At 37.6% G+C, this 144,179-nt stretch overlaps 2 protein-coding genes across 4 annotated transcripts in view; one reads left to right on the top strand and one right to left on the bottom strand.

The window, feature by feature from the left end:
- Positions 1 to 67,923: 67,923 nt before the first annotated feature.
- On the top strand, positions 67,924 to 130,812 carry NEIL3 (nei like DNA glycosylase 3). Of its 3 annotated transcripts, none has more exons than XM_062213373.1 (10): positions 67,925 to 68,205; positions 86,768 to 86,895; positions 96,028 to 96,162; positions 96,483 to 96,696; positions 108,557 to 108,601; positions 110,199 to 110,365; positions 120,093 to 120,262; positions 121,617 to 122,037; positions 127,956 to 128,130; positions 130,399 to 130,812. In XM_062213373.1, exons 1-10 carry the CDS (start codon positions 68,050 to 68,052, stop codon positions 130,579 to 130,581), a joined length of 1,794 nt encoding a protein of 597 aa, XP_062069357.1. In that variant the 5' UTR covers positions 67,925 to 68,049; the 3' UTR covers positions 130,582 to 130,812. The 3 variants fall into 3 exon arrangements, with proteins under 3 accessions (XP_062069358.1, XP_062069357.1, XP_062069356.1); XM_062213372.1 differs by having other exon boundaries at positions 108,557 to 108,631; positions 130,399 to 130,811; XM_062213374.1 differs by lacking the exons at positions 127,956 to 128,130; positions 130,399 to 130,812 and adding an exon at positions 124,018 to 127,949 and having other exon boundaries at positions 67,924 to 68,205; positions 108,557 to 108,631.
- A 12,229-nt stretch (positions 130,813 to 143,041) lies between these two features.
- LOC133774893 (casein kinase I-like) overlaps positions 143,042 to 144,179 on the bottom strand; it is a 2,861-nt gene continuing 1,723 nt past the window's right edge. The window contains exon 2 of the mRNA XM_062212866.1: positions 143,042 to 143,119. Within this exon, the coding sequence (XP_062068850.1) occupies positions 143,091 to 143,119 (29 nt within the window). The 3' untranslated portion in view covers positions 143,042 to 143,090. The remainder of the gene's footprint in view (positions 143,120 to 144,179) is intronic.

Genomic DNA, 144,179 nt, shown 5'->3' with positions numbered 1-144,179 from the left:
AAAATAAAAAGAGTAAAGGCATTGAAAAAAGGGGAGATTGATGAACAGCCTAATAGGTTTCTTGTTGGTAACAGCTTCATTTTCTTTTCCTCCCATTTTTCAGGGTTGGGGCTTGAACCAGGATTATAGTTATCTGGTAATTGTCATTTCCAGTGTATTTTAGAGTAGGTTTGCATTTCCCAATCTGATCTGGCATGCCTATGACCTGACCCATATGTCAGGATTTTCCTTTGCCAGGAGCAAAGTTTGCAGTCAGCTTCTCAGCCACGGTCCCACAGAAGACAACTAAGGCTTAGGAAACACTTGTCATGTTTTCTCACGTGAAATATTTTAGAACTTCTTGATATTATTTAATATACATATATATTTAGCAGGGGACAGAACTTCAGTTACTCATAATTCTTTCACTTTTAATCAGGAGTCTAGGGCTAATTCTACCATATGTGAACATTGATATAGATACTTCCAGATGACATCAAAGTTTGCTATAGTTATTTTTTATTCTAAAAATTCTGTCCTTATAATGACTATTCCTACTTAGATACCTAAATTCACTCTCAAATTCAATTTATATCAAACTAAATTTATGCTTTTCTCTACAGAAATCACTCATGTATTTTGACTTCCCCCATAACACTGATTCTGTGTGGAGGCCTCTTTTTTTTTTTTTTAATTATTATTTAACAGGCAGAGTGAACAGTGAGAGAGAGAGACAGAGAGAAAGGTCTTCCTTTTTGCTGTTGGTTCACCCCCCAAATGGCTGCTACGGCACGCGCACTGCGCCAATCCGAAGCCAGGAGCCGGGTGCTTCCTCCTGGTCTCCCATGAGGGTGCAGGGCCCAAGCACTTGGGCCATCCTGTGTGGAGACATCTTTAACATCTGCCTTCCCTTAACAGCTCAGCCACTGTTCATCAAGTCCTGTAGTTTTCACTATGATGCCTTCATTTTTTTTTTCTGTATTTCTTTTCCAGTCACCATGTAAATTCAAAACCAATGTATTTACTCATTGATCAAATATTGCTAGTAAATTGTAATAACCAGAGCTAACCAAGGAAAAAATAAGGTTATCTTCAAAAATATAAAGTGAGGTAGGAGAAAAGATAGAGATAGAAAAAAATGGCGACAGAGACAAAAAAAAAAGAGAGAAACATAGATTAGGGACAGATTCCGGTGCAGGGTTTCGTACAACTTGGAAGGATTATACCTGATAGAAGAGAACTTTGTTTTTTCAAAAAGTACATTAATAATTAAAGCTTGAAATTTTGGGGGGAAGGGATATTCAGTTTTGAATATGATTCCCCAAATCCTTCTGGAGGGGCAGAAATCAAAAACTCAGCATCTCCCGAAGAGATTTATGCAACTTGGGATGGACAGAGGAGGCCTGACTCAACATATAGTAGTAAAGTAGCAAGAAGGGGCCGGTGCCTTGGCTCAATAGGCTAATCCTCTGCCTGCGGCGCCGGCACACCAGGTTCTAGTCCCGGTCAGGGTGCCAGATTCTGTCCCGGTTGCCCCTCTTCCAGGCCAGCTCTCTGCTATGGCCCAGGAGTGCAGTGGAGGATGACCCAAGTCCTTGGACCCTGCACCCGCATGGGAGACCAGGAGAAGCACCTGGCTCCTGGCTTCGGATCAACGCAATGCACCGGCCGCAGCGCGCTGGCCACGGCGGCCATTGGATGGTGAAGCAACAGCAAAAAGGAAGACCTTTCTCTCTGTCTCTCTCTCTCACTATCTACTCTGCCTGTCAAAAAAAAAAAAAGGAGCAAGAAGGAAAATGAGGGGTAACAGACTCACAGATAAAATCTCTGTGAGAAGCAAATGAGTCTGCAAGACAGGTACCTACATAGGATGTTTCCCAGGGGGCAATTATCCTGGGTCTACAGTGCATCTACTCTGACCCCCAACTCACAGAAACATACTGTAAATTTTACACAGTTACTGTGCTTGTGAGAAAAGTGAATGTTGGAAACCCCAGGCTTTCTGACCCAGATCGATGATACTTGAAATTAACATAGATATTCTTCTTTCTCTCTGCATACCCACAACTAAGACTTCAGTAGAAGGATATTCCACCAGACTGATAGGGCATTCATCTCCGTCATTGTGGAAGCCTCATTTATGCAGGCTCCTGTGGGTCTTCCCAAGAGTAACAGGAGAAGCTGCTTTGAGAGTGAGCTCTCCTGTTCTCTCCTTTCATATCTTTTCTTACCTGTTCTTTTCTTTTCTTTTGAATTTCATAAACAATAGTAAGGAGGACTGCTCGCAGGCATAGTAAACCTTGGGGTAGGAAGCTGATAGATCTGTTAATGAGGAGTGGGAGAGTCTTAACTTTGTATTTTAGGAGCCTAACTTTCACACCTAAACATTAAAATGGGATAGTATATTTAAAACGAAAGTGTTAAAACTCTCCTGAGAAAACTTTCTCCTGAAATGATTGGCCCATGGCAAATATCCTAACATTTTAAAGCTGTAAGATAGAAAGTGTGCTACTGAATCTGAAAACTTGATTCTATTCTTACTTATGACAAACTCTAACAAAGAATGGTCTGAAAGCTTTTACATCTGAAAGAAATCTATGATTCTCATTAAAAGTAACAAAAATAATCATTACTGGTTAATAAGACAGACTTTACTTTTTCACATCTGCTTTGATCAAGAAGAGCTAGATATCTTCATTATCTTTGAAAGTTTGGCTAGGAAGCAAAATATCCCAAGCAGTTTACTAGAGCAAATGGCCTCTGCTTAGCATAATGATTTTTAAATCACTTTAAATCCTGTGTTAAAGTTAGCAAGTCAGTGTCATTCAAACTTTTCTCAAGCTGAAGGGAACTCTACCGCTGTTGTTTAACCAAATGCAGAAGCTACTATAAATAGAATGCAGGGATTGTAGGTCAAGCACAGCAACCTGCCTTGTAAAGTTGACAAATTGAAAAATGATTTGTTTTCGTATTTTATGAAAAGTGTAAAAAATGTTTTGTTCAAATTAACTTCTCCATTTTATATAACCATTTATAAATTTTAAATCTCAAGTCTTTTCAAAATTCTAAATAATCTATTGCATAAATTAACAATAAATGGAATCAAAGCCAACAAACTATATGACAGAAACATGAGTGAAGTTTTGCACACATTATAGCATGACTGAATAGAGCTAAAATATGATATTTGGAGGGAATGTAGTGGGAAAAAATATAAGCCACCTCTCTGAAGGGTATTTCTATTTCTATTTCTTTTTCATTAGTAAACCTTCTGTTTACAACACTTTCTTCATGTGAATACTGATACTATCTATTACATTATGGTGGAATTAAACTCATCTCTTTTCAAATACAAAGTAAAAAATTGTGACTTTGAAGTTTGCTGTGTCATAAGATGCAAGACAAAATGCATTCAGCAAGGAGCCGCAAGATGCTGGAAACCCAAAGGGCATGAATTGTATTTCATGGCACTGAGTCAGGGACTTGGAATTTATTTTGTAATTATTTGTTGTTGGTCTCAGGGGTGTATGTTTCATGTGTTTCTTCCTTTTTACCCAGAATGTAATTTTGCTTGGGTGGTGACCATTGAGAATAATGGCACTGTGGGAAGAGTTCTTGTTCAGTTTTCATTGTAATTTGATCAATATCAATACATAGTTTGTCTGAAGCTATCCACACAAAAATAAACAACTATTTAGTAGCTGTTTTTCCAATGCTCAGAGAAGTGAACAATTTACACAAGGGAGAAAGTGTATTGACTATAAAAATCCATAAATGAATAACAAATTTTCCCTCAAGAAATGGTCTTTTTGGCAACCTCCCAATAATGTAAAGCATCAGAAAAAAAACTGACAGTGAATCAATTATCATGAATGATTTCAATAAATATAAAAACTTGGGTTGATCAAGTGGGAAAAAAATCAGGTAAAAATTAACAGGGAATTACGTTTGAATTTTAATTGGCAAGCTAGTCCACGTTGTAATCGTGTGTTAACATCAGTAAGTAGCTATGGAATGTTCATCTTATGCCTGCCCCCTGAATCTCTGTTCCTGGATTCACACTTACCACTTTCAGTGCTTGTTATTAGAAACTGAGGAGTTGTATTTGACTTTGTTTTTTCTCTCTCTACCTCATTGAAGCATCACTTCTAATTTTGCCTTCCAACTATTTCTCCCATGTTCCTTCCTTTCTATTTTCCCTACTATTATATCAGTTCACAGCCCATCATCTTTCATTTGAACTGCTTCAACAGCCTCCCTAATTCTATTCCTATTTAGACTCTTTGCTGCCTCTAATTCATCTTTCAAACAAATAGGATAGAAATCTGACAATGTCAGGGCTTGGCGCTGTAGCTTAGTAGACTGGGCCTCTGCTTTCAAGTACTAGCATCCCATATGGGCACCAGCTCCTCATCTGATCCAGCTCTATGCCATGTCCTGGGATGGCAATAGAAGTGCTTGAGACCCTGCACCTGTATGGGAGACCTGGAGGAAGCTCCTGGCTCCCAGCTGTGGATCACCCAGCTCTGGCTGTTGCAGCCATTTGGTGAGTGAATCAATGGATGGAAGACCTTTCTCTCTGTCTCTCCCTCTCTCTGTCTGTAACTCTACCTCTTAAACAAATAAATGAAATTTTTTAAAAAAATTAAAACAGATAACTAACAATGTCCGAGTACCTTTGTTTAAGACACTGAAATGGCATATCTGTGAAACGTCCATGCCCATATCTTTGCCTCTTGCCACTTAGTGTCTCCAACATTAACAAATCAATTTAGAAGAAGGTGAGCACCTATGCTCCAAGCATTGTATCACAAATTATAGGATCTCCAGAATTTAGTGTGTTGTCTTCAACATATGAAGAACTTAAAACATTTCACCATGTAAATTTTATTGAATGGACTGTTTGTATTCCAAACATACTGATACCATCCAGCCCAAGTTCATATCTTTTTTAAAAAAAAAAAAAAAAGCTTTATTTTATTTGTTTGAGAGGTAGAGTTACAGAGAGAGGGAGAGACAAAGAGAAAGACCTATCTGCTTGTTCACTCCCCAAAAGGTTAAACGTCCAGAGCTGGACCGATCTGAAGCCAGAAGCCAGGAGCTCCCTCCTTGTCTCCCATGTGGGTGCAGAGGCCCAAGCACTTGGCCATCTTCCATTGCTTTCCCAGGTGCATTAGCAGGGAGTTTGATTGGAAGTAGAGCAACCAGAACTCATATCAGCACCCATTACAGTAAAAAGGCTTAATAGTTAATCAAATAAAGAGGTTAACAAATAAAAAGCAAAAAGACCTAGGTTTAATGGGAATATAGACAATGGCTATTAGAGTAATTGAATGGAAAAATGACTATTTCAGCCATATACAATAGATTTTAAAGTAATCACAAATCATTAAAATTATAGTAATATTACATTTTTAACCATTAGTTTGACAAAGATATGAAACAAAGTTTTACAAAACTGTTTTGCAGCAATACTGATATACACAAACATTTCTTTCTCTTTTCTCTCTGTTTTGATTATTTTTTAAATTTTAGCTCCCATATATAAGGCAGAACCCATGGTATTTGTTTTTCTGGGTCCGGCTTAGATCTCAATTTCAACATCAATTTCTTAGCATGGCAGTCCCTGACCTTCTTGACTAACTTAAATTATTTTTCCCTGCATTAACAGAGCATCACTCCATTGCACTCATCACACTTGTAATTACTTGTTTAATGCCTGTAACTCCCTTAGAGAAGCATTCCCTAATCCCCTTGACAAGGGAAAGGCGAGGTATTAAACATCCTCGTAGGTCACTGGACTTCTCTTTAACAAGACACCACAGTTCAATAATCATTTTGTTAAGTTGACCTGAAGATACATCTCTAGTCCTTAAAGAACGTTAAGGTTTGTCTCTAGAAGTACCCATATACTCCTAGCTATCTTTCTTGCTATTTGTTTGAATCCTACTACCAGCAACTCTAGGAGTTTTGCTCATCAAACTTTGTACCACTCCCAAGCTGAATTAGACCCTTCTCCTCAGCATTTACCTAATACTTCATGTACATTTCATCATTGTACTTGCTAGAAAAATTACAGTTATCTATAAGTATATCTTATTGGATAGTGGTTTCCTTATAGTAAGAGATGTGCTTTATTTTGCATTCCATATATATTAAATAAATATTTATTTAATGGATACATGAATAAATACATGTAAAATAGGAATTAAATGGCCTTTTGCTGCTAAGTAATACTACTGTCTCATAGAACCGAAGGACTTCTCAGTGGTAAAGTGTGCTGATAGGCTGAGCCTTTGTGGATTCTCTTCTCACACTAATACCCTAGGCCTTCACACTTAATAGACACAACCCTGACATGACTGGAATTGTTTGTGAGACTTTATAAAATGAATAATCAAAAATCAATTAAACTGAATTATAAAACATTAGTAAAATTATGTTTATTTTAATCCTAAATTTTTACACTGAGAATTATATTCTCTGATATATAAATAAGTGTATAGAGACAGTGAATAATAGTCCCCCAAAGATGTCCACATTCTAATCTCCTGTGAATACATTACCATGTATGGCAAAATGGACTTTCACATGTGGTTATAGTGAGGTTTATGAGACAGGAAGGTTATCCTGGATTATCACATTATCAGGACAAATGTAATGACAAAGGTCCTATGTCAAGAGGTAAGACTGTCAGAGTCAAAGAGAAATTTGAAGGTGCTTTGCTGCCAGCATTGAAGATTGAGGAAGGGGCCAGGAGCCAGGGAAGGAGAGTGGTTCCATAAGGTTGAAAAGACAGGAAATAAATTCTCCCTAAGAGCCTCCATAAAGGACAAGGCTTTGCTAACATCTTGATTTTAGCCCAGTGAGAAGTCTAAACTATAGATCTTTAAGATGATAAATTGCCATTTTTTCTAAGCTTGCAAATGTGTGGTAATGACTTGCAGCAGCAATAGAAATTATATATATATATACATATATATATATATTTGTGTGTGAATGTAAAAGTTATGTGCATGTATAAGGTATGTATATGTAGATTACATGTATATGGATAAATATAGGTATTTGCAAGTACTCCAATACTATTGCTGGTACATTGCTTATGAGTCTGGAAGAAGAAACAAACAGCCACAAACAGCATACAAACCATTACATATATACAACCGTGCAGAGTACTAAGGACAATAACAGTGATATCTAAGAATATGTAACACTCACACTTCCTTGTCAAGAGGAAAAAGGACTATATTCTCACACACATACACACACTTTTCCTAATAGTACAAAGTAATGGATACAGATGGGCCATCTATTGATATGTCAAAGGGTTTGATTTTTACATTTCTAAAAATTCAAAAAATAGCCATCCAGAAGAGAACTAAGAGCACAAGTATTTTAAAATACATACACTGCATGGGTCCCCATGTAGTGACACAGTGGGCTACACTGCTGCCTGCAGTGCTGGCATCCCATGTGGTCACCTATTTGTGTCCCAGCTGCTCCACTTCCCATGCAGCTTCCTGATGATGTACCTGGGAAAGCAGTGAAACATGGCCCAAGAACTTGGGCCCCTAAACTCAAATGGGAGACCAGGATGAAACTCCTGGCTCCTGGTTTCAGCCTGGCCCAGCCCAGGCTGTTGTGGCCATTGTGGCCATTTGGAGAGTGACCCAGCAGATGGAAGATCGCTCTCTATCTCTCCCTCTCTCACTGCAATTCTGACTTAAAAAAGTATACTACTTTATTTGTAACTATACCTTACTTATGCCTATATTATCATAATATATCTGGAAAGGTTTCAAAGATGTTTGACAAAAACATTTAATTACTGATTTAATTAATAGAGATTTTGAATTTAAAATTTTTGGACCTAATAGAGCCTTGTCAGGTTTTAGTGATTTAAAATACTTAAATTTATGATTTGAAATAGCCCCCAAGTCCCCATATATTTCTCTTTTTATGTCAGAATATTATACTACGGGCCAATGCTGTGGGTTAAGCTGCTGCCTGCAGTGCCAGCATCCCATGTGGGCACCAGTTCAAGTCCCAGGTGCTCCACTTCCAATCCAGCTCCCTAATAATGCACCTAGAAAAGCAGCAGAGGATGGCCCAAATCCTTGGGCCTCTGCACCCAGTTGGGAGACCTGAATGATGCTCCTGGCTCCTGGCCCAGCTGTGGCCATTGCGGCCATTTGGGGAGTGAATCAGCAGATGGAAGATCTCTCTGCCTCTGCCTCTCTAGAACCCTGACTTTCAAATAAAATAAATAAATCTTTATTTTTAAAAATTCACTCATATGAAAAATATGAAGACCACAGAAGACAACTTTTAGAGTCAGGTTTTTTCATAGTTCACTCAAAAAAGAAACTATGTGTTTTTGAAATATTACTCTACTAAAATATGTTGATATTTCAGGTTAGCATGTCTAAGGCTATTCTTTTCTGCCCAAGGGTTTTATGATTAAAAAGAGAGATAACCACTTGATAATTTTTCTTATGTTATAAGAAATGAATTCACAAACTCAAATAATATTAAGAAGTAAACCATCTTTAAACTATTTAATCTAGAGAAATGAATCAAAGAACTGAAATTCAACTTAAATAATTGATATAATTTGAAGTATATGTCTTATCTTTGTTCTAATCTTTGTCCTTAAAGATAAGACCACCTAAGTAATGCTTAAATTTTACATAATCTCCATTTTAATGACTATATTAGTGTAAGTATTAAGATTTGTTATGCACTTATGGTGTCTTAAACAAATTATAAAAAATATAGCATTCTGTAATCATTACTGTCATTACCCAAAGGTGATATGTGCTATTAAATAGCTTATTCAAATATTATTAGATGCCATGTAAAATGTGTTCTGTGTCAGATGTGCCTGGGAAAATCTTGATATAAGATATTGAATAGATCAGGATCTATCAGAGGTGTGGAATGTCAATGAATATTGTGAATTTCTAGGAAAAAAGAAGATACAACATGCAGTGCTTCATTAGCTAGGATAATCAGTCCTAGTTCTCTTCACTCTATAATCCTGACATTCTACATCAGGTCAGGAGTTCTAAAGTGTAGTGATGTTTCTCCCAAATACACCTAAAAGATATGAGTTTTGTTCTGTCTTCTCTACCATGAGGTCCAGACAGAGAGAATACTTGGAATTGAATTGTGAATCTAAACTAAAATTAACCTCTGTGATGTATTATCCTACTCAGCATTCATTCATTCTTGTGTGGAAGTGACTCCTAATTTTTAGAGGAGTTCCTCTGTTTTAATTGCCTCCTATGCACCCCAATAGTGAAGGAAGGTTATACATCCCATAGTTATGGGGGTGGTCAAACACATGTCATCCAAGTTTAATTGGACAAACTTAACTACAGGTTATTAGTTACATATACTCATAGCACATGCAAAAGAATACTGCACACCATATAGGGCCACCCATGGTTTGCACTTAAGAACAGAGTAAAGAACAAGGAACTGTGCAAAGCATGTCAGGTCGTCACAAGAGGGTGAGGTGGCCCCTGGTTCTCACAGGAGTATATGATTGGTTCGTTTGAATAATTTTGTAGACTGCTAAGGAACTGAAACCCACTACTCAAATATAAGCAAGAATTGTGGCTGGCCCCCTGATAAGAAGAGTTGTTTGAATAAGATACCTAATTTGTAGAGCATACTAAGGAAGGGAATTTGCTATTGAACTATTCAAGTCCCACCTGGTTTTGAATGTCAAGGCAACACATAATGCTGAGTCTTAATTTAAGCCCTAATTGAGGCCTCATACCGCACTGCCTTTATACTACCACTCCCATCAACATTCAGTCCATGTGGTTAGGTTAAAGCTAACTCAGGGGCAGGTGCTATGGCATAGAGGGTAAAGCTGCTGCCTGCAGTGCCTGCATCCCACATGGGCACTGGCCCTTGCAACCGCATGGGAACCGTGCAACCTGGAGGAAGCTCCTGGCTCCTGGCTTCAGATCAACGCAGCTCCAGCCACTGCGGCCAATTGGGGAGTGAACCAGCAGATAGAAGAATCTCTCTCTCTTGCTCTCACTCTCTTTCTCTCTACCTCTCTGTAACTCTCCCCATTCAAATAAATAAATCTTTAAAAATAAAATAAAATAAAGCTAACCCAATTCCTAGCCCCACCCACAGAGTTTAATTCAGGCATGAGTTTGTCACCTAAATCTGGTCAGAAGGTTTTTAAATGGCACTTTGGGGAAAGAGATATGCTGTTTTTAATGCAACTTCTGGCAGTAAGAGTGATGTGAGCCTGGTGCTCTCAATGAACATCATGCAGAGATGGAGGATGAAGCCAAAAGAGGAAAAGCAGGCTTAGAAGCAGAAATACAGGGGTGAGCATTGTGGCACAGTGGGTTAAGCTGTCACTTGGGATTCCTGCATCACATATCAGAGTGCAGATTTGAGTGCCACTTCCTCTGCTTCCAACCCAGCTGCCTATTAATGTACCTGGAAAGGCAGCAGATGATGCCTCAGGTATTTGGATTCCTGACACCCTTGTGGGACACTCAAATGGGGTTTCTAGTTCCTCACTTTGGTCTGGTCCAAAGTGTTCTTACAGGTGGAAGATTGAGCTCACTCAATCACCTGCTCACTCTCTCCCTCTCATTCTGCCTTCCACATAAATGAATAAATCTTTTTTAAAAATAGAAATGAAAACGTAACAGCATCTGCTGACCTTGTTTAATCTCATTCCAATAATACCTGAAACATCTTTATATCTGGATTTTCTAGGCATGTAAAACATTCTCTTTTCACTTTTGATTAAGCTGATTTGAGCTGAACTTTGTCACTTATCATTTTATTAGTTCAGATTGACATGTGAAACAAAATTGAGTTAATTCCTATACAGCTATACTGAATGGTTTTGATAAGGACTACTTCACTAAGTTACCACTGCAACTTGCTTCTTCATAATCTAAATTAATTTATGGCTCTTTTCAAAGTCATGTTATTGGATAGCCCTTCACAAAATGTTATTATCATTCAAGATGGAGTAACATTTCCACCACTATATAATAAATGATGATGGTCATGTGAGAAAAATTAAGAACACAATGAAACAGAAATTAAGGATAATGATTATAATGGTATGGGTCTATTTTACAATAGTGATTCATACCATAGCAGTTGGTATTCATATTTAATATATTTGAGTAAATATTACAAATCTTTTAATACATCCTCATCTCCATAATAAAAAGTGAGAAATGATTTTTATTTGAAAGGCAGAGTGACAGAGAAAGGGGGAGAGAGAGAGACAGAAAGAGAGATATCTTCCCTCCATTGGTTCACTCCCCAGATGGCCACAACAGCCAAGGCTGGGCCATGCTAAATCCAGGAGACAAGAACTCCAACTGGGGCCCAAGTACTTGGGTTATTATTATCTGCTTTCCCAGGTGCATTGCCAGGGAGCTAGATTGGAAGCAACCAGGACTCAAACCGGCATTCTGATATGGGATGCCATCTCTACCTGTGGCAATTTAACACATGCTGTTCCACAATGCAGACTCCAGAGAAATGACTTTTTAAACGCTGATCCAGCAATTCCCATTTCTTGTCAATAAAGAACACGCTTTCAAAATGAAAAAAAATAAAAAAATTTTAAAAGTTAAAAGCAAATAAATATAACTATTGCTTCACAAATAATTTTGAAACACAAGAAAATCACATGTTAGAACTTGAACCTCTAACTTTTTAATATTTTCTTAAACATTATTGGAGCTACCAAATACATCTATACACTCTTCTTCAATTTTCAACCAGAAAAATCCTGCAATTCACAGACACTCAGCAGTGATTTGAAGTACTCGAGATGCTTTTAACATTTACACTTGCTTGATGAGAAGATGTTGAAACACTCACAAGTACACTTATTAACTAAAAGAAATGACAGTGCACACTGACTTTCTCCAAATGTTGGCAAGGGTCACAGAGGTAAAAGAGGCAAATACTTTCAAAATGCTAAGCTGTGCTTGAAAGGAAAATGAAACTGCATTTCTAGTGTCTTTATATATCATGATCTATCTTTGTTTACCTATCAAAATGTAGTTTACAAATATCAGAGGAAAAAGTATGCTATCAGAAAGCAATTGAGATTAATTTGAATTTAAACAGTCACAGGGCATGAATTAGTCATTCATTAAAAACTGGCTCTGTTGACTATAGGCATAGAGTCACTAACTTATGTAGAGTATTTTATCTGCTAATTTAGTCATTTATATGATAAATGTTAGAGAAATTCAAAAGAAGATTGTAAAGGAACTTACATATACTTTTCCAATTAACCAGATTTTCAATAAATATAGCATATAAAACTTTTAAAATACATTTGAAATATTAAAGACTAATTAATTGTACCATAAAAATGTATCAAGCAAGAGAGAGAAGAGTGTAATTTCCTAAAGTTCTATGATATGTGCAAGCAATATACTTAGTGTTATCTAAAGAGCTGTAGTAAATGGGAGATGAATGGAGATACTTAAAATGTGCTTCTGTTTGGCCTATTCCTTCATTTCTTTCATGTCATGCACTTGAACCCACAGAAAGAAGAGGTTAACAGGCTGAGGATGAGGAGGACTAAAGATTTAGAAGTCCATACTGATTTCATTTGAAGTTCATTTACAACCAACCAATCAGTCTCTGAACTGTTTTTTTTTTTTTTGCTTTGTTTCTAAGAAAATGTATCTCTGATTTCATGAACTATTGAAATAATATTACATCTTTAAATGATATTACATATTTATATTATATTTATATAATATGTACTATTTAGTAAGTATATCTAAAAAGGTATGTCTCTGATTCATGAACTATTGGTGCCAATATTTATATAAAATGGAAAGTGAAAATGGTCCTATTGTGTGAATGCTAACTGAATTACTTCAAATATAGTGCTCATTGAGAGATACTGCTGATGGGTTGAATTGCCATATTTTATTAAAACATATACTCCAAAAGGAGTGATTATTTTAATAGTCATGCTTCATTCTTTTAATAGTTCTAAAAACAAATTTTATATTTTTGTTGTAAATTAAGAGTTACACATACTTTTTTCAAGTAAGCTTGTTGTAAAACTGGGATCAGATCCAGCAGTATTTTCTATATTTAAATTGAGAACAGTATTATTGTGTTTCAAGTGAATGACTTCCAACCTGGTTAATTGTGTTCAAGTTGCAAATAAACGCATATCCTGTATCCATGGATTTGTAAATACGAATCAGGGGCTCCCTATGCATAACCATCTGTGCATTGCTTTTGTCTTTTAGGTTTTGTAACACAGATAATAAAGTCAAATTCTCTTTTCAAAATCAAAAATAGATCATTGGAACATGAAGCTATCTACCTGTAACACGACATTATTTCCTCATAACCAAAATAATTTGGAATAGTGGTGATAGCAATAATTACTGGCTTTCTAGGAAAATAATCCAAGGCTAGGCCTCCATGAAAATGCTATATTAAAACATTAAATATTAAAATTGCAAGTGAAAATTTATAGCAAGTTTACTAAACTGAAGACAGATTGAAAATATCAGCATTTTGGCAATTTTCATGTTACTTTTGGACCATCGAAGAGAGAAAATGCAAAAGGATTCTGAATGTATCCTGGGAGTAAGAAAGGTACATTAGTTACATTGTATAACTAATGTCACCACCAAGTGAAGGACATCTGTGAATGAATTAAACAATAGTTAAGCTCTGCATGGGCTCACCCGTAACTACAAGGCAGGTGTTTTGTCTTCACTGCTACAGCCCATGCAAGATTTTGCCTTGACACTGTAGCAGAAAATTCTAAGTGAGTTTCTAGCATACTTCTATGCCTTCTATATTTCATTCAAGATTGGAATCTCAGGAGATGAGCATTTTCTCTGGCAATTATGATACCCATTTCCCACATTAGATTATCTGGGTTTGGTACCTACCTCTGACTCTTTTTTTTTTTTTTTTGACAGGCAGAGTGGACAGCAAGAGAGAGAGACAGAGAGAAAGGTCTTCCTTTGCCGTTGGTTCACCCTCCAATGGCCGCCGCGGCTGATCCGATGGCAGGAGCCGAGTGCTTCCTCCTGGTCTCCCATGGGGTGCAGGGCCCAAGCACTTGGGCCATCCTCCACTGCACTCCCTGGCCACAGCAGAGAGCTGGACTGGAAGAGGAGCAACCGGAACAGAATCCGGAGCCCCGACCGGGACTAGAACCTGGTGTGTCGGTGCCGCAAGGCGGAGGATTAGCCTATTGAGCCGCGGCGCTGGCCCCTCTGACTTGATTCCAGCTTCCTACACATAGCAGCTGTGATGGCTCAAATAACTGGGTTCATGCCACCCACATGGGAGGACTGAGTTGCAGGCTCATGGCTTCAGCCTGACTTGATCTTTGCCTTTGTGGACACTTGAAGAATGAACAGTTGTTAGAAGCTCTCTGTCTCTTTCTACTTCTTTATGTCTGCCATCTTCTCAAATAAATATTTTTTCAAAAAATTGTATTAACTCTTACCTTGGTTTCTATCCTGCAAGATTCCTTTACAGATTTCAGACTTGAAAGTCCCCATAACTCATAAGCCAATTCCTTAAACTGAATCCTACAGCCATGGTGTGTGTGTGTCTATCTGTGTATGTGTGTGTGTGTGTGTGTGTCTTTCATCAGACTGCCATCAAATATATCATAAACTAGATAGGTTAAATAACAGAACTTTATTTCTCAGTAGTTCTGGAGGCTGGAAAATCTGAGATCAAAGTTCTAACAGAGTTCAGTTCTTGGTGCGGGCTCTCTTTCTGGCTTGCAAATGACATCTGCCTACTGTGACTTCCAATAAAGGAAAAAAGAGACAACTCTGTAGTCTATCTACTCATAAGGGCACCACTCCCATCACAAGGGCCCCATCCTCAGAATTTCACATAAATCTATTTACTTCCCAAAGGCCTCATCTACAAATACCATCAAATTGTGAATTAGGAATTCAATATATGAATTTAAGGAGAGAGGATTTGCAATTCAGTCCAGAGCCCACATTCATTTTCTCCCAAACCCCTGCCACAATATATGTAGATGGATACAATATCTCTGTTTCTGCTTTTCTGGAGAACCGTGACCCACACATCTCTTGTACTTTATCATCTCTGAAATCTAAACTCCAAAATAGTACTAAGTACTTCTAGATCACTCACTCCCTTACTAGACTTTCATATTCTTTTCATCAGTGAGACTTCCAGTCTCTAGGCCACTTGATTTCTAGCAAACTTGTCAATGACATTCCAGCACTGTGTCCATCCCAGGCTGCCACTGTAATTCCTTCAGAAGGTATTTCATATGTTCACCCCATTTTTCAAATCACCAAAATCATCACTGGCTTTCATTTTGCCCAACAAATTAAGACTTTTCTGTTCTTGCTTCACTTAAGAGATCCATATTTTTTACACCACTGATGGTGGGTATATTTATTATGTATATATTATGCATATATTGCAATATATATGCATAATATGCAAAGAGTATATTTGCAGCAAATGCATTTTAAAGAATATGTAAAGTTCACTTTTACTACAATAAGCATGCTACAAGAATGCCATGACTCTCTCCATATTATTTTACTCAGCATTCCAGTGCCTATCACAATTTCTAGTCAGTAGTAGATAATTAATAACATTTTACTGAATGAATAAACCCTTTCAAGAAAACAAATTCTTTGTATGTGGATGATGGCAGTCTAGTGGCAATGAGACAAAGGGATTATTATCACTGAAGTAAAAAGTGCTGAGACCAAGGTATTTAGTTAATAATTCTCCCCCACTTTTATCTTCAACAAATAGCAGCGAAGAGTTAATTCGGCCCATAGGAATGATGAAGTAAAGATGCCATATACTCCATTCATCTGACAAATTAAGCAAAGGATCCATAAACTTTTTTGCAACATGACTGTTAGTAAAAGTAACACTCATATTCTGTAAAACACATTCTCAGCAAATACGTCTGGAGACACAGCCTGGTTTAATGGAAAGTATCCTTGATAGAGAACTGTAGAACTCAGTTACATTCTGTTTCTGGATAATTTGTTCTGCTTTCCATGAGAAGCTAGTTAACTTCCTTAGAATTCATTTTCATTACTTGTGAAAAGATTGGATTCTATTATTTTTATGGTCTCTTTGAGTTCTAAATTTGTATTCTAGTGAAATGAGATTTAAGTTTTTTAAATCCTTACTTTTTACTTATTCTTTAAAAGTGTAAAAATCACCATGTAGCACTTTTTCTTGCTAAAAAAAATTCTTTGGCAGCATTTCAGGATGAGTAGACATAAAACTTTATATGTCATAATGCAAAAAATGCGAATTTTCATTCTCTTAGTCTTCATAAAGCCTATACCATATTATTCATTATTTAGTGGCACTAGTAATGAATAATGTAAACCACATCTTTAGAATTGGAAACCAATTATCCCATTTACTTTTATCTTAAATTGGATGCTACAGTACTTTATGCCAGATTTTTATATCAAATTAAAACAATCAAGCATATTTCATTTAACACCTTGTATAATACTTTATATATATATTTTGAAAATGATGATTATTCACTCCATCTCAGGATTAACATTATTCAACGTTAATATGTGGTACATTTCAGTGCTTTCTTTTAGAGTTATAGAGTAGCATACTAAAAAATTCTTATCACAAGAAAACTAATCCTCAATCAACAGTTATTATAAGAAATATTTAATTCAGTATTATTATACAAGTATATTGAGATTAAATTTGTAAAAATCAGTAACCAGAACAAAATATTAAATGTCACATAAAACTAATTAAATTTAGTAATCTTGATGTAACTCTTTTAGTATCTTTTCCCCATCTGTCAAATAAAGGGCTTAGATTACATGGTTCCAAAGAAAATATTTTGTGACTCCATGAGGAGGATAATTAATGAATGACAGGGGATTGGAGCTAAACCCAGAAACATGTAGGATTATCAGAGGAGAAGAGAGACTCAGGACTGCCAGACAGGAAGTAGAGCTTAGATATGTGCTACTCCCCTCTTGCCTACTCACTCCAAAGAGCATTTGCCAGACCTCATGCAAGATGGTTTAACCAGTTCTGTGTTCGGTTTTCTATGACAAGCTAGTTACCTTCCTTAGAATTCATTTTCATTTGTGCATGGAGAGTGCAGCTAAAAAGTGTTGTGGATTCAATAGAGGCATCTCAATAAATCCAATCCACAGGGATATTCCAGGGATAAATTTAGGAAAATAAATGTGACTGTTTCATTTTCCTCCCAGCTTCTGTTTCTTTGGCTGAACACAAAAGAAGCAGATGACAAGAAAGCTGGTCAGTCAGCTGGCTTGAGGCCCAGAGTAAGACTAGAGTAAAGAAGGGACATAGAATTCACCAGAGCAGCTGACAGAACTTTACACTAGGCTTAGGGGAGAGGCTCAGACATATAAACAAAGGTATTATTTATTTTAATGCTTATTTATTTTCATCTAAAGAGAAAGACATTCTAAGAGAGAAAGACAGAGAGAGATCTTCCATATGCTGGTTCACTTCCAAATTTCTACATAGGCGGGGCTGGTCCCGACTGCAGATAGGAGCCAGGAACTCCATCAGAGTCTCCCACTGGAGTGACAGGAACCCAATCACTTGAGCTGTCAGCTGCTACCTTCCAGGCACATTAGCAGGGAACTGGATCAGAAACAGAGTAGCCCAGACCCAAACTAGCACTCCAGTAAGGAATGTGAACATCCCAGGTGGTAACTTAACCACAATGCCCATCCCTAACAAAGTCATTATTCTAAAAAATAAAAACAATGTTATTAATTAAAAACCGGCAGAACCAAATAAAAGGAATAGATGGAAATGAAATAATCAACATTGAGAATAACTGAAACAAGAATAAGCAAAAATCCTGAAAATAGAGTATAATCAATGAAATATTTAAATCTAAATGTGCTAGATTGTTAGATATTTACATGAACTGAAAAGAGTAATAAAAGATTTGCACATATTTGAGAATACAGAAAAAACAATTACAAGAAAGAATGAGAACAGTGTTAAAAGGCATCAAAAACTATGAAAAATTATAATTAAAAGGATTATAAAGAAATGGTAATGTATCTAATTAGATTTTCTGAATAGGAAATTAAGCAATTAAGAACTATTTTTTTGAAAAGTAATAATTCCCTGTCCCAGACCTAGACTCAGTCACTTCTTCAAGAACCCCTAAGAGTGGTATTTAAAAACTCTTTAAGTTCACATCTCATGTTTATCATACTTTTAATAATTAAGCATACATGTAATATTTGATGTCATAACGTCATGAAAAAGGTCTCAACAAATTTCAAAGAATGAAAGTCAAAGAAAACATATCAAGATTTTTGAAAGCAATATCAAGTAAAATAAATCATTTTCCAGGAATAATTACTAAATAAGGAAAGATAGTCAGAAATTAAAGGGCATGTAACTATAGATATAGTAGGATTTTTTTAAGTTTTAAATAAATTCTGAAAGGATTTCATGGCAATATATTTGAAAACTTACATAAAAGTGTGATGTTAACATTTGACAGGCATTATTAATTATTGCATTATTTTCTTTAAATAATAAAAAAATTGACGAGGGAGGCAACATTGTGGCAAGGCAGATTAAGCTGTCAATCAGGACACCCACATCCCATATTGGAAGGCTAGTTCGAGTCCCAGTTCTTCCACTTCTGATCCAACTTCCCGTTACCCAGAAGGTAACAGTTGATGGCTCAAGATGTCTGGGTCCCTGCCAACCAAGGGGGAGACCAGGATGAAAGTCTATCTTTCTTGCTTTGGCCTGGCCCAGCTCCAGCTATTATGGGCATTTGGGGGACAAGACAGTGAATAAAAGATATCTCTGTCTCTATCTATTTCTCTCTCTGTGTGTGTTTGTCTTTCAAGTAGATGAGAATAAGTAAACATCTTTTTAAAAATTTTCTTTCAAAATAACAGAATTTTACCAGAAAAAAGGAACAGAAGGAATTTTTCTATTGAGTAACATCTAAAATGTTTACATATAATTGAAAATGAATATTCAGATATTCATAATAAATCCAAATAACTTGTCTTATTTGGATTACTGATGTTGTAATTCTGTTTATGTATGAAAGAAACCTTTGAGATCACAGAATTATCTATTATATTCAAGTTCAAGGATGTCAGAAATTACATTGAACTTGGCTTTAAGCTTTTTAGTCTTCTTAATGCCAAAGTTGAAGTCACACTGACTACTTCATTTGGCCAAATTATCAAAGCCAAAGAAAATCTCCATACAGCCCTAATAGAAAAGAATAAATCTAACAAAAACTACCATAACATGTTGAATATTATAAATAAGGACATGAATAGATGGAAGTATATTATATGTATTAATGAGAAGTTACAATATTATAAAACATTATTATTTCTAAATTAATTTAAAATTTTCACTCAATTCCAAGGAAAATTCCAGAAAATTCTTTCATAGAACTTGACAATTTCATCCTGAAATTCACAGGAAAGAGTAAGGAGGCAAAGTATGTTTTTTGTTTTTTCCCTCTTCCTTCCTGAGTTCCTCTTTAGGATTTATTTATTTATTTATGTATTTATTTATGTAGTTATTCACTTACTTATTTACTGGAAAGACAGAGTGACAGAGAGAGAGGGAGAAGAAGAGAAATTTCCCACAACCAGGTTCACTCCACAAATGGCCACAATGGCCAGGGCTCATCCAGGCCAAAGCCATGAGCCCAGAATTCCAACTGGTCTCCTACATGAGTGGCAGGAGCCCAAGTAATTGGGCCATCACCCTCTGCTTTCTCTGGCATATTAGCAGGAAGCTGGATAGGAAGTGGAGTAGTTAGGGAGCAAACCTTTGCTCTTATATGGGATGCCGATGTCATAGGCAGTGGCTTAATCCAATGCAACAGACACTGGCAATAAAGATACGTTTTTTAAAAAATAAAATAAAATAAGAAACAACATGGTAGGAAGCTATATTGAGGAAAGAAAATTTTCTACTTTGAACGATAGTATTGCACGAGCTTGCCATGGTTCTGTGGGTTTTGTCCTAATGGAAATCGACCTTTAGTGTACAGGTATGAATTAGATCACAGCAATAGAATTGAGAGAACAAAACAAACACATGAGTGCTTAGAAACTAAATACATGGCAGAGGGGACATAAAAATAATTTAAGAATGTGTTTTCCAATTAATGTTACTTTTAGGGAATATACATATTCCCTATATGTATATGTAATAAAAATAAAATTAGAAACCTAATCATCCACTCAAGTAGGTTAAAGATCTAATATGCAAACTTTTCAAAGAAAGGACACAGGAATAACTTCTCTTTAAAAAGAATAGCTAGATTATGGTATACCCCATCAATAAGACAATCCACAGTACTTACAAAGAAGGAATCAGAGATATATATATTAACATATGAAAACTCAAAAACAGAATATTGAGGAAATAAATGCAAGTTAGAAAAACTATGCATATTCTCATGTTATTTTGGTCAAAAATAAAAATATACAAAGCATTACAACATATTCATGGTAAAGTTATATGGAAATTATATATATATATGAATTAATAAGTATTCTAATGAATAAGAGTTCATGGAGAGAAAGGTAACCAAAGTACTTCAGTCCTTCCTTTGTATTTTATTTCCTTATAATATTTAAATATATTTATTATTAAAGATTTAATAAAGCAATGTGGTATTTTTCTTTGTGATAACTATATCATATCTATACTTTTCTATCTGTCTTAAAAATTTACTGATGAAAATAGAGGTCTTATTGTGCTCAATGAATAAAGAATGATAACTGATCGAGAACTAGTATGACTAGTGTAGAAATAAGAGATACAAAACAAATAACTAAAACAAGGTTATAGTAAGCACTGCTTGTTTTTTCTCCTAAATATCTTTAAAACACCACATTTGGGCCGGCGCCATGGCTCACTAGGCTAATCCTCCACTTGTGGCGCCAGCACCCTGGGTTCTAGTCCCGGTTGGGGTGCTGGATTCTGTCCTGTTGCTCCTCTTCCAGTCCAGCTCTCTGCTGTATCCCGGGAAGGCAGTGGAGGATGGCCCAAGTGCTTGGGCCCTGCACCCCATGGGAGACCAGGAGAAGCACCTGGCTCTTGGCTTCGGATTGGCACGGTGCGCCGGCCGTGGCAGCCATTAGGGGAGTGAACCAATGGAAGGAAGACCTTTCTCTCTGTCTCTCTCTGTCTAACTCTGCCTGTCAAAAAATAAAAATAAAATAAAAAAAATATAAAACACCACATTTGTTGAATAAGGCAAGATACAGAAGAGTGACACATAGGTGCCTTATATACTAACCAGCTGAAGAGGTAAGGTCTTATCCATATGTGTTCAAGAAATAAATTTCCTATCAAAAATAAAATTCTCATCCAAAACTTCGAAAGCTTAAGCAGATATGGTTGATGAATTAATGAATCTAACAACAAAGATTAGAGATTCCGTTGAAATTTATACATTATCAAACTTATATTTGGTGGTGTAAAGTCATGGTTAGCTGGAAAATATAGACTAGATTGAGTGAAAATTGACAGTTAAGATTGAGTTATTCTACAAATATATGTTACTTTGCAAAAATAATTTTAATCAGTTAAATCAAGTATTTCAATTTACAAAGATTATTTTACCGGTAATAAGTAATCTTCTCTTAGACTTACAATTAATTATTCTTTGAAATATAAGTTTCAATATTAGCTGGTGCCAACATTGCATATGTATAAAATCTCATGCACCTTGTTGCCATTTAGCAGAGAAAATATCCATTTGTAAACACAATGGTGATACATTATGATAGCCAAAGGGCAAAGCTTTACCTGGACAGAGATTCATCATTTTTTAATGCAGCACAGCTTGATGCTTACAATATCATCAAGCAATTTGAAAGGTTCTTGCTAGAGATTGATGGCCTAAACAATTACTGAAACTTAATAATAGCATCAACAACTGCAGAATGACATTGCACACAACAGATATATTGCTTTCATTCTTGTCTGTGCTTATTACTGTCCAAGTTACATCATAATTTTGCTAGAGAAAATAATGTTAAGAGAGCCACAATTTTTTACTATTCCATATTAGCAAGCATATTGGGCATGCAGACTGCTATATTAGCAAGTGCCATGTCAAAAGAAATTTATTTGCAAAGCAACTGTAAAATACTATGCAACAATATATTAATGGGTCCATTAAGATAGCATTTTATTGTCTATAGAACATGTGAAAAGTACCAAATTAATATCCAGGAAGAAAATTACATAAAGCTGGCCAATTTCTTTTCATATCTATATATTCCAAGAAGTTCATGATATACTTAATTTATGTAATCTGTGGCATATACCTTTGAGATAATTGTACCAAAAATTATTTTTCTGATTTTCTTTTTTCTTCCAGAAAATGCTTTGCTTCCTATTGCAACTTGATGGAAGTAGAAAAAGTACTTCCAAAAATTCTTGGAGTAGGAAATTATGAAGTAAGTTTACTGGGGCTGGTGTTGCAGGGTAGTAGGTATAGCTGTTGCCTGCAATGCTGGCATCCCATACGGGCGCCAGTTCAAGTCCCAGATGCTCCACTTCTGATCCAGTTCCCTCCTAATGCGTCTGGGAAACCAATAGAAGATGGCCCAGCCCTGGCCATTGTGGCCATTTGGGGAGTGAACCAGAGGACAGAAGATCTCTCTCTCTTTCTCCCCCACCTCTCCTTTTCTTTCAGTTTTTTTCTCTCTCTGTAACTCTAATAAATGAATAAACCTTTTCTTTAAAAAAGTAAGTTTAATTTGGTGGAAAAAAATTTATGTACACTTTTTTGTAACCTACATTTTGCATGAACCTTTTGAAATACCTTTGCTTAAAGGTGCTTCTATTTGTAATAAAAAAAAAATCTATGTATATAATTTGGTTAATTTCAGTAATTTAACTGAAAATTATTAGAAATGAAGGCATGACCACTATGAACATGGCATTATGAGACAAAGACACAGGCTCTGTAATATTCTGGAAGTAGCTGAACTATAAATGTAAACACCATGGTTGATTCACATACATTTCATAACTATATTTTTATCCTTTTCAGAGCTTTTTAAATACACACAAAACTCAAGAATACAATTGAATAAAATGAAAATCTGTAAATGACTTTATAATTTAAATTTCGCTGTATTATCAACAAAGGCAAGCATTAAAAAGGTTATTTCTTTACTAGTGAATAAATGATAGAAGGACAACCGGTGTAAACTACTCTGCAGACAGGCCAATAATGAAAACTAGCTAAAGCAGTAAAGCTTGCCAACTACTGATGAGGCTCAGGAGAAATTCCTTAACAGATGTTTCCCTGAGCAAATATATACTTTGCCTACTTTGATTATGATGGCCTTGAGAATTCGTGATTTGATTCAACACTCAGCTACTCTTCGATAGTCTCTTAAAAATATGATTCGTACAAAGAGTGTATTCTGTATTTTTCCTTTTCTAAAAACCAATATCTAACATATTTATAGTTCTCAGTCCCATATGGTGAAGCAGTGGTCCAACAGCATTGTTTATAACACTATAATTAAGGTTGTGGCAGCATTTTATTATGAACGAAAGGAGGCAAAGTCTTTTGATTTTTTTTTCACTTTATAAGATTGCTTCAGCTGAGTGCCCACTGACTGCAATAATCTGCCTGACCTCCCATTTGCCTCCTGCTAAGAGTTTCAGTTATCTTGCTCTTGGCTGAATGATTTGTGTACAAACAGTTTTAAAGAGCCTTTCGGAAAAAAAAAGAAAGAAAGAAAAAAACACAGAAGATTCTTGTTCCTGACAGACTGTTTAACCTTTCAGGTTCATGCCTAGTCTTTATAATATTCTGAAGACTTCTTTCTCAAAGGTGCATTAGCAGGAAAAAGTTGTCCATTTGTAACAGCAACAAAATAAACTATGCAGAGAATAGTGAGGTTTGCAGTTGCTGGGTCCCCTTGTGATGGGTATTGCCAGCATTGCTGCAGTTTCACTCATGTCTATGTGTGTGTATTCAAGCCTTAACAGTTTAAACTATTTATTGCTTAAAAATCTGCCATTTCTTATTTTTTATTGGGCGCATCAAAATGAGGATTTACTAGTTGGGTGGCTTAGGACAATTTAAAAATTGCACCCAACCTCAAATCCTCTGAGTATAGATGGTGAGGATTACACTGCATAATCCATGTGTTGTTTATACTCAGTGCCTGGCACATAATAATGACTCACCCTTTACTTGCTATGACTCCATTTCAGGTACTAGCATATCTCCCCTCATTCTTCAGATGCCTGACTTCAGTGCAACATCTGTCTACCCAAACCAACCCCTTTTAAATATCCTAAATCATTTTTACTTTTTATTCTAATGCAAGCTACAAATTAACAAAATCAATGGCTGCCAGGAGTTCAATAAATTATCCTCTAGGTTCTGTGAAGGGGAAAGGCTATCTATTTTACCAATACATATCTGGCACAGAGGTATGCACCTCATAAAATACTAGTCTTGAGAGGTATTAAATATGATATTATGTGCATTTATACAACCACTTAAGAAAATAATAGTTGGAGTTTTGAATTCAATTTCTTATATGGCTTTTAAATGAAAAAGACAAACTTGTTCTGATACTATTCTATTTTACGTCTTTATTAGAATCATATTAGAACTCAAATATTAACTCCAATTTGACAAGAGGGCTTTGATCTAAAACTAGAAGACATGCTCTGTTACCATCAAGATGCCTGAACACAGTGAATGGCAGGAAACAAAACCCCACAGTAATCCTGAGCCCAAAACAGTTGAGCACAACTGTTCCTACCTTTTTTCCATGGCTTAAAAATATGAGTACCCAATACTTCTCATTGCTAACTCAGACTTGCCCCCACCCCTTCCTCACACTGCAGAATTTTCAATTCTTCAGTGACTTCCCTTATTCAGCTCCATTTAAAATAATAATTGCATGTGCATATTTAAGAAGAGACATCTGAGAGTATATCTTATATTTTGATTAGTATGCATTGTTAGGTCGAAATTTAGTGTCAACCCAGTGATAATATGGTTGCATCCAAAACTTATCAATGGCTAGTTAATCAACAGGAAAGTCTTTTACCATAATAGTAGAAACACTAGCATGCCCCTGATACATATCTATGTATTAATACATGACATTTCTTAATATCATCATTGTTGGACAATAAATAATGAGTGTGCTTTTAGAAGTGTGCTTTTCCTTAGGTCTAGATGGAGTGTTTTCTTATGCATTTCCAATGTTTCTAATCATTAAAGCCTCAATCTATTCCTTTCTTCTAAAAAAAAAAAAAAAAAAAACTAGCATGCATTTCTAGGCTGTCTTCATTGGTTGCTTTTCATTTGTATTCTCAAATTTGAAAGGTGGCAGATTCAATAATATAGCTTTTAAAATTGGCATTAATGCATTATTATCACAGAATCTAAATATTTCAGTTTGTCTAGATAGGCAAGAACATTCATATCTTTGAAAGATTTCCTTGGCTGTCATCAAGAGAGAATTCACACGTGCCACCTCCTCGTACCGATCGCAACATTCTCCGTGGCTAGAAAACTGCTAGAATCATTAACAGGCTCTGCACTGTGCCATTTCTCTTTCTGTCTAACCTGTCACCAGCTTGCTTTCTGCAGTCTTTCCTTGCCTTAGACTTTCTCTCAGAAACGGGATCAGGATAACTGGTTTCTTTTCTTCCTTCCACAGCCTGACAGGCTGCTATTTTGCCATCGCCCTCCTGGGAGCGCTGCTGGACCGTGAGCCCGCTTTGGATAGTTAGAGCTGAGTTCCTGCCAAAGTCCAACCAGCCCAGGAAGAGAAATAATCTTTGTTAGAGCAACAGTGCCTGATTTAACCAGTGCTATAGGCCATGCATTTTGCTTCTGATTTCAAAAAACAACCTGTGTATGGCAATGAGATACAAACATTGAGCACCCTAATTGTAGTTAAGTTCTCTTTCTAAGTGGTAGTTTTGCAAAAAACCTGCATTTACATTGTGAATCTGATTGTCTTAGCTCTTCATTATACAAAACAAAATATGCATTATTTTTACTGAATTTCACTAAAATGCCACATTACTTTTGCCTTCTAAATCACAAAGCTTAGAATATGGATGAAATAGTAAAACTGCATCAGTTCAGTTAATCCTTGTGTATTCATAATAATAGTTTATATTTTACATTTTGCTGCATCAGTATTTCTTATAGCAAATATTGTCTGTATATATTAATGTTTTTAAACATTTACATAGCCTATGATGAGCATTGTATAGCTATGGAAAAGTTAACTCTTATTAACAATCACTTAATAGTAATCACATGTTTTTCCTTTATTTCATAGAAACATAAAGATTTTCTAAATTTGCTTTTTATATCAATCATATTTATTTGTAGTAAGGTATGTTTTACATCATTTCTGTATTCAAAACTATTTTCCACATGGTATCTGTGCTACAAATGAACTAGCTGAAGTAATGAAGAAAACATCTGTTAAAAGAAATACATTCTGGCTGGCGCCGTGGCTTAACAGGCTAATCCTCCGCCTTGCGGCGCCGGCACACCAGGTTCTAGTCCCGGTTGGGGTGCCGGATTCTATCCCGGTTGCCCCTCTTCCAGGCCAGCTCTCTGCTATGGCCTGGGAAGGCAGTGGAGGATGGCCCAAGTCCTTGGGCCCTGCACCCGCATGGGAGACCAGGAGAAGCACCTGGCTCCTGGCTTCAGATCAGCGCGATGCGCTGGCCGCAGCAGCCATTGGAGGGTGAACCAACGGCAAAAAGGAAGACCTTTCTCTCTGTCTCTCTCTCTCACTGTTCACTCTGCCTCTCAAAAAAAAAAAAGGAATACATTCTTTCAGAAATGTACTGTTTATCAACATGATTGTTTATTGCTCTGAAAAGTACAAATAGCAGACTCAATAATATTCATAAAGCACAAACAGGATCATGTCATATTCCTGCTAATATCTTACAATGATTTCCCATTGAAATAAAAACGGCATGCACAGTGCACAGTCAATAGGATCTGGCCTCTGTCTTCTCCAGCCTTTTCTTCGTGTGCTCTAATGCTAAACTAACAGTATGATACATCTCTTTCAGTTCCTAAATAGTACTTCAAGAAGTTCATGGAAATTGAATTAAGATAAGTTAATTGTGGTACAAATAATTTCTAAATTCTACTCAATCTGCTTTTCATAATACTCATTTTCCATGATCAGTTTAAAGATCCCTCATATAAAGATGTGCTTGCCCTACCTTTGTCTTTGGCCACAGTTTCTCATCCCTTTACTGTCTTTCCCACTCTCAGCAGGCTAACCACTATTTGACTTTAGGGTATCAGCTTAAACCTTACTGTCTCAAACAGTTCTATCTTGACTTTCCTTCCATTACATTCTCTCATAATATCTCCACTGTTTGTTCATAGCACTTGTAACATTTGCACTTTTTTGGTAGGCATTTGTGTGATTAGGTGTCTTTAATTTCTACTAACAGAAACTTTGTTTACTGGTTAAAACTTAGCTTCTAAAAAATAAGAAATTAGGTTATAATTACTTAGTTTGGCCAACTGCAGTGTTTTGATCTTAGTCTTTTTATCTGTAAAATGTGAAGATTCAATGAGTGTATATATATACATATATGTGTATATATATACATACATAGATACATAGATGATGATGATGATGATGGACAGATGAATAGATATCACTTATAAAAGGCCCATAGTACATAAGTGCTATATGATACTACATAAGTGCTTATATGATATTTTTCATTACAACATACCCAATGGCTACTACATAATGACCCTCAAAAAGTATTATTTATCTGAATACATGAAAGCATTTCTTTTCTTGTCCTCATAGAGAACAGGATACCAAATAAAGGAGCATTTCCAGTCTACTGGGTCATGGATCTTAATTTTCTTGAAAGCAGAGGAATAAGAACAAGAAGAGCAATGCGGAGAGAAGCAGGGCACACACAGGACAGACATTTGGAATCCCTCTGCATGCCCCTTGTCTTTCTCTTCTATATGTCAGTATTTAGAACAAGTCTGGCACACAGGCTGCAATTCAGGATAACTACTTAACTTACTTATTAATGAAATATTTTTTGGGCACCCATTATGTTCTTACCATTATTCCAACTGCCAGGGATATAGAAGGGAATGAAACCAACAAAAATTCCTTCCTCTGAGGACCATGCCTTCAAAAATGGGAGAGAATTCAGTGAGAACCCTTTGCCTTGTTCCCAACTCTGTGTGGGTTTCTAAGGTAAATGTGGAATGTCTGGAAACCCCTCTTTGGAAAATTTCAGAACTATTGACTAATGGGGCCTAAGAGACTCCAGAGCTTCAGAGCTGACCTGGGACCTGGAAGTACAGGCAAGAATCTAACTAGATTAATGAGGCATTTCCCAAAGTGTACACAGTTGTAAAAGATGTTACTCAAATGTATATTCTATGGACAAAGGTGTATGAAGAACAATGGTTGGAAAAAGCTTTTCTGGTAATCACTATTGTGGCCTTTGTTCTATTTTACCTTAATTTGGGGAACTTCTCACTAAAATATCTGTTTAAACATGTGCTGAGCCTTTCTTTTCTGTGTGGAGTTGGGCAATCTACTAAACCTTTCTCTATTTTCATCTTGAACTCTGTAAAATGGGGGTAATAACAGTTTTTGTCACACAAAATCACTGAGAACTAAATGACTCAATCCATGTAAATCGTTTAGTATAGAACATGGAATATGATGAGTACTTAATACATTTTCTGTTATTTTTTTGGTTATACTCACATGTGTCCTGATTAAACAAAAAGACACATTTATTCCAGAAATTGGTTTTTGAACTTCATCAGAACATTAAACATGCTGAAAAAAAGCCAATGAATCTCATTCAGGGAAGTCCAAAAATGAATTCCTGGGTCAAGAGACTAAGTCAAATTGGCCTTTGTGAGAAAAGCAATTAGAGAGAATCAGCCATGCATGCCACAGAGGAGTGCTGAGGGCGACTCCAGTGACAGGAAAATTCAGTCCTAATCCAGATAATCTTGATGGCATTATAATAAAGTGCATCTGGATATGTCATGAGGCAAATGGTGACACAGTTAGCCTTTTTAAGAGCTGTAATGTTACAAGTAAGATCCCTTAATTTTTATCTCAAGATTGTGGCTATAAAATGTAAGCTGTTAGGGGTGGGAGTTGTGGCACAGGGAGTTGACATTGACATTGGAGATGCTTCCATCCCATATCGAAGTACTCGTTCAAGTCCCAGCTACTCTGGGATTCCAATTCAGATTCCTGCTAATGGGCCTGGGAGGCAGTAGATAATAGTCCAAGTACTCGGATTTCTGAAACCCAAATCAGAGATCTGTGTGGAATTGCTGGCTTGACTGTTGCGGGCATTTGTGGGGGTGGGGGAAAAGAGTAAATGATGGAAAATCTTTCTCTCTCTCTCTCTGTTGCTCCATCTTTCTCTGTCACCCTGCCTTTCAAATAAAATAAATAAATCATTTTTATAAAAATAAAAAACCACAAATAATCTTCACAGTGAGGACCGTCAGTGTAAAACCTGGTTTCCATACATAGCTGATGAACTTACAAAGAATACTGCACATTCAGATATCATTTAGAGTGGTTATTCTCTAACTACCTTCCCAAATTATTCATTTAAAATTCCTTATTCAAAAATTCCCAATCCTATGAACATAAACTTCCAAATGAGCCACCAGATAGAATATAAAAGAAAGTCTTGTTGGCTACTATTGTTTGAACATTTGTCCCTTCCAAAACTCATGGTGAAATTTACTTGCCATCATAACAATATTAAGAAGTGGGACCTTTAAGTAGAGATTAGGGTTCTGCCCTCATGGGTGAAACTGAAGCCATTATAAAAGGTCAAGTTCAGCCCCCTTTTGCTCTCTCACTCTGTCTTGCCCTTCTGCCTCTCAGCATGGGATGACATAGCAAGAATTCTGCTTGGATACCACATTGACCCTGGATTTCTCAGTACCAAAATCACGAGGCAATACATTTCTGTTCATTATAAATTACCTAGTCTCAGATATTTTGTTATAGTAGCACAAACAGACTAAAACTGAGACAGAAAAGATGGAAAGTTTTATGTCTCTCACTTTCTGACATTGCCAATGTCAATGGAAAAACAAACACAGGGAAGTAAATGAATTTGAGGATAGAAGTCAGTTGAGGAACCAGAGAAATACATATATATATATATATATATATATATATATATATCAGGAATTAAGTCAAGAAAAGTGAGAATTCAAAAATCACAGAGGCGGAGTCTTGGTTATGTGTTTTTATGATTGGTAAGGAAGGCACGGACAAATGTTTCACACATGACTTACCTTGTCGTGCAGCCTGGCTTCACATCTATATTTTGGGGTTAGGTGAGTACCCAAGCTTGTTCTTGGGCTCCCCTGACACCAAGATACCTCACACAGATCTCTGTGGTTCATATACAAAGATGAAGCTCATCCTATTTTAAGATTTGTTTATTTATTTTGAAAGTCAGAGATATGGGGTAGGGGGAGAATCTTCCATCCACTGATTCACTCCCCAGATGGCTGCAATGGCCAGGGCTGGGCCAGGTCGAAGCCAGGAGTTAGGAGCTTCATCTGGTTCTCCCACATGGGTGTTTGGGCCATCTTCTACTACTTTTCTGAGCTCATTAGCAGGGAGCTGGGTCAGAAGTAGAGAAGCTGGGACACGAACCGGGGCCCATATGGAATGCCTATGTGGCAGGCTTTACCTGCTATTCCACAACACTGGCCCCAAAGCACACCTTATATTAAAAATTTTATTTTTATGTTTGATTGACATGTAATAATGGTACATATTCATGGGGTACAATGTAATGTTTTAATCTGTGTATACACTGAGCAATGATCAGTGAATGTAACTAGCATATTAACCATCTTAAACTTGTGTAATTTCTCTATGGTGAGTACAATCAAAATTCAAAATGAGGGGCTGGCACTGTGGTGTAGCAGGTAAAGCCTTCGACTGCAGTGCTGGCTTTACATATGGGCACCAGTTTGAGTCCCAGCTGCACTACTTCCAATCCAGCTCTCTGCTATGGCCTGGGAAAGCAGTAGAAGATGGCCCAAGTCCTTGGGCCCCTGCACCTATGTGGGAGACCCAGAAGAAGCTCCTGAATCTTGGCTTCAGAATGGCACAGCTCCAGCTGTTGTGGCCATTTGGGGAGTGAACCAGCGGATGGAAGATCTCTCTCTTTCTCTCTCTCTCTCTCACTCTCTATTTCTCTCTCTGCCTCTGCCTCTCTGTAACTCTGCCTTTCAAAATGAGTAAATAAATCTTTTTAAAAATGTAAAAAAAAATCAAAATGAATCTTTTTTATGTATTTTGGTTCAGCCAATGCTGTCTTAGTAATTAATTATATGCACACTACTTGCCACAGAACACCAGAGCTAAGTCCTCCTATCTAACTGTATCAAGATTTAAATAAATGCATTTTATTTAAAAAATACATATAGCACCTTAAAAGGTGCTATAGGCCGGCGCCACGGCTCAGTAGGCTAATCCTCTGCCTGCGGCACCGGCACACCGGGTTCTAGTCCCGGTCGGGGCGCCCGATTCTGTCCCAGTTGCTCCTCTTCTAGTCCAGAGCTATGTTATGGTCCGGGAGTGCAGTGGAGGGTGGCCCAAGTCCTTGGGCCCTGCACCCCATGGGAGACCAGGAGAAGCACCTGGATCCTGGCTTCGGATCAGCTCGGTGCGCCGGCCGCAGCACTCCGGCCACAGTGCGCTGGCCTCAGCAGCCATTTGGGGGTGAACCAACAGAAAAGGAAGACCTTTCTCTCTGTCTGTCTCTCTCAATGTCCACTCTGCCTGTTAAAAAAAAAAAAAAAAAAAAAAAAGATGCTATAATGACTTTCCTAGTAGGCTGGAAGAAGTGTAGAAAATGCTACTCTTGAAAACAGGCTTGCTGATTTCAGTGAGGATGACTGGATCTCAGAAAGGAAAAGGTTACATAGCAGAATTAACTGCTAGAAACAGGGTACTCATGATTACAAAAATTGGCAGCAAGAACAGAAAGAAAATCAGAATAATTTGCCCCATGAGGATCTTTGGTAATTGCTAATTACCCATGGTATCTCTTGAACTAAAATAGCTAGGCTGACTACTAGAGTCTGACTTGAGCTGAATAAACAAATATATACTGTTACAAACAGCAGCCTGGTTCTGGCATCACAAGGAGAAGACTCCTCTCATTCAATTATTAGACATAAACTTTTTCTTAAGACTAAGAGTCTCTCCAAAAAGACAGTAAAACAGATTTCCCTAAAAAAATACCTTATGATATTGCCAAATCTTTTTAGTCTTTTCCAAAAGGAGAGTAGGACTGGAAAAAACATTCCCAGACCTTACAGGAAATACTGCGCCTGACCTAATACATGGGATTTTAAGGACCCTAATATATTGCACTTTGTATTCTGAATCATTTGAGATTTAGATAAAGAAGATTAAAACATGTTTAATACTAATAAATATATTTGGAGCATATTTCATCAGATTTGGTCAAGTATGTTGAGTAACACATTACCCCAGGTCACTAATCACAGAAATACTTTGAGCATAGCATAAATTCCACTCTAACACATACGTTATTAGAGTGACCTAATTAACAGGCTATTATATCAGATCTCAAAGAGTTTACTAGTGAATTAAATGGAGTTTTAAGTCCTGTTTGGCCACTTGATCCTTTATCTATGAGTCACTGAGTAGATATGTTGTCAAGATGTCGCACTTCAGCCATTTGAATGGTTCAGTGAATTAAAAAATTAGCTGAACACTGATATTAAAGGCTCAAATAACCACTATTTACCTGTGGTATTTTTCAAACTCCATTTCATTTTCAGAGCACAAGGAGCTATGAATCATGTCAAAGATATAAAAGGATTACTGATAATGCAAAATTTTTTCAACCTAACAGCTGTGCAGGAAAATTTTCATAATAATCTTTGCATTTAATTACATAAAAAGCAGTAAAGTCTCTTTTATTTTGTCTCAATAATGAAGCCTTGATTCTAAATGTAATCCCGGTCCTTTTTCTGTCAAGGCCAGCATGTGGGTAACAGTAAATTCAACTGCCAGTCTTAGCTATCCTTACAGGATAAAACATATATTATAAAGGCTAAAAATATTTCCTAATAGTATATTTTCTTAATATCCTCTTAAAAGTAAATAGATAGTGATAGATATAGAAAATAAAGGTAGGTAGGTAGATAGGTAGACAGACAGACAGACAGACAAAAAACATAACCAGCCTTTGGGTCATTTTTAGAGTTAACTGTAACAGCACTCAATAAAAATTAAGAATATGAAAGAGTTCTTTTTTTAAAAAAAAATAGTGGTTTGTTAAATTTTGTAGTACCTAAGCTTATTTGTGTGAGATTTAACCGTGACCTTTGATGGCTTACAAGATCACTAGAGCTTAGCTCTGCCTTATAAACCGGAGTCCTGAGGTTAATTAAACTGGAGTGAATGCTGCACATATGTGGGCCACCAATAAAACCTGACAGGTACACAGAATTCTGTCATCTACTGAGAATATAGACAGCAAAAGAAACCATTATAAATTAACCAAAGAACTTCATATGTTTATATTTTTATAATTTTCAGTTAACATTGACATCTGACATCTATCAATAGACTGTGTAGTTGTATAGTACATTGATTTTATTCACAGTATTCAGACATTTCCAAAATATGTTAGGATTCCTAATAGGTGGTGAATATTTTTCTAAACCTTTTAAAAAGAGAAAATTGTGCAAACAATTAAACAAGCTCACTTATTTTGGTGCAGATATTGGATGTCAGCTCAAACAACTGGAAGTATTTGATAAAAATTCTATTCGAAAATGGTTTATTTCCAAAAGTGACCCAAAAAGATCATGGAAATTCAATAATAAATGAATACATAAATAAATAAATAGTTCGAATGACTTACTTCTAGAAAGGAATTAGAATCAAGAGAACTGTGATAGAGCCAGAATTAGACTCTATCAAAAGAAAATGACCTAATCAAAATATTTATTATTATCTCAATAGATACAGAGAAAGTATTTGACAAAATACAACATCTTTTCATAATAAATACATTGAGTAAATTAGATATAGAAGGAACATTCCTCAACACAATCAAGGCAATATATGACAAACCCACAGCCAAGATCATATTGAATAGGGAAAAGTTGGAAATTTCCACTGAGATCCAGAACAAGACAAGGATGCACCCTCTCACCATTACTATTCAATATAGTTCTAGAAGTTTTAGCCAGAACCATTAGGCAAGAAAAAGAAATCAAAGGGATACAAATTGAAAAAGAGGAAGTCAAATTACCTCTGTATGCAGATGACATGATCCTATACATAGGAAAAACAAAAGATTCCATTAAGAGACTATTGAAACTCATAAGAGAGTTTGGCAAAGTTGAAAGATGTAAAATTAACACAGAAAAATCAGTAGCCTTTGTATATACAGACAATGTCATGGCTGAAAAAGAACTAAGATTAGTCCAATTCATAATAGCTACAAAAAAATTTAAATACCTTGGAATAAATTTAACCAAGGAAGTGCACTTGCTCCTCATGTGGGATCTCTGTCCTTAATGTGCTGTACATTGTGATTTAATGCTATAACTAGTACTCAAACAGTATGTTTCACTTTGTGTTTCTATGTGGGTGCAAACTGTTGAAATCTTTATACTAAATTGATCTTCTGTATATAAAGAGAATTGAAAATGAATCTTGATGCAAATGGAAGGGGAGAGGGAGCGGGAGAGGGGAGGGTTGCAGGTGGGAGGGAAGTTATGGGAGGGGGAAGCCATTGTAATCCATAAGCTGTACACTGGAAATTTATATTCATTAAATAAAAGTTAAAAAGAAAAAGAATTTCAGTATAGAAAATATATCCCTTTTTTCCTTAAAAAAAGAAACTTTCTATTAATTATTTGTTTGAAAGTAGGTGTGGGGGAAGGTTTGAGAAGCAGATAGCTCTTTATAAATGTAGGAAGTTGTAGATTGCTGCCAGGTAGCTAAAAGTTTGCAAACATGGACAGAGATAGAATAATGCATGGAATTTCAGAAATAAGTTAACAAATAATAGAATGTAATCCAAATCAAGGAAGGATGAGTATATGGCTGTCTATCAAAGGGTTATTGTTGCCATACATGGATAGGTAAGACATGTGCACAAATGATCAAACTATAATATTATAATCATAAAGCTACTTGAAAAATTTCAGAAAGTATTCAATCAAAATAAATATTTGTTTTCAGCAGAGTACCAATTCTTAAATTAACATAGCTCACCTAAAGTCAGTAGAAGTCTGAAAAGGGTTATCTGCACTTGTGAGCCCTGGAAAGTTTCCTATATAGAAGTAAATTGCAATTTACTAAGCTAATATGTCAAAAAAAAAGAAGTGGACTAAAGTAACCTCACAATATCATTGCATTTCTAACCATTCTGAAACAAATATTGAAGAAGGAAGTGTGTGGGGGTTTGTAATGAAATTCAAGAATTTGCACTTCAGGGCTGGCTGCCCAGCTCACTTGGCTAATCCTCCACCTCCAGCGCCAGCACCCCGGGGCACCGGATTCTGTCCTGATTGCTTCTCTTCCAGTCCAGCTCTCTGCTGTGGCCTGGGAAGGCAGTGGAGGATGGCCCAAGTCCTTGGGCCTTGCACCTGCATGGGATACCAGGAGGAAACACCTGGCTCCTGGCTTCGGAACGGCACAGCGCGCCGGCCATCACGGCCATTTGTGGGGTGAACCAACGGAAGGAAGACCTTTCTCTCTGTCTCTCTCTCTCACTGTCTAAATCTTCCTGTCAAAAAAAAAAAAAAAAGAATTTGCACTTCAGAACCTGCATTTATAGTATCATTATTGACAGTTTAAAGACATTATTTCTCATTAGTCATAGACTAATATATTCTAAACAATACCTGCTTAAGTGAATGAGGTACATTTATTCCATGCTCATACAAAACGTACACATGAAAACATAAGCATGCACATACGTCCTTCTTAATAAGATAGGATTTTTTATGGTTGAATCTGTCCCCCAAGTGGTTAATTTTCTTTTATAAATTTAAACCCAAATGACTATTTCCAGGTTACATTACAGTACCAGGTTACATTAATTCCTGTCTGGATAATACTACAATTTCATTCATGACTCCCAGTAATTAGAGCAAGTTTCTCTGAACAAATTTTTAATAATTTAATTGAGCTCAATTTTGAGATTTAAAACTTGAAATAATCAGGATATTTTGGCAGCAAATATCAGAATACAGGATTAACAATGGCTTCAATCAGAAAGACTTGCTGTTTCATCATATTACAAGAAGAGTGGAGGTAGACAGTTCTAGGGTCAGTTTAGGAATACAACAGGGACAGAATGTAAGGTTGGTATCACTGTGAATTAGTTTTACTTTCCTTCATGATCACAAAATGACTACCAAAGATGAAAAACACATCCTCACATACCTGAGTCCCAAGCAAGAAGAAATAGAGTGGAAGCCAACACTGACACTACTTTCTGTATGTTTGCATTAGAAGAGTGAGGAACAAACTTCTCAGGAATCTCCCTAATCCTGGGATATTTTGTCTTCCAGAACAGAGCCATATGCCTATGCCAGATAAACCACAAGTAAAGAAGGGGTTGCCAAAACTGGCTTTGACCTACCAAGCTTCATCCCTAGAGGTAATCATACCATAAGTCAAGCACAATGTGGATTCCGTGAAAAATAGAGAATTTATATTTAACATAATTTTGGAGTACTACTCAGCCCCTTCCACCCATGTGGGATACCTGAATGGATGTATTGGCTCCTGGTTTCAGCCTGGCCCACTCTTGGCATTTGTGGGCATTTAGGGAATGAATCAATCATTCTCTCTCTCTCTCTTTTCTCTCTATCAGTCTGACTCTGCTTTTCAAGTACATGAAATAAATAAAAATAACCATTTTTAAAAAGAAAAAAACAGTCCATTGGCCAGAAGTGATCATAATCTAATATCACCTGGACAGATATGTGATTTAATTATTGACTTAAACATTTTCCATGTAGTTAGCAAAAATTTACTGAGTGCTTAATATGGTTAATGAACTAAATGTTGGAGATAAAAATATGAATATGAGTATATTCCCTTGAAAAGCCCATCTGGAAGAATGCCCTGAAAAACAAGCCCCAAAATTTAACCCTAGCCTTCATTTTCATACACTAACTATCCTAAAAAATTTTAGCAACCTTAGTGTTTACATTTTACAAATATAAGCAAAATAGAAAAAAGTTGCCTATAAAATTACTAATGGAACTGGCAAAATCATACAGCTTCTGAGAAATTATACATATTTGAAGCATTTATGTCATACCTCCAAGGAATATAAGAAAGATGCAAAATAGTCAAAATATTATACAGATGCCACTCAATGTAAGATGGGTTATATTCCAATAAACCCATCATAAGCTGAAAGTATCATTAACTTGAAATGCATTTTATACCCAACACTTACCAAACATGACAGCTTAGCAACTCAGCACATGGTAGAATGTTGGTTGCTTTTCCTTGTTATCACATGGTTGATTGGCAGCTATGGCTGCTGCCCCTGCCCAGAGGGTCAGAAAAAGGATGGCACCACATATCAATAGCCTAGGACAAGATCAAAATTCAAAATTTAAGGGACAATTTCTGCTGAACATGTGTTAATGTCTCACCATTAAAAAAATCCTAAATTGAACCTTTGTAAATAATGGGTCATTTGTACAAATATTCTAAGATATTGCGGTAATCGCTGCTTCTTGTGCTAATAGCACAGATTTAGGAAAAGCATTGGGTCAATATTCTTAAAAACAATAGTCATCAAAACAGAAGAAATTCATATCCTAAGTATAATAGAACCCAAAAGTGTAAGTAAACTTAATCCAATTATTAATGTGAGAGATTAGTATTTTATTACTGGGATTTCTGTACCTTTAGAGGGATTTCTTACAATCAGTATGGAAAAGAGACATTCTCTAGGGGGAGAAAGGAAACATTTAATTAGAATCAATCTGACGGGGTCAGTGTTTGAAGAGTATTTGAACCTGATTTTAAAGTCTTTATCAGTATTACCCAGAGTACCCACTTGTACGTAAGAGACATCTTCAATCTACTGCCTGGAGGCCATCTGAGGATCATTCAGTTGCTTGTTCTTTTCTTCTTTTTCATGTTCACTAAAGAGGTACACTAAGTGGTCCTTCTAAACAAAACAAAACAAAATAACAAAAAATAATCACCAAGGCATTTCTGAAAAAGAATAAGACTGTCCTTTGGAAAAACTGAAATTGCATTTGGGAACTGTGTGTTTCTGTCTTTAAATGTAGCCAACAAAATTGTTGCTCTCTTATAAAGGGTTTGTTTGTGATAAGTGAGCTTTCTTTCTGTAGACAAAGCCCCCAGAGAAAGCTTCCATCACTATTTTCTTTCCTTGGACTTTAGAAATGAGAGGCTGCAGATAACATACTTGCCTATGCAGCACAAAAGTGATCCTAACTTTGTGGAAGTTCTGAATAGTTTTGGAAAACAGTATCCCACAAAACTCCCAGGGATGCCCCAGAAGGTTCATGGGGACCCTAATCCTCTACAGATGCACATTAAAACTACCAATTTACTCAGTTAGCCTTTATGGTGTTTCTGTGCTCAGAAGGTTTAGGGCTGCTTTATAGTTTTAAATATCATAAAAGTGATAAAGTATGAAGTATTCATAAGAAAATCTTCTAAAAATTGTGACTGGATAGATCAGCAGTAAAAACTTGTGCAGTGCCTGGGGCAAACATTTAGACTAACAGTAAAGACATATCCCACATAGCTCTTGATTCCAGCTTTCTGCCAACACAGACCAAGGAGGAAGTGATGATGGCTCAAGTAATTGCTTTCCTAACACCCACGTGGGAGACTTGGATTGTATTCCCAGCTCCAGGTTCCAGCCCTGGCCATGTCTCTCTGCTACTCAAAAAAAAAACAACCTACAAAAACAAAATTTTCAGATCTTTAACACAAGAAGTAAGCAGCCTTGAGTAAGAAAAATGATAATGGTTCTCAAGTCAGAAGATCTGGTTAAAATCTTAGCACTATTGCTTATCATTTCTGTGACCTTATAAAATATTTAATTAATCTGATTTTTTTCTTTCCACAAAAGTCTAATAGGAATAATATCATGAGCATCAAATATTAGAATATTTTTCATTTTTCTCTGATTCACTTAACTTTTTTTAGTCAGACATTACATGTCAGGTTCTAAACCAGATGCTGGGGACACTATAGGAAGAAGATCGCTACAGTCCCACATTATAAAAGTAAAATATTTGGAAAATTGTGAAGCAATTTATACATGTGGTTATCATGATAAACAGAAAAACCAATGAGTTTGAGGTACAAAGAAATAACAAATCCCACTTCTGGTGATAAGTAAATAACAATCATTACTTGATATTGAAATGAGTCAAAGAGACATGCAAGTGCACACCAGCTTAGACTTTCCTTTCTTATATGAGGCTTCACACAAAATTCCAGATGAGAGACAAATTAATTTTGTTCTCTCTGCCAGACTCTGATCAGTTCTTTTTAGTTTTTGTTGCTGATTACATCGGTGCGAAGCCACAATTATGACAGTGGTCTTGTGGTAGTTGAAATTTGGCTATGGTTTTAAAAGGCTGATTCTACCATTCAGTCATGTGTCAAATATATTCCTGATGAAGTATATCAAAACATACAAAAACAAACAGTTTAATTGAAATTATTAATTGCATGCCAAGTTTCTTTGAAGTAATCCTAACAATAAGTAGATCGATGGGAGTAAATTCAAAGATGGCAGTCTTTATTTCCTTTGCCAAAAATGGTTTAGCACTTATCTCATGCAGTGGTTATAAAGAATAAAAAACAGCACCATGGTGGCAATGTTAAAAATACCTATAGTAATTCTGATACTTTGAAATCTCTTAACAGTGAGAACTCACATTGAAAGCAATTGACACTGGCACATATCTACCACAGCAGGCTTCACCCAAACTCAACTCATTAGCATTCTTTTAAGAATAAATCTTCATTTTAAATGATAAAGTTTTTTGATCCACTTACAGTATTATAGTTGGGTTTTATTATATTATTTACTTATAATTTATATTATTGCATATATATCTCTCACTCTTTATAATGCTACAAGGGGGAAACTCTATCCTCTCATGGAGGGTAAGAGAGTTTAAGAAATCTGGTCCAAATTACAAGGCTTATAAATAAATGGATGTGACCCAGAACTCAGGCCTGTGGTGGAATGAGAAGGCCATGCCAAGATGGCTGCTGGCAAGCTAGCGTCAGTTACTCAGGAATGACTTAGAAACCCACCTGGCAATGGAGCCTGCCTGGCAACAGGCTGTGATTGGTTAGGGCATAAACAGCCCCTTGACCAGATTGGCTGCCTCAGCTATATAAGCTGCTGTACCAACTGAAATAAATGAGTCTGGGGACTGCTCGCCTCTGGCCTGCTTTCACCCGACTCCCAGGATCTGTGTTGTGACTCTGCACCTCTTGCCCCCACCGTGCTCCTCCTCTCAGAATGAATCCACAGCAACACATGCCAATAAGTCTGATTTCAGAGGATATAAATTTCTAATTCAGAGGTTGGCAAATCAACGCCATCAACCCAAATCCTACTCACTACCTATTTTCGGATGGCTCCACAGCTGACTATGGTTTTTACATCTTTATGTTGTTGGAAGAATGTCTCCCTTGTCACTAGTACCAAACACTGAATTGATAGAAATTAGGTTTTATTTTTTTCCAAGGCAAAAAAGAGGGAATGCATGCAAAACTTACACTACAGTAAAGCCATTTCTATTAACAACTAACATTGTTCAAAACTCAGTAATTTAAGCTCCTTTGTGTATATCATATTCTGTTAAAAGTGAAAGCAAAACAGATCTCCAGTAATTCAAGTGCCATTTCAGTTTTCTCTGAAAGCTTTTGGTAAAAACTGAAGGCTCTAAATTTTTTGTTCTTACAAACTTCGCATCTCTCTCTAAAACCCCTTCACCTGCGGCTTACTAATCTTCCCCTTTCCACTCCATACCACCTCTCTACATGCTCAGTGTTTTCATGCTACCCACTTCTTCATTGTCCTCCTCTCCCCCAAAGCCTTTCTTTGGACTCCAAATTTCCCCTTCTCTTTTCCTGATCCTTTTGCAAATCTTATTATTTGAGTACCTAGCTGTCATCAAGTCTACAACATTCTATGCAGCAAGGGATTGGATTCCCAGGGAGTGGGAATCCTGGTTCCTCAAACAGTTCTACTCATTAAAGGGAGCTCCCAGGCTCCTTGAGTTAATCCATTGATACTGATCATGCTTTTTTTTTTTTTTTTCAACTTAAGGAACAACTATCTGTGAGCAAGTTTACCATGAATCATTCACCCCTAAAGTTTGAAGACAGACATTCTTGGCTGGAGGCAATGTAAAAGGTCAAAGGTATGTAAAGGATCAGTGAAACACATTTTGACACATGGACACATGGCCAAAGCAAGTTGTTGAAAGGCAGTAGTGGGTTCCACAGGAAAAGGGAAATGTACCAAAGAGTCTTGTCTCTGAATGATTTTTGAAGTGTTTCCACTTGGGCTAGCATCCAAGGGTCTTTCTCCCTTCCAGGTGACAGGTGCTATGATTGGGAAAACCACAGGAAGAAAATTACAAAAGGGAGGACCAGTATCATATGATTAAAGCAATTTAAAATAATGTATCTTTTCAAAGTTGGTTTCTTCTTAAGAGGGAAATATTTATGTACAAATAGTTGTCTCATTGTTCAACTATATAAATCATCACGTATTCCTCAATAGGAGCTCTGTTCCTTGAATATGTCTTGCTTGGTCACAGCCATATTTGAAAGGAAAAAATCATTGTCTGTCAAGATATCTTTGGAAAAATGTCAAAAAGAGGCTTAAATATTTCAAACATGAAAGGTTTGAGAAATTTGTCATTAAGTGTTCAAATGTACCAATACCAAAAAAATGATTCTATGTTCATATCAATGGAAACATAATACAAAAGAAATCACAGAAAAAACTGATATAAAATAGGAGAAAAAATAATTTCTAATGAGAAGGCAAGGATTTCCAAAATTTTGAAAGAATATAGACAGCTTGTATTTGCATATCTTTTTTTTTAAAGATTAAGGTAGAGTGACAGGGAGAAAGAGAAAGAGATGGAAGGAGAGAGAGAGAGACAGACAGAGAAAGAGATCCATTCTCTGTCATCTGATGGTTTACTCTCCAAAAGGCCTCAATAGCCAGGGTCATTCTGGGCCAAAGCCATATTCCAAAACTCTATCCTGATCTCCCATATAGATAGCAGGGGCCCAACCACTTCATTCATCTTCAACCACTTTCACAAGCACACCGGCAGGAAGCTGGATCGGAGTGGAGCAGCCAAGACTAGAACCAGCACTCTGATATGGGAACTCAGCATCTCAAGGGGCAGCTTAACCTGCTGTACTACAACACCAATCCCATAACTACCTGTTTCAATTCACAAACCATCATATCTACAATTCTCGTTAGTGCATGAATATATACATGTTGGCTAATGAGAGCCTGTAATGTGATGTAATTTCCAACTATATGCTTTACTAATTACATTCTCATGACCAGAATAAGTGGTAAAGTGAATTACTGCTTTACCTCCAGAATATCTTAAATATTAATGCTGTGATTTTCATATTTATATGCAACCTAAGCCCCTTCTTTTTTTGTTCTGTGTATATCCCTTGAATGGAGACAATGTGTAAGGCAAAGATTATTTCCTCACCACTATGGTTTGAACATTCAAGTGTTGGAGACTTAAACCGTGAATTAATAAGCTAATGGTATATGGAAATGGGACTTTAGAAATATGTTTGAGTCATGGATTAACAAATTTGTGCATCTGTGGGTTGTCACAGGAGTGACTTTGTCATAAGAGGAGCTCTGGCCAGCTTGCTACATCTCACCATGTTATGACCTCCATCACGTTATGATGAGCAAGAAGCCCTCACCAGAAGCAGCAGCCATGCTCCTGGACTTCTTAGCCTCAAGAACAATGAGCTAAGTAAATTTATATTCTTTATAAATTATCTAATCGGTGCTATTCCATTACAGCAATGAAAAATGTGCCATGATGATCACCCAGACTGGGCCCACAGTGCTGCCTTCTTACATAACCAAATTAGATGTTTCTGTCCAGATTGTTGTCTTACCAATACGACATGAGCAAGCTGAATGTCTTGTTCAGTATCAGACCTTTATTGCTGATAATTCTCATGCTTACTGGTTTTTGTTCATATAGGTAAAAATTGTATCACAATTTTCTGATTTAAATTATACAAAAGAGAATGGGCATTTGATCTAGCAGTTAAGATGCCAACCAGCAAGCCCATGCCCCACATCATCATGCGGGGTTCATTGGTAGCTCTGACTGCTGCTACCTGCTTCCTGCTGATGTGGTCTCTCAGAGTCAGCAGTGATGGCTAAAGCAGTTGTGTCCTTGAAACCTACATGAGAGAACTGGATTGAGTTTAGGGCTCCTGGCTTTGACCCTGAACCAGTCTCTGCTATTGTAGGCATTTGGGAAATGAGCCTATGAATGGGAATTCTATGTTTCTCTCTCTCTCTCTCTCTCTCTCTCTCTCTCTGCTTCTCAAATACATATAACTTTTAATTAAAAATTTCAAAGAATTTGATGTTTTGTTTCCATTTATTTGCTGTTTATATCTTCCCATTTTGTTCTTTCTGTGTGTGACACAAACTCATTTTCCCTTACTTGATTTGTCTATCCCAAAAGTACTTTTAGATATACTTTTCTATTTTATTTTAATCTCCATCATATTTTATTACATAGCTGATATTTTTTTACTAAATATATAACAATAGGAAAGCGCATGTGCCAAAATATTACATCATTAAATATTTGTATCTGCCAAAGTCAATGTCTGAATGTCAAGATGGTATGAGGCTAACAGGATTTCTCTCATGCCACCAAGTGGGAAATGTAGGTTAAAGGCCAGAGTGTATGGGATAAGAAGTAGAAGAAGCTAATGCAGCATTTTTCTTGTTTCAATGTGAATTCTTTCCATTACTAATGATAATTCAAGAAAAGAGCAGCCCCTTTACACTTAATTCTATAAACTAAGGGAATGTACAAAAAAGATATTATAGATTCCTTTCTAAAATTATAATAAGTCTATAAATCATCACATGTGGAATTACTAGAAATAATGAAAATCGTAGCACCTATGAAATACAAGGCACAATTATGTTCAATAGCAATTTCAATCTGCAAATATTCAAGTTCTTAGTGAATAGTTATTCCTATGAGCAGGAACATCAAGTTTTAGAAAGTATAGACTTTGAGAAAATAAGCATGCTACAGAAAAGCCATCTGCAATTGTAGAATACAGAAGAAAACAGAGGATTCTAAAATATACTGGGGAAATAAATGTGTTGTTAGTAGTACTCAGAAATAATGCAAGTGGAGAATGAGGCTGATATGAATAAGCATAAAAATTATGAAAGCCCTTGAACAAAAGTAAGAAAGCATGTGTCAAATACAGATTCACATTGGAAATTGCCACTAAAACAAAGAAGAGTTAAGAGCAAGGATAAACTATTATAAAAGCTATTATTATGATGTAGGACTCACTTATAAAGTAAGTAAGCTAAATAATGATGTAAATACAAGTAGGTTCAGGGGAAATAAAGCATATTGCACAAGAATCCAGTGTGATTTTAGTTCCACTATATTAAAAGAACATAGTACATAATATATTTTAAGAAAATTATATACCTTATCCCTGGATTCCGTCTGACTTCTTAAGTACCCTCATTTAATTTGTGAAAGCACCTATTCTCCCCCATGCAAAGAAACAGTCCCTTGGAACACTTTAGGTCTCACTGAGTTCACTAATGAGGACTGGGTTTTGTAACCTGTTGTTCAAATAGCATAGCATTTATTGTATGTGCTGCCAAAGAGAGCACGATAGTATAACATTTATTAAAGGCAATATATTGTAAGTAAAAGATAATGAAACTAGAACCCAGGTTCATGTTTACTTTTGATCTTTTGATAGCTGGGTGACTTACAGCAACATATACATTTTATTTTGTCATCTGCTACTTCCTCTATAAATTTATGTACTAATTATTCCTTCAGCGGGATAACTTAAGAATCAAATATAAAACATTCTATACTATTCCTGGGACTAAAAAATATTAGTTCTTGCTTTTTATCCCAAATCCTGAGGTACTGACAAACTTTGAACTCAGCAATGCCATCACTATCTATATAATGAAAAAAATAGTACCTACTAGCATGCATGCTGACTAAATCTCTTAATAACAACAAAAACAACAACAAAAAACAGTTAAAAAGTGGTAGAATCGCTTTTTCATCAGATTTGTTCAAGGAACATCCACAGTGTAAAAAGATCCAAGTTTCATTGTTTGACAGCAGTGGACAGTGTTGCTAGCAATCAGAGATAAGCTCAGTGTGAACAAAACATCTAATGATTTGGAAGCAGAAATAGGACAGTAAACATTATGCAGAACACAGTGCCATGCCCCCTGTGGGCACTCAAAAATGTAATCCATGGTGATTATGACAATGATGAACAGGATCAGGCCCTGCAATCAGTGTCTACAGCCATTAACAAAAAGCCACGCACTTAGGAGAGGGAGACTGCTGCCTTTGTGGCATTGGATGAGTGCATTTCCATGCACTAGGTTACAGGGCAGTGATTTGAGAAGTGTAGGGCTTTCAGAAGACAGGACATGGCCTGTTTTGTGACCCAAATAAAATGCTGACAGTATGTCATGAAACCGTTTTCAATTTCTGCCCTGAAACCTTATTTACATTTTTTTCTTAAAGCTTCTATCTTAGGAATTCTAAAATCTCCTAGGAAAAATGTTTTCTGCAAGTTTTTTGTACCAGAAAGCTCAAATATAAGGGCATATCTTGGGAATTACTTTAACTATCTGATGGAAGGCCAAGAAAGGCTCTATTTTCAAATAAGGCATTGACCAGAAGAAAGGAAATAAATAAATAGAACAAAGAGAAATGAGATGCTTCCCTGCATTATCTAATGCTTTCTACAGAAGCATACGACAGAGATTTCTCATCACTTGCCACCATGTATTCTCACATTTCCTATTGCCAACAGAATTCCAATATTTTTGGAGATGATTAGCAATGTTTCCAGGTTAATATGTAGATACATTCACTTTCCCTACATCTATTGCAGCTAAGGGAAGCTATGTCATCCTGCACTGGCCAGTAAGATACAGACAGATATGCCTGGGGACAGCATCCCTTTCTCAAGACAAGGAAAAATCTTGTGGGAAAGAGTTTCTCTTCTTTCTGTCTGGAATAGAGAGTGGGTGCTTAGTTAATTTTGTGTTGCTGTAACAGAATTCCACAGGCTCGGTAAATTATAAAACAATCAAAGTTTATTTGTCTCTTGCTCTGGAGGCTGGAAAGTCCATGATGGGGTGGGGGTGGGGGGCTACATCTGGTGAGGAACTTCCTGCTGCATATTATGGTAGAAAAGCAAGCAAGTATGGGCAAGAGAGTAAATGAGGGCTGAACTACAATAAACCCAGTCTCAGAGTGGCATTAATCCTGGCACTTCTTAAAGTCCCCAACTGTCCACACTATTAAACAATCTACTTGGACCTAATTGGAGAAAAACAATCTGAGAAATTAAAAAAAAAAATAATAAGAGGCGTTTGTTTCAAATACCAGGCAAAGTATTAAAACTCAGTTCCTCTCTATGGTGGAGTACTGCAACCCAACTTCTCCAAGAGACTACATTGTTTGCAATTTCAGTCCCAATTTGATTAAACTTCAATTATGCCTTATCTACTCAGCTTGTCTTGACTTTCTTCCTATAAAAGTATGCAATGATGGCTGGCAGTTACCACAGCTTTGACTATGCCAATTTCCTGGCCTGTCTAAATATCTGCTTTCTCAGCCACTTAACCGCTTGCACCTGGCTGGGTCACTCTTGCTCTGAGCTCACTTTGAGTAGGTCCACGGTTCTCTAACCCATATCCTTAAAGAGAGGAAAATACAGTGGAGACAAGGCAACACACTGATTTATCTGATAAATATAGAAAAGGACAGATTAAGAGCTTTTTGAAAATTAAGCAAACTTTCTATAACTGTAATCATAAGGCTTAATACTAAATATCTCAAAAGAACATTTCCAGAGTATGTTTCTGGGAACATTTTGCAATGATCAAATAGATTTAGTAAACACTGTTCCATATTTCCCTCTAGCAGCTCAACAATGGGCAACAGTTTATCAAACCCTTAGAGGCCCACACAAAAGAAACCATTTTATCTTTTTTTTAATTTAACACAGTGTTTCCTAAAAACTGACTTTTCTCATGATACTATTTTCAAATAACAGCCTGTGGGACACAATCTTGAAAACACTAGCCCAGGGGCCGGTGTTGTGGCACTGCGGATTGACGCCCTGGCCTGAAGCGCTGGCATCCCATATGCGCGCCGGTTCTAGTCCCAGCTGCTCCTCTTCCGGGACAGCTCTCTGCTGTGGTCTGGGATAGCAGTGGATGATGGCCCAAGTCCTTGGACCCCTGTACCCACGTGGGAGACCTGGAAGAAGCTCCTGACTCCTGGCTTCAGATCAGCGCAGCTCCAGCCATTGCGGCCAGTTGGGAAGTGAACCAACGGATGGAGGAACTCTCTCTCTCTCTCTGCCTCTCTCTCTCTCTCCGTGTAACTGACTTTCAAATAAAAATGAATAAATCTTTTAAAAAAAAAAGACATTAGCGGCCAGCGCCGTGGCTCAACAGGCTAATCCTCCGCCTTGCGGCGCCGGCACACCGGGTTCTAGTCCCGGTCGGGGCACCGATCCTGTCCCGGTTGCCCCTCTTCCAGGCCAGCTCTCTGCTGTGGCCAGGGAGTGCAGTGGAGGATGGCCCAAGTGTTTGGGCTCTGCACCCCGTGGGAGACCAGGATAAGCACCTGGCTCCTGCCATCGGAACAGCGCGGTGCGCCGGCCGCAGCGCGCTACCGCGGCGGCCATTAGAGGGTGAACCAACGGCAAAGGAAGACCTTTCTCTCTCTCTCTCTCTCTCACTGTCCACTCTGCCTGTCAAAAATAAAAAAAAATAAAAAAAAAAAGACATTAGCTAAAAGAAAGGACCAAATTTTTTTAAATAGAGTGGAGGATATGTTTGACTTCAAGTAAGAGTAAGATGACTAAGCTCTACATTATAGTTGAAAAATAATTTCAAAACCGGATTAAAGGTGCTCCAAATAGGTAACAGACACTTTGGATTAAATAATAGGCACAAATAGTATATATCTGATGCCATTTAATCCTAACATTAAATATTACTTTTTACTGTCAAAATTTAGAAAAGCAGTTAAAAATCTGAATTTCAGAAGAAACACAGTGTCCAGTAGTTCTGTACCTATGACCAATTCCTCTGTAACCTGGTGACACTATTCTAACAGTAACAAAAGTAGTTAGGGAGGGACCGGTGCCGTTGCATCATAGACTAAGCCTCCACCTGCCGCACCGGTGTCCCATATGGGCCCCAGTTCATGTCTCAGCTGCTTCTTTTCTCATCCAGCTCTCCGCTGTATTTTTCTTACAAGTTCACCCAAATTAAGTTTTCATTTTTTGTGTGATTTTTTTCTTTAACCTATTTATTATTTAGAAGGGTCCTTAAATTTTCAAAAGTTTCAGTTTTTGTAGATATTTTATTATTGATTTCAGTACCACAAACCCTTGATGAAAAATGTTAAAATCTCCATTGGATTTGTCTATTTCTCCTATTAGTTATACCAGCTTTTATCTGGGGCATTTTTGGTATAAACACAGTATATTCTTTAGGTTTCAACTCTCAGTATCACCATATGGAAAATGATGTTAGACTTCTCTTTTGATTTCTTTTTTTTTTAAAGATTTATTTATTTATTTGAAAGGTAGAATTACAGAAAGTCAGAAGCAGAAAGACACAAAGAGAGAGAGAGAGAGAGAGAAAGAGAGAGAGAGAGAGAGAGAGAGAGGTCTTTCATCCTCTGGTTCACTCCCCAGATGGCTGCAATGGTGGAGCTGCGTTGATCTAAAGCCAGGAGCCTCTTCCAGGTCTCCCACGCAGGTGCACAAGCCCAGGGACTTAGGCCATCTTCTACTGCTTTCCCAGGCCAAAGCAGAGAGCTAGATCAGCAGTATAGCAGGTGGGACACAAACCACCGCCCATATAGGATGCTGGCACTGTAGATGACGGCTTTACCCACCACACCACAGTGCCAACCCCCAGTTTCTTTTGATTTCTTACCCAATGTTTGCAATCTATGGATCTCCCTAGCCTTTCTGCATGTGTGAAAAATTAGATTTTTGTTATTGTTTTTGGAGCATTGTAGAGGAATGAACTCTTCATCTATAAACTCTCAGAGTTTACAGATGTTTATAGATGTCTCAGAGTTATTCCCAGAGAACATCAGCTTTGTGAATGAAAGTATTTTGCACAAAACCTACTTCAAATCAAGAAAAATTAAGAAATGTGTTACAAAATAACTAATCATGAAGATATCATAGTCATTGGAATGAAATCAGAATGGACACTGGTAAGTATACTCTCAAGTAATATGTGGTGGAACATGCTGATTCCATGCCTGTGGTTTTTTGTTTGTTTGTTTGTTTTGTTTTGTTTTGTTTTGTTTTTTTTACTACAAAACCCTCAGTATAGCCAAAACAAATACTAATTTTTCAGGCTATATTAGAGCAAAGGTTACTCATGCAATGTGGTTTGGTCAATGGGATTAGTTGAACCCTGACAGGAATTCCTATGAAGTTTTGCTTTCCTTAAATTGACACCTGCCCATTCCACCTCATAGCTTTCTTATTCTTTCTGCATGGAATAGAGAAGGGAGCATGTAGTAGAGAATACCTCTGCAACCTTGAAGTAACTATGAGGATGAAGAAGCAAAAGGCAATTGAATATTGGTTTCTTGGATGTTAATGATAACATGAAGATACTACACCTACCTTGCCTACATATGTTCAGACTTACTAAGAAAAAGAAACCCTTATTTGGTTAAGCCACCATAATATGTTGGGTTATATTCAGCTGAACACAGCCTCTAAACTAAGTAAAATTCCATCAGAAGCCAAATTCAAACTTCTTCCAGAGAGTTACACTTTAACATTTTCTACCCTTCTAGAATAGTTTCTATAAAGAATAAACTTTGAAAGTTTCTGTGTTATCATGTAAAGAACTCAGTGCAGGCTTTCCTACATTATGCGTCATTTTGGTAACCAGAATTCCTTCAAGTAATGTTTTTCTCTCTTTGAAATATCACTACTTTTTCTAAGATGAAACATTAAGTCCAGGCTATACTGAAGAAGACTGTTGACTGCCCTTCGGTAAAACAATTCAACTTTCTACGTAGTTTGAAAGACATTACCAAGGTGAAATTTATACAAAATTATTTTCATATCTGGAATCATCTGCAAGTGTGTTTCTGTAACTGCCTTGGCCTTTTCAATCTGAGTTGATGTTATGCTTAACCCTTTTCTTAGAGTGAGCATTGAATTCCCAACGCGCAGTGCTAATCCCTTTTGCATTAGTGCTCAACCTCAAAACCAAGTTTTAACATGCATGTGCTGAGGATTAATTTAAACCATTTATGATCAAGTTGTCACATAAATGTCTACTGAAGCAAACTGCCATGTCTATTATAGTAATTCCAGTCAGCATTTTGAATGTGATTCTGGATGTCCTTATTGAAAATTAATATATGAATAGAATTCAATATTTCACAGCTTTGCTATTCTACATTAGCATAATTTGCAAAGGTGAATGCTTATCCCTGAATGACTGTAAAACATGTTCACGTACCTATTTATACATGCACACACACAAACACATACATACACACATACATACTCCCTTAATAGATTCAAATTGTTTCACAAATTAAATCAGTGCAACAGAAAAACAAAAAACAAAACAGGTATCAGTATTTAGCAAGTAATCAGAGTCCAGAACTTTAAATATTTGAGAGGTTTAGATCTGATAAAGTTTTCAAGTTCAAGAGATTAATAATGGGAAACAGAGTCTATTGTAGTTTAGCCACTAGTTCAAAGCCAGTAATAATTATAGCAGAAATGCCAAAGAGGGGCCTGCGCTCTGACATGGTAGGCTAAGCCTCCGTCTATGGTGCCAGCATCTCACATGTGCGCCAGTTCATGTCCTGGCTGCTCCTCTTCTGATCAAGCTCTCTGCTTATGGCCTGGGAAAGCAGCTGAAGATGGCCCAAGTGCTTGGGCCCCTGGCTCTAGGCTTCAGATCAGCTCAGCTCTGGCCATTGCAGCCATTTGGGGAGTAAACCAGTGGATGCAAGACCTTTTTGCTTTGCCTTTCTCTATAACTCTCTCAAATAAATAAATAAAATCTTAAAGAAAAAAAAAGAAGAAATGACAAGGAATCTTTGTTGAGCTTAACACATAAACTGTGATCCCTATCTGCAGAAGATGAAAAATTTTAAAATTTTGTTATTTTGAAAAAAAATAGATGTCAAGATATCTACACATTACATACAACTGAGTTTCTCTTTTGACTTTATTTAAATGATTAAAATTACATGCTTAAAGTTTGGGCGTGGAGGTATTTTTATTTGCTAAAGCAGACTTTTCTGTTAGGAACATAAATCTACTTTACTATATAATAAATTTTGTGCTCTCATCAAGACATTAAACACAGTGGATTTGACTCAATCACTGCCTGGAATTACCTCTATCACAGGTAGAGCTGGAGATACACATAGATGACAAGTTCTCTCTCAAGTATGACTGAGAAAGTTAGAACACACCCAACTGTCTGAAACAAACTTACTATACTTATATCTGATCTTTAATGATATAACTTGCTTCTATATGGTTTGTCAAGCCCAGGATTGAGTATTTTTGCTTAAACTTTGCACACCTTTGATTGCTTCATGCTAGCAAGGTCCATCTGTTGCTGTCATTTCACAGCTACCCATTTCAGTATTACCTGGCTTCAAAATCTTCCCCAGTGCAATCAAGCTAAGTTTAGTATGTCCACCAAGTACCAATAGATAATGTGGCATAATAATGTTTCTCAAGCATTTCTGTTTTTTAAAATTCCAGATACATTTTTAGTGCAAGGCCATTTTCATGCTCCCTTCTTATTTGCAGCAGTAAGAAGGACTTCGTTTCTGCTCTGTCAGTTGCCACCTCCTACTTCTATCCCTAGCTTCCGCTTCACCAAATGCCAGTTGTCCCTACAAACAAGCAAGCAGACTGTTTATGTCTTAATAGCTTTCCACTATATAAAACCAATAATTATTAAAAAATAATTACAATGAATCTGTATGTAAAAAGATTTCAAGTATATTAAAGTCATGGTCCTTGGTTTCAAATGACTAAATCCCTGCCTGAGGTGCTAGCTGAAATCTAGTAAGATTCTTGTTCTCAGTTTTTATTTAAGGGAACTCTTCACTAAACTCTTTCCTAACATTCAGAACAGTCAAGGCAGATAATAGTTGCCTATTTGCATCTAGTGAGGAATCTGATTTAAAAAAAATATTTATTTATTTGAAAGGCAGAGTTACAGAGAGACAGAGAAGGAAAGAGAGAGAGAGTGAGAGAGAGAGACCCTCCATCCACTGGTTCACTCCCCAAATGACCACAATGACCAAAGCTGGACAGATCTGAAGCCAGGAGCCAGGAGTTTCTTCCAGGTCTCCTACGTGGATGTAGGCACCCAAGCACTTGGTCCATTTCCCACTGCTTTCCCAGATGCATTAGCAGGAAGCTGGATTGGAAGTGGAGCAGCAAGGATGCCGGTGCCACAGACAGTAGCTTTACCCACTATGCTAAAGTGCTGGCCCTAGGAATTCTGATTTTTAAAGAACGATTGTTTTGATGTATTTCTCCCTGGATCAAAGGCAGTCCCCATCAGATATCTGATTTTTATAGTAATTGCCTTCTGGGACCTGATTCCTTTATTGACTTTCAATCTGCTCAACAAAACAAAAGCCATGTTGACATAGTTAATTTAATTCTTTGCATTAATAATCTGACAGGAATTGTTGGGGGAACTGTCTTCAAAAATGGTTGGCAATCAAAATTATAATGTCAAAAAAGGCAATACACAAAAGTACTAATGTTCTTAATTCTTTCAAAAATTGCCAAATACTAGGTTTTAAAATTCTTTTATGTAGTTTTAAAGCTCACTTATCTTATGATGAATTACTGAAAATATTTAAGTGATTAAATCAGCTTGTCCACAAAATTCCATAACAAGATTGTGCTATTCTTCCTTTTTGTACTTCCTAATTAAAAACCTGATATTTAGTTGAAATAACATTCTTTAATGGTTGATAAGTGAAACTTTTAAAAAGTAGACAATTTTATCTTATAAAAACTCTTCCAGAAAAAGAAAGACATTGCACAAATCACTTCAAGAGCTTAGTACCTTGATATTAAAATTGGACAAGTACCAATATAAAGAAAAATATTCTTAGTTGATGTCTAAACATATATGATGAAATACTAAATAAAATATTGGCCAAATAAATTAAAAATGTATTAAGAATAATACAGTGTGAATAGATAGGAATTATCCTACTAATAAAATAAGGGAGCAAAATAAATTATCTAAATATATGTAGAAAAAGCATTTAATAAAATGTTATAGTTATTAACTGATAAAGCAAAAGAACAAACAAGAAAACTGGGAGCAATTTGAATGTCATAAGTTCTGTTTCTATCTGTAGAATGCTCTGGACACCAACTTTCTGATTCTCCAGACATCAACAGAGTGTTCAACAATTCCATTCAATGCAACCTTGTGGTTAGTATAGACACCATAGTTTAAGTGTCTATTCCCATAAGACTGAACCCCCACTCCAAATGACAGTTAAAACTCTCATGGAGGGTCAGCTTTGTGGTATAGTGGGTAAAGCTGCTGCCTGTGATACCTGCATCCCATATGGGCATTGGTTCAAGTCCTGTTGGTTCTACTTCCAATCCAGCTCTCTGCTAATGTATCTGGGAAAGCTGTGGAAGGATGGCCCAAATGTTTGGACCTCTGCACCCCTGTGGGAGAACCTGGTAGAAGCTCCTGGCTCCTGGCTTCAGCCTGGCCTAGGCCTAATTGTTATAGCCATTTGGAGAGTGAACCAGCAGATGGAAGATCTTGCTGTCTCTCTCTTGCTCTCTACCTCTCTCTTTCTTTGTAACTCTGCCTTTCGAATAAATAAAATAAATCTTAAGGAAAAAAAAACTCTCATGCCTCCTTCCTGTGATCCCCTGGTAATGCTTGATTATTTGTTAAAAGGAATCACAGAAGTGGATAAGGCAATTTATTTACATCTATTCAATAGAGTGGTCCCCCCATCTGCAAAGGATATATTACAGTATCTCCAGTGGATGCCTGAAATCATGAATAGTACCAAAGTTTGTATATACTATATTCTTTTCTATACAAGTATACCTATGACAAAATTTAATTTATAAATTATACATAGTATGAGATTAACAAAAACCAATAATGAGATAGGAAAATTATAATAATGAAATATAATTTCAAAAAGCTATGGGAATGTGGCCTCTTTCTCAAAATATCTTTTACCATACTCACCCTTCTTTTCATGATGGTATGAGATGATGGCATGCCTACTTCATAAAATGAAGTAGCGGTAACATAGTTGGTGTGATATAGCATAAGGATTACTTGAGTACAACATTGTTGTACTAACAGTTGAACATATAATAGAAAACTAGTAAGTGACTAATGGACAGGTAGACAATATAGCATGGACACACTAGATAAATGGGTAGTTCACATCTTGGGAAGGCCAAGATGGACAGAGTGAGACAGAGATTCTATCATGCTACCTATGACTGTGAGTAGTTTAAGATTTTTGAATTATTTATTTCTGAAGTTTTCATTTAATATTTTTGGAATGTGGTGATTATGAGTAACTGGAACTGTACATAAGTGCAGACTCATGTAAGGGATACAACTCAGGAACAGCCTCATGGAGCAGACAGGGACATGATATGAGGGGAGGTATACACAGAGGTTCATGCTCTCTCTTGGCACCACCCTGTCAGCACCCATGTGTGTTCACCGATTTAAAATATCATCAAGCTTCCATTGTTCAAGTATTACTATTAAGCTCTACTCTCCATTCCCTTCCCAGAGGTCAGTGGACAGGGCTAAAAGTTCCAGTCCTTTAATATTTGGCCCTTCTAGTATGAAGCCTCATCCTGAGGCTATAAAGGGATTTGTGTTTTGAACATGGTTTGACCCCAGAAGTTCATGTCTTAGAAGTCTAGTGCCTGGTTTGGGGGTATAGAGGAGTTGTGGAACTTTTTAGAGGTAGAGTCTAGTGAGAGCTCCGTGAGTCAATTGGGATATGATCTCTTTCTTTCACATATGCTCCCTTCACCTGCCATGAGGTCCTCACCAGAGTGAAGTTGATACCACCACCTCATGCTGGAATTTCTAGAATGTGAACTAAACAAACCTCTTGTATTTATAAGGTTAGCCTGCCTCAGGTATTTTGCTAAAGCAATGGAAAGGAGACCAGTACTGAGTCCCATCCTAAGTCACGTCATTGCCATCAACTCTTCTGTGTCTGAAAAGGGCTCATTCTGAGTAACAAGACACTTTCTTGTTACTCAGGGAACCACAAAGGTTTTAGCAGCTCTGCGCAGGGAACCAGTGACAAAGACCAAATACAGTTATGTGCTATAGTATACAAAAAGCATTTACTTAAGAGGCTCAGATAGATGTTGTTTATTAAAGATAGTTTAGCTCAACAAGATAAAGTTATCTTTTATTACCACTACCATTCAGTATAGTATTGAGGGCCCTGACCAACACAGTAAGACAAGGAAAATAATTACTGATGGTACAAATTCAATAGGAAAAGATAAGACTTTTACTATTTGTAAATGATAAGATCATCTACATAGAAAATTCAAAAGATGGCAAAATTAGTGTATCTAAGAAAAGAGTTAAGTAAAACTTTCAAATATAAGATAAAATCTCAAAATTAATAGCCTTTTTCTGCACTGTTAGTCTTAAAATATTACTTCTTCTATAAGTTGGTAAATAAACTTTATATATAATCCTTATCTTTCAAAAGCAAGCACACTCAATTTATCAGCCTAGTATGATTTATTTATAAACTGTGATATATTTCACTTACAGCACAGCATAGAGGATAAGATCAAGACTGCCTAGGTTCACACCTCAATTGTGCCACTTACCTTACTATCTGTGAGGACTTAATTATTTACTAAACTCTGTCTTAGTTTTCTTATTGTAAAATGAGAAAAATAGTAATGCCTACCACTTGCAATGTGAGCATTAAGAGAATTAATACTGAGAAAACACTTGGATAGTATCTAGCACAAAGTGCTTCATAAATCTTCACTATTATTATAATTATAGAACTAATACATTAAGACCTTAGGAATTATTTTCCTAAAAATTTAAAAGTTAAGATAAAGCATATATGTAGAATCAAAAATTAAGATAAACATATATGTAGAATTGCTAATGCTTTCTTCTGTTCTACAGTTGGGCATACACATTTCAAATGGAGCTCAGTTTCTTATACAATAAAAATCAACTCAAAATTATAAGAGAAAATAATATACTATTAAAAATATCAACCCAAACAATGAAATAATTAGGAATTAAGCTAATAAAGAAAGCACAATATCTTCACAGGGAACCATAGAATTCCTAATCTTAATCAAAAAAGACCTTAAATTGGAATTCACATTAATATTGTAAAGATATTAATTTTCCCCAAATTTGTATATAAAGATAATGTATTTATAAATTAATATCTCAGCACACTTTCAGGAGGAAAATGAAACACTGATTCTAATATCATTCAAGAGTTTAAACACTTATAACAAGCTTATGTAATTTTGAGAAGGAAAACTAAAAGTGGGAATTCTCAAAATATTGACATACTATAATATCATCATCATTGTACTATAGAACTGAGGCAGGAACACATAGGCCAATGAAGCAGAAGTGATACTAAACAGATATACATATAGATGTAAACTGCATATAACAGTGGCCTCTTGATGGAAGTTCTAAAAAGAAGCATAAACACTGTACCTGAATTTCCCTAGGTTATGCTGCATAGCAAACCATTCCTTAGCCTCAATGACTTCCAATAGTAAATAGTCCCATGGTTTTCAACATTCATAAATTCATGATTAGATAAGTCACATTCAATTGACTAAAATAGTAAAAAGATCTGTCTTAAGAGCAGTCTGGTGAAGGCTATTCCTCTAGGGGAAGACATATCAAGGACAGTGTTAATAACACTGCTGTGAAAAAGCAAGTAGATAATTGGTAGTAATTATTAATCTAGCAAAATAAAACTATAAACTTCATAGAAAAAACATGACAATATTTTGATATTGGGATGACCTTAGATTGAGGAGGTCAAATCATAATACAAAAGATTGATAAATCTGAACAAATGTAAACAAAATTTTCTTTACATGATAGAGAAAATTAGCTGATATACAGATTGGGAAAGGAAATTAGCATTATACAAGAAATTATTTTCTAGTGTATGATATGAATTTATATAAGTCACTAGATTATAAACTTTCTTGGAGCATGAGTATGTATTTTCTGCTTTGTTCACTGTTGTATCTCCAGTGCTCAGATAAGTACCCAGAAATAACATTATTCCTTACTGGTAAGCCTCCTCATTGTTTATCCTGTGCCAAGATTTTCTTCCCATTTATCCATCCCCAAACCAGATATATTAGTTTTCTGTTGCTCTTATAACAAGTTGTCACAAATTCAATTGTTTAGAGCAACATTCATTTAGTCTCTACAGGATCTGGAGGTCTAAAAATCCCAAATCAGTCTTGCTGGACTGAATTCAAGGTATCAGCAAGGCTAGTTCCTTCTGGAGGTTGGGAGACGGAATGTTTCCTTGCCCTTCCTAGCTTCTACAGATCATCGACATTTCTTGGATCATGGCTCTTTCCTTCATATTCAAAGGCTTTAGCAGCTCATTTTCACATCTCCTTCGATGACTCTGCTGCTCCTTTTTTTTTTTTTTTTTTTTTTTTTTTTTTAGCTTTATAAAAAAAGAGGTTGATTTTGGCTCACAGCTTTGAAGGTTGAAGTCCTAAATTGTGCAGCTCCATTGGTTTGGTATCTGATAAGGATGGTGGATGGCATTGATGGAGTGCATGTAGAGGGAAGATCACATTAACCAGAGGCAAGAAACCACTGACTGGTCTCCTATTGGCACCCTATCTTTCCTGTCTTTGACTGTCCTGCCTGTCCCTCAGAGGTACCCTTGTGATTACGTTGGGTGCCACTGTACAAAACAGGATAATCTCCCTATCTCAAAATATGTAGTTTACTCGTACCATGCTGAGTCTCTTTTGTCATATAAGGTAAGATCTTTACAGGTTCCAGGGATTAGATTGTGAACACTTTTGGGGGGGTCTTTATTCAGTTTATACAAAGTTTCTCAATCTTGGCACAATTGGTATTTGTGGCTAAATATTCTTTGTTAGGATGACATGTCCTCTGCACTGCAGGATATTTAGAAGTACCCCTGCCCCTTACTCATGAGACATCAGCAGCACATCTCTTTCTCCAGTTGTGGCAAAATATCATGTGGGGAGCAAAATTAACCCAGTGGAGAACCACTGCTTCATTCTGTTCAGGTGATCTTTTTACACAATAAACCTAATCACGTCACTCTCCTGCATAGAATTCTTTATTTGTTCTTTGTTCTCTGTTATGTTCAAAATAATATACACAGTTCTTAGCACATCATGTTGGATTTCTCATAGTCTTGTTTTGTTTATTTCTCTTGGCCATTTCCCTGTCTTCCTTCTTTCCCTGTCTATTCTCTCTTTCTGTCCTCTATCCTCCAGATATTCATGCAGTTCCTCAAAATATGAGATTCTTTCATATCTTCTGGCATTGTAAATATGTTTTCCCTTTATCCTATCCAACTACAAAGCCCCTTCTCTTCTATATCTGATGAGCTCTTACTCCTCTTAAAGTTTGTCTTAGATCTCTGGAACCCTAGATCCTTTTCCTATAAATGTTCCCAGCACTCTGAGAGATACCTTTGTTGAAGAATTGATATTTATTTCCTCTTTTCCTTATAGAAGTCTGTGAGCTGCTCAGATCTCTAACCATTATATGTGCCCATGGGTATAACACCCTTCCTGGAACATAAGAGTTGTCTGATAATTTCTTTGAAGGGTTGAATTGATGGTGGACTTCATACCTTATTTCCATTATACTCTCCAAGCAGCTGAGACTGATAACATTATTTCAACATTTTAATCGAAGATACTTGCATACTTGCTTTCCTATTTTGAAATAGAAAAATTAATTGTACCATCCTCTCATGAAGATAATCCCTCAGAAAGAGATTATGTTCACTCTTTGGTGAGTGTTTAGCAACTCTTTAGTTATTATTTTTCTAAAACTGAGGTTAATGCTAAAAAGCTACTTTTACTTTTTTTTTTTTTTTTTTTTTTTTTTTTTTGACAGGCAGAGTGGATAGTGAGAGAGAGAGACAGAGAGAAAGGTCTTCCTTTTTGCCATTGGTTCACCCTCCAATGGCCGCTGCAGCCGGCGCATTGTGCTGATCTGAAGCCAGAAGCCAGGTGCTTCTCCTGGTCTCCCATGCGGGTGCAGGGCCCAAGGACTTGGGCCATCCTCCACTGCCTTCCCGGGCCATAGCAGAGAGCTGGCCTGGAAGAGGGGCAACCGGGATAGAATCCGGCGCCCCGACCTGGACTAGAACCCGGTGTGCCAGCACTGCAAGGCGGAGGATTAGCCTGTTAAGCCACAGTGCCGGCTGCTACTTTTACTTCCTTAGTATGTTTAAACTTTAAAAAGTAAACTAGAAAAACATCCCTTCTACAGATAAGTCTGAACTTATAACTTATCTGTAGAACTAAAGGTAGAACTAAACAAATGCCACAATCATAGATTGCATAGCACTATGAAAAGACTAGTCAGAGGATTTTCCTCTACCAGGAGGGCGTGATGAATTTTGCAATGTAGATTTTGACTTTGCAGACAGAAAACTATTACCTGGGCACTTCCAGCCTTCATAATGTAACAAAGCCAACTGATCTGCACAGTCCCAACATTTAGTATATGCTTCGATCAATAAAAGTGTCAAAATGGTTTCTGTCTCTGCAAATTTTATTACTCTTCTGATAGTCTAATTTAAAGTTGAAAGTTTACTTTAATGTTTAGAAACTGGAGACTCTTCAGTAAATATCACAGAAAACACCTCCATATAATGTTCACTAATGACAGTTTTCTTGTTTCAAAGTTCAAATTAAAAGAGTGTTGAGAGAGGATAAATGCTATCTCTGTAGTTGTTAAATATATTCAGGTAATTTATGTAAAACAAAGAAGTTAAAAAACTATCTCCCATGCAATATTGTTCTCATATCAGATAAAAATCTGTCCAAAGAACTTGTAATGTGAAAGATATACACAAAATTTCATAGTCCAAAGTATACCAAAACATAATATGTTGAAGGAAGTTTTTATATTATCTTTGATACAAAGACATATAAGGTTAATTAAAAGGTTTTCTTACCTCTAAATCCTATTTCTTTAGTTATTGCTGGAAATACTTGGTCTAGAGCCATTACAACATAATTGATGCTGCTGAAAATTTTTGGCTAAGACTTCAGCTTGCCTGGTTGAATCCCAGTTCCGTAACCTTGAACAAGTTACTTAGTCTCTCTGTATCTTAATTCCTTCATTTGTAAAACGAGGATAACAAAATAATAGCTTCAACTTCAGAGGATTAGTGTGAAGATTAAGAGTCAATATTTGTGAAACATTTTGAACACTGCCTGGCACACAGAAGCATGAAGCATCTAGGATCATTATTAGAGAAAACAGAGATATTTTTACTAAGTACACTTCAAAGTATTATGAACTCAGCATTGTGCAAGAAACTTTACCTCCCTAATATCTGCAACAGTAACATGTCTATTCTTTAAAAAAGAATAAGCAGATAAGGGATCCAAACCACAGCTTGGGTTCTTCTCCATAACCTAGAGTTCTGGACTTCAGTTTAGAGAATTTACTGAATTCAGATTAAGCAAATACGTTTTGTGAATTTGTGAGTTTTATATCCCTATACCTGCTCAAAAGTTTCACTGGCTGCTATTACCCCAAAAAGATGGATTCTACTTTTCCTTAACCTATATTCTCTATATATAGTTTCAGGAATATTTCCATGTTATCTATCATTATTTCCCTGTATGAAACAACTGCATTAACCATTGTGTTTCAAATATATCACATACCTATATTTTCCCATATTCTCCTTACTTGGAATTCCCTTAATTGACCTTTCTATTTCCCTAGGATTCCCCACTTTTTTTTTTTTTTTTTTGACAGGCAGAGTTAGACAGTGAAAGAGAGAGAGAGACAGAGACAGAGAGAAAGGTCTTCCTTTTTCTGTTGGTTCACCCCCCAAGTGGTGCTTCCTCCTGGTCTCCCATGCGGGTGCAGGGCCCAGGGACCTGGGCCATCCTCCACTGCTCTCCCGGGCCACAGCAGAGAGCAGGACAGGAAGAGAATCCAGCACCCCGACTGGGACTAGAACCTGGGGTGCCAGCACCGCAGGCGGAGGATTAGCCTAGTGAGCCACGGCGCCGGCTGGATTCCCCACTTTTAGAACACTCAACCTATTCCCATATGTTCTCTGAGCATCCTCTAGATTATCTTGCTTCTGAGTAAATTAACACTTCAATGAATTTCTCTCATGTATAAATATAGATAGTACATAGCAAGTGGTCTCTTTTTATTCTATTAGTTTTACCACTAGTAGCTCTAAGTACACTGTAATCTTTGTATGCAAAGGTTCCTCTGAGTCACTTTTGTATCCCAGGGTCGGATCTATGCTTCACAGACAGAAAGTATTAAATGCTTTTATTAATGGAAATGTTCAGAAATAAAATTCACATTTATGTTTAGCTCACATCCATCTCCATTTTGGCATTCTTAGTTTCTTTCAACACTGTTTGCACTAGGACTGTGTTCCTATAAGGTAGGGATAGCCTACTTGAGGACATAAAAAAGCTATCTTCTCCAATGTCTTAAACTTTGATCAACACTTGGCTATGATGTTAGTGAAAAAAACAGTGCCCTATGGGGCTGACCTGGTGGTGTTAGCAGGCTCAGCCATCACTTGCAATATCAGCATCCCTTTTTGGAGCACTGGTTTCAGTCACAGATGGTCTGCCTCTCATCTACTCCTTGCTATTGTGTCTGGGAAGGCAAGAGATGATGGCCCAAGTGCTTGGACCCTTGGTACTAACATGGGAGACCCAGATGGAGTTCCAGGCTCTTGGCTTCAGGTTGTCCCAGCCTCAGCCACTGTGGCCATTCGGGGAGTGAAGCAGCAGATACAGGATCTCTTTTTCTGTTTATCCCTCTCTCTGTGTGTGTCACTCTTCCTTTAAAATAAGTAAATCTTTAATAATAAAAAAATACAAAAGAATATTTGCCTATGAGCTGGAAAATGTGGGCTATTTTTCTATGGCATTGTGGGTTCCTACAATGTAATCCTAGAGAATAAGAAGTGATCTAAAACTCAGCTTCTTCATTGGTAAAATACTAATCATAATATCTATTCTGACTACCATACAGGGTTATTATGAAAGTAAATAAGTAGGAAATAATGGACACAGATATCTACACATGAGACTGGTTTTACTGTTTCAGGAATATATTAAAGTTACTGGTTTTCTAATCTAGTAAAGAAAGTATACCACAAGGCATCTTAATGCATAATACATATTTGTATCATTTATTTTAGAAAGGAATTCTGAAAATATCAAATCTCAATTCAGAAGAATGATACCAAACGCACACACACATACACGAGGATACTTCAAAACATTTATGGCAAATTATGTACAGACACGTGGGCCTTGAAGGTTAGAAGAATTTCAGTAAATTGGGATGAAGAGATGGTTTAAAACATATTAACAGCATGAGTCAAGATATAAAAAGTTAAGGGTATTTTTGAGAATAGCGAGTAGAGTATCTCAAATTTGCAGAGAATTTTATTTTATACTTTTCAAAGTGCTTTCATGTATGTTATACTAGAACTAGAGCAATTCATATGTGAGTTATAGAAAGTATCTTAGTCCATTTTGCATTGCTATAACAAAGGATCTTGGGGCCAGTGCCATGGCTCACTTTGTTAATCCTCCTCTGGCATCCCATATGGGCACCAGGTTCTAGTCCTGGTTGCTCTCTTCCAGTCCAGCTCTCTGCTGTGGCCCAGGAGTGCAGTGGAGGATGGCCCAAGTGCTTGGACCCCTGCATCCTCATGGGAGACCAGGAAAAAGCACCTGGCTCCCGGCTTCGGATCAGCACAGCGCCAGATGTAGCGGCCATTTGGGGAATGAACTAACAGAAGGAAGACCTTTCTCTCTGTCTCTCTCTTACTGTCTGCAACTCTACTTGTATAATAAATTTAAAAAAATCATTTTAACAAAGTACCTGAAGCTTTATAGTACCTTATTAAAAAGGGAGATTTAGGGACCAGCACTGTGGTATAGTGGGTAAAGCTGCTGCCTGTACTGCTGGCATCCCATAGGAGCACCGGTTCGATTTCTGGCTGCTCCACTTTTAATCCAGCTCTCTGCTATGGCCTCAGAAAGCAGTAGAAGATGGCCCAAGTCCTTGGGCCCCTGCACCCATATGGGAGACCCAGAAGAAGTTCCTGGCTCCTAGCTTCGGATCAGCGTAGCTCCAGTTGTTGCAGCAATTTGAGGAATGAACCAGCAGATGAAAGACCTCTCTCTCTCTCTCTCTCTGCCTCTGCCGCTCTGTAACTCTTTCTTTAAAAAAAAAAAAATTTAATTCATTTACCTTGAAAGTCAGAGTTACACAAAGAAAGAAGGAGAGGCAGAGAAAGAGAGAGGTCTTCTACCTGCTGGTTCACTCCTCAGATGGCCGCAGTGGCCACTTCTGTCCCAATCCAAAGCCAGGAGCCAAGAGCTTCTTCTGGGTCTCCCACATGGGTGCAGGGGCCCAAGGACTTGGGCCATCTTCTACTGCTTTCCCAGGCCATAGTAGACTGCTCGATCAGAAGTGGAGCAGCTGGGGCTAGAACTGGCACCCATATGGGATGCCAGCACTTCAGGCAACGGCTTTACCTGCTACACCACAGTACTTACCCCTGTAACTCTGATTTTCAAATAAATAAATACATCCTAAAAAAAAAAGTAGACTTATTTTTGGCTCACAGTTCTGGAGCTAGATCTAGTGATCAGTCCTGGTAAGGGCCTCATGGCGCATCATAACACTGCAGATGCCATCACACGGCAGAAGCACATTAGAGAGAAGAGCAAGTGGTAAGTATGGAAGAGAGATTGAACACAAGTACCCGGCTTACTATAGCAATGCATTCCCATGAGTACTAATGTAGCACCACAAGAGCTAGAACTCCTATAAGGCAGCACAAATCCATCTTGGAGACTTAATTCCTCCTCACAAAGTCCAAAGCACCTCAATACCATTACTCTGGGGAATTAAACCTCAACTTGAATTTTGGTGGGACAAACCACATTCAAACATAACAAGAAGTCATTCTTTATTTGACATCTGAAGAAAGTAAGTTCTAGTGAAAATGAATTATTTATATATACAAAGTTATGAATTGGTCAATGATGTTAAGAAAAAGTTGTGGAGACAATCACTCTGGTAATCATATGAAAGAGAAAACACAGAAAGGATGACAGTGAGAAGGTTATTGACAGTCTAGATAAAAAGTATCAAGAGTTTTTATCAGACTAAGTTTCCTTGCAATGGTGACAGACTTTCTATAGATGTTGCAGAAGAAAAATGCATGTGATTTCTCTTGACTGGATTTAAGGACTAAGAACAAAAACATTACCAAAAGACCCAGAGGCTAGTCACATTTAAACAAAATCTAGCTTAGCTTTGCAGGTCTTGTCAGTGAAACCTCTTACTGTCATCAATGTCAGTCCTCATTTCATCACTTTCTGTGGGAGCCTAATTCTATAAAGTATCATATTTGACCCAAATGCGTATCAGTATACAGCATCTAAAGAGAAAACACAAACCCTTGATGAATCAGATAAATGAAGATGAAAATTTGGATGGTTTTAAAACATTGCCACAAATTCTTTGATACTCCTATCTTCAAGAAACAAAGCTTTATTCCCTCCCTTTACTGTACTTTAATGTACTTAATGACTGGCTTCTAGTGAATGTTATAATAAGTGACAAGAATAGTCTCAGGGCCAGCACTGTGGCTTAGTGGGTAAAGCTGCCGCCTGCAGTGCCAGCATCCCATATGGGTGCTGGTTTGAGACCTGTCTGCTCCACTTCTGATCCAGCTCTCTGCTATGGCCTGGGAAACCAGCAAAAGATGGCCCAAGTCCCTGGGCTCCTGCACCCACATGGGAAGACCCAGAGGAAGCTCCTGACTCCTGGCTTTGGATCAGCACAGCTCCGGCCATTGTGGCCAACTGGGGAGTGAACCAGCGAATGGAAGACCTCTCTCTCTCTCCCTCTCTCTGCCTTTCCTTCTTTCTCTATGTAACTATTTCAAATAAATAAATAAATCTTTAAAAAAATAAAAAAAATAGTCTATGTGCTAGGATTTAATGTTTTTGCCCCTCCAAAATTTAATCCTCAACACAACAATATTGAGGGTGTGTGACTCTTCAGAAATGATTGTGTCATGAGACATCACGATTGGGATTAGGCATCCTTATAGAATAACTTGACAGGGGTAATAAACCACTTTCACCCTTTGCCTTCTGCCCTCTGGTATCAAAGCATTCCCTTTCTTGGGAAGACATGCAGCATTCAAGGTGTCATCTTGGGAACAGACTGCACCCTCACTAGACAACCGACTTACTAGCACCTTGGCCTTAGACTTCTCTGTCTCCAGAGCTGTGAGAAATACATTTCTGTTCTTCCAAAACCCAGTCTCAGATATTTTGTTATAGAACCACAAAATAGAATGAGACTCTAGGTAATCAAAGTGATTGGACAGTAAAGGGCCTGACAGTTTTCTCTTCGCTCACACACTCTGGGGAAATTCAGTTGCCATGTGATGAGAGCAGCCAAGCAGCTGTGTAATTAGACCACTAAGATGAAGAACTAAAGCCTCCAGTCACCAGCCATACAAGTGAATCATTTCAGAAACAGATCTTCTCAATGAAGTTTTTTGACAGTTGCAGACCTAGCCAGTATATCGACTCTAACTTCCTGTGAAACGTTGGGCCACATCACCCAGGTAAGCATTGCCAAATTTTGTTTCATGGAATCTTTGGAGAAAAAAAAAAAAATGAGATGGGGTCGGCACTGTGCTGGAATAGGTTAAGCCTCCGCCTGTGGTGCCAGCATCCCAGTTCAAGTCCTGGCTGCTCCACTTTCAATCCAGCTCCTTGCTAATGGCCTGGGAAGGCAATGGAAGATGGTCCAAGTGCTTGGGCTCCTACATCCACCTGGGAGACCTAGAAGAAGTTCCTGGCTCTGCATTGGTCCAGCTCTGGTCACTGCGGCTATTTGGGGAATGAACCAGCAGATGGGAGACCTCTCTCTCTGTCTATCCCTCTCTGTCTGTAACTCTGTCTCGCAAATAAATAAATAAATCTTAAAAGAAAAGAGAGATCATTTATTAGTAGAAAGTAATGCAAAAGTGAAAGTAACAAAGGTGTATAGACTTTCCTCCCTCAAAGTATAGATTATTACTGAATTTGATTGGTGACAATAATATTCTTTCTTGATTAACAACATGACCTATAAGAGTAAACAAACATTGAACAAGGAAGTAAAGTACAAATAATGCAAAACCTGATCCAGCCAACTCGAACCACTGATCTCTACCCACAAGGAGAAAGATTGAACAATCTTTGAGTTTTCAAGGTCTGGTCATTAGTATAAAGTTGTAATGCATTTATTTTTCTGTACTAACTGTAGTACAGTGATATGCTTATGAAATCACTTTTGGATTGACATTGTTTCAGTGTTCACTATTTAAGTTAAAAAAGAATTCTTCATAAGTCACAAAGTTGTGTGGAGTCACTAGCTTCTTATATGTATGTATGTACTCATATTTGCTTAGGTTTATAGGTAAATTTGAAAGCTGTGCAGAATCCTCAAATTTATCTAGTGTCCTATCTTCTAGAAAGCGATTTCAAATGACGTTCATTTCTGGGTGCCCCATAACAAAATGGATGTATGAGTTTGGACAGGGCTCATTCAACTATGCAAAAGTGAAGGGGTTGTTTATATGTTACTGAGGATCGGCTGCTCGCGGATTGCCATAAAAAGCCATTTATAAATACACACACAAATATATAATATATATTTTCTATACAAATCCACAGGAGAGGAAAAAAAATCTGTTGTAAGAAAAAAAAAAAAGTCCCCTTTCTGCTCCCACACACGTCAAAACAGAGAGCACGGGAAAATCAGGCCGGCCACACTGGGATTTTAGGAGATGAAGGTCTGATGTGCGGTACTGCACAGCTCGAAGACAAGAGAAAAACCTCACAGCAAAGGCAGTACATGTGGGGCTTCTCAAGTCCCAGTATCCTACGCCGCCTTTGTGTTCTCGGCTATCGTCCCAGGAAGACGCGGAGGGGAGCCGCAGCGCATGCGCGGAGGGGCGCGGCCCGCGCAGGGCGGGAGGACTGAAGCCCTGGGCGGGGCGGGGCGCGCGGGAGATTTGAACTTTCTGCCGTCTGTGCCCGCGCGGAGGTGAACTTACCACCCTGCAGTCTCCTCAGCGGGCCCCGCAGCGAGGTGGGCCACAGTGCTGGCTCGGCGATGGTGGAAGGACCAGGCTGTACTCTGAATGGAGAGAAAATTCGGACGCGGGTGCTCCCGGGCCAGGCGGTGACCGAGGTGCGGGGTACCGCTCTGCCCAGCCTGCAGGGTGCGGCGTTGGCCCTTGCAGCCTCCGCAGCTGTGGCCTCTTCCCAGGTGAGCTCCACCTATAACTGGCCGTGTGGCCGGCCGGGAGAAGTGCAGTAAAGACCGCGTTGGTTCCAGGGTCGGACTGCCGTGTCTGCCCTGGTCCGGGTTCCGTGGGAAACCCGTGGGCTCTCCAGGTTCATTCTCACTCTGCCCTGGGGGAGAAGACGGTTCCCGTTAGCCTGTGTGGGCTGGTGCCGGCTCAGCAGGATCCCCGGGAGAGAATCAGCTGAAGGTGTTTTTCTTCTATATCACCTTCCTTTATAACCCAGCAAAAGATGACTTACCTATGTCCACAGATTTATGTTCCACTGTTAATGTTATAAAATCTCTCTGCAACCTTTGATTATATTTTTTTCTTCACGTTTTCAAGATAAGCTTTTAGTATAAAATTTTAGCTTCTTGCTTGCCTAATATTCTGCCGTTGCTAAGTATCTGACAACTACTATATAATTCTAAAATTGCATGTAGAAAATGCGGCACTGACTTTCCATTTGATAACGCTATCTAGTGAAGGGGCAGTGAATTTATTTCTTTGTAAAGTAAATTGTGTTACAGCTTCTTGCCATTTAGCCTTTCATTGCAGATAGTGAACTATTTGGTAAGAACTTAGGCCGGGGTTAAAGATATTCTGATTAAGCCATCATGCTTTAAAAGCCCTTTAGATGTGTGGATGATTATATTTCAAGGACGCACACAATATTGTGTGTATTTCAAGTTCTCTTGCAAAGCTTCCTCACAGTCTTTGGAAGAAAAAGTTGCCTGCTATAAGATTAGCAGATGCTTACAATTTGAAAGAAATGACCGTCTAAGTCTGGGAAACTACATTTCCAACTTGGAAGGAGGATGTTTCTCATCTCCTCCCAATTGCCCTTTTATTTTATTTACTATTACTTGATATGTCAGTAAGTACTCTCTATTTATTGTTTATTACAGCATTTATTATAACTGTTTCAAGGTACCACCAAGAGGGATTTTAGATGGTTTTTTAGGAATACTAATAATTTTGAAAATCACTTATTCAACAACATTTTGACCACTCAAGGCACCTGTGGAGTAAATGCCCTTATGGAGACTATAGTTGAGAACATAAACTGCTATTCGTTAAATAGTAGCAGAAAGAAATATAAATAGGTAAGTTTTCTAAAGAGAGGTATATGGTTCCATAAGGACTCATAGGAAGGTTAGGGAAGGCTTCCCTGCGGAAGCATCCAAGCTAAGTAGGAGATGTATAGCGCCTAGATCGAGTTTGGCCACAGGACACTGCAGGTGAGGGATGACAAGAAGAGGGTTTCAAGCCTATTAAGGAACTGAAAGAAAACCATTGTAGCTAGAAAAAGAATAGGGAAGGAATGCCGTTTAGAGTAAAGAGTAAGGACTGAATTGGTGGGTAGGAGGCAGACAATGCACAAATCTGTAGATCAAATTAAGGACTTTGTATTTATACTAGGAGTCAGGGATTTGGATGCATGAAAAGATTTTTATATGCCCTGGAAAGATCACTCTGCCTTGACAAGGTGAAAGGAAGCCAGAAAAGACACCGTTACCTTCGAAAGGAGATGACTGGGGTTGTCCACATGAGCAGCTTGGACTCCAGTGCTGGTAGGGGAGAAAAGAGAAAAGCATCAGGACTTCAGAAGTGAAGGTGATAGGGCTTAGTAGCAGATATGATACAAATATGCTATGGATATCATAATTTTTATCATTCAACAGTAATGTCTTTTGTGTTAGGTTTTATGTTAGCTGCTAGTGAGAGAGTTCTTTGGCTCACTTGCAAACAGAAGTTAGCAAGAGGCCAACTGAGAAGAGGTTCTGCCATCCAGCTTCAGCCCCCACCCCAGCTGATCAGGGATTTTTATCTAGCTGGGGAGTGTGCCACACCCTCTCAGTCTCTGACTTGTCCCCTATGCACAGGGCACTTCAGTTTGCACCTGGCTTGGTGGTGTGCACAGGCATAGTTGCTTCTTTAAGTGGTGCTGTTGCTCACTACCACCTCCCCAGGAAGATCATATATTAGTGGGCCTGGACTATTCTGTGCATTCACACCAGTGAGGGAAGTTGCTAATGGGGCAGTAGGGGATCTTTTGCCATTAGAGGGTGGACAGTCCTTGCTTCTGATTGATTTGGAGCCAAGCTGGGTAGAGTATGCTGTGGTGGGAGACAGAGACATGTCCAGTTGGGAGGGGATTGATTTTGTGAATCCTATTTCTAACCTGTCTCACCAAGGATATAAGGATGAAAAAGGCAAGGAACTTGCTGTAAAAATCCAACCTAATGTTTTAACTTTCATCGCATTGGTGTTTAGATAAAATAGCATGAACACTCCCTTTTAAGTTTGTTGTGATTGGGCGGGCTCTGGCATAGTGGGTAAAACCCCCATCTATAATGCCGACATTCTATATGGGCACCAGTTTGAGTCCTAGCTGCTCCACTTTTGATGTAGCTCCCTGCTAATGGCCTGAGAAAGCAGTGGAAGATGGCCTAAGTGGTTGGGTCCCTGAACCCACCTGGGAAACCAGAAAGAAGCTCCTGGTTCCTGGCTTCAGCCTGGCCCCGCCCCTGCTGTTGGGGCCATTTGGGGTGTGAAGAAGTGGATGGAAGACCTCTTTCTGTCTCTCCCTCTCTCTCTCTCTTACTCTTTTTTCAAATAAATAATTTTTTAAATAAATGAAGTAATAATAGATTTGTTAAAGGTTTGTTGTGATTATCTCTGGTGACAAAGCATAAAGTGCTTTTACTTTTGACTCAGTTGTGAGAAAGAATAACCGAATGATAAAACATTAATGCAGTTATATACATGAAGAACGTGAGGCTCAGAATTAATTTCAACCAGTAGCCTAAGGTCACATGAATAGCAAGGGGTTGAGCTAAGTTTTTGTTAATTTTGATGTTTTACAGAGATTTATTTTATTTATGTGAAAGGCAGAACACAGAGAAAGGGAATGACAGAGAGATCTTCTGTCCATTGCTTCATCCTCAAGAGGCTGAAATGGCCAATGCTGGGCCAGCCTTAAGCCAGGATCCCAGATGGTCTCCCCACATGGGTGGCAAGTCGGGTGATCTTCAGCTGCCTTTTGGTGCATAAGCAGGGTGCTGGATCAGAAGTGGTGAGCTAGGATTTGATCTCTTACTTTCGGCTTCCAAAGACTATACTCCTAACTAGCTATGGCTCCTCTTAGTAATAAATGATTCAGTGGGAAAGTGGCCAACACAATGGTAGCAATGTCATAATGTTGTAGCACTGGTATTTATTAACCAGAGAAGTATGGCCTTGTGTTTTTGGCTATGTCTGTAACAATTTTTGTTTTGTTTAATTTAGTCTATTCTCATATCCATTCTCTTCTATCAATGTCTGTTCCTGTGTTCTGATTGCACAAAAGAAATTAGCCTGATAATATAATAGAAATGCTTTGTTAATGTTTGGTTGGTAATTAACATCACCTGGCAATGGTATCTAATAAGCTATACTCTACAAATTAAAAACCCCTGCATTTAAAGCTATTATATGGATACAAGGAGATATAAAAAATTGAAATAGGTCTTTGTGATTAGTATTAAAAAATCCTGTCCTGTAGACAGTGGATTTGAAAATAAGCATGGAGTTAATTTTCTCTTTGTGGATCATGGTAAACTTCTAAATATTTTGCCATGGTACATGTTCTGGAACTTGGAGCTCAAAAAATATTAAGTTTTATAGATATGCAAAATATTTTAAATGTTGGGGGGGGTGTTGATTCATAGTAAACTTCATTAAAACATTGTAGGTTGTTAAAAACCTATGGCAAGATGATTACTATAACAGATAAGTGCATCTTCCTAGGCTTTTGTGTCAGAGTTAAAACTATTTAAATGATTCTACTGCTGGCTTGAAATGGTTAGCTGTCACAAGGCAGCATTTAGAAATTGTTTAGTAACTGCATACTATGTTCTCTACAGTGCAATAAAAATGAAGAAAATTATGTAAAGTCAAAAAAATCAGTATTACAAATAAAGTAAACTTCAGATAACTATTATACTAAAAATAACAAACAAGAAAACCCTACCTCAGTGTCTATTATTATACCAAACCAGTTATTGTTTGTCAGATAGCATTCCTCTTTCAGTTTAAAATTCACAGAGAACATACTGTAATGCATGTGTCCTTGTGACAACTGGTCCTCATCTTGAAGAAGAAAGCCTGTACCTAAAGATCTCAGCATCTGTTAGTCATGTATGCACTCTATTATTTCTCTGAGTTTTGATCCATTGTCTTGTCAGCATAAAATTATGCAACTGTGTAAGCACATTGCATAAAAACTCTGCTGGAGCTTGTGGAATCTAATGCTAAGAAACAACACTGGAATGTAAATGAACATGTCTGGTTAATGAGCTTTGAAGAGTTAGTCCTCCGATTTTAATTGGTGGGTGGGTACAATATTTTTGTGAAATCAGTACGTAATCTGCATGTGTTTTCAATCTACTTTCACAAAACAGGATATGAAACAGTTTATTTATAAGCATTCATTTCATTTGAAACATGCTCCTCTCGTTATTCTCATCAGTCTTTATGATTTGATACATGTAGTTAATATGCTAGCTACTCTTATTCATCTTCATATATACTGCTCAGTGTCAGTGAACAGTGTAGGCATTTAATAAATGTTGAATGGCTAGAGAAGAGCAAAGTCTTGAATGGTACAAAATGATTAAGGATTCAAAAATAAATTGTTTGGAATCTCTCATTATGAGTATTTATCTGTTTTGTTGTGCATGTTATATGAAAATTCTTATTTTCATAAAAATAATGAAGTCATTATAGCATTTATACCTTCTCCTTTGAAGTGGAAAAAAAATCATAGCTCATTTTACTGCCATTATTTGAAGGAATGAGCTAATCCATGGAGATTCATTTTCCTGCTAAATGAAGGCCATTCCCTTAAGTGTCCAAAAGGGTTTTCTAAATATTTTATAGAACATGCATGAAATATCTCCTTATCTTCTTAAATGCACACAGATAATGGTTTCTTCTTAATGATTCAGGATCACTAGCAGCAGCATCTGACATTATATGGAATCCTGAAACAAGGCAAAACAGAACAGATAACATTTTAACAGCAGAAGAAACTAGGAAAGGTGATTTTCCAAGGCTATTGTAGCTTTTTACCCAACACTAAAATATTCCATATGCTATCAAGAAAAGAACAAGGACCATCTTGACTTAGAATTACCGCTCCTTTGTTCTTCCTCATCTGGAGATGCTTACACTCACATCCCAGTTTGTCTGGTTCGGATTAAATTAAAGGACACATAAAACGCGTAGCTTACTGCCTAGCAACATAAACATTCTGGTAATCATTCCTTTACTCCTGGATCAGGGCTTTCTCATCAGACGCACTTATCTAAGGAGCACCTTATTCCTTTATGAAGGATTTATGATCATTCAGTGCCCTCAAATAAGGTACAAGGTATTTAGTCTGGATAAGTGCTTAAACTTCTGCTCTTACAGAATTGTAGAATTCATTTTAACACATGGTCCTAAAGACCTCTATTTTGGTGCTTTGAGACCATTTTAAAATTAGGTTCTTTGATTGGTTAGATTGGTAGATAAGTGACCTCTGGTTAAAAATAGCTTTTATATGTGGGGGAAACATTTGGGGAGAAAGGAAGAAAGAATATGAAAGTCAATAAGGTGTTTTATTCCTCTCTGTGGGGAAAATATATAACTGCAACAGAGTTGACACATTTATTATGGAAAAGTCTTATTCTCTGAAAAGTTCATCTTCTGTGTTCACCCATGGATAAGCAGGATAAATGGTCATCAGCACAATAAATCATGTGCTGTCTCTGAAAATATATGTTGTTTTGAAGATTTCGTATTATTAAGCCACTTGAAAATGGGAAGGTGAACCCTTCTCAATCATACTTAAAATTGCGGCAAAGGAGATTTTCATCTCTATTTTGGAAGGAAAAAGTACATGGATGAAATGTTCAAATAATACAGTAACAGGATTATAAGGGTCAACACGAGAAAGTCAAGTATCTAATGGGAAATTGTGTATAGTTACAGTCAAGATAACAGGGTTGAGGAAATTAAGTTTTGAATTTGGACAGCAGAAGCTTGTAGAAAGAGGTGATAACCCTAGATTCTACAGTAGGACAAGCAAAAGTCTTGTAAATCTTAGGTTTATTGGAAAAGGCTTGCTCAGTTTGTGTACAATAGCTCTCAACAGAAGAGGAACATACTATTACTGGTATACTACAGCATGCTTTTATGATGGAATTTTTAAAAATATAGTGAAAAATATATGCAGTTGCTTGTAATGACCAACCATAAGTTGGCCATTTTATTTGTCCCAAGTGTATTATCTAGAACTAATTATTGTGAAAAAATATTGTAATAGCAATCAGTAGCGCTGGGTAGAGCATCTGCATGAGGGACAACTGAACAAAAACATCTTTATCATTTCCCTCCAAACCAAAATGAAATATTCCAGCAGATGTTTTTAAAGCACCCATTTAAATGCTAAGTAAACATGTCAAATAGAGCTGGACATTCCAGGTCTGGTTGTTACGTATACGTCATCCCTTTCTTCTTTTCCATCTTCCCCCACCCCCTTCATTCTTCCTTTAAACCTTCCCACTAAGTTCTTATAATTTTATGAGGAACTCTGGTGAATTTTACTTCCATAGAACTTTTGGTAGCCTTGAGAATTTGGACTTTTATATATTTCAATCTCATTCCATTGCAGATAATTAGAAAACAAAAGACTGGAGTGTTAAATTTTCGAGCAAATTGAAGCAGATGGTAGAGTAGATGTTTTTCCAAGAAATCCTGGGAAAGGTAAACCAAGATGGGAATAGTGGGTGGGGAGACAGTGAGCCTATACTTCAAAGCCATACTCAAGAGGGAAGGGAAGAGGTATCTGTTTAATTCCACAAATGTTTACTGAACATCAGGTATTGTGTAAAGCCCTCTGGGATATTAGCTAAACATGACTTACTGTCCCCAAAGACCTTACAGACAAGGGAGAAATACAAGTCACCTACAAATAATAATTCAGTGTAGTAAGTACTATGACAGTGGTTTAGAAAACACTATACTAAGTCTGGCAGTTAGAAAGCCTCCAGATTTTTCTGTTGCCCAGGTAAGGAAACACCAGTACTAGAGAGAATTGGAAAATATATATGTGAGCAAGGAAGAGATTATACTAACATTTAATTTTAATTCACCAATGCCTTATCAGCTATTAACATTTATTATTAAGCCAGGGTCACACAGCATCTGTAGTTGGAAGAGTTTCTGCTGCACTGAAGTTATTTCATAGTTTCAGGTCAGTATTTTTTCATATGTCAGTATTTTTCTGTCTGTGATCATTTCCCCATTGGGTCTCTTGATCAATATCTATTTTAATATGTACATTCATCAGGCCATAAACATCTTTTTCCAACATTTGTAAAGCTTTTAATTTCATAACTCTCAGGATTTTTATGTCATTTTATATGCTGTTTTTAATTGTGGAGAATAGAGTAAGGCATCAGTCGAAAATGTAACACACCCTTAGGGATTTGATTTTTAAGTTCTCTTTGAGTCTTTGTCAGTCAGGCAACATATTTCACTTTTCCTTGATGGCTGTATGAAGATATATAATGGTTTCATGCATTTTAAGTATATTGGCCTTTATTTTTTAGATTCCTCCTTCTGTACACTACAAAACTTATTTATGAAGGCACTTTCCTCCCTTTTGTTTTATTAATATGTGGCCCAGTAACCACAAAGTTTTAAAAGACTATTCACTGCAACTTTCTTTTCCTAAAAGGTCAAATTTTTCATGGCTAGATTTTTCTAATGCCTAATAGTTGACAGTAGATTTGCAGATACAGATGTCTGCTCCAGCACAACTTTTAGTGCCTTGAAGGCGTAATTCTAGAAATAAAAAGTTTTTTTTTTTTTTAAAAAAAAACTTCTTTCCCAGCTCCTAGCATTGATTATTCAAGATGTTTCTGCTGCTTTCTTCATGGGCTATAAGAAACCAGATTCCTTATAGTGAGGGTTCTGGATAATCCTGGAGCAGGACCTTATATACTCATTTACGACACAGTTAAAAATTCCCTAGGAAAAATCTAGGATAGAAGTTAGGATAAGCTGTGTTTGAATTCCTTCCCAGTAGACATGACTAGGAGCCCGTGGCATATTTAATATTTGGGGGAAGAAGTTGAGATTTCCCTTAAGACCCCATACTTTGCTTTTTCTTTCATTTTTGCTCTCTTTTGAAATCTCTATCACATAGTAGTTTAAGATTGAGTGGTACAAAAAACTTTATGTGAATTGTACTTTTAAATGTTTTGGTTTGCTTGTTACAATTAAACTTCATAATGCAATACTGCTGAATTCAGTTTTGGTGATTTTATAATTAGGCAGATGTCCTTACAGAATAGAAAACTTCTCCAGAAAGTTGGTTGTGTTTTCAGAACCTGTACAGTAAAATAAACAAGGAAAGTTATGACGTAAACACAAGATTAAGTAGGTAAATATTAAAAGTACTTTTTTCAATAAAATTAACAACCTTAACTCTTGTACATTTAGTTGATATAATTAGACGACCTAATGCCCTTTCCAGTGAGATTTCAATGAAAAATTTTATAATTATCTGAACAGAACTCAATTATTAGATTGGAACCAGTAACACTATTTTGTGGGACACTGGCCTCAACCTGTGAATGATGAACTGAAACTGTAATGTCAGAAATGTGGTAAAATTGAATAATATGTTACATATAACTTTAGAGGTCCAGAGTCACAGAACCTTCATTTCTGTTATTTGATGGCTTTAATTCCTGTTTCACTGAATTTGCACAATTGTATCCACCTATCCACCAGCGTGTGCACCCAGGTAATCTGCCTTCTGCTGATACTGTAGCACAACCACCCCTGTTTCCATCAAGACCAACAGACCATGTATGTCTGTTGAAACACCTTCTAGCATGTTGAAGACATTGCTTCAACTCTTCTTTCTCCCCTGTGAGGTAAATCTTCCTCTTCAATATACAACTATGTTTATCTTGAAACAAATGAAAACACTCTTGGCTATTTCCCCTCAGATATCACTCCACTTCTGTACTCTGTACAATACTGTGCATTTCTCTTACCTATCTTTAATCCTTCTTTCCCATTATCTCTCTCTCTTTTTTTGTTTAAAGATTTATTTATTTGTTTATTTGAAAGTCAAAGTTACACAGAGAAAAGGAGAGGCAGAGAGAGAGAGAGAGAGAGAGAGAGAGAGAGAGAGAGAGAGAGGTCTTCCATCTGCTGGTTCACTCCCCATTTGGCCGCAACTGCTGGAGCTGTGCCGATCCGAAGCCAGGAGCCAGGAACTTCTTCTGGGTCTCCCATGTGGGTGCACAAGCCCTAGCACATGGGCCATCTTCTACTGCTTTCCCAGGCCTTAGCAGAGAGCTGGATCAGAAGTGGAGCAGCCGGGACTCGAACTGGCATCCATGTGGGATGCCAGCACTGCAGGCAGCGGCTTTACCCGCCACACCACAGCACTGCCCCCTCATTATCTCTTAAACCCACTTCAGCCAGGATTTCCCCACCACCATTTCTTCAAAACTCTTGTCAATAATTACTATTACACTCCAGGTACAGTGGCAAAATCTCAGTCTTCATTTTACTTGATTCATTGGCATCCCTTGAAGTACCTTCTTCCTTGAAACACGGTTTTCATTTTTATTTAGGACACCACATTTGCTTGGCTTTTTTCCTACCTTGCTGGCTGCCTTCTTCATCTCCTTTGTTGGTTCCTCTCTCTGTTCTCTCTGACATCATAACTTTCTTTTGCTTTTTAGTTCAACATGAAGAGCCAAAGTGCCTCCATTTTAAAGTAGCCTCCATTTTCTGGAGCAGGTCCGAGTTCCCGGAAAAGCAAGCATTTTGGGGAAACCGAAACTTACAAAAGGGGAGCTCACAGCTTACGATCAAATAAGGAAATCCCCTAGACCCGAGCCAACCAGAAAAAGCTAGGCCAACCATGAGTAGCCCTGACCAATCACAAGTGGCCCCGTACTGTAAGCCCCCACTGATGTAACCCTATGTATTTTCCCTTTAAAAGCGCTCCCCGAGCGAGGCCTGGGGCCTTCCTCCTGCCTCTGCTGCGTCGGTTGGTTTGGACGAGGTCCCTGCCGCGGCTTGTAGTTCCTGAATAAACCTTGCTTTTGCATTTAGGCGAGATCGAGTCTCTGGTGACTTTCTGGGGATCCAACAATCTGGGCATAACACAACATGCTCACTGGAGTGCCACAGACTTTAGTTCTTGGGCCTTATACATAGTCCTTTGCTGTAATCTGTTTTTATTGCTATTAAAAGGTATCTGAGACAGAATAATTTATAAAGAATAAGGGTTTATATACCTCATAGTTTTAGAGACTGGTATGTCCAAGATCATAGCACCAGCATCTGGTGGGGGCCTGCTTGCTGCTTTATAACATGGTGGAAAGTATCACGTAACGAGACAAGCATGCTAGCTGGGATCTCTCTTCCTCTTCTTGTAATCCCACAAATACTGTCACAGTGACCCCCAGCCCCATGAACTCATTCAACCTTAATTATCTCCCAGTGGTCCCATCTCCAAATACCATTATTATATGATATAAAAATTACATTTCCGATGTCTGAAATACCACAGCATTTGCTACCTTATCCAATGTCCCAGTTTTAAAGCAAAAATTTATCTGCTGATCATTGAAAAACTCATGTTTTCAGGCTGGACAAATCTTCTATATCCATCTGCTTACTTAACATTTCTACTTGCATGTCTAATATACATCTCAACATCATCATGTCTAAAACCGAACCCCTGTTCTTTCTCTCCCAGTGTCTGTAAGTCCTCATCTTGATGGATAGCATTTATTTTCCAGTTATTCAAACCAAAAAACTTATCATCCGGAACTCTTCTCTCACCTCCCATATTCAGTCCACCAGCAGAACCTCTTTGATGGGCCTTCAAATATGTCTAGAAACATGGCCACTTTTCTGTGTCTCCACTGCTACCATAATTTTCCAGATCTTCATCTCTTGTCTTGATTTTTGCAGTAGTCTTCTAAATACTACCCCATCAGCCAAATTGTATCCAACAGCCAGAAAGAAAATTAAAAATTGAAATGTATATCATATTTTTCTTCCACTCTATTACTGTCAGAGAAAAGCCTCTCCTCAGGTTGGACCCTGTGGGACACATAGTCTGTTCTCATTGCATATCAGACTTCTTTTCTCTATGCTGTGGAAACATTGATCTTCAATAACTCTATGCTTTTTCCCTGCCATCCCTCTTGTCTGGATCCAATCTCACTCCCTCAGCTCATTTAAAACTTGCTCACGTGGCTGCACTCTCCCCCAATCTTGGATCTTTTTCTCATCACAGTTTCTTCTCAGGATTTTCTAGTGTACTGCTTTCTTATGTTTATTGTCTACTCTTCCTCCCATCAGAATATAAACTCCATGAGGGCAATGTGTTTGAGTTGCTTTATTTATTGATAAACTACCAGCATCTAGAACAAACAGTGACACATACTGAAAGATCAATAAACTTTCCTGACATGAGTTAATCCAACTAAATAGTCCATCAATGATCCATTTTTAATGGTGTCTTTCTGAGTGTCACCATTTTTGTTGTTAAAGGATGTCAGTGTTGGAGACAAAGTGAACAACAGGAGTTATTATAACTGATGGTTTTTAGTTTTTAACTAAATGGTATAAGTTCTTGTTGAAGCTATTAATTTAGTGATGTGATCAGACCTCACATGAGATATTTGGGACTCATTTACGGTTTTATTACATGTTGTGACAGCAATGTTTATTTCAAGGTTACTTTTTTCTTTGCCAAAAGTTGTTATAAAATATAGTAAAGTGAGAATTAAGTAGAGGAAAGAAGGTCCGTACAGGGAGCAGATAAGCAGTAACTGGGAGCAACCTAGTCATTTGGTTTCCCATCTTAGGAAGGGGGAAAGAAACAGTCAGGTTGAGGGCTACACAGTGAAAAATAGTCATGTGGGAGATGACAGAAGGATTTTTAATTGGCCAATTGTATATTAGAAGTTGATTTTTGGGGCCAGCGCTGTGGCTCACTTGGTTAATCCTCTGCCTGCGGCGCCAGCGTCTCATATGGACGCCAGGTTCTAGTCCTGGTTGCTCCTCTTCCAGTCCAGCTCTCTGCTGTGGCCCAGGAGTGCAGTGGAGCATGGCCCAGGTGCTTGGGCCCTGCACCTGCATGGAAGACCAGGAGGAAGCACCTGGCTCCTGGCTTCGGATCGGCGCAGCATGCTGGCCATAGCAGCCATTTGGGGGGTGAACCAACGGAAAAAGGAAGACCTTTCTCTCTCTTTCTCTCTCTCTGAGTTTCTAACTCTGTCAAATTAAAAAAAAAAAAAAAAGTGGAATAGCTGGCTCTCAAACCAGGCATTTAAAAAAAAAGTTGTTTTTTGATTGTAACTTATAAAATTTAAAGAGTTAAAGGATACTAAATCACAGGGATGGCAATAGCAGCAAATGCCCTCCTAACCAAAGACTAGAGAAAGCTACTGTATAGTACTGAATGTGCATTTGTGTGTATTTGTGTGTGGGAGAGACAGAGAGAACTTCAAAGGTTCATGAAAAAGTGGAATTAAAATGTTTATTTTTGTGCAAACAACATTTAAATCAGTGCTTGTTCTTTCATAATATGTATTTATCATGAACATTTTGAAGACATAGAGTAACTATGTAGGGGTATGTATTTAGCAAAGCAGTTAAAGTGCCTAGTAAGACATCTGCATCCCACATCAAAGTGTCTGGGGTTTGACTCCAGCTTCCTGCTAATGCAGACCCTGGAAGACAGCAACAATCCATGTCTCTCTGTCTCTTTCTCTCTCTCTCTTCCTCACGAATAAATATTTTTGAAATTTAATGTGTAGATATAATTATATGCACCTATTTTATCTCACAGAGATCTTTCATTTAGTTGTTGTTTTTTTTTTTTTTGCCAGAGTGTCTTGGCTTTCCATGCCTAAAATACTCTCATGGGCTTTTTTAGCCAGATCCAAACACCTTAAGGGCTGATTCTGAGGCCAGAGTGCTATTTAGGACATCTGCCATTCTATGAGTCTGCTGTGTATCCTACTTCCCATGTTGGATTGTTCTCTCATTTTTAATTCTACCAGTTAGTATTAGCAGACCCTAGTCCTGTTTATGTGATCCCTTTGACACTTAATCCTATCATTATGATCAATTATGAACTGAAACTGATCACTTTGACTAGTGAGATGGCATTGGTACATGCCACCTTGATGGGACTGAATTGGAATCCCCTGGCACGTTTCTAACTCTACCATTAGGGGTAAGTCCAATTGAGCATGTACCGAACTGTACATCTCCTCCCTCTCTTATTCCCACTCTTATATTTAACAGGGATCACTTTTCAGTTAAATTTAAGCACCTATGAATAATTGTGTGTTAATTACAGAGTTCAACCAGTGGTATTAAGTAGAACAAAAAATACTAAAAGGTATAAAGTATTAAATTGTTCCTTGACAATCAGGACAAGGGCTGATCAGGTCGTTGTTTCTCATAGTGTCCATTTCACTTCATCAGGTTTCCTTTTAAGTGCTCAGTTAGTTGTCCCCGATCAGGGAGAACATATGGTATTTGTCCCTTTAGGACTGGCTTATTCACTTAGCATGATGTTTTCCAGATTCCTCTATTTTGTTGCAAATGAACGGATTTCTTTTTCTTTTTCTTTCTTTGTTTCTTTCTTTTTGCTTTGCTGCTGTGTAGTATTCTATAGAGTACATATCCCATAATTTCTTTATCCAGTCTACTGTTGATGGGCATTTAGGTTGATTCCAGGTCCTAGCCGTTGTGAATTGAGCTGCAATAAACATTGAGGTGCAGATAGCTCTTTTATTTACTCTTTTATTTGCCAATTTAATTTCCTTTGGGTAAATTCCAAGGAGTGTGATGGATAGGTTGTATGGTAGGGTTATGTTCAGGTTTCTGAGAAATCTCCAAAATGACTTCCATAGTGGCTATACCAGTTTGCATTCCTGCCAACAGTGGGTTAGTGTCCCTTTTTTCCCACATCCTCACCAGCATCTGTTGTTAATAGATTTCTGAATGTGAGCCATTCTAACCGGGGTGAGGTGAAACCTCATTGTGGTTTTGATTTGCATTTCCCTGATGGCTAGTGATCCTGAACATTTTTTCATGTGTCTGTTGGCCATTTGGATTTCCTCTTTTGAAAAATGTCTATTGAGGGCCGGCGCCGCGGCTCAACAGGCTAATCCTCTGCCTTGTGGTGCCAGCATACCGGGTTCTAGTCCCGGTCAGGGTGCCAGATTCTGTCCTGGTTGCCCCTCTTCCAGCCCAGCTCTCTGTTGTGGCCTGGGAGTGCCGTGGAGGATGGCCCAAGTCCTTGGGCCCTGCACCCCATGGGAGACCAGGAGAAGCACCTGGCTCCTGCCATCGGATCAGCGCGGTGCGCCAGCCGCAGCGCACCGGCCGCGGCAGCCATTGGAGGGTGAACCAACAGCAAAGGAAGACCTTTGTCTCTGTCTCTCTCTCTCTCTCACTGTCCACTCTGCCTGTCAAAAATTAAAACAAACAAACAAACAAACAAAAAAATGTCTATTGAGGTCCTTGGCCCATCTCTTAAGTGGGTTGTTTGTTTTGTTGTTGTGGAGTTCCTTGATCTCTATGTAGATTCTGGTTCTTAATCCTTTATCTGTTGCATAGTTTGCAAATATTTTTTCCCATTTTGTTGGTTGCCTCTTCACTTTCCTGACTGTTTCTTTTGAAGTACAGAAACTTCTCAATTTGATGCAATCCCAAATGTTAATTCAGGCTTTGACTACCTGTGCCTCTGGGGTGTTTTCCAAGAAGTCTTTGCCTGTGCTTATATCTTGCAGGGTTTCTCTGATGTTCTCTAATAATTTGATGGTGTTGGGTCGTAGATTTAGATCTTTAATCCATGTTGAGTGGATTTTTGTGTAAGGTGTAAGGTAAGGGTCTTGCTTCATGCTTCTGCATGTGGAGATCCAGTTTTCCCAGCACTATTTGTTGAATAGACTGTCCTTGCTCCAGGAATTGTTTTTAGATATTTGATCAAATATAAGTTGGCTGTAGATGTTTGGATTGATTTCTGGTGTTTCTATTCTGTTCCATTGGTCTATCCATCTGTTTCTGTAACAGTACCATGCTGTTTTGATTATAACTGCCCTGTAGTATGTCCTGAAGTCTGGTAATGTGATGCCTCTGGCTTTGTTTTTGTTATGCATGATTGCTTTAGCTATTCGAGGTCTCCTGTGCCTCCATATGAATTTCAGCATCATTTTTTCCATACTGAGAAGGATGTCTTTGGTATTTTGATTGGTATCACATTGAATCTATAAATTGCTTTTGGGAGAATGGACATTTTGATGATATTGATTCTTCCAATCCATGAGCTTGGAAGATTTTTCCATTTTTTGGTATCCTTTTCTATTTTTTCATTAATATTTTGTAATTCTCATCGTAGAGATCTTTAATGTCCTTGGTTAAGTTAATTCCAAGGTATTTGATTGTTTTGGTGGCTATTGTGAATGGGATTGATCTTAGAAGTTCTTTCTCAGTCGTGGCATTGCCTGTATACACAGGCAAATGCTGTGGCAAAAAAAAAAAAAAAAATATCTAAATGAAAGATCTCTGCGAGTGAGATCTTAGTGGAAAGAACAGGCCATTAAAGAAGGAGGTACCTTTCTCTGAAGGGAGGAGAGAACTTCCACTTTTACTATGACCTTGTCTAAATAAGATCGGAGTTGGCAAACTCAAGAGGCTTCCATAATTTGCCTTGGCAGCTCATGACAAGTGCCTAGGGTGATTACTGACGCCATAAACAAGAGTGTCTATTTGTTAAGTCAACAACAGGATCACTGTGCACTTACTCCCCGTGTAGGATCTCTGTCCTTAATGTGTTGTATAGCATTAATGTGGATTAATGCTATAACTAGTACTCAAACAGTACTTTATACTTTGTGTTTCTGTGTGGGTGCAAACTGTTAATCTTTACTTAGTATATACTAAATTGATCTTCTCTATATAAAGATAATTGAAAATGAATCTTAATGAAGAATGGGAGGAGAGATGGAGTGGGAGATGGGATGGTTGTGGGTAGGAGGGTGGTTATGGGTGAGGAAAACATTATATTCCAAAAATTGTACTTTGGAAATTTATATTTATTAAATAAAAGTTTTAAAAAATTGTAAAAAATAAAGTTAATGTGTAGATAAAATTATATGTGCCTATTTTATCTTATATACCAGTGCTTCACAAAGCTCATGGAAAATGGAATTGCTAGCCATATATTGGTTCAAAAACTTTTTTGTTGTTTTGTTATTTTTCAGGATGATACAAAAACTTTTGAAGTCCATTCACATGAGAGATTTTTTTTTTTTTTTTTGACAGGCAGAGTGGATAGTGAGAGAGAGACAGACAGAAAGGTCTTCCTTTTTGCCGTTGGTTCACCCTCCAATGGCCGCCGCGGTTGGTACTTTTCCTGGTCTCCCATGGGGTGCAGGGCCCAAGGACTTGGGCCATCCTCCACTGCACTCTCTGGCCACAGCAGAGAGCTGGCCTGGAAGAGGGGCAACCGGGACAGAATCCGGTGCCCCGACCGGGACTAGAACCCGGTGTGCCGGCGCCGCAAGGCGGAGGATTAGCCTGTTGAGCCACGGCGCCGGCTCACATGAGAGATCTTAAAAAACTTCATGGTCAATACATATTAGAAAATAATATAGGCCGGCGCCGCAGCTCAATAGGCTAATTCTCCGCCTGTGGCGCCAGCACCCGGGTTCTAGTCCCGGTCGGGGCGCCGGATTCTGTCCCGGTTGCTCCTCTTCCAGTCCAGCTCTCTGCTATGGCCTGGGAGTGCAGTGGAGGATGGCCCAGGTGCTTGGGCCCTGCACCCACATGGGAGACCAGAAGCACCTAGCTTCTGGCTTCAGATCAGCACGGTGCGCTGGCTGCAGCGGCCATTGAGGGGTGAACCAATGGAAAAAGGAAGACCTTTCTCTCTGTCTCTCTCTCACTGTCCACTCTGCCTGTCAAAAAAAAGAATATAGATTTCAAACTTCTTTTACACCAAAATAAACTTACCCTTCAATTTTATTTTCTACGAACTTTTTGAAATATCCTGGTATAATAGTTATGCATTTATAAGCCTTAAATTTTTATTAAAATTTGATTATAAAATTAAATGTTTATTAAACACATATAGATTTTAAAAAGGATACAAGGAACACTGATATATATATACACATACACACACACACACATATGTAATGACTAGTTTAAGAAAAAATCATTATCAATATCTAAACCAAATCCTATTCCTTTCCTACTTCTGCAGAACCTGTATTTTATAAGTAATGTTTATTTCAGTTCACAATTTCCTTGATTTCCCTATAGTGTTTAGTACTTATACTGTAATCTAATTAATAAATTGTTTGATTTTGCAAGGCTGATGGGGAAAGGCTATAAAAATTTATTTTTCTCTGTTCCTAACATCGTGGTCAGAGAAGAGCATATATCAAAGTAGATTCTCCTCCCCAGGGACTTCTGGCTTTTATCCCTGATTCCCTGCACCCACACATGACCATGCAAATTGAGTCTCTCATTCTTTAGGCCAGTAAATGCCCTGATGGTGAAAGCTGGCTGCAGACTCTGGCTATGTACTCCTTCAAATTCTCTTCGATTTTGACCTCTTACTGTTCCTTCCTTACTTAAAAGTTCATCAAAGCAGTTATAATATTTTATTTTCACGCATATTTAGTTTTTTATGATTTAGTTTGTTTATTTGAAAGGCAGGATAACAGAGAGAAGAAGAAGAAAGAGACACAGAGAGAGAGAGAGAGATCTTCCATCTGCTGATTCACTCCCAAATGGCCACATTGGCTGGGGCTAACCCGGGCCAAAGCCAGGAGCCTGCAACTCCGTCTGAATCTCCCACATGCGTTCAGGGCCCAAGGACTTGGACCATCTTCTGTTGCCTTCCCAGACACATTAGCAGGGAACTGAATGAGAAGTGGAGCAGCTGGGACTCAAACCAGAACTCATATGGGATACCAGCATCACAGGCAGCAGCAAAACATGCTGCGCCACGTTCTGACCCCTTATTTCATACTTTATCCATCATTTTAAATTGTTTCTATGGAACACTTTTTCAGAGAACTGGTCTGTATTTCTGTAAATGAAAGAAATTTATTCCTGTTTTTAGTTTTAAAATACATTATTTTTCCTGTGCTTTTATTTCCTATAACCAGGACTATTTGGTACTAGAAGAAATGCATTTGGATTGCCTGCCAATTATTTTCTTCACTTAATTTTTTGATTGCTGTCTTTTTAAATGATTGGATAGTAATTTGACAAAAAGTATGAAAATAGCTGATTATGTTGCTCAACTTTTGGAGATTTTTCTTCTCATTGGAATGCACCTGGAACTGAAGTAATATAAATACATTTAGGAATTAAATTGTCATTTTATTTAGAGTTTGTGTGTGTGTTTACATGTACATATATATTTTCTACTAGGATTCTGCATTGAATGATAATAATTATTACATCCAGAATTTCTCAAAACAATTTCATGGATATGTTTACAGTGGTGTGGAATCTTTGGGGAAGGAGCTCTTCCTGTACTTTGGGCCAAAAGCTGTACGGTAAGATAAATCTGTAAATACATCTTATCTGTCTGTGTTTCAAGATGTGTAGAAAGCTCTTCTTGAAGTTTGCTGGGTGTCACATTTACTCATATAGAAAGTAGTCTATTTTTTAAAGGAGCTCTATTATAAGAGGTTGAAATTCTATCATGGAAAGCAATAAACAGCACAAGAATAAATTGTGATGTCATTATTACTGGGAGCCTAGTCAATTTATTTCCCTTAAAAAAACTGATAGTCTAGAAGGGCTTCCCAAGATGTATTATAGCCACACATCTCTGTTCACAAACTCTCTTCACCACCGTTCTCCCTTGTTTTCACCGAATGTTTATTGCATTCAGTGACATCAGTTACTTTATATTTGTGACAGGCCCTAGTTTGGTTTAAATGTATCACTAGATTTTTTTTCTCCTGCCTTCCGTCTTTCTCTGTAGTCTTGTACAGAATTTGGAAAAGCTTATAGAATTCAGAAACTTTCCACAGAAATAACAGATGCTCCATTGTTTCACAGTTCTTATGGAAATTTGTGGCTCATGGGTTGGCAAAGGAGAAGAAGTTTACCACCTTTGTTGATTTACTGATCAAAAAGTGGAACAATTTATGTAACTGCAACGCAGATCACCTATTTAATTTTTGCAGGAACATGCAAAAGCTCTATGTTAATATGTCTATGAAGTCTCAATCTGTCTTTTCTGAGTCTGGTCTAAAATCTAGCAACCTGTAAAGATTGAGTACTACTTCCTTGGATCTTTCTTAGTGTTTCTTTAAGCTATTCAGCAGATATCATCTTCTTAAGAGACCTGTTAGTAGACCCATGCTTTCTAAAAGAAGGTGGATAATGCTCAAAAAGAAATTATACAACTGAATGATTGTTATTTTTTGCATCTTGTGTACCACATATTTAGAGTACTTCAGGGTTTGTGTAATTGCTTTTCCTTTGAGGTGTTCTCTTCATTGTCAGCAGCTGCTGTCCTTGGGCGGCATTGTCACCTTACGTTTTTTCCTAGTCTGCAGTTGATAACATCAGCATATGCCTACTGGTTCATGCAGCAATGATATATTGCAGGTTACATTACTGCTGTAGTAGATTGATGTGATTGAAAACTTGGAGCTTTGGACAGGAAAGTACACAGTAGAATCCATGCATGATAGCTGAGAGCATTGATATGTTATTGATTCTCTGATGTTAGGTGCAGATTTATTTCTGCAGGACAAGAGGGAGGGTTTTATCAAGAATTCTTCACCAGACTGATAAGAGAGGAATCATTCCTCAGTGTATAACAGTCATTAAGTGTTCCAGGATTTTCTAAACAAGGGCACTCTCTTCTTCAAACTAAGTGAACTAGTACCATCCCAAGAGAGTACCTATCTTGGTATATAGGGGGGTTAAAACTGCAGTAGCTTGCTTTCTTTCAGTTGCCTGCCTCAACATTTACTATTTGCAACAATTCAAGGTCAGTGTCAGATCTATTGGAATGTGAACTCAAAAACCTAAAATCAACTATCCTCTTTTATAGTGTAACTTAACTTGAGAAAAATGTGCTCCCATCCTACACTTCTTAGGAGAATGGATGGCTCTGTCAAGGACATGGGATCTTTCTGTGGGCCTGCAAGTTTGTAAGCATGAGACAGAAATGTAGTCTTCATTTCTGACTTCTGTTTTCTACCCACCAGACTGGTATACATTTTAGAGAGCACATAGCAGAAAACATACTTAAAGGTTGCTCATAGCTTTTACTTCATACCCAGTTTTTACAAAGTTGCTCCTAGGCCTTAGATATATGTGTACCTCACAAGGCAGGCTGTGAATCTTCTGAAATTCATTTATTTATGAAAGTAGAATACAGGTATAGCCCTGTGTGAGAGAATCTGCCAAGTAAATATCCACACTTCAGGAAAATACAAATTACAGAGTGATTATTTCTGTTAATAAATGATGTATCCAAGTGTTCAAATGCCTATAGAATACTAAAAAGTATTTGATATACATTTATTTTAGCACAGTTGTGTTATGTGTATTCAGAACTCACACTATTTCCAAATACTATATAATAGATTTTTAACTAAAACAAGACAAAAATCACTTTTAATTTCTTCTTATAAGTGTAACAAATATGAGCAAATTGAATAATAAAAAATGGATGTAAAATAATACATTTGTAATCCTATTACCAAATATAATCTTGTTTTTTTAAAATTTTTATTTTATTTATTTTCAATTTATTTGAAAGGCAGATAGAAAGAATCAGACAGATCTCTCTTCTGCTAGTTCACTCCCCAAATGTCTGAGACAGCTGGTGTTAGGCCAGTTTGAATCCAGGAGACTGAAGCTCCATCTGGGTCACATGGTCCATGGAGCCTACCAAGAACCTTTAGGCTTGTGAAAAGAAAACTATATGAATATCCTTAGTGAGCATCTATTAAGGAAATTTACTTGGCAGAATGAAGTATAGAAACCTTTCTTCTCTACTTATTAAATGCTTATCAACCTAACAATAATAATAAAAGTATTTTCCAGAATTCCATGCTAGCGTTCATCAAGAAAATATAGAAAGTTAAAAAGATAGTCCTCATGCATGCCTAGCTAATGTGCTAAAAAAAAGGGGGGGGGGGGAGGTGAAGACAAAATTCTGAAAGCAACTATAATAAGACAAACATTACATATAAAGGTGCAAAATTAAAATTGAACTCCTCATCAGAAAGTAGGAAAGACAAAGGATAGCAGAGAAGCATCTTTAGATAGCTAAAAGAAAAAGATAAATCTCTCAACTCAGAATTCTAAACCCACCAAAAAAACCACAAAGCTTAAATGTGCAATATTTTTTCAAGCAAATAAAACAAAAAAGCTAAGAGAATCCAGCACCAGTAGAACTCCAATACAAAAGTTAAAGAAAGTATGTCCAACATAGAGAATGTAATAACAGTCAGAATTTTAAGTTTAAAAATGAATTCAGTAAACTTGCAGGATACAAAAATCAGCATACAAAACAGTAGCAATAACAAACCTGTCCCATTTCCACTTCTGATCCAGCTTCCTACTTACTAATACTCTGGAATGCAGCTGTTGATGGTTCAAGTACTTGGGTTCCTGCCACCCAAGTGGGAGATCCAGATGGAGTTACTGGGTCCTGACTTTGGCTTGGCCCAGTCCTGGCTGTTGTAGGCATTTGGGATTGACCTAGCAAATGCAAGATATCTACCCCAGTACCACTTCACCCTCTCTCCTTCCCCCTCCTCTTCTACATTGTCTCTCCGCTTTTCTTTCTGTCTTTTTTTTTTTTTTTCTCTGACAGGCAGAGTTAGACATTGAGAGACAGACAGAGAGAGAGTTATAGACAGAGACAGACAGACAGAAAGGTCTTCCTTCCGTTGGTTCACTCCCCTAATGGCCTCTGCAGCCGGCACTGCGCTGATCCGAAGCCAGGAGCCGGGTGCTTCCTCCTGGTCTCCCATGTGGGTGCAGAGACCCAAGCACTTGGGCCATCCTCCATTGCCCTCCTGGGCCACAGCAGAGAGCTGGACTAGAAGAGGAGCAACCGGGACTACTACCCAGCGCCCCAACTGGGACTAGAACCCAGGGTGCCGTTGCCGCAGGCGGAGGACTAGCCAAGTGAGCCGCAGTGTCAGCCTGAAAAAAATCTTAAATTTAAATCTGCAGAAAGAAAAAACGCTGGGAGAGGGACCATGAGAGTAAATACAAAAGATTCTTTTAAATTCCATTATCTATAAAGCAAACCTAGTAACAATGTGTTTGTAACATATACAGAAGTACATGAATGGCAACTATAGTGTAGAGGACCTCTGTTCCCCCTGCTTTCTCTGTATCTCAGTGGAAAATCTGGTTGCCTTGACTCTTCTATGACCTAGCCAGCTGCAGGTTTTTCTCACAGGCTTGAACCTGAGCTGGATCCTTGAACATTCCCAGGCACTGATAAAGGTGTTTTGATCGTTGTCCAAAACACTGAAAGAAACTAGCCATGAACTATAATTCCTTACTCCCTCAAATAAACTCCATAACCTGTCCTCGTTAACTACAGGCATACCTAGGGAGAACATGTCCTTCCTCTTGCTGTCCATCTTGAAGATAAACTTCAGCAGTCTGTGAGTTACCTTAATAAATTATTTGGATTGATCATCTTTGTATTTAGTGCTTCTTTTCTTGGAATCCCGACTGGCCCCCTCTCAGGTAGGTTTGGAGCACTCCCTTGTGGAATTCCTCTGATGCCACTTTTGAGGTAACTCCAGTTAGATGTGGCAGTCAGAAACAACTGGGATAGGGAAATGAAAGGACACTACTATAATAATATTGCAAAACAGGTGCTTTGTGATGAGTTAAAAATGTATGCTGAAAATCCCAGAGCAACTAGTAAGAATTTCTTATCAAGTGATATAACCTGGTAGTGAATAAAATGGAATTGTAAAAAATACTCAATCCAAAAGAAGATAAACAGGAAAAAAGAAAGAGAAGAAATAAAAGCAAACAATAATATGATATATTTAATTCAAAGGACATGGATAATTGCATTTAATGTAAATTGTATAACCAATTAATTAGCAGAGATTAGTGAAGAAGAAAGTAAGACCCAACTATAGGCTATCTTCAAGAAATATGAATAAATACAGAAATTTTAAGACAAATAAGTTAAAATGAAAGGATGGAAACAGACTACTCTGAAAACACAAATCAAAAGAAAGCTGGAGTACTACACTGATATCAGACAAAATAGACTTCAAATCAGGGAACATTGCCAGGGTAGAGACAAGCATTAAATAACGAAACAGGGTTCAGTTCATTAAGAAAACTTAAAACTACAGATGTCATATGACAAGAGCCTGAGCTAAATAGTTTAAGCCCAGAAATGGCTGCGCATCTTCGTTCAGATCACTAGTGCCGGGATTGAGTGAGTCTAGTAAGAAGTTTCCAGCTGCTACTGCTACTTTCTGACCTGGTGTAGCGGAGCTTGATTTTCCTGGGATCTTGCACTTCCCTCAGCTCCCAGCAGACCCTGCGCATTTGTGTCACAGAAGGAGTCTCTCCATACTCTTGTCACTGCTTTTTCTCAGTGAAACACTCATGATGGGAGTAATGGAGGCTCTTATTTCTTCTGGATCAGCTTTAGTCTTGAGTGGTCCCTATACATATGAACCCCAGGGTTGCAGGCTCTCTCTTCACTATGACAAACTCCATCTTACCTCTGTGCGTGTTCTTGGGTTCCCTATCTGTCTCCCAGCTGTAGCAGATTTTTTTTTTGTTAGTGTGGGATTCTGTGCCAATGCTGATTTCCTGCCTTACCACTAGGGACAGATGGATTTTGCCTTTATCTCATCCACCTTGGCCTGCGCCGGTGGTAGAAGGGTTTCCTGGTCCTCCCTAAGGGAACTGCTTATGCTTGCTACTCAGCGCTAAAGCCACTGCGAGAGTAGAGGAGCTTCCTGTTCCTCCTTCAAGCCTGACAGCTTTTTCTTTCTATGTCTTCCTTGGCTAAAACAGCTTAAGACTTTTGTTTCATTTGAGAGAATTGTTCAAGAAGCAGAGAGAATTGAATGATGACAGGTGTCATATCGCCAAAGGTGGCTCTTTTGGTCTCTTCCCTAGAGATGTTCTTAACTATCACACAAGCCCATACTCATTAAGTTTGTTGAGGGGCCAGGGCTGTGGCGTAGCAGGTAAGGCCGGCGCCTGCAACGTCAGCATCCCATGTGGGCGCTTGTTCAAGTCCCGGCTTCTCCACTTCCTATCCAGCTCTCTGCTATGGCCTGGGAAAGCAGTGGAAGATGGCCAGGCCCTTGGGCCCCTGCACTCGCATGAGAAACCCAGAAGAAGCTCCTGGTTTTGGATCGGTGTCACTCCGGCCATTGCAGCCAACTGGGGAGTGAGCCAGTGGATAGAAGACCTCTCTCTCTGCTTCCCCTTCTCTCTTTTACTCTTTCAAGTAAAATAAATAAATCTTTAAAAAAAGAAAAAGTTTGTTGAAAATGTTAGCTGTTTCTGTCTTACTCAGTTTTATGATAGTATCTCTTCCTCCTGTGCTGACATAGGTGAAACTATTTGTGTTATAGTCCTCGGAGGAGCTTATCACTCTGGAATTGAGCTCACCCGGATGCCAATGTTTTGTCTCAGATGGCCCCAAGAAAATATGAGTATGATTTTGTAAATCATGTCCTCTTTTTCTTGTTAGGTTTAGAGCATTACTCATGTTCAGTCTTCTGTATTCTAAGCAAAAGTAGTGTTTTCTTTTTCAAAGATCTTCCTTTGAATTTCCAGCATGGATTTTTACAATTACTATATTCCTCCATTTTATACTCCTTCCAGCATAGATATATTCCACCATTTTATCCTCCTTTTTTATTCTTAGTGCATTTATGACCTCTTGATAATTTTCCTAAGCAGTTGCTTTATTTGCAATGTGAGGTTCTCAACAGGAACCTATGATATTACTGTTGTTTATGCTACTTATGCTACTTAAGGATGTTTGGATGACACTCATGGTGATTAGCTTAAAACAGTGTGGGATATTTAAAATAGGAGTGGAGCTTATTTATTAATTTGTTTTTGGGAGCTATTTCTAACTAGAAGAATCTTCCTACCATCAACTCAATTTTTAGTTTGAGCATAATTTTTATATTGTTACTTTAGTTACAACTGACAAAAACCCAACTCAAGCAAATTTAATAATTATTATAATACTGGGTATCTTATGAATCCTGCAATTAATACAAGTGGGCTTCAGGAAGAACTTGAAACAAAGACTAAAAGCCAATAGGACACTATTTTTAAAAAATTTTATTTCTTTCTTTTTTTTTTTTTTTTTTTTTTGAAAAACAGTGAGAACAAGACAGCGAGCTCTTCCATCCACTAATTCATTACCCAAATACCTGCTACAGCCAAGGCTGGGCCAGAAAAAAGACAGAAGCCTGGAATTTCATCCAGCTCCCCCATGTGATTGACAGGGACCCAAGTACTTGAGCCATCACCTGCTGCCTCCCAGAGTGCACACTAGCAGGAAGCTGAATCAGAAGCAGAGCAGGGACTCAAACCCAAGCACTGTAACACGGGATGTAGGCATATCCAGCCATGTCTTAGTTGCTATGAAAAACACCTGCCCATCTTTTCACTTTCTGACTCTGCTCCTCATTGAAATCTGCTATAGTCTGTCTGTCTGCAGAAATTTTCCTCGGCTTCTCTGGTGTCCATTGCCATGTGGAAACATTCCCATAGACAGCTCTCAGATTTCCAAATACTAACAAGAAATTCAACACTCTGTGTCCCTCATCCATATATTCATCTGGAGAAGTGATGAATCCAGCTTGGATACTAATAAATCAAGCCTGGGCCAGGTGTTCATTCCTGAATCAACTGTTTCCAGGGTACTCAATCAGAGGAGGAGATACAGACCAATCTGATTTGACTTAAAGACCACCCTCAGAACAGGCAACTGTGGCTGGCATGAAGATTATGCAAAGTGAATGGACTCTGATATTCATTTGGGTTGGGAGTAGAAGGATTGGAGAAAACCAAGAGATATAAATGAGGATCTAACAAAATTTTCCTAAAGTTAATTATGATGAATCTTTAGAAACATATGAAACTCTTAAATATCTTTCCTGATTGTAATATGGGCCTGTTACATGGTGTATAACAAAAATATTCCAGTTCTTATAGCAATATAAATGTTTATGGTTAAAAACTCAAATGTTTGTATGATACTGATATATTTTAAGCTAAAAAGTGCATGATAAACACAAAATTTGATGGTTTATTATGGCTTGATTATTTTAAAATTGAACTATTTAATAAAATAAATAAAAATAGTTTTCTAGTGCACATTTTCCCCTAAATTGAATAGATTTGTAAGACAGGCATATTTATTTTATTTAGGGTTATGATTAGAGCTACTTGTGCATTTGAATTAGGTCTCAACCTTTGAAATTTTTGATGTGGATGTGGCTTCATTATAAAAAGTGATTTAGCATCTACTTTATGAGCCATGCACTGAAAAGATTTTAGATATGATGGCTTCTGGGCATGACAATTGTACACCTTTCACTGGGGTTGAACCTCCATAAGCTAAATTATGGAGTACTTACAGGCACACATTTTTCCTGTCAAGAACTATGAGGCCTGTAAAATGCATTTATGATTGATAGTAGGGCACACAGAGTTTAAAACCCACATTTTTAAAGTTAGATTGGTTAACCTTGTACAATGCTAGAACATGGTGCTTTGGAATTAGTAACGCAGAGCAGTAACATTTGCTGCCAAAAGACCCGTATTTATTAACTCAACAAAGCTATAAGGAGAAGGATTTGAAAGGCAGAACACAGTATTTCATCTTGAGAATCATTTTTGATCTTCATCACCAGAGGTCTCACAAAAACACTTCTTTAAAAAAAAGAAAACTGGACATGCTAATAAATCCTATAAAATCTAAAAGGTTATGAATTTTCACCACTACATTGTGGTTTTAAACTTAACTGTAAATATTTATAAATCTTCTGTTTCCATTACATAGAAAGGTAAAAGAAGATGAAAAGAATTGAAGACAATAGTATTTGACTTGTCTCTCTCTCTCTCTTTTTAGATAACATAAGATTTTACAAAAAAATTGTTTCATTTCATCCTTCCACAAAGCAGTGGGAAAAAAAAGAACATCTTAAACTGTAGATATTGTTTTGCAGTGGGAAAACATTTCCAATTCATTGTGGCTAGAAATAAGGAATTTGAATGTTAGTGGCTTTATAGAATTTAAACCCACACTATAGTCAATTTAAATTTAGCCTTATCTCAAGCCTTTCAATCTGAGAAAATGCCAAGAGATGCTAGACTGTTCTGTGAATAAGATACTTCATCTTACAAGAGAAGAACAGGATATGTTTTCTTGGGCTTATTGTTGGGGGGCTGCTTATTTCTCTAAGAAGTTATTTTATTTGTGTGTAGAAAAAAACTGATTGTCACATCTTTTAGATTTATAAAGATATAAAACTATAAGAAAATATACAATGATAGTTACCATTTTTCTCTTTAAAGGTGCTACCCTAACATTTGTTTACTTACAATACAAAAAAAAAGGAAAAAAATTTGATACATGATATACTATCTCCTTCTCAAAAATGAGTTTGCTTTTGTTTCAGGATTCATTTTGGAATGAAGGGTTTCATCAAGATCAATCCACTTGAGTATAAAAACAAAAATGGAGTTTCTCCTGTTTTTGAAGTGCAGCTCACCAAAGATTTGATTTGTTTCTTTAACTCATCAGTAGAACTCAGGTAAAAAAAAAAAAAAAAAAAAAATTAAAAAAAAGGATTCCAGCTGCTGCAAAACTACAGAGCTTAGATCCACAGTTTAGTTGGGGATATCATATGTGTTGCTGAATAAATAAATGAGTAGTTTACAATTGGCAAGAGCTCATTTTAAAAGGGCCGCCTAGTAATAGAATTTGTTAGGCTCTCTATTGTTTGCTCATGTATTTCTTATACTCTGGTAACCATAAGGAGTTTATATATTTAGCTCAAAACTCATCTTAAATAATGCTTTGTAAAACTGTAACAAGATTTGTAATCAATGTCTTTTATATTCCTTTCTATAGAAACTCAATGGAAAGCCAACAGAGAATAAGAATGATGGAAGAATTAGATGTGTGTTCACCAAAGTTTAGTTTCTCAAGAGCAGAAACTGAAATAATAAAGCAGAAAGGTCGAATGCTATGTGATGTGCTACTGGATCAAAAAGTGTTGCCTGGAGTAGGGAACATCATCAAAAATGAAGCTCTCTTTGACAGTGGTGTCCACCCAGCTGTTAAGGTAGCTTATAAGCATTTTTAAAATTATTTCTCTATTTTTAAATAATATTAAGGGATGAAAGTAGAACACTTAAATTGGTATTGCAGTCAGACTCCTCAGACTTCACATGTCCTCCTTAATTCAAGACTTTGCACCTGTCAGCTTCTCAGAGTGGCCAAGTCTGACCACCCTGCTTAATGTTGCCATGGCACCCCCTCTTTCCACTTCATATGCCCCATATCTCTTCACTTTTTCTGCCTTCTTTTTCCTCCATGCCCTTTGGAACATTCAAACACAACAGGTTTATTTGTTAAATTTATTATTTAAAAGTCTTTCTCCACCTGCTAGAATGCAACCTCCAAGGAGGACAAGGAGTCTGTTTTGTTCGCTTATGCCTCCAAACACACATAACACAGCATCTGGCTTTATGGTATGCATTAAAGAGGTATTTGTGGAATGTATGAATGAACCAATAAACTCCCAAATTTTTCTTCCTGGCATATTAAACACTTACTCTACACATACTCATGTATTCTTACATGATATTGGTGACCTTTGAAAATGCTGTTTCAGTGGAATGGTAGAAACAGAAGTTGGATAGCAGAACCGAGGAATAGTGATCAGTGAGGGAACAGAAATACAATTGAGCATCCTTGCTAAAATAGCTTAGGCTGGTATGAAAATTAGCAGAGTGCTAGAGGGGAAGCACCTGGATAAGAAATGAATTTGTTGGGAGTTGTTTTTTTTCCTTTCCCTTCAAATGCAGAAATTGAACTTATTTATATACTGCAAAAAAATAAAATAAAATCAAATAAAAAAATAAAAGCAAAAGCAAAAAGCCAGCACTGATAGAAAAGGAGAAATTAAATTTATAGAAAGGAGAATGGTGGTCAATATGGGAAGGTGCTGAGAAGCTCAGAGAGATTGGAACCCAAACTCAGAATACATTATGTATCCTTTTATCAGATTTGCTACTATTAACTAAAATAATTTTAATTCCCTTGATTATATGATTTCTATCACCTAAATTATTTTTTACATAAATGCAAAGACACTTTTTAAAAAAAATATTTATTTACTTGATAGAGTGACAGAAAAGGAGGGAGGAATAGAGAGATCGAGATCTTCCATCTGCTGGTTCACTCCCCAGATGGCTACATTGGTGGGAGCTGGGCCAGGCTGAAGCCAGGAGTCGGGAGCTCCATCCTGGATTACTTTGGCAAAATTCAAATCCAAATTTGTAGGAATCAAATTTTTAAAAGAAATTAGTTAATTATAGTTCTAGATTAGGTTTTGCTTTTTGTCACTTGGAACATGAGAGTTCAATATGGAAATAATGAAGCAAGTTGTTAATGTGAATGAGATTTTTAAAAATCATTTAGCTCTCTTTTGAAAAAAAGTGTCCAGGGTATTAGTGTTACCTATGATAAATTGATAATTCACTTTCTATCTATCCAACCAACTTTTACCTAATAAAAAATTTATCCATTATGTCTGAGGGTTTAAAAATTAAAGTTTAGGGGCCAGCATTGTGGCATAGCAGGTAAAGCCACTGCTTGCAACATCAGCATCCATATAGGCACAGGTTCGAGACCTGGCTACTACACTTCCAATCCAGGTCCCTGCTAATGTTCCTGGGAAAGTAGCAGATGGCCCAAGTGCTTGGGTCCCTGTGCCCATGTGGGAGATCTGAAAGAAGCTCCTGGCTCCTGGCTTTGACCTGGTCCAGCCTCGACCATTACAGTCATTTAGGAGGCAGTGAACCAGTGATGGAAGACACACACACACACACACACACCCGTCTGTCTGTCTGTCTGTCTCTCTCTCTCTCTTTCTTCCTATCTCTGTGTAATTCTGACTTTCAAATAAATAAAGAAATCTTAAAAGAAGAAAAGTTTGGCTGTATAACATGTGGTAAGAGGAATCCAAGATGGCTGAATAGGGAAAGATATGGTGAGTTTGACCATAGGAAGGTAACAAAAGAAAAGGAAGGAAGTGCATTCCCAGGGGGGACTTGGAGAGAAGTTTACAGTGGAAATTCTACAGAAAGAAGCAAGAAGCTTTGTTGCAGCGTGGACAGTATGAACATGCAGCAGCAATCAAGGATGCCACTGGTGACTCCTGCAGCTAGGGGCTAGAGGAGATGCCACCTTCTAGGAGCAAGGTGAGAAGAGACCAGGGCAGTCTGTGTCACTGGTAATATTGCCTAAAGGAGGACCTTGCAGACCACAGTGACTTTGACTACAGCCTGGAGCACCAGCAGGGAGCAGGGTGCCCACCTAACCCCTGGAAGTTAACCCTTGGAGGCAAGCGCCTCTTGCCCCAACAAGGGCACCCAGTGACAAGTAGGGACAAGAGGCTGCCATGGCTCTCGTGCATTCTACCAGGGGATTTTCTGAGAGGAATAAATCTGTGGCCCCCACTGACTTTGAGTCTGGCCTGAAGGGTTGGCAGGCAGGGAGCTGGGTGCCCACTTAGGATTGTGAGGCACTCCCCTTCCCCGACTTTGTCACAGATACCTGTGATCAGGCTGCCAAGGCAGAGCAGTAACAGGTAGTTAGTTGGCTCTGGTGGTGCTGTCTCCATGTACAGAGCAGACTGGCAGGGCTGAAAGTGGATCCCCTGTACCCTGCGGCTGGGAGCCTTGCGTGATATGACTGGAAATTCTGTGCACGATAGGGTGAGGGGTATACCTGGGTCTCTAGCAATCACTGTGTCTGGCCTCAAAGGCTCGGAGTTTCCTGAGTGCCTAGGGTGGGTCATTGCACAGGGTTCTGTGCTCACACTGAGGACTGCACAGATCTTTGGTTCATGTGCCTGGGTGGTTTGGCGATATAGCCACTGTGGACTAACCCCAGGCATCAGTCACCTTGTCAGAGAGGAGATGAGGCTGTGATTAAACCAGCTGATATGATATACCCTCCCACCTGCTGACAGTGGAGATCTACCATGCTCAATGTGGATGTCATCCTGGACTCTTGCCCCACCCTCAAACACTGACCAGAGCTCCCTGACCCCACCAAGGAAATGCCTTTAGATATCTATTGGAAAGAGCAGAGACTCTACTGAGCCACAGAGGCATAGTTCAAAGATAAAAGACAGCAGAGAAGAAAAACAACAAATGTTTCCACAAATGCCTAAAAATAAAGCCAGAAATACAAGGACCATGAACAAGGAAGGCAATATGACTCCTCAAAAGAAACACAACAGTTCACATTAGAATGTGAAGATGAAGACACTGATTCCTGAAAAGGAATTCAAAAGAATGATTATAAGATTACTCAAAAACAGAGAAAAAATTCATGAGAAAAGAAATCCATCTCCATTCATGATATGGATGAAAAATTGTGCCAAGAGATGGAGATATCGAAGAGAAATCAAACTGATATTTTAGAAATGAAGAATTCAGTATGTCAAATGGAAAGCCTAACAGTAGACTTGGTGAGGCAGAAGAAAAAGCATGCAAGCTAGAAGATAAATCCTTGGAAATACTTCAAACAAAAAAAGAAAAAAAAATCAGAAAATAATATTTGAAATTTGTGGGATATTAGCAAACAACCAAACATATATGTCTCAGAAGTTCCTGAAGGGTGGAAAGAGATAACGGATTAGAAGGTGAATTAAGTGAAATAATAGCCAAAAACTTCCTTAATTTAGAGAAAGATAGAGACATTCAAGTACAGCAAGCACATAGAGCTACTAATAGACATGATCAGAAAAGATCATAACCATGACACATTGCAGTCAAACTTCCTTTTCTAAAAAGACATTTATTTATTTGAGAGGCAGAGTTACAGAAAGGGTGAGGGAGAGACAGAGAGGTCTTCCATCCTCTGGTTCACTCCCCAAATGACCACAATGGCTGGAGCTGGACTGATCAGGATCCAGGAGCTTCTTCTGGATATTCCATGTGGATGCAGGGGCCCAAGCACTTGGGCCATCTTCTGCTTTCCCAGGCCATCAGCAGGGAGCTAGACTGGAAGTGGAGTGGCTGGGAATTGAACAAGCACCCATAACAATGCTGGCACTGCAGGCAGATTCTTAACCTACTATGCCACAACACCAGCCCGTATAGTCAAACTTTGAACAGTAAAACATAAAGACAGGATTCTAAAATGTACATGAGAGAAATAGCAGATTACCTTCAGAGGTTCCCCAATTTGATTATCAACTGATTTCTCATCAGAAGCCCTACAGACTAGGAGAGACTGGAGAGACATAGTCTAAGTCACAAAAGAAAAAAACTGTGTCACTGTATCCAGAAATACTGTACACAGCAAAGCTGTTACTAATATATAACGAAGAAATAGACTTTATAAGACAAACACAAATTGAAAGCCTTACACTCAAGCCTTACATATGAGTCTTAAAGATGTGCTACACATAGAAACAGAATGATAGTCATCATTATGAAAGACTGTGAAGGCAGAAAATCTCGTAGTAAAAGTACAAAGGTAATCCAAAGCAAACTATAGGAATATTTATGAAAAAATCACAGGACATTGTTGCTACTCGTAGATAATAACCTTGAATGTAAATGATCAAAATTATCTAATTAAAGGATACAGATTGGCTGAATGGATTAAAAAACAAGATCCATCTATTTGCTGCCTACAAGGAACACACTTCAGCAAAAAAGATACACACAGACTGAAAGTGAAAGTCTGGAAAAAGATATTCCATGCTAACAAAAAGCAAAAAAGAGCTGGTGTAGCCTTCATACCTTCATACTATTAGACAAAATGGACTTTAATACAAAATGGTTAACAAAGACAAAGAAGGACATAATGTAATGATTAAGGGATCAATTCAACAGGAAGATGTGACTATAGTAAATATATATGCACTCAATGCCAGGGCACCAGACTATTTAAAAAACATGTTAATAGATCTAAAGGGAGACAAGACATAGGTGCCAGTGTAGTAAAAATGGGGGACTTCAGCACCCCACTTTCATCAATGGACAGATCAACTATATAGCAAATCAACAAGGAAAAATCAACAAGGAAGCAAGAGAACTAATCTATGCTATGGACCAAATGGATGTAATTGATACCTACAGAACATTTCATCCCACAGTTTCAGAATACACATTATTTTCATTAGTACATGGAACTTTCTATAAGATATGCCATATGCTAGGCCACAAAGCAGGTATCAAAAATTCAAAAAAATTGAAATCATACCATGTATTTTTTCTGTCCACAATGGAATGAAGCTGGAAATTAACAACTCAAGAATCTATAAAAAATATACAAACACATGGGCACTGTACAACATGCCTCTGAGTAAACAGTGGATCATAGAGGAAATCAAAAGGAAAACTTAAAAATTCCTATAAATGAATGAAGATGACAACACGACATATCAAAACTTATGGGATTTGGCAAAAAGGGGGTATTTACAAGGAAGTTTATAGCAATTGGTGCCTACATCATAAAATAGGGAAGGTATCAAATAAGTGATCTTTTAATGCATCTAAAGGACCTAGAAAAACAAGAACAAACCAAATCCCAAATTAGTAGGAGGAAAGAAATAATTAAAATTAGACAATAAATTAACAGAATTGAGCCAAAAAAAAGCTTCAAAAGATCAGTGAAATGAAGAGCTTGTCTTTTAAAAAAAATCAAATTGATATGCTATAGGCCCAACTAACCAAAAAAAAAAAAAAAAAAAAAGAAGAAAAAGAGACCCAAAAACAATAAATCAGAGATGAAGAAAATGTTCCAGTGGATAGCACAGAAATAAAATGAATCATTGGGAATTACTACAGTTTATGCCAACAAATTAGAAAATCTAGAAGAAATGGATAAATTCCTGTACACTTACACTTACAATCTAACAAAACTGAGTCATGAAGACATAGAAAATCTAAATAGACCAATAAGCAAGACAGAGTTGAATCAGTACTAAAGATCCTCCCAACCAAGAAACATAGGATGAGATTGCTTCACTTCCAAATTATACCAAACTTTTAAAGAACTAATCCAATTCTTCTCAAACTATTCAAAACAATGAAAGGGAGGAGATTCTCCCAAACTCCTTTAATGAGGCCTGCATCATCTTAATTCCAAAGCTAGGAAAAGATACACAGAAAAAGAACTATAGACCTATATCCTTGAAGAACAGAGATAGAAAGATCGTGATAAAATACTAGATAATCAAATCCAACAACACATCAGAAAGATCATCCAGACCGAGTGGGATTTATTGCCAGTATGCAGGATGATTCAACATATGCATATTAATAAATGTGATACATCATATTAACAAATTGAAGAATAACAACTATGATTTTCTCAATAGATGCAGAGAAAGCATTTGATAAAATTCAATATCGTTTCATGATTTAAAAAAAAAAAACTTAAGCAAATTGGGTATAAAAGAAACTTTCCTCAACACATTCAAAACAAGGTATGACAAAACCACAGCAGTATCATACTGAATGGGGATCAACTGGAAGCATTTCCACTAAAACTGAGAATCAGACAAGAATGCCCATTTTCACCATTGTTATTCAATATAGTTTTGGAAGTTTTAGCCAGAGCCATTAGGCAAGAAAAAGTAATAAAAGATACAAACTGGAAAGGAGGAAGTCATACTATCCCTGTTTGCAGAGGATATGATCCTATATAGAGAGAACCAAAGACTCCACTAACAAACTATTGGAACTCATGAGAGAGTTTGGTAAAGTTGCAGGATATAAAATCAACACACAAAAATCAATAGCCTTTGTTAACACAAACAATGCCTTAGCTGCAGAAAGACTCTAAAAATCAGTCCTGTTCACAAAAGCTACCAAAAAACATAAAGTGTCTTGGAATAAATTTAATCAAGAATGTTAAAGATCCCATAATAAAATTAAAAAAAAAAAAAACAGTAAAGAAAGAATGACTCGGCAGTTCCAAGATGTCAGAGTAGGGAGGGAGCTTTCTTCTCTCTTTCCAATCACCATCCAAAGGTATACAAGCCAATAGAAAGGGCACCATTTTGGACATACATAACAGCTGCGCCAACTTGTGTCTGCACCCAGCAATCAGCTGAGCGGAGACTCCTGACTCTGGTAGGGAGAAATAACAGGTGGCTAGGAGCTTGTGACTGTGTGAAGCTTCTGAACCAGGACTGTGCAAATCAAAACCAAAATGAGGTTTCACCTCACCCCAGTTAGAATGGCTTTCATACAGAAATCAACAAGCAACAGATGCTAGCAAGGATGTGGGGGAAAAGGCACACTAATCCACTGTTGGTGGAAATGCAAACTAGTAAAGCCACTATGGAAGACAGATTGGAGATACCTCAGAAATGTAAATATAGCCCTACCATATGACCCAGCCATCCCCTTCCTGGAATTTACCCAAGAGAAATTAAATTGGCAAATAAAAGAGCTATTTGCGCCTCAATTGTTTATTGCAGTTCGGTTCACAATACCTAAAACATGGAATCATCCTAAATGTCCGTCAATGGAATACTGGATAAAGAAATTATGGGATATGTACTCTATGGAATATTGCACAGTAGAATAAAAAATGAAATCCATTCATTTGCAACAAAATGGAGGAATCTGGAAAACATCATGCTGAGTGAAATAAGCCAGTCCCAAAAGGACAGATATCATATATTCTCCCGGATCTGTGACAACTAACTGAGCAGCTTAAAGGCAACCTGTAGAAGTGAAACTGACACTGTGAAAAGTAACGACTATTAGCCCTTGTCCTGACTTTTGAGGAACAACTTTTTTGTATTTTCTTATTCTACTTAATACCATTGGTTCTTAGGTGTTTAAATCCAATTGAAAATTGATCCCTGTTAAAAATAAGAGAGGGAGATGGACAGTTTAGCACACATTCCCTCAGACTTACCCTAAAGGGTAAAGCTAAAAACCTGCCTTGGGTATCCAAATCCCATTACGTTGGCAGGTACACATTTCCATCTTAGTAGTTAAAGTGATCAGTTTTTGTTTATAACTGATCATAAATATAGGATTAAGTGTCAAAGGGCTAACATAAATAAGGCCAAGTGTCTGCTGATAACTGATAGAATTACATAGGAGAGAATGATCCAACAGGGGAAGCAGTACACACAGCAGATTCATAGAATGACAAGTGCCCTAAACAGCACTCTGGCCTCAGAATCAGCCCTTAAGGCATTTGGATTTGGCTAAAAAGACCATGAGAGCATTTCAGGCATGGAAAGCCAAGACACAGGCAAATAATGACCTACATGAAAGAGCTCTGTGAGTGAGATCCCGGTGGAAAGAAGGGACCATCAAATAAGGAGGTACCTTTCTCTGAAGGGAGGCGAGAACTACCACTTTAATTATGGCCTTGTCTAAATAATGTCCAAGGCCGGCACCATGGCTTAACAGGCTAATCCTCCACCTTGTGGTGCCGGCACACCAGGTTCTAGTCCCGGTTGGGGCACCGGATTCTATCCCGGTTGCCCCTCTTCCAGGCCAACTCTCTGCTATGGCCCAGGAAGGCAGTGGAGGATGGCCCAAGTCCTTGGGCCCTGCACCCGCATGGGAGACCAGAAGAAGCACTGGGTCCTGGCTTCGGATCAGTGCAACGCGATGGCTGCAGCAGCCATTGGAGGGTGAACCAACGGCAAAAAGGAAGACATTTCTCTCTGTCTCTCTCTCTCTCACTATCCACTCTGCCTGTCAAAAAAAATAATAATAATAATGTCCGAGTTTGTGGAATCGAGGCTTCCATAGCCTTGGCAGCTCATGTCAGGTGCCTTGAGTGATCACTAATGTCATAAATAAGAGTGTCAATTGTTAAATCAACAACAGAAGTCACTGTTCACTTGTTCCCCATATAGGATCTCTGTCCTTAATGTGTTGTCCTATGAGAATTAACAGTAAAACTAGTCTTCAAACAGTACTTTATACTTTGTGTTTCTCTGTGCATGCAAACTGTTGAAATCTTTACTTAGTATAGAGTTTATCTTCTGTATATAAAGATAATTAAAAATCTTAATGAAAAGTGGGATGGGAGAGGGAGTAGGAGGGGGGGATGGTTTGGGAGTAGGTGGGCAGGTAAGGGGGGAAGAACTGCTGTAATCCAAAAGTTATACTTATGAAATTTATATTTATTAAATTAAAGCTTTCTATTAAAAAATGAAAGGATGACTCAAAATATGCAAAAATCTTCCATGTTCATCAGTTGGAAGAATTAATATCAAAATGTCCATACCACAGAAAGCAATTACAGATTCAGTGTAATCCAAATCAAAATACCAAGGACTATCTTCTCAGATCCAGAAAAAGCAATGCTAAAATTCATATGGAAATACAAGAGATCTCAAATAGCTAAATCAATCAAACAGCAAAAACAAAGCTGGAAGATTCATAATACCAGATCTCAAGAAATACTGCAGGGCATTTATAATCAAAACAGCCTTGTACTGACACAAAAATAGGCATGTAGACCAATGAAATGGAATAGAAGCCCCAGAAATTAATCCACACATCTACAACCAACTAATTTGACAAAGGAGCTAAAATCAATTCGTGGAGGAAAGGTCAGCCTCTTTAATAAATGGTGCTGGGAAAATTGGATCTCTACAAGCAGAAGTATAAAACAAGACCCCTTATATATAAAATCAACACAAAATCAATTCAAAATCATTCAAGGATCTAAATCTATGACCTGATATAATCAAATTACTAGAGTAAAATATCAGGGAAACTCTGCAAGATACTGGCACAAAGACTTTTTGGAATACACAGGCAATAAAAGCAAAAAACAGACTAATGGAATTATATTAAGCTAGTAAGCTTCTGCACTGCAAAGGAAACACTCAACAAAGTGAAGAGGCATCTGACAGAATGGGATAAATATTTGCAAGCTATGCAACTGATAAAAGATGAATATCCAATATCTATTAAGAACTCAAGAAATGCAACAACAACAAAAAAAATCCAGTAGAAATGGGCAAAGGATACAGATATTTTTCAAAGGATGAAATTCACATGACCAACTGACACATGAAAAAATGCTCAGAATCACTAGCCATCAGAGAAATGCAAATTAAAATCATGGTGAGGTTTCACCTTGCCAGAGTTAGAATGGCTGTCATCCAGTAATCAAAAAACAATAAATGCTGACAAGGATGTGGGGAAAAAGGTACCCTAATCCACTGTTGGTGGGAATGGAAACTAGTGGAACTACAAGGAGGACAGTATGTAGAGTCCTCAGAAAACAAAATAATTCTTCCATATGACCCATCTGCATACTATGAATTACTCAGTGGAAATTAAATCAGCATATGAAAGAGTTATTTGTACCCCCATGTTAATTGATGCTCAGTTTCTGATAGCTAAAATATGGAATCAACCCACATGTTCATCAGCTGATGACTGGATAAGGAAAATGTGGTACTTGGAATACTACTCAGGCATAATAAAGAATGAAAACTTGTCTTGCAACCAAATGAATGCAACTGGAGACTATTATGCTTAGTAAAATAATCCAGTCTCAAAATGACAAATCTGTTTTTTCTGATAGGTGGCTTTTAATAAAACATACCAAAAATGTGTAGGAATGAAAGACACTTTGTAATATAATTGTCATTTTTAGCCCTTGTTTATACCCCTGTGGAACTGGCATTTTTCTGCTTTTTACTTGTTGAATATTAAGGTTAGTGGTGATTTAAACCTGTGAATATAGAGTGGATTAAAATTATGTCTTTGCAAAAACTGATGAAAGAAAGTGGGGAGAGGAAGGAAGGCAAATGTAGTCTGCCTACACTTGCATGAAATATGTTCACTTATTAATAAAAAAGGAAACATGTTTTAGAAGTACAGAAATTTTAAACTTTAAGCAACTGAAGAAAAAATATGGTACTTTTAGAATGACTTAGGTGGTTTTGGTTTTTATACTCACTGGTAAAATACCTTCTTATTGTATATGTGGATCTTTATGTGTATGCACACACACATTCATACACATCCAGTAAAGATGAGGCATTAGGCAGAAGTTCTTCTGTAATTACCATTGAAAGCACATATGCCAAGTGATAATTTTTGCAAGGGTAACATTAAGATTTATGTTAGGCTTTGTTACAAAAAATATTTCTTAGTAAGCTCCGAGTTCTTCCATCTGTTAATAAGTATTTTGGTTTTCTTAATTTTTTATTTTTATTTGAAATATAATTTTACATATTTGTGGGGTACTTTGTGATGTATAATACTTGTATATGATGTACAATGATGAAATAATCAGCATATCCATCATCTCAAGCATGTATTGCTTCTTTGTGTGGGGAATATTAAAAATATTTCCTAGCTCCTAGCTATTTTGGAATTTTCAGACTATTATTATTAACTATAGCTGTCCAACTGTTCTAAAGAACATTAGAAGTAATTCCTCTTATTCTGCTGCCCCTGCCCCCATATATACATTAACTATCCTTTCTCTATCCCCTCTGGTCAACACACATCCCAGGCAAGTGTTTTGCCATTAGTGTACATAAATGAATTAACCTTGTTAAAGCATGATGACATTGATGGTCATCTACTCCTGTGCCTATATTTTCCTCCCTATTTATTCATTTAATCTAGCAAGACTTTTCAAGATGGCTCATAGACAATACTGGAACTTTAAAGATGTCTGATATATAAGAGTCAATACATATTTCAATTTAGAGTTAAAATTCATAAGTAGGAATATTTCTGTCAAATATTTTATATCAAAAATAAACTGTTGACCCCAAGTAGATATATGAGGAATAGAATTCTAGGAAACATGAATATATTTTAACTCTATTTATAGTTCTTCTTAACAGAACTGGCAAGAGTTTTTTTGTTTTTTGTTTTTTTGGTTTTTTTGTTTACAATAATGAACAAATCATTGTTATAATAATGTTTTTCCATTTCAAGGTTTGTCAGTTAACAGATAAACAGACCCATCACCTTGTGAAAATGGTACGTGATTTCAGCATTCTGTTTTACAAGGTAAAAACACAATTTTTCAACTATACAAAATGTTAATGGTTTCCATTTCGATTGTACCAAAAATGTTAAAGTTGTATGTAGCCATCTAGTGGTATGAGTACAGAGGTACGATAAGGGAGTATGACATTTATGGATGTAATTAACATCTTGAAATTCTTGGTCATAGGTCAGTCCAAACTTGTTAAGCTTCAATTATATTAAATTATTTTTATATTTGTTTATACAATTTGGGAAGAACTTTATTAGTGTTTTACTTAGATTCTTGTTCTGGTTTTGGAGACATAAAATGTAGCAAGTTTAGAGAGGCAGACCTATTACTTGGGAACAAATAGACCTTAACCCCATCAGGCTTTACCATTATACTGTCTATGTGGTATGGATGATTTAGATAATGTCATTTGAATTTCTTCATCTACAAAATGGGATAGTAATAGTTCTTTATCTACCACAAAAGCTATTTTAACACTGAAATAAGTTCTTGCTAGCATGTGAATTTTAAAAGTGTATATATTACATATATAAAGTTCAACAACCACACTTATTTTTAAGCAAATTATCATAAATATCTGTTTTGCTTCCTTGATTCATTTTCTATATTCTATATTCTTGGGGTTTTTTTATGTGTTCAAAAATGCAGGTACTGTAGCATTATTCATTAATTGGCCTGAAGTATTAATAAACCTTGTGCTTTGTATGTCTGTCTGCCTTGAGTAACTATGGCTACTTTTAAATTATATATACTCACTTATTCTTCCAGAGAAGATTACTATGAAAACTGCTAAATTTTTACTTAAATTAAATTGAGTATGTCAATATTTCCTTAAATTAATGTTAATTGTTTGTGTAATTTTCAGCTCATACAAAGTAAACTGTACCTCTGTTGCTTTAAAATGCTCACACTGCTGATGTCAACCCAAAAATATTTCCTCTGTAGGAACTTTGATGTATGTGAGGGGAATAAATAAGGCAATGACAGACAATATCAAAATATCTTTTGAAATAGAACTTATATTAAAATGGAACATTTCTCTGCTAGGATGATATTTGAATTTTTATTTTTATTTCTAATGAATGTCTAAGGTTAAAAAAAGAAAAAAAAAGTCCTTTTTCAGATCAACAAAGAAGATCTTGTTAAATTTTGTATCCTAGAAGCAAGTTTTCTGCCTATTGTAACTGAATGAGCAGCTCAGCTTTAAAGCTAATGCAGTCTTTTTGTTATAACCACATAATTATATTTAATTAAAAAAAGAATTTTAAAAGCATAAAAGACATTTAAAATATGAACTTTTATATCTCATTTAGGTAAGGGGACAAAGCTATGCAAAGAACAATTTTGAATACTAATAAGATAAAATAATGACTTAATTATTTCATATAAATCTAATGCAACACACATTACTCAATATTGTCATAGCTTTATGTCTGATGAAAGACAAAATTATACAGACATATGTATAAACATATAAATTCTTAACAGATTATTTTCAGAGATAACTTTTAAGAATATATCTGTCTTCTCACAACACTGCTTTATAGATAACATTGTTAATTTGTCTTTTTTTTTCAGTGTCTCAAGACAGGATTGGCTATCTCAAAACACTATAAGGTTTACAAGCGTCATAATTGTGGTCAGTGTCACTGCAAAATAACTGTGTGTCGCTTAGGGGAAAATAATAGAATGACATATTTCTGCCCTCATTGTCAAAAAGAAAATCCTCAACTTATTGACATATGGTAAGAGATCTAATTTAAAGTGATACTGTTTGCCTCAATTATCTAACTAAACAGAGTTTGTAAAAAGATGGAATTAAATGTATGAGTTTATTTTGATGCCAAAAATATACATGAAGAAGTACATTTTATGAAAAAAATTGCATGAATTTCAGAATTGCTTTAGCACCAAAATAAATTCATACTTTAAATTCCATTTTTAAGAACTTTTCAAAGTAGCTTCCTATATGAGACTATAAACTAAAATTACCAGAACAAATATGGACTATATTAAATACTACAAAAATTCTAGTGTACTATACAGGAAGTTTTGGAATGCCTTATAAAGTGTAATTTGAAATTTGCTTTAAAAATTAGATTTTTGGTTAAGTAAAAATGCAAACATATTAATTCAATAGGAGAATGACCACACACCTTGAGCCATTAATAAGCAAGTCATATTGGAGAACTGATAAGAATACTGGGCAAACCTCACAAAGCCTCTAAGTGGTTGAATAGTGAAAGCTAATTTTTTTTTATTATTTATTTAAAGAATGATTTATCTGAAAGGCAGAGTGACAGAGTCAAAGAGAGAGAGAGAGAGATCTTCCATATTGCTGTTTCAATCCCCAAATGGTTGCAACAGTTAGGGTTGGGTTAGACCAAAGGCAGGAACCACGGACTCTACCAGGCCTGTGGTGGGTGGCAGGATTTCAAGCCCTTGAGCTACCATCTGCTGCTTCCCAGGAATGTTAGCAGGGACCTGGATCAGAAGCAGAGTAGGTGAGACTCTCAAACCAGACTCAGATAAGAGAGGCAGGTATCCCAAACAGCAGTTTTAACCCACTGTGCCAATCACCTGCTCCAGAAAAGAATTTTAGAGGTAGGATAGAGTCAAATAGTAGTGATCATTAGTTAGTTCTGGGAGTGGTTAATGTCTTTTCTAAATAAGTACACTAAGGACTTTAATTTTAGCATAGCTAGGAAGGAAAATGAAAAGACTGAAGACATTTATGAAGAGCCTCATGCTGAGTTACCAGCAAGCAATGGTTACCAGGTCTGAGGTCAACACTGAAAATAGTACCTTAAATCAGTTTTTTATGTGAAGGTTAATGCAAAAAGCACAAAGCCAAACATTAGAAATGTTCACTTTATGGGCTTGGGAAAGTTGGTATAGAATGGTAAAGATATGTTAGTACTGGTTTCATGAATTAACAGTAGAATATTCAGAAGAGATGACTTGGGCACAGAACAGGGTGAGAGATAATAGCGGGAGAGTATCAGCACAGTACTGAGAGTTGAATCACTTTCTCAGTTCACCGAAAAAGAATAAAGAAATGAACCAAGGTTTAAGCTTCAGGGGATACCCATAACTACAGAGTAGGAGGACAAGTAAGCAAAGGAAACAAAGTGATAGGACTGAGAAAGAGGAAGAGAAGCAGGGCATGACTGGGCTGTGGGGAAGTCCAGGAAAAGGAGGCAGCTTTAGTGTCTGTGTAGAGCTCGAAGCTCTTGGATGGAGCTGCTGTGCCATGTGGACCCCAGTGTATGTGTTCAGACATACATCTGGAGCTGCTTTTTCTTCTTCACGTCCCTTTGTTTCATTGTTTGCATTACTCCTTGTCATGTTCTCAGCTACTCTCTCTAAATCACTCTATAGCCCTTTCCCCTCAGCTTCTTCGCCTCATTTTACTGTTATGGAGATCTGAAATATGTTTACATAATTAATTGTATTTATGGTACACGTTTATGGTTTTCTTTCTTTTCATGAACAAGAACTATTTTTCACAGTATTCATACATCATACATTTATTTGATCAAATATGTGTAACATACTACCTGGCAGATAGAAGATCTTAAGTGTATGTTTACTGAATAGATGATTCAGATGCTGTTTTCTGTGGATTGATAGCTTTTGAGATAAAATTTTTTATTCTTACAAATCATTAAATAAATGTTGTTTATCATATAATAGGATAATTGCCAAATCCAAAGGTTTTTTGAAACTAGGTTTTAAAGGTTTAAATATTCCCCAAAAGAGACTTAGGGTTATCTATGAGCTAGGGAAAGCCAAACTACACTGGAAATGTTGTGAGCTTTGTAATCCCTCCTCCTTTCTAACCTAATTGTGTTTTATGTATTGGCATTTAACTTAAAACTTTTGAAAAACCAACTACACACTGCAAAATAAATGTATATATAATGTTAAAAGCTTGAAAATCAGTACTATTTGCCCTTATCTTAAATTTTTTTTTAACTTTTATTTAATGAATATAAATTTCCAGTGTACAGCTTATGGATTACAATGGCTTCCCCCTCCCATAACTTCCCTCCCACCCGCTACCCTCCCCTCTCCCGCTCCCTCTCCCCTTCCATTTGCATCAAGATTCATTTTCAATTCTCTTTATATACAGAAGATCAATTTAGTATAAAGGTTTCAACAGTTTGCACCCACATAGACACACAAAGTGAAACATACTGTTTGAGTACTAGTTATAGCATCAAATCAAAATGTACAGCACATTAAGGACAGAGATCCCACATGAGGAGCAAGTGCACAGTGGCTCCTGTTGTTGACCCAACAAATTGACACTCTAGTTTATGGCGCCAGTAACCACCCTAGGCTCTCATCATGAGTTGCCAAGGCTATGGAAGCCTTCCAAGTTTGCCGACTCTGATCATATTTAGACAAGGTCATAAAAGACAGGGTGAGGATAGTAACCAATGATCCTAAGAGTGGCATTTACCAGGTTTGAACAATTATACAGCATTAAGTGGGGAAGAGGACCATCAGTACACACAGGTTGGGAGTAGAGCCATTGGTGGTAGAGTAGAGGTTATGATTACAAAGTGCGCTAGACAGGGTCTAGAACAAAGGACAGAGTCATTATTAGAGGAGCTAAGAAAGGTGCTATCTAAGCTACAATTAAGTTTTCTGATTGAGAGGCAAATAGAACCTGATAGAAGGGGCTTGATAATAATCTGTTGGGCTTTAGGCCTTGTAAGTTAAGAGGCCCAGACCTATCTATCTCTTTCCATGGGGTATATCCTAAGGGAGGTGTGAACCTCCTAGGGGAAGGCACTCTGTTGACTTTCATTACTTGGCTGGCCTGGGAGGAGAGCTGGCCAGGTAAAGGCAGGTGGCATCTCTAACAAGAAATTTACAGTTCTGCCTGCAATGTTGCTGACCCTACTTGACCATACCCTCAGCTGCAGTGGTCACTTTGGAAGTTGGGCTGAGTGAAGGGCTTTTCAGCTTAGAGCCAATAAGATCTGTGGCTCTGACCTGGGCATCCTTCGACTCCAGGGCAGGTCCATTTCCAGTGATCCAACTCTTGGCAGAGCTGCCAGGGCTCTTCACAAGCTGACTTCTGCTGAAGCCCTGGCTTACCACTTTGAAAGCCACTGCAGTGGACTGGCCTGTTGGGTCTCCTTGAGGGCAGAATTAAATTTTTTATGACTAAATATTTCCCATTCATTTTCTGGATGAGTGTTTGACCATTTTTTATGTCAATTAAATTTTCCCCCCTTAATTTAAAGTTAATTCAAAATATGTTGAAAAACCCAGGAGCAATGGTCTAAATCTTTATGGTTCTTCAGTTCCTCAAAACTCATTCAATTCCTTCATGAAGACTTCCCAAAATTTTCCAGTTTTCACTGGTTATCCATATTTTAAATATCTTTATCATATTTCATATTATGCTCTAGCTAACATAATTTATGTATTTATATTTGATTTACTTACTTTATTAGTGTTTTCTGTGTGCTGAGTATTGGGAATTCAAAGATAGAATAGAATATTCTATCCCCCAAAATGCTCTAGGTCCAATGTAGGGGATAAATGAATAGATAATTAAAACATTTGATGGAGGTTCTGAAATGTTGGTATGATTATACTAACAGCAATGGAAAATAGTTGAGGGAAGACTCAACCCTACCAAGGAAAGATAAGGAAATCTTTCTCAGAGAAGTGACAGTGGAGCTTAGTGTGAAAGAAAATGGGCGTTCATTAAGGTCAAGAGGTGGGAGAAAGATTTTCTGGAAGAGAAAGCAAGTGTGCAGGGGAAACTGCTAGTCCGTTTGGAGAACTGCGCCAAGGGGGTTTATTTTGTTCATTTAAAAAGACTCATTCTCTTAAAAGGCATCTAGTTTGGAAATGTGCTGACTATTGGTCACAAGTTAATGAAAATTTGCTGTTTGCAAAGCAATTCTTAACGCAGGTCCAACCTGGCACAGATTTTTTAGAGGATGGAGCAATTAAAGGGCAAAGGAAAACTTGTGATGGACTAGTATTAACATGATAAGCTTGTTTGGGAAGAGAGTTTGATTGCAGAGTTGCCATGCTTAAAACGTAGTTTAAAAGGAATTTTTTTGGACTGCAACAAAAGAAAACCAATTCAACTTATCAAAATCTGAAATGGGAAAGTATGGGTCATATGATCAAAATGCATATTGGGATCATTAATAGAATCAGTGGAGAAACTATAGGGACTAAAGGCTCTGGGACTGGACCCATGAAAATGACCTTGCCTGCACTCTCTACAGAGAATAAGTAGAAAGAATAGAGACAGATCACAGCTTCTGTTTAAGCTTCTTATGACAAACCTCATTATAATAAAATCATCCTGGTTTCAGTAGAAGACATAGATTCAGGAGGTTTTCCAGAAATGTTAGTGCTCCAAGAATAAGGATGCAGAGTAGACTGAATGAAATGACAATTAATTAATTTGAAACAGATATTGGGCAGCCACTGGAAGTTCTTTTTATCCAAATTTTATTTAAATGCTACTTTATTTTGTATAACCTTCTTTTGGTCTTATTCACACTTATGTTGGTACTTTTTAAAAAGAATAATCTGCTTTATTTGGACAAAGAAAAGCAGTTGCTTCAACCACAGTAGGGGATAGATAGTGACAGGGAACGTTCATTTTAGATAGAGTGGGCAGATAAAGCCCCTGTGGAGGAGACTGTTGAAAAGATCTGGTGACTTGTTAAGGTCTGGAGGAGGAGGAGGAGGAGAAGTTTTCAAAGATATCCCAGAAATTATGAAGTCTCTGACTTGTTCAGGGAAGAGAAAGAAGGCAAGTGTTGTTGACCAAGGAAGAAGGATAAGAAAAAGAGAGATCCATTATGGCAGGGACCAGAGAACATGCAAAGCCTGTGAGAAGTTTCCATTTTATCATAAGTATAATGGGAAGCCTCTGGTTGGAAGTTTTGTATATGTGCTGCCGAAGTGAGCACTGGTTGGAGGTTTTGAACAGGCATGCAATAACTGGTTTACATTTTGAAATACCACTCTGGCTGACATGGGGAGTACTGACTTTAGAGAGCTGAGAATTCTTGGAAGGTTTTTGAATAGAAGAGTAACACGGACTGACCATTGTTTTTGAGGATATTTTGGGCTGCTGTGTAGAAAAGCAATTCTCAGCAATAATGCAGAAGGTAGATAATGGTGATGCGGAACAATGTGGGAATGGTTAAAAAAAAAAAAAAGCATTGAATTTAGGTACTTTCCAACAAGTCAGGATACAGTTATGACCTGAAAAATAGTTCAGGTGATGAGGCAGTCTTGTTTATGAAAAAGAATTTACATTATCAATAAAAAGTTTGGTTCTAATGTGATTAATTAGAATGAGAAATTACAACAAATTATAATTTTAACATACCACAATATCAGAAAAAAAGTTCATGCCTAGAACAGCTGTGTAGTTACCTGCATAATTTTTCCATGTTTTGGCTTCATGCTCCTTGATTACCTTGTTAATAGCCACCAACAATATTATTCTATTTTTATTACTGATTAGAAAATTGTCATTTAGCTTCACAATTGGCTGTCCATAATGATACATCTCTAACTCCCCTGTAATATTATGCTTAAACATTTCTTCTTGACTGTAAAGAAGCCCTTAGAGCTGTGGTTTTCAAACTTTTCAGGCCTGTGTGCACCAGCATCTCCTGAAGGGCTTGTTAATATACAGATTGCTGAGCCCACCCCCAGTTTCTGACTCAGTAGTTCTGGGAAGGGCACTGAAAATCTGCATATCTCACAAGTTCCCACATGATGCTGATGCTACTGGTCTGAAGATCTCTGAGAATGCTAGTCTCTTGATCATCATTTGCTTTACTTTCTGTACCTCTACCAGGCTTTTTGTGATTAGGGGTGGGATGGTGCTTAGTTTTTGTGACCTTGCAGCCAGGGTCCTAATCCCATTGAGGAAGAAATGGAAAAGCATCTCTTGTTCCCTTCCTCCTGCTTGAGGCTAAAGACAGAATCTACCTGCTCCTATGGGTATTGAGCAGATTTAAGGCGGTGCTGGCTGCACATAGGCCTTGCCTAGAACCTTAGGACTGCTACAATGGCAGTACTCTCAGCCTCCAGCACGTGGCTAGAGTTATTGCTTCCATTATTCTTGCTCCCCATAAGGAACACATCAAGTGTTAAGTGTCATTAGCTTCATGATAAATTTGCCCCTGCAAGAATCTCTATAGGATTTTCTAGTGGAGTAAATGTTAAAAGTGAAGGGGGAAAAGTGTTAAAGATGACTTCTAGGTTTTTGGCCTGATTAATGGAGTGCATGCTGATACCATTTACTGAGACAAACTAGTAGACTTACAGATTGGAGGATCATGAATTTTATTTGCAATAATTTCCTGTAGCTGCTGTGAGAAATGACCACAAACTTAACAGCTTAAAGCAACAGAAATTTATTCACTCAAGTTCTGGTTGCCAGCATCAGTTTCAGTGAGCCAAAACTAAGGTACGGGCAGGGCTGTGCTCCCTCTGAAGGTTCTTGCAAAGTATCCATCGCCTGCATCTTCCTGCTTCTGTGGCTGCCATCATTCCTTGTTTGTGGTCACATCACTCCAATATCTGCCTCTGTAGTCACACTGCCTTCTCTTCTGTATCACAGCTCTCCCTGTCTCTCGCAGAAAGATGCTTATAATTGGATTCAAGGAACTCCTGGATAATCTCCCTAGGTCAAGGTACTTAAATTTGTCTACAAAGACTCTCTTTCTTTAGAAAGTAATGTTTATAAGCCGGCACCGCGGCTCAGTAGGCTAATCCTCCGCCTTGCGGCGCCGGCACACCGGGTTCTAGTCCCGGTCAGGGCACCGGATTCTGTCCCGGTTGCCCCTCTTCCAGGCCAGCTCTCTGCTGTGGCCAGGGAGTGCAGTGGAGGATGGCCCAAGTACTTGGGCCCTGCACCCCATGGGAGACCAGGAGAAGCACCTGGCTCCTGCCATCGGATCGGCGCGGTGCGCCGGCCACAGCGCACCTACCGCAGCGGCCATTGGAGGGTGAACCAACGGCAAAGGAAGACCTTTCTCTCTGTCTCTCTCTCACTGTCCACTCTGCCTGTCAAAAAATAAATAAATAAATAAATAAAATAAAGTAATGTTTATAGGTTCCTGGTATTGTGACCTGATGTCTTTGAGAGGTTATTATTCATCCTGATACATGTTACATTTGAGATTCCTGTTATGCATCTAAGTGGAGATTGGAAAGAATTTTATTACTGGGTAATTAAGAAATAGAGTAGAAAGAAAACTTCCAAAGCATCCATATGTAACAATAAACATCTTCTTATGATTACTGCAATCTTTAGGACAGAAGAAGATGAAAATAGTGAAAAGTTGTAGCACACTGAAAATCTGAAAGTCATTTATCTTGTATGTAATTATGAAAATATTGCATCATGTTGCCTTTCAGAGTAAGTTAGTAGATGGCAGGGATTAAGTCAGATTAGCAAATTCTTAGTCTAGTGTTCCACAGGAACAAGAAATACTGAGTGGCATTAAAAGTCAAGGTACATAAAGATAAAAGAACTATAATAAGATGTATCTTATTTTCAGAATTCCTTTTCAGTGAATATTGCTATTTGTTATTTTACTAGACAGAAGACAAGGCTACCTTTGAAAGTCAAAGAAGGGTCCAGTGCTGTGGCATTGAAGGCTAAATCTCCTCTTGCATTGCTGGCATCCCATATGGGTACTGGTTTGAGTCCTGGCCGCTCTGCTTCTGATCCAGCTCCCTGCTAATGCTGCTGGGAAAGCAGTAGAAGTTGGCCCAAGTAGTTGGGCCCCTGAACCCATGTAGGAGATCAGGAAGAAGTTTCTAGCTTCTGGCTTCTGCCTGGCCCAGCCCTGGTCATTGCAGCCATTTGGGGAGTGAACCAGCAGATGGAAGATATATCTCTCTCTCTTCCTCCCTCTCGCTCTCTCACTACCTTTCAAAAAAATAAATGAAAAAAAGTCAAGGAAATGACTTTCTGAAGTATAAGACACTTAGCTTTTACTGGACAAATGTTTTTCAGTATTAATGTTTGGAATCAAGAAAAGAATCCAGGACACTGCCAGGGTTGCTTAACCACAAGATATGCTCTGCAGACCTGTAGCCATGCGTTAGGCAGAAGGACTATGTCGGAATGCAGAGGTGTTTTGTGTGACATTCAATGATCAATGAAGAAAAAGAACCATGACTTACATTTGTAACCAAAAATCAGGGTTGGTTGTATTGTTTGCTTGTTAATCTAATAATTATATATCTAATGATGATTAGATATTAGACATAAAATAGTCTTATATGAAAAGAAATAACACAATGATAGATACCTTTTTTCATTATTATAGACCAATTAGTTGCTATGATATCTGTATTTATAGCAAATACTTCAGGGAAATTTTAGAACTTCTAGAGTTTTCTTTTTAATGTACATGAAATCATGTAAACCTTTTCTCCGTCTACTTTCAATGTTCTAAACACAGGTTTTTTTTTTTTTTTTTTTTTCTGATTTCATTGAGTAAACATATTTCAGTTTCACTTTGAAGAGGACCACTTACTTAAAAGTTATTTAGCAAATACTTCCTAGTGGTCATGTCAGATATTTTTGGCTTGTTTGAATACACATACACACAGTGCTGACTACAAATAAAAATTTATGTTATTTATGACTTTGCCTGCAGGGCCCAAGTTAAAATGTTTCACTCTAAGGCACAGTTGTAACCTCTAAGCAATAATAATATACAGATAGCAGTGGGGTACTAATGGTTCTGTAGTATTTTCTAAAATATTCAAAGTATGAGCAATGGCATATTGGTTGAGACACCACTTAGGATGTCTGCATCTCATGTCAGAATGTCTAGAATCAAGTCTCACCTCCACTTTTGATTCTAGCTCCCTGAAAATGCACACAATGAGAGGCAGATGATGGCTCAGGTAGCTGGGTCTCTTGCCACCCACATGGGAAACCCAGATTGAGTTCTTGGCTCCTGGTTTCAACCTAGGTCACCCCAGCTATTTAGGGCATCTGGAGAATAAACCTGCAAATGGGAGGTCTCTCTCTCTCTCTCTCTCTCTCTCTCTCTCTCTCTCAACTAAATAAATACTTAATGTGTAAGAACAAGGCAATAAAACAATGATTAATTTTTTAGGATTTATTTATTTGAAAGAGTTACAGAGAGGGAGAGAGAGAAGTCTTCCATCTGCTTGTTCACTCCCCAAATGGCCACATAGCAGAGCTGGGCCGATCCGAAGCCAGGTGCTAGGAGTTTTCTCCGGGTCTCCCCCGTAGGTACAGGGGCCCAAGGACTTGGACCATCTTCCACTGCTTTCTCAGGCCATAGCAGAAAGCTGGATGGGAAGTGGACCAGCTGAGGCTCGATCCAGAGCCCATATGGGATGCCAGCACTACAGGCTTTACCCAGTATGCCACAGCGCTGGCCCTGATTAATTTTTAAAATTATTTTTTAGCAAGCTGCCATCTAGAAATACTGTCGTTGGTTGGAAATCTAGCAGAGAGGATCATCTTATGGACTCTGTGGCTCAGAAATCTGAAGAGCAATGGGTCTGTGTCGCCTGCACACTGATAAATAAGCCCTCTTCTAAAGCATGTGATGCTTGCTTGACCTCAAGGCCTGTTGGTAAGTTTGAATTTTGATTTACAGTTTGTTACATTGCAAATAAATTTAATTATATAAAGTCAGGAATATATCTTGCTCCATTCTCTATTCTGTAACTCAGTAAAATGTTGTCTCTCTTAAAGGTTTATAGGAATTGCCTGCTTTTGCCTGTAAACCATGCTAATGTTTTGTTGGATATTTTTTTAACAGGGAGGCAAAACATGCTTGTGCTAAAACAGTGTGTGCCTTTGTATCTCAAAAAACTGAGATGATCACATCTGTTCTCTACTGTTTCTAATGAATTATTCAATAAAGCTTTGTTTTATGCAGATTTCAGCAACTTTTGAGTTTGTTATTCAGTCCAAGTGTTTCATAAATTGAAAGGGAGGATTTCTGTAAGAATATCTTTGCAGGTGGAATAGAAAACTGCTGATTTTTTTCTCTTCTTTATCCTTCCTACCCCTTGTTATTAAAATCTTTACTCAGACAATTGTACTGATTTCATTGAAATCCTTCAAAATAACTCTTTATAGCTTACAATTTCATGTGTTCAGAGAATGTAAAACCTCAGAGCAAACCTGTGATTAAGAACCATCTCATTGATGCTGTGTCTATTGTGTTCTCAGAGTGTTATTTCTCTCGTCAATTAGAGATGAGAAAGTTCATTCTTGACTTACAGACCCCTACATTGTGTTAGCTGTCAATTTGTGTTTTGTTCCCTGGGCCAGAAAGGCGGGCATCACCCCTTCCACAGCTTTGCTAATAGCAGAAAGGACTGCAACTCCTATTTCTAGCTCTCCTTCTTCAAGATCATTCAGAGAAAGAGCCCTTGGAAAACCAGTCTTCAGTTTCCACATTTATTGCAGCATTCTGAAATGCCTTTACATGTCTTAATGAACTATTTTCTTGTGATTTTTTTTCTGAATATGAAAGACATCAATCTTATCTACAGTTTATAATAGATTATAATATAGATTCCACAATCCCAGGATACTTTACTGAAACCATGAATGTAATAAATATTATCTTTGTAAATTATCTTATTTAAATAAGTCTTACACTATAGGAAAGCCCTGCTATTAACAAAACTGATAGGACAAACTTAAAGGCTTAAACATAAGAAAAAGCAAATATAAATCTTTGTTAAAGCCATCATAAGGCCCTATAAGTTACTAATATTTTGCATTTTAAATAAGACTTCATTTCCTAACCAGAGCATGATTAATGATGACTTGCCAAAGCTAATGTTGTATTATTAATTCTATGTATTAGTTTTACTGCAATAAATTGAATTAACTTTTAATCCAATAAAAGGTATCTCAAATAGTCAATATATTTATAGAAATATTGTAGAATAACTTATTTTTCCTTTCAGATTCACTGTTCAAGAATGAAGAAAACTCTGTTGCCTTTAACAGTTTAGTAAAGTACCCTTGTAATAGCTTTGGAAAGCCACATACAGAACTGAAGATCAACAGGAAAACTGCATTTGGAACTACAACCCTTGTCTTGACTGATCTTAGCAATAAATCCAGTACTTTGGAAAGAACAAAAAGCCCAAACCAGATACTAGATGGGGAATTTCAAAACTCACCTTCTACTAACATTTCTTTTATTGAGGCACAGTACCCCTCTAAGGAGAGAACAAACTATGTAGCTCAACCCTCTAACAAAGTAAAGATAGCACCTACAGTCTTCTCTCAATCTAAATTATTCAGTCCTGCACATAAAAAATTGAAAACAACCCACTACTCATCATTAGACCTCCAAAGTTGCAAGCCTGGATTTTCTAACAGGTATGATGCTTCTAACCTTGGTCTTTAGGTATTTGCATTAAGTTTTAAGAGGGTAGAAAACCATCCATTGCTAAAGAAGCTGAATTGATTTTGGTAACATAAATCAATTGCTGAAAAACTGTTATAGTGATTTGCTTCCATTCCCTTTCCCTAGCTTATAATGTTAGAGAGGGGAAGGAAATGAAAAACAGATTTTTCACCATCTATAAAATGTTTCTTTTTTTCTTTCCATAATAATATGCATGCTAAGTGTAGAGTATTTGAAACATACTAGAAAGTATAAAGGAAAATATTTACCCATAATCATATCAGTTATCAATAACCACTGTTAGAAATTTTTATATTTTCTTCAAATGAAAGATATTTCTTTTAAAAGAGAAATTTTCTCATAAATATTTATTAGGTATCCTCTATTTTAAAGAGAGTACTGTGAAATACCTTTTGTGACATTTCTGTTAAAGAACAAGGTTCCATCTCAAACTACATTGTGGGATGGTGTTCTTTATTTCAACTAAAAAGTCCAAAAACATCCATACTACTTTTGCATCTGAAATGTAAAAAAAAGTTATAATTACATCTAGTAAATACTACCAAATCAGGTATGTTTTGTGGGGCTATTAGCCATATGTCTAGAAGAAGGGTCCCAACTGCTGTCACCAGACATGTAGAAATTTATCCTTTTCCTTAGGAAGTATTGGAAGCTCCTGAAATATTCTGTTGAGCTGCCTTCCCCAACTTTGTTTCATCCTTCCCTGTACTTCCTGTCACAACCTCATTTCATGCTTCCACCAAAGAAAGACATTTCTCCACACATTTTTTTTCCTAAGCTGCTTTTTGTTGTTGTTGTTTTTTCCTTTAAAAAGCACACATGCAGCAAATGTTTGGCATAGAGTTAAGATGCTGCGTGAGATGCCCACATCCCAGCTCACATCCTACACTGCAGCACTTGGGTTCTACTCCCAGCTCCACTGCCAGTTCCAGCTACCTGCTGGTGTAAACCTTGGGACGCAACAGGTGACAGCTCAAGTGGTTGGGTCCCTGCCACCCATGTGGGAAACCCAGGTAGAGTTACCAGCTCCCAGCATTGGCCTTTGGCCTGTTCCAGATCAGACTATTGAGAGCATTTGGAGATCAATCTGTGTGTGGGATCTCTCTCTCCCTCTCTCCTCCTTTCCTTCTCAAATAAAATTAATTGAAAAGCAGATGTCACATACCTAGCATTTTTAAATGAAGTGAAGAATATATATATTTTTACTTGATAATGAGAAACAGGGAAGAGTCACTTTGGGTGGGATATAAAATAGTCTCAGGTAGAATTCTCATGGCCAGCTTTTCCTCTCAGTAGGTGGCCTGCGATGAATGGAGGATTGTTATGGGCAATGGGATAAAGGACCACTTAGTGTACACTCCTAGACCACCTTCTATGAATCTTTACAACTGATTTCATAACAATTCTGATACAGTTTTTGCTCAATACATGCATTTTTCATAATTTCCTGATGATTTTTTCTTGACTGATTTTTCAGAATATTTTGTTCAGAATAATTTATGACAACTAGTTTAACTTCTGTCCCTGAAACAATTTGAATTAAACTGTGGATGTTTAATTTGTAAGTGACTGGAGAAATATACCACCTTTTCACTTAAATCCTAATTAGTGCCTCATGATGACAGTTCATAAAGGAGTTAGTAAAGGGTGCTTTGAGTTGAGAGGCTGTCTTACCCATCAGATAAAATCACTTTTGAATAGCTTTTTTGTTCTGTGGCTCAAGTGGGAAGAAGTGACTGTTTTAAACTATTGTGGCATTTGTTGTACGCAGATGAAATATCTTGGCATATTTTTATTTCCTGAGTGCTTTATAGAAAATCTCATACAATTTAACCAATGAATTAGGGATTTTAAAAAAACATTAATGTAACCTTAAATTTAAGTGATTTCTTCATAAGTCATTAGTAATAGGATCATATGATTAATCACAGTGCACAGCATAACATGGAGAGTCTGCAGCGTGTGTATGTGTTGAATATAAGAACACCAGGACTGGGACTCCACAATCAATCAAGATCAACTAGCAGAATAAATGTCAAGTGATGAAATAAATTCACCCAGCAGCCCTTCTGCACCCAGCTACTTTACAAGGAATAAATTGTAAATTACTGTCATTTATTTCATTTTTCTCCTTGTCTAGCAGCTACTGTGTTCATCTTGTGGACAAGATGCTTAGTAGAAGCCTACAATATAATACTATTAAAGCAGGTAGCCCACTCAGAATTTATAGCCAGTTTATTTGTTGTTTAATAACTATAGGGTAATTAATTAGACTGCTGTTCTCTTAATTACTGATCTCATCACCACAAGATGCAAGCTATGATATGACATATTTCCAGACCAATATTTAGATATTCTTGAATGTCATACAGCTACTGAATACTAAATTGGATGAATGAACCAACTTTCAAGTAGTCCAGAAGGACTACTGAAAACACGTTTCAGTCTTTAATCCAGTTATTGTAAACACAAACACAGTGATATATTTTCAGAGAAAGCATGCACTTTGGGTTGAAATTTTTCTTGAGTTGATGCAAAGCCTCATATAGAAGACTGAAATGACACAAAAAATCTTCAACATTGTCTCATGTCTGCTACCATGAGGGATGCTAAGTGTCTGCCTCTAGTCACTGGTGCAAGTACTTATACCTTCTACTTGTTTCAGGGCCACCTTTTGGAGTTTTCAATCCCTAATAATTTCAGAACTATCTGGGTCATCCAGGATGGGTCATTTAACTTCCTGCTTTTTTTATTTTTTAAAGATTTATTTATTTGACAGGCAATATGACAGGGAGAAAGGGAAAGATAGAGATCTTCCACCTACTGGTTCACTCCCCAGATGACTGCTGTGGGACTGGGCTAGACAGAAGCCAGGAGCCTGGGACTCCATTCAGGTCTCCTACATGGGTGGCAGAGGCCCAAGTAGATGGGCCGTCTTCTGCCACTTTCCCAGGCACGTGAGCAGGGAGACATATCGGAAGCAGAGCAGCTGAGACTGAAACCGGCACACTGATATGGGATGCCAACATCACAGGCACCAGCTTACCCACTGCAGTTTGTTTTAATGCTTGAGATATTCCTAGATTACAACATAAGCATTCATGGAGCCTTATCAATTAAAAGATTTCAGGCAACATTTTTATTATATGGCATCACCCTATCTGCAAAATAAGTTAAACTGTCATGAATTGATTATGGAAAAAATATTCACTTTAAAATTACAAACCTGTGCTTGGGAATGTCTTTGTATCTTCATGATAGTATTTATCTGATTGCCATGCAATTTCATTTCTTTATTAATAAGTATTTGTTGAGAACCTCTTATCTCTTAAGCATTGTTTTTGTCTCTAATGACTTGTCTTTCAGCAGACTACAGCCAAGTCCGGCCTGCCACCGGTTTGCATAAATAAAAATTTTCCCACTTAGGTATTTTTGATGGCTGTTTTTCATGCTGCAAACAACAGAGTGAAGTAGTTGTGGCTGAAACCATTAGACACATAAGCCTAAAATGTGTATTATCTGAAAGGTTTACCAACCCCGTTGATTATAGGGATTTACCAAGCCCTGATCTATAATAGTTCATTTATAACCCAGTATTAATATAGACAATGGTGGTCCTAACCATCAACATAAGTGAAGATACTCTATAAGCTAAATTTGCCTCACGAAATGCTGTCCAATATTTTAGAAAGTTTTCAAATAATGATTGAAACAAACAAGCCAAAATATCCTCAACTGATCAGGATAATGTTTTAATTATTCTGGATAATGGTTTCTATTATAAAATTAAGATTAGGCTATGCATATTTAGAGCTGATGTGATCACAGGAGGCCTCCCTATCTTAGTTTCTTTAACTCACTCGGTGCTTCCCAGCTTAATGTGCATATAAATCACTTGGGAATCTTGTTAACATTCAGACTCTAATTCTGTAGCAATCTGGAACAAGGGCGGATAATTCTGTAATTTTAATGAGCTCTCAGGTGATGTTAATGCTCCTAGAAAGTGGACGACACTCTGAGTACCAAAGATAAGAGATTTTTTGAATATTGATTTCTTTATACCAAGGAAGAAACTGGATGGAAGACACAATTGAACTAAAAGAAGACATTGGGGACTTTCCTTTTCTCCTTAATCCACCTTTGCCCCTCTTCCCAGAAAAGCATTAATAGTGAACAGTTTTAACCTCTCTTGGGTATGTGGAATCCTGAAGATGGGTTAGACAACATTGAACTGGTTTTTATCTAGAACAGTCACCCTTAAAATAATATATGAAACTGTATTTTTATGTGTGCATAGTTTCAAGTAGGAAAGCATTTAATTGTTTCTATCATTAAATTATTTCTCCTATTTTAATATTTAAAATAACACTATAAGCCACTTCCATTTTGAAATCTCTTGACTTTACCTAGATATTTAGCTTCCCTAGAATTTGAAATTTTAACACTGCCTCCTTTGCTGCAGTCTGGTGAAATGGAAGGTTGTAGAAAAAAAAGTGCTTTGCTTCTCAGCCTTCCTCTTTCTGATTTGATATTACCCACAGTTCTAAAATACAAGCCACCATCCCTACCCTGAAAAAGGTACCAAGAAAAAAGTTGCTGGTGAAAAGTATAATTATAATGATTTCATTAGCAATGCCTACAGCTGCTCTGATTTTACAAATGGCTGCTGTATGAAAAGCTTCAAAACCTGCACTCAGAATATTTGGTGCCATGCAAATGATATCAGAGAAGTATATTTAAGCATCTGTTTTATAAAGGAGTTTAAGCCAATTTAGTCACATATAAAAAATCACATTCTCCGCATTTTTCAATTAGATAGGATGCTTCGAGGCATCATTATAGAAACAAGCATGTGAGAAATGCAGTATAGGAAGCAAAGAGAACGGAAAAATATCTCTGGCTTTAAGTATTTTTTTTTTAATTAAGAATACTTTGTTCTTTAGACTTTTCCCCAAAATGAGAAAAAATGAACTTTTTTTAAATTTGCTTTTTTTAGTAAGTAATAATATTTATTAAGGGGGAGACTTCTTTTAATTAATGTGAACACTTTTTCCTCTTCAAATGGCTTATTAAAATTCTAGCTCTTAGAAAGGCATTATTGAGATATGCAAAATACAGAAAATTAAAATAATAATGAAACTCCTTTACAAGAAAAAATTCTGCTTACACAGGTATAATACAAGGCTGACTTCTGAGGTTTGTACACTCTATTCAGAGATAACTTCTAAATACTCTCAATTCTAATTACAGGGTGAATGCAACTTCCCTACTAGCTTTACAAAATACACAATTCTGCTCTTCCAGGCAGTCTGATTCTTGCTGGAATATGATTGCAGCTATTTGGTAGCCTTGATCAAAGAAAACCAAAGAAAATTGTCTGTAAAGTGGACACTAGAAATAGAGATCTCAGTGGCTTTGCCAGAGCCATTGATGAGCATTTGCTCCTGAGGAGAAAATAAGAGGAGACTGTGGTAATTACTTGGGGGGAGGGGAATGCGAGGAATGGGGCTGCTGAACTTGAGAATATTTTAGAGTAAATGAAACTGGACAAAAGAATATTGGGTAAGAGAAGAACTAAACATCAGAAATGAAAATGAAAGAAAGTGGATTCACAATTCAGCTGTTTTTGTTCTTTAGAAATGTAAGTTCTGTGCTTGAATACATAGATAGCTTTGGAAGTAAATTAGAATTACCTAAGAAAACAAAGCATTAAAAATAGTAGTTGTTTGTGTAATTACCTTAAGTTGACCCTATTCCGCTTTGTGATATAATTTTATACAAGCAGAATTCTAATGTGTGGGGGTGAGGTGGTATGAATGATCCTGTTAGCACTATTATGCTGCAGTTATTTTGTAACCTGTCATTACAGTGAACTTCAGATTAATATGACAGATGGTCCTTGTACCTTAAATGCTGGCAGTCCTCGATGCAGTAAACACAACCGCCTCTGCATTCTCCGAGTTGTGAGGAAGGACGGTGAAAACAAGGGAAGGCAGTTTTATGCTTGTCCTCTACCTGGAGAAGCACAATGTGGCTTTTTTGAAGTACGTGTTAAGATTTACTAAGTATACTATGGTGTAATTGTATTTTTTAAATTTGTTTATTCATTTTTCAGTGTATTTGAAAGGAAGAAACTTGCAAAAAGAAAAAGACACAGAGAGAGGGAGGGAGGGAGGGAGGGAGAGAGAGAGAGAGAGATCTGTTGCTGGTTCACTCCCCAAATGCTGGCAACAGCCAGAGCTAGGCAAAGCTGAAGCAAGGAGCCTAGAACTCTACCTGGGTCTCCTATATGAGTAGTAGAGACCTAAGTACCTGGGCCATCACCTGCCGCCTCCCAGGAGATGCATTAACAGGAAGCTTGAATTGAAAATGAAGGCAGGACTCAAGCCAGGCAGTCTAATACAGGATGCAAGGATTTCATGTGGCATTCTACCACTGTACCAAATGCTGCACCTGGGTTTTGATTCTTAAAATAGAACAAATAGCAATGTTTTTCCACTTTTGTCCTAAATTATAAGAAGCTTTTGCCGGGGCCAGCTCTGAGGCTCACTTGGTTAATCCTCCGCCTGTGGCGCCGGCATCCCATATGGGTGCTGGGTTCTAGTCCTGGTTGCTCCTCTTTCAGTCCAGCTCTCCACTGTGGCCAGGGAGGGCAGTGGAGGATGGCCCAAGTGTTTGGGCCCCTGCACTCGCATGGGAGACCAGGAAGAAGCACCTGACTCCTGGCTTCAGATCGGCGCAGCGCGGGCCATAGTGGCCATTTGGGGAGTGAACCAACAGAAGGAAGACCTTTCTGTCTCTCTCTCACTGTCTAAAACTCTACCTGTCAAATAAATTAAAAAAAAAAAAAATGGAAGTGAACCAGTGAGTGGGGGACTTTCTCTCAAAAAAATTAAAAACAAAAAAGTTTTTGCCGTAAATTTTTGAATATGGTTAAGTAGCCACACTAGCATCCAGTTTAAAGCCTAAATGTTGAATAACTTAAAATTCAAAGGAATTCAGAAAATAAAATAAAATAATAACTATTAGATTATTAGACCATATCTTATTTGAAACCACAGACATAGAAATGTCGCCCTTGGTTCATGAAGATAGAAAGGTATTGAGTGACTAGTGAATTCTAGTAGGACTCAATGTAGGTAATAATCCACGTTAAAATTTTGTTCTCCCTAAATTCAATGCTACATTAAACCTTGGGTTTATTCACTAGATAGAGATACACAAGAAAAACAGTTTACCTGCTTTGAGTACAACAGCCATAGCAAAGTCTATACAAGCTTGACCAAAAAAAGTAATGATACAGTAATAGTGTAGCTACAGGTGATTCCTCATGCCTTTCTAGTCTTTGGGTGTTTCCCTAATAATGATAGAAGGGGTCCTTTAAGTTGGTTTCACTTTCTGCGTTCCTCACAGTGACCGTCTCACCAACATGTTGTTCCAAGTTTTGCTTTATCTGGTATATAATTGGAAAAAGACTAATCTGTTCCAATGCAGGAGCAAAAAAAATGTTCTGGTAGGCTTATTGAGAGTGTGATACCTTCTTAAGGAATTTCCCAGAGAAAATTTTTTAGATCTCAACGCTTGAACCAAATGTGACTATTCTAGTAAATACACAGATTTCCTTCTCTAGAAGCTTTTGTAGATGTCATGTAGAAAATGAGATAATAGCCTACCTCAAACCTCTCCAAGGCCAAAATTAATACAATGAAATTTGCACAATCTAATTCCAGGCAAGTCCCTCTAGATTCATTCTTTCCTTTGCAGGATTGGGGAATCTTGTTTCTGACAAGGACCATTTGAATATTTATAACATCATTCACAGGCCATAAAATTATCAACTTAAACATTACTGTGCTATAGATTTGTTGAATTGCAATTGTCTTGTCAGGGCCAGAACAAATGACTGATTTTGTGGCCTTATATGGCCTATGAGCCAGATGTTTCCAACCCCTGGAAGGAAGTTTAGTATTAGCATCATGACAAACATTTGATCCTAGAGTGTTAACTAAAACAGACCTATAGCAGGGACACTACTGATTGCTTTACAGCAAGATTCTGATAGTTTTCAATTATACCTTTAAATAGAGGGAGGCTTGTGGCAACTTGCTGTGGAATTCCAACAAATTTATAAGAGAGATGCTTCTTATAAGCGTTTTTAATGGCAACCACTAATGATTTATATCTGCTTTACAATGTCAATTTAATTCTAATAGCAGTAAAGACAATGTGGCACTAATAAGTGAGCCTAAGTTTAGCCAGCACGTGATGTTAACTTCCACATTCAAATAGAGTCTTACCTTTTTTTCCCCCAGTGGGCTGATTTGTCCTTCCCACTCTGCAACCACGGCAAGCGCTCCATTATGAGAACGGTGTTGAAGACTGGGCCTAATAATGGAAGGAATTTCTTTGTGTGTCCTCTTGGGAAGGAAAAACAGTGCGATTTTTTCCAGCGGGCAGAAAACAGGCCAGGAATTAATAAGATTCCAGGTTGCTAATATTTTCTCCATCTATAGAATATCTGGCATTTGATCTCTTTAGACTTTTTATAATGTCTGTTCCCCTTTCTTTAACTGAAAGATGCAGAATACCTGTTATATTTAAAGTTATTGCAGCATTTGAAAACTCATTTTATTATTTTTGTGTTTTGTTTAATCTTAATAAATGCTTATTTTATCAGATGTACAGCATATTCCACTTACAATGTGTATTTAATCCTCTTAATAATGACAATAAAGCATTTTTAGCATGCTGCTGTTGTCTTGTAACTTCTTTAGGGAAGCAGTGATTTTTTTTCTTGGAGAGGACTGTAGTGCAGTATAATAAGATATTGTATGTGTAGTGAATCATTTTCTCAGGTATTCTATTTATAATATATAATTAAAAGAATTTCTTATTCTCTTGAAGAAAGTTTAACAAATAAGATTTCAGAGCCAGCATTGTGGCGTAGCAGGCAAAGATGCCACCAGCAATGGTGGCATCCACATCAGCACCGGTTCATGTCTTACCTGCTCCACTACCAATCCAGCTCCCTACTAATGTGCCTGGGAAAGCAGCGGAAGATGGCCCAAGTGCTTGGGTCCCTGAAACCATGTAGGAGACCCAGAAGAAGCTCCTGGCTCCTGGCTTCATTCTGGCCATTGTGACCATCTGGGGAGAGAACCAACGGATAGAAGATTTCTCTGTCCATGTAACTCAGCCTTTCAAATAAATAAATCTTTTTTTATTTGAAAGTGAGAGTTAACACAGAGAGAGAAGGAGAGGCAGAGAGAGAGAGAGAGAAAGGTCTTCCATCTGCTGGTTCACTCTCCAGATGGCCACAATGGCCAGAGCTGCGCCAGGAGCTCCTGCGTCAGGAGCTTCCTCTGGGTCTCCCACGAGGGTGCAGGGGCCCAAGGACTTGGGCCATCTTCTACTGCTTTCCCAGGCCATAGCAGAGAGCTGGATCAGAAGTGCAACAGCTGGAACTTGAACCGGCGCCCATATGAGATGCTGGCACTGCATAGCTTTATTCGCTATGCCACAGTGCTGGCCCCAATAAATAAATCTAAAAAAAGAAATGATATCTCACTTATGAAAAATAATACTTTTTATTCTATTCAACAAACACTAAGTCTTTGTTGGGTGTTATGAGTGTGCCAAACCCATATATAACTTAAAGTGCATTTTCATAGAAAGTTATGGGGATTTGGTATGTAAAACAACATTTAAGAACAGAAGTTGAGAGGCAAGCATTTCGTGCAGTGACTAAACACATTCATTCCATATCAGAGTGCCTGGGTTCAAGTCCCAACATCTATTCCAATTTCAGCTTCTTGCTATTGCTCACCCTGGGAGGCAGCAGATAATGGCTCAAGTACTTGGATTCCTGCCACCCACATGGGAAGCCCAGATTGAGATCTGGATACCTGACTTTGGCCTGGCCCAGTCCCAGTTCTTACAGGTATTTGGGTAATGTAAGGAAAGTCTTTCTCTGTCTTTCTGTTTCTCAGGCCTTTCAAATAAAAATTAAAACAAAACAAACAAACAAAAAAAATAGGACAGAATTACATACATCTACTTAAAACAAATTGATTTATATTTTTCTAATCTTAACACTTATTTAAAAATAAGTCAATTTCAGAAGATTAATGTATTTTTTATTTCTTATTTTTATTCCATTTTTTCCCCTCAAAATTTAATCTGGGTAACTGTGTGCTTGTTGCCCAAAAGGAAAGAAAAAAATCAATCTTAAAGTATTTCTTCATGTTTGTGGAAAAGTCTTTGCAGAGCTGGTTCAGTTAATCTATTATTTTAAAAAGAGGCAGGAAAGGGGCCGGCGCTCCAGCTCAATAGGCTAATCCTCTGCCTGCGGCGCTGGCACCCCGGGTTCTAGTCCCGGTCGGGGCGCCGGATTCTGTCCCGGTTGCCCCTCTTCCAGGCCAGCTCTCTGGCATGGCCCGGGAGTGCAGTGGAGGATGGCCCAAGTGCTTGGGCCCTGCACCCCATGGGAGACCAGGAGAAGCACCTGGCTCCTGGCTTCGGATCAGTGCAGTGCGCCAGCTGCAGCGCACCAGCCGCAGCGGCCATTGGAGGGTGAACCAATGGCAAAAGGAAGACCTTTCTCTCTCTCCTCTCTCTCTCTGTCTCTCTCTCTGTCTCTCTCTCTCACTGTCCACTCTGCCTGTCAAAAAAAAAAAAAAGCAGGAAAGGGAGCACAGAAGTCAGCATTGTGACACAGCTGGTTAAGCTGCTGCCTGCAACATCAGCATCCTGTATTGGAGTGCCAGTTCCAGTCCCAGCTGCTCTGCTTCCAGGCCAGTTCCCTGCTAATAAACCTGGGAAGGCAGGGTAAGATGGCCCAAACTCTTGGATCCCTTCCACCCACATGGAAGACCCACCCTGAATGTCATGACCACTTGGGAGTGAACCAATGGATGGAAGATTTCCTTCTCTCCATATCTCTGTCATTCTGCCTCTCAAAAATAATTTTTTTAATGATTTATACTGTCTGTTTGAAGACAGATTTACAGAGAGAGGTAGAGACAGAGAGGTTTTCCAACTGCTGGTTCATCTCCCACATGGCTGCAACAGCTGGAGTTGAACCAATCTGAAGCCTGGAGTCAGGAGCTTCTTCCAGGTCTCCTATGTGGGTGCAGGGGCCCAAGGACTTTGGCCATCCTTTGCTGCTTTCTGAGATGCACCGTCAGGGAGCTGGGCAAGAAGTGGAGCAGCTGGGACTTGAACCAGCACCCATATAGGATGCCAGTGCTGCAGGCCAGGGCTTTATCCCGCTGCACCAGAACACTGGCCCTAATAAATCATTTTTAAAAATTTTTTAAATGTTTTTTATTTGACAGGTAGAGTTATAGACAGTGAGAGAGACAGAGAGAAAGGTCTTCCTTCCGTTTGTTCACCCCCCAAGTGGCCACTAGGGCCGGCACTGCGCCGACCCGAAGCCAGAAGTCAGGTGCTTCTTTCCTCCTGGTCTCCCATGTGGGTGCAGGGCCCAAGGACCTGGGTCATCCTCCACTGCCCTCCCGGGCCACAGCAGAGAGCTGGACTGGAAGAGGAGCAACCGGGACTAGAACCCGGCGCACATATGGGATGCCGGCACCGCAAGGTGGAGGATTAACAAGTGAGCCACGGTGTCGGCCCCATAAATCATTTTTAAAAAGAGCAATGACTTCAAACCCTTTTTCCATTCTTCCACTGAATTGTTCATGCATACACATTAATCACATAGGAAATTATCATCAAGAACAGAGCATATTTTATAGTCATGTACTTGTTTACACTAAAAAGACAAAATTATAACCAACCTACAATCAGTGATCTTAACCCAAAGAGCCCAGCAGGGCATCATGTTTACAGGGCAGACTAGGAACTGGACCAGAAATTGACAGTCTCAGCTGACCTGATGTGAAGGACACGGTATGTGTACTAAGAAAGAAAGTGAATGATTGTACAAGGAGCAAAAAGGGCTCCCATAAGGTCAGTCTCCAAAAATTTTCATTAATTAAAGGAAATACAGGTATTTGAAATACAATAGGATTTTTAATATGATAAATTCAGATCCTTATTATTAATAAGAGATGGCCAGAATCTACATCACTGAGTTTTACTAAGAGAATTAAAAAGTCAGATGGATGAAAACACAAGTTTATATTTGAAACAGATGAGTGTCTGAAAGATGACATTCCTCCTAACTTAATTTTAACAAAAAAAAAATTTTTTTTTTTTGTTTAATTACACAGGCAGAGTTAGACAGAGAGAGAGAGAGAGAGAGGTCTTCCTTTTTCCGTTGGTTCACTCCCCAAATGGTCGCTACGGCTGGAGCTAACCCTATCCAAAGCCAGGAGCCAGGTGCTTCCTCCTGGTCTCCCATATGGGTGCACAGCCCAAGGACCTGGGCTATCCTCCACTGAACTCCCGGGCCACAGCAGAGAGTTGGACTGGAAGAAGAGTAACCAGAACTAGAACCTGGCACCCATATGGGATGCCGGTGCCGCAGGTGGAGGATTAACCAAGTGAGCCATGGCACTAGTCCATAAAATTGCTCATCAAAGTCTCAAAGAGGTTTCTGTTTGCATTGCCCCAGTATATTCCAACTGAATACAATGTTCCCACAGATAACTCTAGATTCTGAATAAAAGAGAATATGGGAGCATGAACTAAAACAAACAAACAAACAAAAAAACTGGGCCAGCGCCGCAGCTCACTAGGCTAATCCTCCGCCTGCGGCGCCGTCACCCTGAGTTCTAGTCCCAGTTGGGGTGCCGGGCTCTGTCCTGGTTGCTCCTCTTCCAGTCCAGCTCTGCTGTGGCCCGGGAGTGCAGTGGAGGATGGCCCAAGTGCTTGGGCCCTGCACCCGCATGGGAGACCGGGAGGAAGAGCCTAGCTCCTGGCTTCGGATTGGCGCAGCGCGCCGACCGTAGTGGCCATTTGAGGGGTGAACCAATGGAAGGAAGACCTTTCTCTTTCTCTCTCTCACTGTCTAACTCTGCCTGTCCAAAAAAAAAAAAAAAAAAAAAAAAAAAAAAAAAAAAACAACAAACTCTACCTAAGTGAAATAGTCATCTTTCCACTTTATTATTGTTTATAGCTCATGCTTATATTCCTGCTGAACTAGGGTCCTTTTATTTTTTTACTTGTTGAACTCTTTTTTTTTTTTAAGATTTATTTTATTTATTTGCAATACAGAGTACAGAGAGAGAGGTAGAGACAGAGAGAGGTCTTCCATCCACTGGTTCACTCCCCAGATGGCTGCAACAGCCAGAGCTGCACCGATCCAAAACCAGGAGCCAGGAGCTTCTTCCAGGTCTCCCAAGCAGAAGCAGGGGCCCAAGGACTTGGGTCATCTTCTACTGCTACCCTAGGCCATAGCAGAGGGCTGGATCAGAAGAGGAGCAGCCGAGACTAGAACCGGCATCCACATGGGATGCCTGCGCTTCAGGCCAGGGCTTTAACCCGCTGTGCTACTGCGCTGACCCCTGAACTCTTTATTTACTGGAGCATTAAGCCTTTGGCTGTAAAATGTAAAATACAAATATTTTACCTCAAAAATTGTAAAAGAAAAAGTAAAAAGAAAAGGGAAGGAGGGAAGAAAGGAAAGAAGGAAAGGGAGCAAAGGAGGAAGGGAAGTATTAAAATTGCATCTATGAACTAAGGTGAATCTGTTCTCTTTGCATTAATATCATATTAACATAAGAATTCTGTTGTAATTATGCATTTGCTTTTACCTGAGAATCTAAATTATTAAGTAAATTTCTTAAAAGTTAAATAAATAGATAAATAAACAGACAACTCTGGGTTAAGCCACTGCCTGCAATGCTGGCATCCTATATGAGCTCTAGTTGGTGTCCTCGCTGCTCCATTTCTGATCCAGTTCCCTACTAATGTGCCTGAGAACAGAGCTCCCTGGCTGTTGAAGCCATTTGGTGAGTGAAAGAGGGGATTAAAGATCTCTCCGTCTCTGTAACTCTGCCTTTCAAACAAATAAAAATATTCCAAAGAAAACCCAATCCCCTACCTACAACCTTGAACTATCCCTGAATTATACAAGCAAGGGAAAAGCTGAACACACAGCAGCTAAAGATGAAACAGCAGAACCAAGGTTTTATCTTCCACCAAAGTCTGCAGTCATAATCTAACCAAATGAGATGCTTGCTAAGACAAAACAAAAACAAACAAAAAACCACACACACACTTTCCAGAAGAATATACCAAATCTGGAATCACTACCACATAATATTCAACTATTCAGGATGCAATCTAAAACTATGCAACAGGAGTGAGTGTTGGTCTATTGGTTATGACACTGATTAAGATGTCCATGTCCAACATTGGAGTGCCTGGGTTCATGCCTCATTCTGACTCTAAACTATCGCTTCCTGCTAATGCATGTGAGAAGTAAACATCTGGCTCATTTTCACAGTATGATGTTTATAGCTAGCTAGCTTAACACCTAGGTTACATGTACCTGAAAGTTCTTAGGCAAACAGGATGTTAGCAACCAAAAGCTGGAGGAAATGCTGGGAAGATTGTAAACCCATAATACTCAGTCAGTGAGGAACTGGATGGGGGTGGGGGATGGGAACCTGCATGCTAGAAAATAAACAGCTTGCTGTAAACTACCCTGGGCATGCAGGCCCACCAGGCACCTGGTCTTGGTAGGATCATTAATAAATAAAGTCCCACTTTCACTGCTCTTCCTGAGTCTGAGTCCATCCTTTAAGTGAACAGGTGAGGCTGTTTCAAACATGCAGACCCTGGGAGGCAAGTAGTTGCGTTCCTGACAGCTAGATTGGGAGACCTGGATTTGGTTCTCAGCTCTGTTGCAGGCATTTGGGGAGTGAACTAGCACATAGGAATTCTATTATTCTGCCCTTCAAAGAATCAAGACCCACTCCAAAATCACCAGTGTTCCTCTAGCAAAGATTTTTAAACAGGTGTTATAACTGTGTTTGTTCAAGTGAATGCTAACGGGAAATGGTAGCAGATTGAAATCCAAATCTTCAAAAAGTAACACAAAATCTGAAATGGTGAATATGTAAGTAAATATATATTTTTCCTCTTAATTTGTTTGAAATATAGAGGACTATTTAAAGTATATCTATATGTATATAAAACATTTCTTTTGGAATTTGCAATATTTGAGTATGTACACATCAATGGTCTTAAAGAAGTTTATGAAAAATGCATATTATGGAAAACTGCATGCATATAAAATTTTTTACACCTAAACAAACTTTTAATTCCATTTTGCCACACACTTTCTGAAGTACCCTCATATATATGGGAACTATATCATAAAGAATAGAATGGTCTAATTGCTTGCAAGTTTTCTATATTTTGTCTGATGTGGTAGTATATTAACTGTACTTATAGAAAGTTAATTATGAATTATAATACCTATTTCAAAATTTGGGAAATTTCCAACTATGAGTTTTTCTAATATGTCTTTGGTCACAATTTCTTCTTTTCCTTCTGAGGCTCCAGTGTTACAAATATTAGATCATTTGTTTGCTATTGTCCCACAAACCCCTGAGGTTCTGATCATCATTTTTCCTAGTCTGTTTTTCTTCCTCTGGTTCAAATTGAGTACATTTTATTGATCTGTCTTCAAGTTCACTGAAACTATTTTCTGTCATCTCTATTCTACAACTGAGACCATCCAAAAGTTTTGTTTCAATGAGTGTATTCTCCAGTTATATAATTTTCTACGACTTCTATTTCTTTTCTATAATTTCTATTTCTTTGCTGAGATTTTTAATTTGTCCATGGATTTTAGGAAAATTTATAATTGATTCTTGAAGCACTTTTATGACAATTGCTTTCAAATCCTTGTCAGATAATTTTAATATTGATTAATCTCAGTACTGTCATGGGTTGAGTATATTTTCTCACTCAAGTTGTTGTTTTCCTGATTTTTGGCATAACATGTGAATTTTCATGTGTCTTGAATGTTTTGATTATTATCTTAGAGCCTAGAACCTATTTAAATCTTCTATTTTAGCATGTTGTCACACTGCATATGTTAAGGTTCTGGCCTGGTTAGTGGGCTGTAGTTTCAATTGCTGTTCAGTTTTCAGAGCCTTTGTATGATGTTCTGATCTTCATTCTTCCAGCAATGCTGTGGTTCCTGATCAATCCCTGCTTGGGCTGTCTGCAGTCACAGAATATTATCTCCTGAACTGCCTTGTGTTTCTGGGCCACATTCTATAGGGGTTGTGGGCAAGAGCCACTGTGCTTGTGTTCTCTTAAGCCATTAGGCAGAGGGAGATAGTCATTGTTAATGTCTCATATCAATAACATTGACTCCCACAGCTGCAAAAATAGGACAAGGCTATCAGACCTGAGACCCTGCATCCATTAATCCTTGGGCTTGACTTTTGGAAGATGCTCTGTGGTCTGCTGGTATTTACTACTTTTGAGATTATCTGCCTATTTTCTGATACTTCAAACCAATATCTAAAGTACTTTAAAGACAGGAGAAAAAACTGTAGAAGATCATGATTTTAAGGGCCACTGTTTGTTGAATCCTTGTTGAGCCCTTACTGAGCACAGCTGCTCTGCTAAGCACTTTCCATAGATTATTTTATTTAATCCTTTTGACCACTCTGTGAAATAGACATTGTTGTTCTTATTTCTGATTGTCTAGTTTTGGGAACAACCAAGCCTTATGTAGGTTATATAGGAAATATGTATCACACAGGCCATAGTTCCAATAAGATGTTAAAAATTTAGAAATGGGAAACATGAAAGAACTATAAAGAACTAGCATTTAAATGAGTTTTCTCAAGTGCTAAGGTCTGCACTCTGAATAAACTATTCTCCTTTCCATGTATTAAAAATAGTGGTTGTCCCCAAAATTGCACCTTTAACATGGACAGATATCTATCAACTATATAGGTAAAATAAAAGGAAAATATATACAAATGAAAATAACCATGATATAAGCTTATTCTTTGGATATCTTTATAGCATTTTATGTGTTTTCTAAAGTTTATAGCATAGACTGCCTTATGTTCTGCTATTTGTACTTTCTGCATTTCTTAGTGTTCACTTCCTTAAGGGAGTATATGTAACTCTTCATTATTCTTCACATAATCTTACCAAGTATTGTGTGTGCCTTGCACACCATAGAAACTTGGTAAACCTTTGTTGCATTCAGTAGTGGACAAAGGTTTATTTTAATACCAGAGTATTTTAACATTTTAACCTTGTTACCACTATTCTGTTGCTGGTTTGTAGTAAAAGGGGAATTATTCAGTTTTTAAAAGCTGTTGAGTTTTCCTAGTAATTCAGGTTAAAAGTCTTTTCTTGTAGTTTATAGAAATTTGCTTACAAATGGACAGACCAGAATTATACAGATCCAAAGTTATGCATTCATTGAAAAGAAAATATAGAAATAACACTGCCTTATATCTACATTGTATCTAATAGTAGATGAATGCAATTACTCCTTGCATTGCCCTGAAGATTCAACCTCTTCACTTTGTAGAAATCTAAGCTAACTAGTTTAAATAACCTAGATTTTCTTAATCTCGGTGAAGCACCTACTATGTGAAAAATTCATTGATGAGGTCTTTTTTTTTTTTTAAAGATCTTGCAAGTACATTAATGAGGTAGAAATGATAAGCAACAACAGCACTATAAACAAGTGCTCCAGAGAACAGGAAGGGAGAGATCCCATCTGATTCATAAAGTAGAGGAGCTTCAGAAAGCTCATCTGATTCATAAGGCAGAGAATCTTCAGCTTTTGGAATTTTGCCTTGGTGAAGATCTGCTTATGTAAAAGGCATTTCAAGAAGTAGGCACAGCATAAGCAGAGATATCAAAGAGCAGCAGCACAGGGTATGTGGAGAATAGCAAACAGTTCTATTTGCCTATAACATAGGGTATGTGAAGGAAAATACAGGCAGATAAATCTGTAAAGGAAGAATCAATTTCCATCTCAAGACTATAAATGGAGTCCGTAAGATGGGCCAGTTCTGTGTTCTGAGGCTATAAAAATAAATAAATCACTTTCTCCCCTTAAGGAACACATTGGCAGATAAGCAAGCCAATTCACAGTGGGACACACGCTAAACTAATGATGCAAACAGAAGGCCATTTGAGCAAATGAAAAAGAGAAGTGGAAGACAGTGTGCATAATGGTTAATTACTTATTACTTAAACTCAAGAATAAAATTGAGCTATGGAGTCAAACTGCTGTTTCAAATGCCTTCACTGCCCCTTAACCTTACCCTAGACTATGTGATCATGAACTCAGTATTTGACTAAGTTTTACCTACTGTGTGTTAAGTCTTACCACATCTGTTGTGTGATGACAACAATGGTAGGATTTTCACAGGGCTGTTGGGAGACTAAAATGCGATACCCATGAAAAGAGCTTAACACAGTTCCTGACAGCTGAAGCACTTCTGTTAATTTTATCATCTTTGTTATTAATAGTACTGCTGCTATAACCTGTCACAATTCTCCCAAAATGTTTCAGGGGAAAAAACAGCAATGGTGACCATATTTAAAAAGAACTTGAATTTCCCCAGGAGAGAAGAGCCCAAGGAGAAAGGGGAGCAAGCTGAATGTTTGGGAGCATGAGGAAGGTCATGTTGTATATGTGTAGACTGGAACTTTAAGACTAAAAGAGGGGGGCCGGCACTGTGGCGTAGCGGGTGAAGCTGCCACCTGTGGTGCCAGCATCCCATATGGGCGCCAGTTCTAATTCCATCTGCTCCACTTCCAATCCAGCTCTCTGCTATGGACTGGGAAAGCAGTAGAAGATGGCCCAGGTCCTCGGGCCCTTGCACCCATGTGTAAAGACTCAGAGGAAGCTCCTGGCTCCTGGCTTTGGATCAGTGCAGTTCCTGCTACTGTGGCCAATTGGGGGAGTGAATCAGTAGATGGAAGATCTCTCTCTCTCTCTCTCTCTCTCTCTCTCTACCTCTCCTTCTCTCTTTGTGTAACTCTGACTTTCACATCAATAAGTAAATCTAAAAAAAAAAAAAAAAAAAAAAAAAAAGACTAAAGGAAAGCTGGTATTGTGGCAAAGTGGGCTAAGGTTCTACCTGTGGTTCCGGAATCCCATATGGGTGCCTGCTCTAGTCCTGGCTGTTCCACTTCTGATCCAGCTCTCTGCTATGGCCTAGAAAGCAGTAGAAGATGGCCCAAGTCCTTGGGCCCCTGCACTTGCGTGGGAGACCTGGAAGAAACTCCTGCCTCCTGGCTTTGGATCAGCTCAGCTCCAGCCATTGTGACCATTTGGAGAGTGAACCAATGGGTGGAAGCCCTTTCTGTCTGTCTCTCCCTCTCTCTGTCTATACCTTTACCTCTCAAATAAATAAATAAAATATTAAAAAAAAGAATAAAAGTATGAGGGGCCTTCAAAAAGTTCATATAAAATGTACATTATGAAAAATCCATGCCTAAATTTCAAAAAATTTTATATCAAAAGAAGTATCTTTGAATTCTATATTTCCACAAACTTTTAAAAATTCCTTTGAAATAAGCAGAAGATTCTGAAGTTTTATGGCTTCAATAAGATATCAAAAATATAGAAATAGGAAACATGAAGGAACTATTAAAAGTCCTTAATTTATGAAGAATTGAGAAACTCAAGCTTTGGAGTAACTCAGGCATATATTACATTCTACCAGAACAATGAGAATAAATCATTGTCAATTAAAATTATTTAAATCCCCTTCTGTTCCTGTTTCTTCAGAGATTATAGCTTTAAGCCCATAGAAACACCATGTTTATAGTATTTCTGGGAACAATTTCACGCAGAGTGATGGGCCCAAGGAGTCCCACAGGGTCCCATTTGTTGAGATCTATTCACAAAAGTGTGAATCCAATGCCTTTAAAAGAGAGAGCAGGATCAGCCTAGGGAAGGGCCAAAAAAGTGGAGAAAAGTATTATTTTTAGAAATTACAAAGAAAGTCAAAGGTACATTTCCTATTTCTTATTTAAATCCTTTTGACTTCTCTAATAAAAAAGTGGTGAGGGACAGAAAAGACAGGATGTTAAGAACAGATGAAGGAGTGAAGAGGTGATGATAGGGGAAAAATAGATCTTGTGAACAAAAAGAAGGATAAAAAAGAATACCTAGAACATATACATAGGCACCTTGCATCCATCTCTGGTAATCAGAAAAATAATAAATATGGAGCATCAACAAAAGAATAGCCCTAAATTTTTAAAGTGACATATGAATGCTTTGGACTAAATGCTATCAAAATGCAAAACAAAGTAATGATCTCATTACAACAATTTCATGTCTACCTTCCCTACTAACATATCTGTGTAACTCTCACTCACTAGCATGGGCATCTTGGTTACACACTAATACATATTTGTCTGCCTTTAATATGCATTTATTTTTCTCATTATTATGTTACTGCATTCAGCTTATTTGGCACCAGTTCAAAGAATTTATTTTGCTATCAATGGCAGAAAATAATTTGGGAAACTGAACAGAGCAGGAAAACATGTTAAATCTATGTGTTTGAGCTGGTTATTGACTCATTAGTTTAATAACTTGTTTTCTCAAACTTGAATAATTCAACTGCATTAGAAATGATACAGCACTAAAAAGTGCATTCTTACAATGGTAAACACCGGATCTAGAATCTGAGTTTGTAGTTATTACTTATTTAAAATAGACAAGCAAATTCCATTGAGATATGGTCTCATTTTCAGGAATGTTCTATTAGCAGGCAGCAGTGAGCACCACAATTAACCATATCAGCACATTAAAGCCTAATGTGTAAACTCCACATAGCAGTGAACACACATCCTACCATGGCCTATTAAGTAATCAGAAATGATTGCAGATAATTAGCTCGTGAACAGCTGCATAAACTTAACTATTCCATTTTTTATCAGACATGGAGACTTCAAGTAGAAGGAAGGTTTATCAGCTATGTCTTGAACTGGGTGGGAATGTCACCATGAAACAAAATTAGGGACAGATTCTTACATTTGATAGCAAATTGCCATTTGAAATTTTCTTCTGAGAATACTTTCAGTGTTCACATGAATATAGTTCTGCATCTGAAAAATATGGAAGCAAAGATATTATCAATGACCAAACACTCTTGTCAAATTGAAATAGGATAATAAGCAGAAATCAAATAAGAAAACCCTTTTAAAAGGAATTTATTTATCATCCATACTTTTTGTATGGTGAAGACTTAAGTGTAATGTAAATTTGACTTACATATCCTTATATATTCTTTCTGAATGACATTATTTATAACACTAGTGGTAAATATATCATTGCATTTTAATTAATATACTTGATTTCTTTTTCAAATTTTAAAATATAGTATTTTCCCTATGTCTTATTCAGTTAAGAAAATATGCTAGGTTGAATTGGACAACTGTCTTTAGAAATCTTAAGGAGTGATGTGAAAAAGAATTGTGAAAAATAAATAATAATAAATAATAATAATAAATAAATATTTTAAAATTCCTTTAAAAAACAATTAACAGTGGAAAAGAATTCCACGCATGTCCAGAAAAACATAAGTGAGATGTATAGATCTGTTTTAAAAGGCCAAAATTCCAAAAATTAGAATTTTTACAAAATTTTTACTTTTTAATAAACTTGTAAATAAAAAGGCTCCCATTTCAAAATAGAAAAAAATCCCTGATCATATAAATGTTTACAGTGATTACATTTATCTAAGCAACATACATACATGTTCAGCTGTAAGATGTTAACTAATTTTCTGTGACAAATATGCTTTTTTTTCATTTAGTACTAAGAACACTGTACAATTAATTCAGAGTCATAGGACTATTAGTAGTCACTAAGTTTTTCTTAAGTCTTCACTTTAGATGCTGTTATTTCTAGCACAGGTAAGCATGCAGAGTCTTTTCTATGTTCAAGCACTGGAATTTTTGGTTGTTACCCTAACAGCTGGCTTGCAAACAAGAATCCAACTATTTTAAGAATGTCTTAAGTGAACAACTTGAAAACTCCAGGGATGAAAAAAACCTAAGAATGCTCAATTGTGAGAATGAACAATCATCACAACTGTAGCTGAAGACTACTTATGCCATTCTTCTGAAATGAGATTTCAAAGCAGTCTAGTTCAAAATAACGGAA

The sequence above is a fragment of the Lepus europaeus genome, chromosome 16 (genome assembly GCF_033115175.1).
Source record: "Lepus europaeus isolate LE1 chromosome 16, mLepTim1.pri, whole genome shotgun sequence".
In the NCBI taxonomy this organism is placed as follows: Eukaryota; Metazoa; Chordata; class Mammalia; order Lagomorpha; family Leporidae; genus Lepus; species Lepus europaeus.
Note: the sequence above shows the minus strand (reverse complement) of the source record. Positions and strands in the feature narration are given on the sequence as shown.

Bases quoted from the DNA above. Each gene is read 5' to 3' on its own strand.
- NEIL3 (XM_062213372.1), top strand. From the start codon at position 68,050: ATGGTGGAAGGACCAGGCTGTACTCTGAATGGAGAGAAAATTCGGACG. The intron at 68,206-86,767 runs GTGAGCTCCACC...ATTTTCTACTAG, and splicing joins CAGCTGTGGCCTCTTCCCAG to GATTCTGCATTGAATGATAA. The intron at 128,131-130,398 runs GTACGTGTTAAG...TTTTTCCCCCAG, and splicing joins CACAATGTGGCTTTTTTGAA to TGGGCTGATTTGTCCTTCCC.